The sequence below is a fragment of the Benincasa hispida genome, chromosome 7 (assembly GCF_027475165.1).
Source record: "Benincasa hispida cultivar pf3 chromosome 7, pf3_genome.v1.1, whole genome shotgun sequence".
Classification (NCBI taxonomy): domain Eukaryota; kingdom Viridiplantae; phylum Streptophyta; class Magnoliopsida; order Cucurbitales; family Cucurbitaceae; genus Benincasa; species Benincasa hispida.
This window is the reverse complement of record NC_143484.1, coordinates 39118391-39242374: the sequence shown is the minus strand read 5'-3', so window position 1 is coordinate 39242374 and position 123984 is coordinate 39118391. Positions and strand designations below refer to the sequence as shown.

Genomic DNA, 123984 nt, shown 5'->3' with positions numbered 1-123984 from the left:
AAAAAAAAAAAAAAAAAAAAAACTCTTTCCTTAAATACTTTTATTCTTTTCATATTTATCCTTGCTTAACCCAACAACTTGAAGGTGCACTTTTCACTTTCAGAGTGAAACATAATTCCTAAACCAAGACATATGACCCTTTATAACCTTTTCCATAAATCTAAAGTTCCATTCCACACTTGGAACTATAGTAGGGTATCCCCACAAGATAACATTACTTTTAAACTTCAAAACGTTTATCCTTCCTCTTGGTATGGTTAATTAAACATGAACCTTTTCATTGCAACAAACACATAGTTCAAATCCAAGCACCTTAAGAATTTTTCAATCCAATAACTCGTTTTCTCCCATTTAAAGGCAACTATAATTTCAACCATCTTGGCATTCCTTGACCAATTCATCTTACCTAGGTCTTGTAAAAAGTTCCTCATACTATCACTTTATGCTCTATTTAGTAATTCTTCTTCCTTTTAGGCATGTTACATAAAGAACCAAAACACCATACATTACTCGCTCCACCAACTTTGATACCATGAAAGTGATCATGACCTATTAATCATTTCAAAAATTTTCTTGGAACATTTTGACTTTAATATCTAGTAATCCTTATAGAATTTATAGTCTCTTCTTCACCTCTTTCTTATCTTATAAAGAAACTTTAATCTCGTAACTAAGAACATGTGCCTTGAGATAAAGTTCCTTGTATAACCACTAGTTTTATTCTCGTAATGCAAAACTTAATATTATTCCCCAGTGAATTTCCAATTCACCTACCTTATTCTATAGCTTAACCAAATACATCATTTCTTTCTTTCATGTCATAAGTGCATAACACTTCATAGTTCTATCAGGTTTCAATATCCCTGAACAGAAATATATGTCTGTTTCTAATAGTCCTTCCATGAATTGAACTAACGCCAAATGGCCTTATTATGATCCTTCTTTCTTTCTATAATACCAAAACAAAATAGCCATCTCATAGTAACTTCTTTCAAGTTGTTAAACAAGCAATGACAATCATTAAGTACATAAAGCTTAGACATGAAGGTTTTTAAACACATTTTCCATAAAACATTTAATAAAAGAATATATCTGGCGAGGACGAAGGATCCGTGAATAGCTATAAAGGAAACAAAACCAAGACTTACACCATAAGTCAGTCTACAGAACCTAAAACTTAGGCTCTCATACCAACTGTAACGACCCGACCTTTCGAGCACTCTAACAAAGGTCGTTACGACTAAATACACATTTAAAACCCAAATATTTTGTTAAAAAAAAGTCATTAAAACAATAAGGGTAGTTTTTCCAAAATAAACGCAAAAACAAATAAATAATAAATAAATAAAACTTTTATTCGGGGTCCCCTAAAAATAATATTCATAAAGAAAACATTCAAAACGTTAAAATTTCCTGTCTCACATTAAATTCTAGTTTCAAAACATTCAAATGACAAAAACATAGACTATGCGGAAGCGACTTCTCTTGTCCCCATATGGCTTTATCACGGGTTCTATCTGTCACTCGCCAACCTGTTCCTGTCATTCCCTAAAAAACATAAAGGAATAAAGGATGAGTATAACAATACCCAGTAAGTGATCCCATTACTAGGATCAGACTGTGCATTCATATGCAATGAATGCTTGTGGTTAGTGGAACTTTCATGATGAAGTTGTTCCTGAATGGCTAACTAAGGGGATAACCTGACTTGCCTTAACTTGCATGCCTAGTGACTTAGTGGCACACCGTCAATCATGGGAAAAGAAACATAATTGTGTACCTGTCGATTCACACATGTCTAGCGGCCTGAAGGCACACCTTCAAACCTGGAAAAATAACATGAACGTGAACCTATTGATTCACGCATGTCTAGTGACCCGAAAGCACACCATCGAACATGGAAAAGTAACATGAACGTGAACTTGTCGATTCACGCATGTCTAGCGGTCTGAAAGCACACCGTCGAACATGAAAAAGTAACATAAACATGAATTTATTGATTCACGCATGTCTAGCGGCCGGAAGGCACATCGTCAAACATGAAACTAAACCCATCGGTCCTCTGAAATAAAACATTCATCAAGGCGAGACTATAAACTGCCCTATTAGTCTAATCATGCATCACATACATAATTTCAATATTGTTTCTGCCGCACAGATCATAGAATAACATGGAAGTTCAAACATGCTCATAATACTCATAACTATCATGCAACAAGTATATCACAAAGATAAAATCATGCTTCTAAAGTCCATTAATTAACTTTGTAAATCTAATCTAGGTCGCTTGGCACAAAGGTACCGGTAATACTACCACTTACCTCAAATTAAGTCAAGGATAGTTATCTCGACAACCAACTCCAATAATTTACTTGAACTAAAACTAACAAAAGGACCGAACGATCGTAAATTCTGCTAGAAAGCACGCCACTGATTTCCAAATTTCGAATAGTAGATGTTCAAAAACTCGTTTCCCTTGTTGGATAGTGACCAAAAATGCTCCTAAACTTCAATCTAAAAGCGAAACGTAAAGGATATCAACCAATTTGGGCAAAAAGCTAATGGGTGTCAACAAACTCCAAGAATTCTAAAACTTACCCAAAAAATCAATTTTGGTAATAATGGTATCAGCAGCGGTGGAAACCATAGATAGGCAACGGGTGTTGCTGTTGGACGGCATAAATCATTTAGGCTAGTGGCTGGTAGTGAGGATCTTGCATGAGGAGGGTTTGTGAGAATGAGAGAGAAGGGGAATCATCTAGTTTTACAGATTTTATTCAGCCGCGATTACGAACAAAGCTTCAAACAACGATCCAACCGTTTAAAATGAAACTCTATATGTCTCAAACAGACTGACCAAATTTGAGCACGATCCAACGGTTCAAACTTGACAATAGATAATTTTGTAGAAGTTGTCGCTGAAAAACTGAATTGCTTTCTCCCCGATTTTTTGCCTCTTTTCACTCTCATTTAATTTCGAAAAATCTCAATTCTTTTATTTTTTCCTCAAAATTTGAAAAAATAAATAAAATATTTATAACAATATATCCAAAATTTTCAAAGATTCTATTAAATTAATAAATCAATTATCATAATTTAGGCTTCAAAAACCAAAATTAAACGACATAAGAACCATCAATTTGATACAAATTAAATCCTTCCAAATATTTAAATCAATTCAAAACCACATTAAATTAATTATCACCTTAATTTTTTTTAAATTGACCCTAAAATCCAAAATCAAAGGGAAGCAAAATTCAATATTTTCAAGATAATTAGTTCGAATATCTAATCAATTAAATTCCATTTAACCAATAAAATTTTTTCAACTATTTCAATTTAATCCCAATTTTCTAAATGAAAGGAAAATTTAAACTCAATAATTTTAGATAATTAACTTAAATTTTCCTGAAATTCGGGATGTTACACAAATTGACACACTATTAGTATTATTATCATTCTCCAATTTTCATGATCAAACTCAATGTAAATATTGACGTACGAAAGGGACGAGATAGAGATAAATGATGATAATTAAAATAAAATATTAATCTCCAAGCTTTTTAAGTTTGTGTGTGTGTGTGGGTGTGTTTTTTTAAAAAAAAAAACAAAAAACTTTTAACTTCTTGTTGTTTCCAAGAAAATCAGAATTTAAATAATAAATAAGTTCATTGATTTTCAATTTGATAGTTTATTGAAATTTATAAAAGAAGAATTTAAAAAAAAAATAATGGAAACTATTTATACAAAATAGTAAAAATTTTAATCTTCTTTGATAGAAATCTATCTATATCTATAAGTTTTTTTTTCTGTGATTTTCTAAAAATAGTTTGACATTTTTTCTATTTTTAAAAATTTCTTTTTATGATAAAGTACCAAAATAATCCATAATTTTCAATATGTCTACAAAGTTTCACTTCCATGTCCAACAAATCCATAAACTTAAAAATTACGTAGTATATTAATATCATATTAGAAAAAAAAATCATTAGATAATTTTTAGAACTTATTAAATACAAAATTGAAATTTTAGAGACATACTAGACACTTTTTTTAAGTTAAAAAAAGTTCAAAGATTAAACTAATAATTTAATCTAATTAAAGTTACTTCGAATCGAATTTGGTTAATAAAGTTGATTTAAAATTTTGTTGACACGTGTCACATTTGAATGTATATTTATACTTTATCACGAGGTTAAGTTTAAATTAACTTTATGAAAATAGAGACATTTCTACTTTTTCCATTAGGCATTTAATTAGAAATATATATGAGAAAATCCAAATGTTGTCTATCTTTCTCAAGTAAAAAGAGATGTGAAGCACATATTGTATCTCACATGGTCTTAATTTCAGTCAAGTGAGAACATCAAGAAAAAGGAGTGGTTGAAATTATTAAATATTATATGAGAAGACCACGACCAAGAACAATAAATGTTTGCCCATGTGCAATTTATTTGTTTATTCCCTTTTATTTTTTATTTTTCCCCAAAAAATCGACTCTTTATGGATAAAAGAACTCAGGGATACTCGGCTCTAACTTTCATGTTTTTCTTTTTGAACCGAAACCTATCCAGTTGTATTTAGATTTATCTTAAACTTTCAATTTTATCATATTATATGCAATGTGAAATTGATAACATTTGGAGAAACCAATATTAGAACTAAAGGGTTTTTTTTGTTGGAATATATGAATGAATGATAAAAAGTGTTCAAACGATTAATTTGTTTTTTTTATTGAAACTAATGAATGCAAGCTAAACCCAAGGCAAAAATTGCAACACTTTATTTGAATTGAAGAGTATGATATAATGTTGAAAGTTTATGGTCTAAATTAATACAAACTAAGAAGTTAAAGTTAAAAAACTAACACTTTTTAAAGTTACAAGTAGTTGAAAATAGTTTATCAATAACTGACATGAACTTGATTCTCGTTGGTTGTATTCAAATGGGGAGGTGAATATTCAAATTATACACTTCATTAGAAAAAAAAGTTCCTTAAAACATTGAATCATTATAAATTCTCAAAATAATATTAAACTAGTCGATCATTGAAATGAATCTTCTTCGTATTACAATGAAATCTCTCGGTAACATCAAACGATGAACAAAAATATGCAGTATATCAACAAGATTCATTGCTGTCTCAAAATGGAAGACATTGGTCAAGAATTAGAGAAAATCCTACCCGAAATTATAAATCTAGTCCATGAACTTTGAGATTTATGTAAATGAACTTTTAGATGAACTTTTATATGTGTTTAATAAGTCCCTGGCAAATTCAAAATTTATATAAATAATAATAATTGTTTTTATTAGCTATAGATTTAATTTTGTCTTATGGCACCTTTAATAATTTATATTTTGTGTGAGAAAAATTGAAAGACGAAAGAATAAATTTATAATTGTGGAAGTTCAGTGACAAGGACTAAATTTATAGTTAAAACTAAAGAACATAGTTGAGAAACAAAAAACTGAACAATGAAAAAACACGAGCTAGGGCCATCGAAAGAGCTCCAATTGTTAAGAGTAAACAAGGAGACATGATACATTGAAAGGAATTATGGTAAGCCTAAACAGACACAATACAAGTCAAATAAATATAACAGCATACCCTAAAGAATTAACAAGCTGAAACAAATGGACATTGCTAATAGACTACAAGAGCATTATTATAACTTGTATTCAACATCAAACCAAAAGAACAGAGCCGTTCGAGCATAAATAACTCGAACGTGCTGTAATGCCAGGTCGTCACCCGTTAGGACAGCCTTGGCACCACCCTCAATACGAGTGTGCGAGACAGAAACGCCATGTGTATAACCTCTGCTCACGGAGGAAGGTAACAACTTATCTGGACATGCTGTACAAACAATGGGGCATGATAGGTAATCCAAAGGGTTTGACTCACACTGGAGGACACATCCATCTATAATCAATCTTCCCTTCCTGTGAAGCAAGCAGCAACCAAGTTCTGCCTTGACTGTTAAGTTAGAAAGTTTACTGGTAGACAGGAACTCCAAAGCACTGTTAAGAAGAAACAGGAAGTCCATAATAAGTTGCCTTTCAAAATTATAAATCCTCCTTTGGTTCCTATAAACTTTCAAAATCTCTAGAATGTCCGTCCTTGAACTTCCAAAATATCTATTTTAGCCCTTCTTAAAGAAAACACATCTATTTTGGTCTTTTTATCTTTATTTTGCTTTTAACATATAATTGGCATGGGTTCGAATGTGTGTATTGTATATGCTAACATGGGCTGCCTAATATGAAAGTTGGATGAAGGAATATTAGCTTACAAAATACCAGTAAAGACCAAAATGGTTATGCAATACAGCCAATGATGAAAGAATAGTTAATCAAGAGAAGCCACTAGAAGTAAATACCAAATTCGATTAGAGGACACCAGTGAGCAAAAGCCGAGATGGATGATGTGATAAATGATCTCTTGGAAATGTTAAGAGGGAGAAAACATATAAGATTCACAATTACAAATTACATTATTAGCTATCAGTTATGTACCTCTCTGAACCACGAGTACAGAAAAGTGTCGTCTCCTCAGGAAGCTCGCCTCCACCAATCTGAAAATTTAAGATGAGATAAAATGATGGAAAATAGTGAAACTTAAGTTCTGAAAGGAGTCTTTCACCACTTCTACCCCCACACCAAAGACACACACATATTTTGGCTTGACTTCTATCATAAATTAAACCCCAAAAAGAGGTGAAAATCTATAACATTATGCAATAAATTGAGATATACAAGGTGCTAAAATCTTAAAGTTAAAAGCTGATAAAGTCCAACAACTGAGCACAACTGGACCATGAATCCACTATGTCACGTTTCACCAATATTTAAAAACATGCAAAGGGAAATAACTTAATAACATTGCCTCTTCAAACAAGTACTTAACTTGAATTGCAAATGCAGGGCCAAGCCACAGAAAGATTCACTTTTAAACTGCATACCAGAACCCAAATAGCTAACTAGCTTCCCCGGAGCAACCTTTTTTTTACGATCATTTATATTTTATAGCCAGGGTTAAGGTTGTTTTCAATCCAATCATTTCATAGTTTCTTAACAACAAGAAAAGGAAAATTCTGCTAAGATCCTTTTTAAAGCTGAATAACCCAAATCCTAGCTTTATGTGACGACCTTTATAGAGAAGCTCATCACATTTCTTTTCTTTTGGAAAAAAACAACGCAGTTCACTTTTCTTGAGTCCTTCCACATATATAACAGGACACTTTTTTGTCTTGAAGAGTACTTTTTATTCACAAACTAGACATGAGTTCTGCAGAGACAGGACAACTGGATAACATTTAAACCATATATTAAGATCTAAGAGTAAAGTTTCACAGCCAAGCAGCTAAAAGAAGGGGAGAAACGGAATATACCAGGCAAAGTGGTTTTGTTATTTGAATGTTAGAGGCAGAATGAACTCCACCTGTTGCAATAAGTATGGTGTCACCAGGCCTATAGAGAACAGAATCATTTAGGCTCTATAAACAACTTACTCTATTCATTCCCTCTCTTAAGAAACAAAAAATAAATATGCAAGAACTTACCTAGCAGCAGCAACAGCTGCCTCAATGGTTGGGAAAACTCCTGGCTCAGATAAATCTTTAATAGATCGTTCTACTCGCAGCCACAGCCTAGGATGACATGCCAAGTAACGCCATCTGTGGCAAACGAGGGCGGTGTTATACCGATCTGCAAACTCAATGGCAAAAGTGACAGAAAAGGCAGAAACTCCATGGAAATAAACAGGCGGTATCCACTTGATTACAACTTCACTAGGCCAATGATAAAAATCTGCTCACTAGAATAGAGAGGAAGCAAAAGAACCACAGAAATGTAATGACATGACATCCTTAGAACAAAAGTAAGTCCACTATTTAGCCCCTTCATCAGCATCTTCACTTTAGTCTCCAAAATAATTCTTGCCCTTTTTCTAACCAGATAACCCACCCACCCCCCACCCACCCCAAAAAGAAAAGGAAAAAAAAGATCAAATTTGAAAAAGAAGAACCCACAGAAGAGGAACAATTTGTTTACAACACAAGAACATTCTCCTCTGCATCACATACCAATATATTTATTATATCCAACCGATTCATATCCAAATTCCAAGGAAGGAACTTCCCACTTCATAATCAATTCTATTAAACCACACATAATGAAACTAAGCTCAATTAGACTTAGATAAAACCAAACCAAAGAAGCTAAGCATTCCATCTCTTCAAAGAAGCTTTTTCCTCGACTTAGATATGCTGAAACAAGTACGTACCCCACTTTATACATTGAAACAGTAATCCCCAGCTCACGCCAAACCCGAAAATTCAATTGAAATTATTTTCAGAATCCCCCCCAAATTTTCACAATAAACAGCAGAACCTTAAATTTCAGCCAAAAAAGAAGCAATTTGAGAAGGGAACAGAAAGAAACCCTGAATTAGAAATCCTAAAAATCGAAAGAATAGATATTCAGACAACAAATCGAAACAGAGAGGTACCTGGCATGGGGGAGAGGAAGCTGAAAATATGCATTAGACAACCATCGTCCAAATTGTTAATAGAAGGCGAGGAGGTTGAAGTGCCTTTTCTTTTCCACTTTCTTTGCTTGCTTTCTTCCATCGAAACTATGGCAACCCGGCTCTGGTCCTCTACCACTCGGCTCATATCGCCCTTCAGATTATGACTGCCATAGCCCCACACCAAGCTCCCAAACTCACTCAACAGATGAACAACAAATCATAGCTTCCTGTCGTTTACTTTTTATTTTGATTTCCCTTCTTCCATTCCTATATAGGTACGACTTAAGAGTTAGGACCCTTCTTCTGGGCTTGAACTTCTGAATACTAAGCCCATTTTCTGAGTTTGGGCCGGCCCAGAGCTGTTATCAAGCCCCATAATTGTCGCCCATGGCTTGATGGATTTCCTGATATGTGAATTTAAAGAGTAAAAATAGAAAGGGCTAATAAGAAAAATAGCAACTTAGAAGATTTCATTTAGAAAAATGTTAAAAAAGTTTTAGAAATTAGAAAATTGACGAATCGATTTTTAGAATTATTTTTTAATAAATAAAAATGACCAAAATATCCCATCAAACAAAAATAGCAAAGAAATTCCGAAACCAAAATATTCAGATCATAACAGCTCAAGATTTACTGGCCAAAAATTTCTAGATATAGCAAAATCTTTTTGCATTCTAAAAACAAAATAGAAAACATTCTAAAATTGAAATTAAACTAATGAAAAATTTCTCTGGGAAGAAGCACAGTAGAAGCACCATACTGCAAACCAATAAAAATTAACGGAGAGGCTAAGAAATTGGGATTTTTCCCACAGATTAAACCATGGATTTTGGTGGAGTTCCTCAAAGGGATGGAGGATGGATTAGAGATGTGGTCATGTTGAATAAGTAATGTTACAATAAACGTTGATTCAAAAAATAGAAAGATAAGAAATTCTTAAAAAGTAAATAAAAAAGAAACAAACATGACATTTTAAACAAATTAGATAATAGAGATTTCAATATTTAGAATTGAAAAATGAGAATTTAGTGGTGTATTAGGACCCTTCAAAATATTAGAGGACATTTTTGGAATACCAAAAACCCTTATCACATGAGGAAGGGGAGGTTTTGTCATAATTCTTAAGGGGCGTTTGGGACACTGAATAGGTTATAATAGTTTATGTATGGAATATAGATTATTATAGTCTATGTATAGTAGTCTCTGTTTGGTGGGCATGTTATTACAGTCTATGGTATAATAGTCTATGTTTGTTGTGTAGGTTATTATAGTCTGTGTTATAATAATCTATGTTTGGGGTGTAGATTATTATAATAGGCAATTATAACAATATGCAAATTAAATGTATTTTATCTTAGTATATATCACAATTGATTCTACTTTTCTGTATATAAAAAGAATAAAATTTAAATGAAATATCATATTTTCACGAATATAAATAAAATTGTTTGTTCCACTAATTTCTATAAAATGTGTTGAACATTGTATTGTCCTCATTCCACCAATTTTAACCTTGTTTGATGTATCAAACTTCGTGAGCATACAACAAATACAATTCCATTCTCTTCAAAGGATATTAATCATTGCCCAACACATTAATGCATGTAGAGATAGAGAAATTTCACAAACAGCAAAAAAAGAAAACCAAATCACATTCATGTCCATGAAATAGTACAAGCCATAATTTAGATATGTCCAAATTAAACTTGGAAAAGCAGGTGATGAAAATAGTTGGTCAGACATTGTCTAGAAGACAACGTATGAAATATTAGTATACATAAGTTATCTAAACTAGACACGGCAACACACCAACATTTATTTAGTTTCACTATACCTCAAATCATCTCCATCTCAGATCTGTACAAGAGGTTGTGATTGGCAAAGGTTTTTTCAATAGTACTTCATGTAGTCGTAAAACGGCGTTCAGAACAGAGTTGGAATGCCTAGAAACTGTTTCACCCAACCTAACGAACTGTCTATGAATTACTCTATTCTGAACATCATGGGCTAAGATATGCAGGAACATAGCGACCATCTCCTCAACATCTACAAATTTTGTTCCCACTAATCCACCAGTTGTCCTTAGTAAAGTACATAAAATGGCAAAACATCTTCTATCCATTCATGTGCTTTCACGACAACTTAAATCAGACTCATGGATTAGCCAAAAGTATGCTAATTACCTAATATGATGTCTAATGTGATGTGGCGGGTATTCTATCCTTCTATGGTCATTGAGTAACAACTCTATTATTAACAGTAATTGACGTTGGGTAGTTGTGAACACCGTTAGTATGGTTACTACTTCTTGGGGGTCCATTATATAGTAGATTACAAAAATTGGCTCCTGAAACATTTATTCATTGGTAGTTTTTCAAATTTATGCAAAATATAATTTTAGTTCCAAACTAATCTACTTTTAATCTAAACAAGAATATACTTATCATGGAATCTTAAATGCTTGCAAAATTGTATGATATAGCTTAGTAATAGTAGTAATAGTAGCTTGCAATACTTTTTAATGTTTAACGTTAATATTGAAACTTTTATCTAAATTTAGAGTGCAATTGGATGAACTTGAAAATTTGAAGTAAAAAATGCATATCTTTTTCTTTTCTCTCTTTTCTACTTCTTTAACAAATAAGTTTAAATCGTTATTTACGGACTTTTAAGTTTGTTCGCCTTAATCTTTAAAGATAGTTATTTGTAGCTGTTACTTTAATAATAATTTATCAATAAACATTTTGTTTGCATTTTTATCAAATATATTCAACCCTACCAAATGAAGCTATAAAATTTTGTTTGCATTTTTAATATGTTCAACTTATTGTCTTTTTTTTAATCAACAACAATAATCATATTCAATTTCACGCAACGTTGTGGTCGAATAATTTCATTTTGGAATATGAACACGGAAATTAAAATTCTCATTGATAAAATAGTCTTGATTTTAGTACGTTTCATTTTAGGTTCATGATCAAATCTTGAGTTTTAAATGAAAAATAAATCGATAAAAAGAAAAATGTGATGAAGCCTAACAAGTATTTAGGAAGAAAATAAGCAAACAATTTAAAGAAAAGATTAATATATAATTAATAGATAATCAACTGCAAAAGCATAAATAATATATAACTAAATTATTTTAAGTTTATAAATATATAGGATAAATAATTTAAATAAAAAATAAAAGTTTCGTATTAACAAACACTTCAAATATATAACATTAAATTTGAGAAAAGCAGAAGTATAAATTAGTTTCCACTCGACCTACAACACATGAAAGAAAAGATTTTAAATCTACCAACTATAGAAATAAACAAGAAAGGACACAAAAGAAAAGAAAATTGAGACAAAGAAGAGTCCACCTTACGTACAATAAAAGGAGAAAATGTGAAGTTTCGCTTGTTCTCTAATAAATTGAACACTATGACAATAAATAAACAAATGCTTTAGTAATAATATAAAGAAAAAAATGAAAGTGACTTAACAGGAGATGTGATAAGCAACACAAAAGAGGAGGGGGAAGAGACTTACCAACAATAGTGTGGTGAAGATGGGGTTGTCCTCGTAGTTGTAAGGAAAAGAGGTCTCATTTATAGAGAAGAGAAATAAAGCACACATTGAAAATAAGTAGGTCTCATTTATGAGTAGATCAAAGTTTAGGTCTCATTCATGGGTAGATCATGGATAGGAAAAGAGGTGTACCTTGGAAATAGGTCTCATTCATGGATAGGTCAAGTTTAGGTGTACCTATGATAATAAATAAACCTTGGAAACCCCACCTAGTGAAATAAAGTGAATAGTGTACCATTGAGATTGGGAACCAAACACATCAATTTCACTACTGTCAATCATATCAACAAGGTATTTGCAAACCACTACTTGCAATCAAACTAGAGTAAACCAAACGAGAACAACTTGGGAACCAAACAAAAGTTATGACATAGTTGCAATGAGATTGGAAAAAAATAATAATAATAAGGAAGCCAACAAACAATCAACTATCCTAGTATTATGCTTAGACAGTAAGAACCAGCTTCAGAGCAACGAAATTCTTTCTTAAGTCGTTCTGAATTTTGGATAATACGATGTATCATGGTAAATCAAATACATTGATCACTAGAGCCAATGTAAAAAGAGTCATTGAAATAGTAGCAAAATAATCAAAGACTGATAATCAAAGACCAATAATCAAAGACCAAGAACAAAAGCAATGCAAAAAGAGTCATTGAAATAGTAGCAAAATAATCAAAGACTGATAATCAAAGACCAATAATCAAAGACCAAGAACAAAAGCAATGCAAAAAGAGTCATTGAAATAGTAGCAAAATAATCAAAGACTAATAATCAAAGACCAATAATCAAAGACCAAGAACAAAAGCAATGCAAACAGAGTCATTGAAATAGTAGCAAAATAATCAAAGACCGATAATCAAAGACCAAGAATAGTAGCTAATTTTTAAATATTACAATTACTGAGTCTTCAATTTAAATAATACACATTTATGGCTTAAGGTAGAAAGTCTTAAATGTTAAAACAATTTAGAAATATATTAAAGTACGAAAAGGTTAAAATAAAAATTGGAAAATAACTAATTTTTTATATCTTGTAAAGTGTATATAGATAAAATAATAAAAAGTAATTGAATATAAAGTAATTGAGTGTTGCCGAGTATTGTGTAACATGCACCGAGTATATAGTACATGTAAATTAACCATCTATATAGTCAATATTATCGAGTATAAAATTACTTCACATTTCAAGAAATCGATTTGAAATTCACCATGTATATCGAATTGAAATTCACCATGTATCAAGTGACAAAGATAATTCAAAATAATCGAGTATAAAGTAATTGAGCATTGAGTATGATGTTGATATGATCGAGTATACATGTGTCTACTGCAGCTGTATCGAGTGACCATGAAGTTGGGTATCGAGTGACCTTCAAATGATCGAGTATAAAGTAATCAAGCATCGAGTATGACGTTGATATGATCGAGTATACACTTCTCAACAGCAGCCGTATCGAGTGATCATGAAGCTGGGTATCGAGTGACCTTCAAACGGGTTATGAATTCAAAATAATCGAGTATAAAGTAATCGAGCATTGAGTATGACGTTGATATGATCGAGTATACACATATCGATTGCAGCCGTATCGAGTGACCATAAAGTTGGGTATCGAGTGATCGTACATCGAGAAACGTGTGACGAGCCATCGAGGACCGAGTAATCGGAGTAAAATAATTGAGCGCTAATCAGAGTAAGAAAAACGAGGGAGAGTAAGGAAACAGACCAAAATAATCGAGTGCGCAAGTGAGATTTGGGCTCCAACTATTTTAGTTGGAGCCCAAACGTTATAGCCCACCCACCTAACTATATATAAGAGGTTACACAATAATGAGGAAAATACACCTTTGATACTTAGAGTTCGAGTTGATGCCTATTTGATCTATAGATTCACTTTAATTGTTCCTATGTTATTCTTAAGCTTTTTTCTTTTTTTTTTTTATTTTTTATTTTTATTTTTATTTTTACTATTAGTTAAAAACTATATATCTCTCTCCCCTCACTTTGCATCACTGTCAACTTGAAAACTTGGTGTCGCTCATTGTCACCAATAAGTAAGCATGGGTGCCGGCTTCGTTTTAGAAACCAAGACTTCGTTTGAGTAATGTAATAATATGTGCGGTAGAAAGTGGAATTGCAAAATGCCACTGAATTTAATTTTATGCTTTGTACTTTTGGATCCTCAACTCACTAGTCATCGGTGTGATGCTAACCAAGTTTGTACCTTTTGTTGCTCCCAAATATCTCATTTGGCAACATAGTACCTAATATTCTATAGAAGATGTCACGTTTATTCAACATAGTCCTGAGTTGAAAGAAATTATACAACTTCAAGATACTAAACAAATTTCCTAAACTCGAACTTATAACACACAATATAGACATCGAAAAATCCGAAAGTGAGCTAGGCGAGAAATTTTTGTTAGCATGCTTTCAAAAAGCAAGGGATAAGAGGTCAAATCATCTAATCAGGACATCATATTCAATCCCAAACTGTCAGTTTCCGGCGCAGGCATAAACATATATATTTTTACACATACACAAACTGAGTTATCCCAAAATCCAACCAGAACTCGAGAAGCTCGTTGAGAATACAAATTCACAAACTTCCACCTCGAGAAGGTAACCACTAGGATGAACTTTTTATCAGAGTCGTGGAAACTCCATTAGTTTGGAGTGATGAATGATCTAACGTTATGTTTCAATCTTCCAACAAGGACTAAAATAGAATTAAAAAAACATCCAGACGCTCACAGGCACTACATAGACATTAGCATCACATAAATAATACAACCCAGTTATTGCTGGTGCATGTTAAGATACAGACAACTTGGTCTCCAAATCGTTCTTCTGAGTTTATTTTTTCTGAATACAGACACGTACGTTTTGAGATGTCAATATTTCCAAATGTACGTTCCGAGATTTTGATACTTCAAGCTCCACGAGTTGGTTGATGTTTTAAAGCTCCCGCAACTGCGGTTTGTAAGATCTAGTAGGCAGATGAACAAAAAGATCTTGCATTATGTATAAATCCATATGGTCAAAAGCATGGGAAGCAAACAACTGAGCAAGGAAGAGATAAAGGAATGAATTACCCGTATGATATTAATGACAAGGACAACTCCTCACTGGGAAGCTTCGTACTCCAGAACTACATCATCTACCAATCCAGTATTCGACGTGTTATCTGATGTGTCCATACAAGGACTAGTTTTTATCTGCTGCTGCGTCTCTGCTAACGTCCAAGAACTTTTAGACCCATCGAGAGAAATATGACGTTCGCCTGATGCATCATAAGGAAAGAATTCCATTGGCAAGCTCTTCAAACCTGCCTTCTGCTCAGAAGAAAGCTTGGCAGAAATAGGAGATTCAGGCGCATCGATATAATTTTGTGAAAATTCAAAGGGTCTATAGAAGAGCAGATGAGCCACAGTTCTATCGATGGGGTTGGTCTCTGTTTCAGCATCCGACACCCCGGCAATTCTATAAAACAATATAAAAGAATGCAGAGGACATCACAGAAATTAGAGATTCCAATGGAATTCCTCGAACCACACTGAAAATCAACTGACATTTACGGAAATATGTCGTATTCAAGTTGTATCATTCGTTAAACCAACCAACCAAGTCCACTAGTACTAAAGATATGAAGTAATTTATTACTAAATATCAAAGAGTCGCTTTGTCTTATTTTGGCTTGACTTCTATTTTGTTTGCACAAGCTCCAAGTCTAACGCTATATATATTAAGCAACTAAATAGAGTTTGAGTTAAAACTGGAACTATTTATTGAAGAACACAAGCAAAATACGTGGGGATTGGAAGGCTCTCTAAAACCACTGATTATAATCTCAGCTCACAAATTTCCCTTTTTCACCCACCAGGTTTTTAACTTTCTTGAGGTTTTACGGACGTTGAAAACTTACCTTTTTCTTATATTATGAAATAATATTTCAACTCAGAACATACATTTTAACAAAATAGTTTTCAAGAAAAGAAGATAGAAGCAATCCTATTATTTTCAATTAGGTTTTTTCTGCTGTTATCTAGAATTAGCGTTCATGACTACTTTCTAACTATAGAATAGCTTCAGTGGATTATGCTTTTTCATACCATCAACCATTAAAACACAGTAGACTATGTTGCTCTAATTATTTATGTTTTAGTTCCTCAATGTAATAGTCCCAGTTTTGACTTAAAAAGATTAAATTTTCTTAATAAAACATGTCTCCCAATTGCTTGCACAAGTCCTAAAGTGTCTCTAAAATGTCCCGTGCATGTCCTAACATGGCTGCAATTTTTTAAAAGATAATAAAGAATAAGAATTCGAAATGACAGACTACTTCCGGACTCACATGAGCAAAAGAGATTGTGGCAGAAACTCAAAAATATTCTTTCAAGACTAAAGGGGAGAATCCCTGAACAACTCAATACGAGGTAATGAGTATTGAAATGCGTTCGAACCTGCAATGACTATTGATTTCTCCTTTTGCCGTGAAGTCATTCTCATCTCTGGTACTTTTGTTGGAACTACTTGTATCGTTAGCATAATGTCTTTGTATTGCACTTTGAGCCAATCGGAACAAGCTGTCCCGGATACAAAGTCTGATTTTGAAATCCAGCTGTAGTAAAACATTTCTAGGGCATTGTAACTAAAGTCAGGTTACTCTAGGAGGAAAATAATCCACTCACAAAGTCAGGTGTACCTTTGAAATAATTTCTTGAAGCCTGCAAAGAATTGTATCTTCCATAGAACAACGATCAACTGTGGTGGAGACTGTATTAGAATCATCTTGCTCTAAAGGCGACTTTGGATCTAGAGCGGGAAGAGTGTATATTTCTTCAGAATCAATATCAGTCTTTTCAATGTGCTGCGACTGAACTTCTTGGGGACATTTTGGAGAAATAGATTGACTAGTAGTAGAGACTTGACTATTGAACTGTTGCTGTTGTTTTTGAATGGCAAGCATTGCCTGCATTTGTTGCCTTCTCCTAAGTTTTTCAATTTTTTCTTGAGGTGTCATGGTAAGAGACTTCACAAACCCATCGGCTGGCTTGTCCACCCGATTCGCACCACTGGGGGAAATATCTTGACCAAGAAGAGGCTGATGCTGGAGATCTACCGGCTGAATTTGGGACAGCAAGGGTACAGCAGAATATGTATTTGCAGCAATTGGATAAAATGACTGGTGCATCAAAGGATTGGAACTTCGATGGTAATGCAATGACTCAATTCCTTGTAGATGCCGATGTTTAGTCATAACTGAAGGCGAAGATGTTCCCAGCTGTAGAGCTAAATTGTTATCAAACTGACCTGCTGGGTTCGTTGATGAAGGCCAGTTACCACAAAAGTCTTGAAACATCTTCTCATCGCTTTTCCCCTCAGATCTTTTACGAGATCTCAACAGTTTCTTCTGCCTACCAATCTGAAGCATGGAAGAGTGATAAAAATTAGATAATGGACAGAAAAGACTGACTAGGACCACCAGGGTTGAGAAATAGATGCCTAACAGTAAAGTTAATGTAGAAACCATCATTCCAGCACAAAAATGTAGTCGGCAACAATCCCATGTCACATCAATGAAAGCATGAATTAACTTTAAGTCTTTATTCCGACACACTGAGCAAGGTTGCTAGTTCTGGGTGGGTACATAGAAACAGGCATATGTGGATATGTAATTACATTGACAATCGCAAGTCTGTGCCTATTACTCCTTTTTCAACTTATTAGAGTCCAGTGTAATCTTCTGATTACTGGCTATTGGTACACCGCTTATTATGGGAAATTGTTAGTGTACCTATATTAGTTGTAGTCATAACCACCTTCCTACTGAAGGTACTTGCTATTTGCTTGGAGTTGTAAGTGGAACAGATTCCATCATAGAGGAACAAGTACACATTTGACTGGTTAGTAGTAAAACAAAAAAGTTCTGTGAAATTCACCTAAAGATTTGAATTGAAGCAGGTGTGACAATTTAATGGTTATTATTATTATTTACACACAAACAATTGTTTTCATTAAGAAAGAATGAAAGAATACAAAAGCATACAAAAAAAACCCTGAAGATGATGTTCCAATCAAGTAAACTGTTTCCTAGTGATTCGAAGCACAAAGAGACATAAAACCTCACCAAGCAACAAAGCTCACAAGGGTTCCCCTCCACAACCCAAAAAAACTCCATTATTTCTCTCTCCCCATATGTTCCATAACAAAGTACACACTGCAACAAGCCACAACAACCGGCTCTTCCGACTAAAAAACGGATTAAGGAGGAACTCCCTGATTGAGTCTTTAAAACCCCTTTGATGAGCATGCACAAAGCCTAAAAGAAGTGGTTCCACAAAGTCCTCACAAACTCACAACTTCAAAGCAATTGATCTGTGTCTTTATCTGCCTCCCAACAAAGCATACAACAAAAGGACCCACTAACGAGGGCAACATCCTCAAAAGTCACTCCATAATGTTCACACGTCTATTAAGACTTGTGAACTTAAGTTTCTTTGGAATCTTAATCTTTCACAAAACATCAAAGACGGCCTCAAAGAGTGATCAAAAGAGTGTCAAAAAAAATTATAAGAGAAACCCTCCAAAGGATCAAGACTCCAAAAGCGAACACCCCTTCTCCTAGTCCTGAATGAAATCTCTCCAATCAAAAACAAAAGAGACAAGACCTCCCTCATTTCCCTATTAGATAGGGCCCGATGGAAACCAAATGAGATCAAAACGAAGCTCCCCGACCAAATCAAGAAATCAGAGATTAAATGATTTTTAAGGTTGGACAAATGGTATGACCGAGGAAACGTGACAATAAGTAACCATGTGATTGGTGAGTCGGTAATCCTTTCACCAATGGTGAGACCAATCACATCAAGATGAAGCTGAAGCAAATTGAGGGTTGGAGAGTTAACATATAGAGCAACTATGACAAACAATTTGTTGGCTGCTGGACTTTACCAGTAAGTTACAACCATTTAACAGCCTTTATGGTTGCGACATGGATTGAACAAACCTTTGGTGGAAGGGATTTTGGGAGGAGGCGAGACGAATTTTATGCTCAATGCCTTAGTTTGGGCAGCAGTTTCTAAGGACTTTCCTAATTGTCCGTTAGGGGTTATTATTTTGAAACGGAGACCTTTTTTTATTGGCCTCCCTGGTGGATGTTTTTTTTCCCTTCCGCACCCTTTTATATTCTTTCATTTTATCTCACCAAATAAAGAAGAACACCTATTGGTAGATGTTGAATTAGATGAGCATGGCAGAAAATTTGAATTTAAGAATGGGGGCATTCGGTATCACCTTCCAAATAAATCGGAATAGGCAAGCTAATGACTGACAGCATAGAGTTTAGTAGAACTTACGCTCAAACATCAACAATGATATATTTAAGGGGTGACTTTTTACAACCTGGTTAGCACATGAAAGTTAATGTACTTAATAATAGACTGAACATGAAAACATCCCATCTACCAACACTGGCCATCCTTTTAGATTAATTACCATTGAAGTATTTGTATGTAGTTACTCTTTGATACATTCAATCTTCATTAGCAGGTAAAAAGGCTTAAATACAGCCAACAAAAGGACAACCAACTAATTACTTCAATAAAAACAAATGAGAAACGAACCTTATTTGAAAACTCATTGGCAGATGCGATAATATCAGTTCTTTGGTGAAGTGTGGCTGCAGCTGGGTTGGGTATTGTCTCCAGATCTGTCTGGATGAGGCAAACAAATTACGTAGAATTTAAAGTTTGATAAAAAAAAATAGTAGGAGAAAATGCACTAGTTCGCCGTGTAATACCCGATCCTTTGCATTAGCTACAGTCATATCTCCTTCTACATTTGTTAAGATCGCACTTCCAGTCTGCAGCCCAAGTGGTCCAACATCACTACTTTGCCCATTGGGAAGAGTAGATACTTGCTCATTTTGTTTCGAGTACTCTGGATTCTTTATTTTTTCAGTGTCCACTCCTGAGTCCAAATTTTGCGACTCCACAGTTGGGAATAGCTTCATTGGGCTGTTACGCAAATCTTTCGAAGAAGAAGACCATAGCTCATCAGCATCATGGAGACTTACTTGGCCAAATATTGGGTCATCATTGCTACAAAATTGCCATGGATACCATTGGTTAGAGAAAAAAAAGATTTTTTTTAATAAGAACAACTTTCGTTGAGAAAAAATGAAAAAATACGCGGACATACAAAAAACAAGCCCACAAAAAAGGGAATCCTTCTATATGAAGGGACTCCAACGGTACATAATCATGTCAATAGGTTAATTATAAAAAACCTTTGAAATCAAAGCCCAATAAGAAACATGAAAATGAATAAGAGACCAAATTTATCTAGCTTCCTTCTCAACCCTCCTAAACACCCTACTATTCTTCTCACCCAATAAAACCCAAACAATAGCACAAACACTAGCAAGCCAGAGAAAAGGACCTCTCTCCCCGAGCGGAGGATTGAGGAGGAACTCCTCGATCATATCTTTAACATCTCTTTGATGAGCACACATCATACCAAACGTTTGGAAAAAAGAGAAAAAAAAAACTCGCAAAATCACAATGCCAAAGAATATGGTCTAAGTTTTCCTCCGCATTCTTGCACAAGATACAACAAAAAGGCCCAACCAACGAAGGAAACTTCCTACCAAGCCTATCTAGCATACTAATACGGCCATGGAGAACTTGCCAAGTGAAGAATCTCAACTTTCCAAGAATCTTAATCCTCCACATCAACGTAAAGACACTCACCCACAGGAGAAGGATTAACCAAACACTAGAAGAAAGACTTGCACGAGAACCCTTCCAAAGGATTAGGGTTCCAAAACTCTCACATCTCTCCTCTCAAGGCGAAAGGGGTGACTGTCAATAAGAGAAAAAAGAATTATAATAGGTACAAGAATGTTTCAAAGAATAAGATTGCATTTCTACGTGACAAAGACACAAAAAAAAAAAACTCTGATGCACTATCAAGATTCAAGACTAGCCACCAACTTTGGTTCTAGTGATCATGCAATGACTGATTTGCACATGATAATATAAATAATAAATCATAATAGATTTTTTATAAAAACGGGCACATTAAATGTTGTCCAAAGAGCAATCAACCCAAGATTAAGAACTAGAAAAGAAGAGAAAATATAATATAAAATATAAAAATCCAATTGTAAAAAGAAGATACACATGATAACTGTTGTCGGGGGAAGTATCTACACTTGTGATGACGACTGGGTTGAAACTGAAGATAAAAGACAACCACTGTGAGAGAGGATTCACAAGATTAAGACCTACTGCGGCACCAAAACTTGAATTAGATTACAATTTAACATTTAAAAAATACGTGTGTGGCTTCCAAGTGGAAAAAAATGCACTAAAATTATTGTTTTTCTAATGGAGTGAGTCAAACAACTTGACATGCAGACCTTTCATCTAAGGCTGTTCCGTGTGCTCTTTCAATTCATATCCGTCCTCAAGATGAACAATGCTAAAAGTAAAACTACTTTGGTAGGCATTAAAATATCAACTGAAGAACCAAATCGGCTCTAGAGGAGGAAGAGTCACTCTTGGAAAAGTGCAATTTTATCCAGCATACCCTTTTATCCCTTGTCAGCCTTTAGATGCCCATCCAAAGTTATAAAAGACTGGGAAAAGCTCATTAGAGACAATATTTGGAAAGGCCTCTCTAGAGTGAGAAGTTCTAACCTTGTCAATTGGAACAATACTTCCATGCCTATTCAAAATGGAGGGCTGGGAATTGGTGACCTTACTGTGCGGAAATTTTTTTGAAAAGAAAATCAATCTCTTCATTGAATTAATGAAATGAGACAAAAGCTCAAAATACAAGATATAGATACAAAGAGCAAAAACAAAACCGTGATCAAAAGATGCACCCAGAGAATCTCAACTAGGTTAACACCCCCTTAGCATCCTCATCATATCCATACAACGCTAAACAAAATCGTTCCAACATCAACGAGTACAAAAAGAACAAAAGTGGGGGAGGAGATTTACGAATCAACAAAATACACTCTGGAGAAAATTATAGCCAGCAATCCCTAGTGAATTGGAAACTCATTCCTAAATCCTCCACCCACTTCAAGGTTCATAGGAAAGCCATAGCCGATGCTGCCGTCTTGTGCAAAAGTGGTACAGTTGTAAGTAGCCATAGCCACCCACATCAGCCGCACCTCCTAGATCCAGCTGTCGCCAAATCCAATTGTGCTCAAATCCGTCTGCTACACCTTCTTCCATATCTACTTCAAATCCACTCCAATTCGTCCAATTCACGCTCAGATCTCATGTCATGAGTATGTTTCCGCCGTTCGTGGGTTTAATTTCACCTGTTTGTGGTCCGCCTCGCCGTTCGTGTTTTGTCTGTGATTCATGGAACTCTACAATCAGATTTGCTGCAACAAGAACCCTCTCCGATCCGAGTTTGATTGCTCATCTTCTTTGCATAGTTTTGCACCGCTGGCCGTGGGTTTTGTCTGATCGTCAGAATTCTTTGGAACGGTCTTTCACCTTTGTGTTTCTCTTCCGTGAAATTCGTGAAGTCACGATTTTTCAATTTCACATTTGGTTCAATATTGATTTGGTTTAGTATAAATCGGTTCAGTTAGTCCATGTTGGTTCAAGCCCGGTTCGGTTCTTTCAGCCAAGTTTGGTTTGATTAATTAAGTTTGGTTAAAGTTGGTTCAATTTGGTTTATTTGCAATTATGGCAAATCTCCTTTTGCACAAAGGCCTTTGTTCCATTTTAAATCAGCCGTTTGAGGGTTTTGTTGTAGATCGCTCAATGAGGATCTTTGTTTTCAGCCCAGAGGTTCTTCATAGGCTTTGTTATCTATCTCTCTATGATGATCTTTCTTTCCAGCCTAGAAGTTTGTTTTCGTTCTTCGTGGGTTTATGGTTCCAACCTACTTCGTGTTTTCATTTTTCGTAGGTTTCTATTTCCATCCTAAATTTGTTGATTTGTTTTGGAAGTTATCTTTACAAACTCAAGATCTTCGCCAATCTACCACCTTGAGTTTGAAGGAGGGTGTTAAAAGGAAATTAGGGTTTATTACTAATTATTATTTTTCATTGTTATTTTCCTTTTTGAGTATTTTCCTTTAGTGGTTTCTTGATGTCTATTTATTCACCATGGTAAAAGGTTGATTATGTACTCTAATTTATTCAATAATATACAAAATTAACACACACATATATATGAGAAACTGGGATGATTTAATCACAAAAAGCACAGACTAGGGGCCAAGGGGCAAGGAGCCTTTTAATATGTTTCAGTTTCTTCTCAACAAACCAACTTACCAACTTGACATGAAGAATGCCTTTTAGTAATATAAGGAAGCGAATCTATGAGAATTTGACTTATTTCATCTATTTATTATTAGAAAAAACGACAACATTCTCTTCCAAAAGGGTACAGAACAATATCAGCTCACTACATGACTGCACTGTCTCAGGTATACATTGACAAGACACTTTTTTTTCCACGTCATAATTATATAATTTGACTTCAGTTAAAAAAGTAGAATAAAAACTAAAGAAGAACAAGAAGAAGGATAGTTCTTTTTTTAATTAAACAATCTTCAATCAAGGAGTTAAGGGGGAAAATACCGATATACCTGAAAATTCTATCTAGGTCATCAAAACTTCCAATATTAGCCCATCCATAGTCGACAAAATCAGCCTGTTCTTTACCTTCTTCACTACTTTGAAAATTTGTTGCACCTTTGGTCATCGCAGCTGTCAATACATGTCATTCAAAAACTTAGTACATGACCGAACTTTTATACCATTGCTCGTCAATATTGCATTTGAGCACGCATATACCTCTGTAGAATTTACAGAGAATAAAAGACATAATATCTTTATTATTTACCACGTCTTGGTGAATTATATTTGCTATTTTCAATTAATTCATGAGATACTTCAGTACCCTTAGAGTCCCGGTCAATTCTGGAAGGTTTAGACAAGGATACGTCAGCCAATGGATCATTGCTGAGGTTTGAGGTGGAGGTTCCTTCTTTGCCAGGACTGCTTTCCAGCTTTCTTCCATGGTTATCATCAACATCAGTCCCGGGTGACTTTTGCTCCACAACTTTCGTGTATACCGTGTCTTGATTCCATTCTTTCTTGTCATAATAATTCTCACTAGCCTCCCGATAAGGCACAATATGATCATCACTATCCGCTGCCTCACCCCATATTATATTCGCAAGCTGAAATTACCACAGAAATTTAAGAGAGGAAAATCTTGTAGCACCTAATTATAATTTGCAATCAATGAGTAGCAAGCACTAATCAAATCCCTTTTTTATTTTTTGGTACACTCAAGAAAAGGAAAGAAATTAATGCATCAAATCATACAATCACTTAAATGGTCAACCATGCAACCAGATACATATGATACAATGAGCTTCATTCTGCTACAATCCCAAGTCACTACGGACATTGCTCTTTCACAGTCGAAAGGAAAGCCTTCAATGTGGAATTTGATAACAGGTACAGAGGAAGTCAAGCTTGTATCACTAATCCCCTACAGATATCTCCTCTTTTCTCTCTCCTTACATTGGCGCTATCTTACCAGAGTTTATCAGAATGTTTAAATGAACGTATTATTAGGATTTCCTACTAAGTTTTCTACTTTCAGTGGATGGTATGTTGTTGTATAATACAAGGTTGAAAACTTCATTATTTGCCTTTAATTTAGAAATGTTTTAACTTAATATTATAAGATTTAATGTAGTTTGTGAATGAATTTCAGGATATGAGCAAAAGAACGAGATTTAGAGTTCAATAAAGTGAAAACATACTAATTTTGCTTAACACAGACAAGAAAGGGCTAAATCTCCATAGTAGGGAAGAAAAAAAAGTAAAAATACCCAAAAAGGGACGTTGCATCACTCCACAGTGCCACACACGGCTCTCTAACCAACATGGTTTCAGGGTAGCACCATAGTGCTGTGACTGAAGACCTGCAAGAAGAATGTTGTGGCGTTGCGGCACAAACACGCAAGGGCTAAGATTTTCTTCACACCGCTGCAGCACTAGTGCTTATTTACGGAAAGTTTTCTGTATTGTCTAGGATTTTCAGCCGGTCATGGTATTGAGTTTTAGAGTTTTTGAGGCCAAGAGAAATAGTTCTGAGCAGATTTCAAAGGGTCCTTGGTGCCGAGGTGATTCCACCATCGAGACGGGACAAGAATGCCTGATAATGCTTTCCTTTCCCTTTTGTATCTTTGATTCTTCTTTGTATTTTTGCCCTCTAGCTATGGTTCTATCTATGGAAGCCATGTTAGGCTAATTTTTCATTGGGCTAGATGAATTCTTTGGATTATTGCTAAACAATTTTATGGATCTTGAATGTCAATTTCTTTTTTATAAGAACATCTTTCATTGAGAAAAAATAAAAGAATACACGGGTATACAAAAACCAGCCCACAGAAAGAGGGATTCCTTCTACAAGAAGGGACTCCAGGTATACAAAATCACGTATGTAGAATAATTACAAAAGACCTTCAAAATTGAAGCCCAATATAAAATATAAAAACGAATAAGAGACCAAGTTTATCTAGCATCCCTCTCAACACCCCTAAACACCCTGCTTTTCCTTTCATCCTACAACACCCAAACAATAGCACAAATGCTTGCAAGCCAGAGAATTCCCAAATGGCAGATTGAGGAGGAACTCCTCAATCATATGCCTAACATCTCTCTGAAAAGCACACATCATGCCAAACGTTTGGAAAAAAAGAGTCACTGACGAAGCTCGCAAACTCACATCGCCAAAAAATACGGTTCGAGTTTCCTCCACTTTTCGACAAAGAATACAATAGAATGGCCCAATGCGATGGCATCTTCCTAACAAGCCTATCTAACGTACTAATATGGCCGTGAAGAACAACATACCAAGTGAAGAATCTCACTTTTTAGGAACCTTAATCCTCCACAGCGAAGGAAAGATTGACTCACCCAAAAGAGAAAGAACAACCAAATACTAGAAGAAAGACTTACACGAGAACCCTTCCAAAGGATTAAGCTCCAAATTCTCACATCTCTCCTCTCAAGACAAAAAGGGTGACTCTCAAGACGAGAAAGAAGACCAACCACATCCGTCATTTCCCCATCGGAAAGAGCATGATGGAATCCGAAGGAAAACGAGCAAAGGCTCCCTATCCACACGAGAAAATCAGCCACAAATGATTTTTAAAAGAAAAAAAATGATACAACCGGTGAAATACCCCACAGAGAGGTCTCTCCCCCACCCCAGTGCTTTTTTATTTTCTAAAAAGCACATCTCTCTCCCATCCCCCACCTCACACCGGACCCAAAGAACAAAAGCAGGGATCTTGAATGTCAATTTACATTATCAATTTCTAGCATGACTGTTATTAATGCTTGTGGTTGCCTGATCTTCAATTGATTCATTTCATGATTTAAAATCTTGCTTTAACAAGAAAGTTTTAGATCTGATCATGCAAAGAAAGTTTTAGATCTGATCATGCATGCTAGACCATCATTTGCACACACTAGAGTAGTCGAAAAACAACAGATATTGTTATTGAAGAGTCTTAATGCTTTGCTTAATTATCTAATTTCACGAGATTAGTAATTAGTAGTTAAGTGAAAGAAAAGATCGACTTCAGGAGTAGCAATCTGGATAAAAGACTTCTGGATCTAGGAGTTGTGTTAATTGGTTCAAGAGTTAAAACAATTGAGTTTAGTAAATTTATTGATGGAATCTATTCCCTAGAATGTCTCTTTGTTGAAAATTTTCATACTTGATCACTTTACTTGCTTTCTTAGGATTAAGTTTACTTTCATCGCAAGTCAATCCCCTAAATAAAATTAGAACAATCTTTGAATAGATAAAAGATTATCAAATTGGTTCCTTGAGGATGATACTCAACCATGGTCGTTTTAACTATATCATAATTTGATATGTGCGCTTGTGTGACATTAGTGAACTCAACAAGTCGACTCAATGGCTTCTAGAAAATGTATATTTTCATCCACCAATGAAATTTTCTTTTTCTGTTTTTTTTTTCTTTTGGCTAATTATAAAATTTTGCTCTAATATTTGTACCATCCTAAGTATTCTTTATCTTGAATCCTTAAAAATTTTCAATTGCATATCCTTCGTCTTGAATCTTTCAAGTTCCAATTTCATCCTAGATGTTATAATGTGATTAGTTTTTGTCAACGAAGTTCTATCTATCTGATTAAATGCTAAGATTTATTAATAAAATGGTTACCGGCCTTTAAAATATATTCTATAACTTAATTACCCCAAGTTCTAATTCAATGATCTAGACATGCAAAATCAAAACCCTACCTACTTCACATTGTTTCAACTAAAAATAACTAACTTGACTCACAATCAATGGTTGTGATCGAAAAAAAGACCCATTTGAATTGTACTATGCTACAAATAAGAACTGAGTGCAGAGGGAACCATCGTTTAACTAATAGTCTGTTAGGAACCAAGGTAGTATGAGATGCCTTTGTCCCACGTTGGTCAGAATGAGAGGACCAATTTGGTACTTAAAGCTATTTGGGATTGCTTTTGAAATCGTAAAAAGCTATTTTAAGAGAATCTTAACTGCCTAGGTTGTTTGGTAAAACAACTTATTTATTAATCTACCCAAATTCACTTTTAAAATTGTTCTAACGTGCAAAAATTATTTGATGGAACTTTCAAATTTTAGTTTTTCTAAAAATTTGGTATATTCCCTTACCCATTCAAACTTTCATTTCATTAATTTATCTTCTCACATTTAATTCAAATTTTAATCGGTTTAAATTCTTATAACAATTACTTATAATTTTTTTTTAATTAAACAAAAATGGTTGCAATTTAAATCATATAAATTTTCAAATAATTATATAACTAAATTACACTAATTATTAATTTACCAAACACCTTAGCTAGTTTTTTCTAATTTTAAATTAAAATTTACCAAACACTCTTTTACTTCTATCCACAACTAGTTTTCTAGAAGCATAACTACCAACAATTATTTTAAAAGCTACAACAATCCCAAACGAAGCCTTAACTGGCTTGGCTCTCCCACCCCAATAGCTAGCTTTTGGGGTGTGGTTCTCCAAGGTGCTTAAGTACCTAACAATGGTGTCAGAGCCGGTTGTTGACGTTCGGGGTGGAACCAACGGAGAGTTCTGAGCGGGTGTGGCCGAGTGAAGTACCACCGGAGTAGCCACCGGACGTCGGCTTTCCAAGGATCGCGTATTGTTAGGAACCAAGGTAGTATGAAATGCCTTTGACCCACATTGGTTAGAATGGGATGACCAATGTGGTACTTTAGTGGCTTGGCTCTCCTACCCAATAGCGAGCTTTTGGGGTGTGGTTCTCCAAGGTTGCTTAAGTCCCTTTAAAAAGGGAGGAGTAGAAAATTTCCCAATCTTGAAGATAGAGAAAATAGAGAATTTCCAATTTTAGAAAAAAAAAGATTTTTTTTTAAAAAAAACCTTCTAGGGAGAGCTTCAGAGGGTTCTATATGTGAATTTTACAGACTCGTTAAGAGTCATACCTGCTCACAGTAACTCTATCTCATAAAGCAATTGTCTCAAAAAAAAAAGGAAGCCCACATCCATTTTGCCACCATGTCCTTATCACAAAGGCTAAACTTTTCTATGCTCAACTCACCTATGCTAAGCCGTGTCAAAACCACCACCCACCTAATCAAATGGATATCCCCACTCTTGTCAACACCTTCCCACAAACCTTCCCCTTGAAGATTTTCTCTTTTACAGGGAGAGAATTTTTAATATTTTCCACAATACAAGTCTAAAAGGATGGTCAAATATTTTAATCATGACAAGTTTTGATTAAGAAGAATGAAATAATACAAAACCGTTAGTCACGAACCAATAGAAAAGGACCAACAAAGGACCTGCCTCCAAAAAAATGGAAACTCAAAAAGGAGCCAAACAAGAACTAGTCTAACAAAACAAGAAGACTTGTAATCTAAAAGAATAAGGTTCTACAAAAAGTTACAAAAGTCTTTAGATATAAACACCTAAAGTGACGCATTAAACCAAACAAGTTAACAAGGAACCATACCTCCCAAGACCTCTCCACACTCTTAAAGATTCTATTATACCTCTCAATCCATATACACCATTTAAAAATAAAAAAGAATAATAAATTTATTAAAAATAAATATAAATAAATAAATAAAGGACACTTTTTGCCATGGAAAGGGTGCAATAAACCTGCCAGAATAGGATACCACAGATTGTTACAAGACAAACAAACTCTAAGACCCTCGGAATTGCGATTCCAAATCAAGCAAACAAATGAAGAACTCCAAACAGAAAGAAGAATGACACAAGAAAAATAAAGGTGAACAGCCCCAATAAGAAAAAAGAATGCCTCTATGTCAAATCCATAGGGTTAACACCACATGACATGCAAGACCTATCAAGCAAAAAATTTGACCCTCCTGCGAACATTAACCTTCCACAGCGAGAAAAGTAAAGGTGAAGTAGAGGAACAAGGATTATGCAAAGGATTGAAGAAATAAGCACAAGAGAACTCTTTCCAGATCAGGGGACCAAACTAACGAGAAAAGGTCCAAATAAGTTAAAAGGAAAGTAACGCTATTATGTAACATTATAATTCGAGCATTAGCCTCTTTTAATTTCATCAATGAAAAGTATTGTTTCTATTTTTCTAATTATAATTTTTTTTTAAAAAAAAGAAAAGAAAAGAAAAGAAAAAGAGTGAGGTTAAAAGGAAAGTAGCCAACATCAAAATTCACAACCCACTATAGAAGCCTATCTAGACAATTCAAATGAATCATAGTTAATACCAACAAAAAGGAATCAAAAGAATCCTCCATGCTAAAGCAAAAGGTCTTTTCATCAATGGACTGAAGATGAAACAAATTAATTTTACCCCTCCCTACATGAAACCCTTTTATGAGACCTTAATTAGTTCATAGAGACTAGCTTAATAAGAACATTAACAACCATGAGAAAAAGAAAACGCAAAGGTTCATCTAGCTTGAGGCTACTAATGGCTAAAACTCTCCCCTCAAGGCTACCACGCCAATAACCAAAATAGAAAACTTGATTGACCTAGTCCACCTTAAATCCAGTATATCAATTTAAATTCAACATCCTTCTTCCATGACACCTTATCCAAGAGACACAATCAACATGCATGATTTTAAGTGTTCACAAAATAAAATTTGAAAATGTATTTTTCCTAGTTACAATCGAACTTCTATAATCATAAGTAGCCTCATTGACAATAAAACTTGATCAAAGAATTGTCTTCCCGTAATAAAGGCCCTTGAAAATCTAAAATAGATAGAAAAGATCAAATCATCCCTTTCCATGAAACTTAGGAAAGACCTTCCCTAAGTCCTTTTTAAAAATATCCCAATTTTCATTAAAGAAAGCCAAGGTGAAGCCATCCAAATCAGGCATTATATTCCCACCAAAGCTCTAGGACACTTCAACCATCCTTGATCCCAGACTATAAAGAAACAAAAACATAAACCTTCCAACAAAAGTCTAGACGAACCGAGGGATAATGGGGCATAAGGAAACAAAAGTTTAGAAAGGAAAAAAAATACAAATATTATAGCATCACAATCACGCTCTTTGTAACCTAATTTATCTTTGTTTTTCGTCTCTAGAAAGAATCCTCCCAATAAATTAACTCCTTGAATTCCTTTGGTAACCTGATCCAAACTTCCCTCAACTCCCTGCTCAGGTTTCGTTACTCATCTAATCCAATTGTCTTAATTGTATCCGGAATCACTTGCTTTTGATCCTAGATACTCGGACCAAATTTCCAATTCTCCTGAAGTGCCTCAAGCAAGGATAAATTCATCATAAACCAAAGTCCCTCTTACTTGTCTTCAACATTTACACCCCATCAAGACTTAAAAAGAAGACAGCCACATAATCTCAAATATATTAGTCTACACACAGTGTAGCCTAAACCCAAACAGATAAACATAACTCTCGGACCTAAGGATTGTCTCATTTCTTCAAAACTGTTCAACCAACATCTTGACAGCAAGAATATGTCTCATCTATAGTACGTCACTCTCTCTCTCTCATTGGTTGGACTAAGTAAACCTGGCATTAACCAAGGAAGGATTTATGAAACTACAACTCACGATAAACCTAGTAAAACTCATCGTAGATCAAGTGATGCCAGCCCAACAGACGCCTTCATGTGACATTTGGTCATACTACAGTCCCCGCCAGACACCAACGGCAACCACAAAGCTCGAAAATGCTTCCTAGCTCCTCCCAGAATGCTCTACTCATTCAACGAGTTACTAATTGACATCCCTTTGCTTTCGAAGAAATTGAACTGCCTAAGGAATGAAATGCTGAGGTGAGTATCAGATCGATCAGATTCGTGTTCTATTCTTCCAATAAGCTTCTCCAAAAAAGTGTAAGATATGGGTTTGGACGTGAACACACTGATTCGTTGGCTCAATGCAAAAACTATCCATGGTGGTACTATAAACCAAACAAGCTAAACAATACCCAGAAACACTTTCCACTCCCTCGACACAAAAGCACCAACTGTTTCATATTACAGAAGTAAAATATGAAAAAAAAAATATAAAAAATAAAAAAATAAAAAAAAACCACTAGAAAAAGTGGGGTTACCTCTTCGTCGTTCCAATCAAACATAGCTGAAAATCCCAGACAGAATCTCTAATCTAGAATCCAAATCCAACAGCCAATCGAAGATTGATCCGCACATCGCCGAATTATCCGAAAAAAGTAGTTACGAAAAGAAAATCTCGAAATCCGCAACAGAAAGCATCAAAATCCGGAAACAGAACGGCGTTGAAAAGCCCGGGAACAATCGAATGAAAATAAGAACAACACAAAGAGATTACTGAGTCAGGCGATAAATTCGCAAAAACCAAATGGAAAAAGGAGCTTTCTGGAGGCGTATGAATTGAAATGGAGGAGCAAGGAGGAAGAGGAAAGAGGATTTGGTTTGGTTGAAACAGAAGGGCACGTGAGGTCACGTGGGTTCTGTGAAGGGGAGTTGAGCGAGTGAGACGACACGTGTGAGAAAACGTATCTGAAATTGTGGCTGGGAAGACTGTGATCAAATACTGGAAGCTGATTGGTTGGAAGTGAATTTGAATTTGGAATTTCATTTGGGTTTCATTTCGCATTTGGAGAGATAGTGGGAGGGGGTTGTGGGCCCGGGGTCAAGACTTAATATGTGGTGAAGCTTTACTCAGCTGTCACTTTAACTCCTTATCGAAACCCCCTTGTCTATAAAATGCCATTTTTCAGTTTTCTGAAAATTAACGTTTTTCTTTTCAAATTTAAAATAGCTATTTATCTACTCATCCTCACAAAGGCAAACCTAATTTTGGAAATTAGACATATTTTTTTTTCTAACTTAAAAACTAACCAAATCAGAAAGCAAAATAGAAGATTTTTTAAAGTTATTTATTTTAAATTGCACAACAATGCAATTTATTTTTTAGAAGAATCATTTTTAAAGTTATTTATTATAAAATATATTTTTTTTGGTAAGTTTATCCATTAACTGTCATATCATATGGTCTCTTATTTTATTGTCAAGTTCTTTTTTATTTATAAAAATCATTGTTTTATACATATTTGAATCGTTTTAAAAGGTAAATAAATTGCATAAATAATAATAATAATAATAATTTTCTGCAAACAAATATAATACAAATACAATTTCGTAATTTAGAATAATAATACTACTAAATAACAAAAAGAAAAATTAAATCTGACTCGAAGGAGACTCAATTTAAGATCTCTTGAAGTAGAGATTGCAATTGGACATTTAAAAGTACAAATACTAAAATTGAACAAACTTCGCGGTACAAAGACTAAAATGGTACTTTTACATTTTATTTATAATGATTCGTTCATAATTTTTTTTTATTAATTTATACAAAATTCTGGGGTCTCTGAGCAAATTTCATAAATATATCTATTCATTCTTCAATAATCTCTACAATGCAACAATGGAATCAAATGGTACGTTTCAAACACATAATGGCTAATCAACAATAATTTCATCTACCTTAAGCCTACAAGACGTATCACCACTCACAAGGTTCTTAAGACCAACTTTAAGCTCCTCAATACACCCTCTCCCAAAATAGCACAAACAGGAAAGATGAGAACTCCTGGCACTCTAGACTTTAACTCTTCATACACTTCCTCGGGCCCTTCTTCGTCGATCTTGTTAGCCACTATTAAGGATGGCCGATTTGATAACCCGTTCTGATGGCATTCAAGTTCTGAAACTAAATCTCTCAGTTGTTCCCATGGGGTATCCCTTTTCTACCATCTAAAGCAGTAGCCAAGTCTAGACATACGCTAGGACCTCATGCATTCGATGTGATGCAAGAATGAATGTCCAAGTCCACAATTTCTGTGAGCACCCTTTATAAGACCTGGAATGTCAGCTACTGTGATTGATAAATCAAAATGCAGGTTTCCCAAATTTGGCCTAAGAGTTGTGAAAACATAATGACCAACTATTGGTTTTGCTTTGGAAAGGGCTCCGAGCAAAGTACTTTTCCCAGCATTTGGCATTCCAACGAAACCCACGTCGGCAATGCTTTTAAGTTCTAAAACAAGCACAACCTCACTACAAAGAGAACCAGCTTATCTGTTGGACTCGTTGATTTAAGATACGTTAGAATTTAAGGACTCTTCTTTTTGCCCCGTATGCATTGAGGCTTTAGGCTTCTTTGAAACTGTGTTCATGAATATTCCCCAAACCACCTTCCCCTCCACGAGCAATGATAATCCGTTGACCTTCTTCAGTCAATTCTGCAACATTGTACATCATTCCTTCGCTTTCTCCAATCTCATCATGAATAGAACTGTCAGGAAATGCAGAAACTTGAGAAATGTTTCCCTCCTCAATGGCGAATCTTTAACATTATTTTCACTATTATACACGACAAGAGAGTAGTCTTAAATGTCGAATCGACTTCCTTTTCTCTGTTAGAGCATTTAAGAGACTTCTAGTAGGAACTAGAGAGATCATCAACTAGTCTTTTAGGAATCTGCCAAGGGTCTAAATCTGTTGAAGAATGATGTTTCACTACACTGGGAACTTCACCTTCAACAAGATGAATGACCGTGCCAATTGGTACTCGAACAATCTATCACTGAAATACACACCACAGTAGAGTTGGATCCTAATGATTTAATAGCCAACAGATAATATCGTTTGCACTACAAATTTAGCCCCTAGATTTGATTGGATAATCTATTGGCTCTCTAAAACTATAAAAAATTTCAATCACGTATATAAATTTTGAACTATAATTCCTATTACTGGCAGTATTAAGTATTAACTAAAAGATGACTAAGTTACTAACATGTTTATTTAATAGATACTGACGAATTTAGTATGACAAAATAGATAGATGTTAGGTCAGTATAAACCTATCCTTTTTTAAAGGAACACATAAAAAACTTTCCGTAAAATATATCACTCTTAATTTATCCAAACCTTCTACTTCTTTCTGCAATTTGTCCACACTACACCATTGTGCCAAAACAGCTGATATTTGTTCAATAAACACGTCAAGAACTACATGTACAATCATAATCCAAAATATAGGGACACATTGAAACTTAATAAAATTTATAGATGGAACAGATAGCCTCTAAAATTAGGAACTAAATTTGTAGTTTAAATGAAAAATATGAACGATTAAGAAACAAAACAAGACAATGAAGACGCACACATACAGATTAGAAGGAGATGGATGACCTTATCTGCACCCTTAGTTCCAATCTTATTTTTCGAAGATCCATGTCCTCCTCTACTTGCATTCTGCAAGAGATGGTAGGAAATTAGGAATATTGATAGATATCGTAATTCTATAACTATGAAGATAGTTTATCATTCATTTTCGACATGTTTCTAGCAGGAACATAAAGAAGAGTGTAACATACAATATGATAATTCAAACTTGGAACATTCCAAAATCACGTCACCCCCTCTTCCACCATTTCCACCTGCGTCAATTAGAAAGGCAACATTCAAGAACAGCAATGTGAAATCAATTGGTTGTAGATTCACGTTCACCTAGTTCGAAGACTCACAATATCAAAATGTGTGTCTGTGTATATATGCAATAACTAACAAGTAAACTCTATCCAGAGTTGAATAATGCAGTGGTATAGGAAGCTTAAAAGGAAGGCCATAAAATGCCCATTTGTTTGTATTAGAAGATAATTGGTTTAAATACTACTTTGATCCTATACTTTCAATTTTGGTTCTTTTCCGACCCTTTACTTTTCAAAGGATTCATTTTGCTCCTTATACTATTAATTTTGGTTCATTTTGATCCTATACTTTCAACTTTGGTTCATTTTCATCCATATACTTTTAAAAAGTGATCACCTTGATCCCTTAAACATGAAATAAGAATAAAAATGAAGGAACCAAAATAATCACTTTTGATAAGAATAATGATCAAAATGGACATTTTGAAACTATAGGACCAACATAAACCAAAGTTGAAAGTACAAAAATCAAATTAGTATTTAAACCTAGATAATTTGATAAAGGATATATTTGTTGCACATTCTATTCATATAATTATAATGCCATTGGTCACTCTTTCTTGTAATGAACCATTCCTAGTCCTAGCTATAGTTGGTAAGGGTAATGTTTTAATCTACCTTGCCCATCGTTCCAAAATGATAACTATACACTAAGTGGTTAATTAGACACGTAAATAAAGGGTACCATCAGGTTGACCATGGCGTTCGTGCCTACTACGCCGCATGCTATGGCAACCATTTCCACCATCACCTCCTTTAGCATAAACCTTAAACCTGTCTATCATTCTCCTCTCCTGCATACGATCACAATAATCTAAAAACATGAGTAGAATAATTTTCATTTATATAGTGAAAAAGTAATAGAGAAATATAGAAGAGAAGCAGGTGAAAAACCTGTAAAGGGGCAAGCTTAGACTTCTTCGAGGGAGTATCTGAGTAGTAAGAAATGGCAGAAAAAAGCCATGGACAACTTGAGGATGCTCTCAAGCCCCTCAAATGTAAAGCTTGTTTTACACACAAAAACCTCATATTTCTCTCTGTTCTTGCTCCTCGGCCACTCTTCGTGTTTTGGGAAGCCAAAGCTTAAAGTAGATCAAATTCCTGGGGCTAGAGCTACCAAACTTTAGTATCAAATAGTAACGCAGGGACAACATATGCCGGATGGTCGACGGCGAGCAGTGGCAGAAGGCTGGCGGAGGCGTGAGCTTGCCAAGTGGAGAAGGCCGGTGGATTGATTATCGAACAAAACACGGTGGCTTCTAGGGCTAGCGTTGTCACGTGAGTGTACTGCTATGTTGGATTGGGTCTCAGGTTTAGAACAAAACCAAGCCCAGCCCAAGGCCCTTCAGGTAATTTTCTTCACCAATTTGGATCCATTTAGTCAGACCAATATATTGAAATTAATTTCCACAACCTAATCTCATAATCTACATATAAATTTAATCAGGCATTTTGAAAATATACTAAAGAGGCGTTTGGATGGAGGAAAATGAGATGGAATCATGTAACTTTAATTGTTTTATTAATTTAATCATGGTTATATAAATTCATCCGTAATCATGTAATTTTAATTGTAAATGATTCATCTTATAAATATTTGTAATTTATAATTAATTAATAATATTATTTTATTATTAAATAATTAACTTTGCTCAATACTTTGAATTGAATTTATTGTTTATCAATTAATCTATTAATTTTTTTATAGAGGTGTTGTGATTAATTTTATAAATTAAATACAAAGATAATTTGTTTTCATAAAAATTCGGATAATATTCTCATGCACAATCAAACACAATCATCATTTGATTCCCTGCAATCTTATTCCCAAGCATACGTAATTCTTGAGCATCTATAAAACCTTAAATTAAACGACCCTTTAGTGATAAAAGGTGAGTAAGCTATGTGAATGCAAATTGTTCATCTAGTTCTAAGGCTACTTTTGTCAAAACTACATTTGGTATGTCTCAAAGATACTTTGCCTAATGTGCCAAATTATGTTGAAACTAAATTTGTGCCTAAGCATGAACAAGCTTAAAAATATGCTTGAAAAATCAAAGTTTATACTTAAACATGTTCATGAAAACTCAAAATTTATGCCACACATGGTCATGCAAAATTTAAATATATGCATAATACTAAACTTGTGCCTAGACATTTAAATGCTAAAACCAATAGAGTTAATGGAATAATAAAATTAAGCTCGAATAATAAAATTAATTGAAAAAACAACTTACTACTTTCATCTTCACTCAAAAGGACATTCACATCCAATGACTGAATAACAATTCTTTATACATTCCTTTGCAATAAAAGTTGAATTTGTCGTTGGAGTGAAAGTTCAACGATCTCTATAAACTTTTCACTGATCTTATCGAGATCAATGCCACACGTGGTTATGATGATTATACTTAAAGAATTTATGCATTTTAATGATTCCTCATCGTAGTGGTCATATATTTCTACATCGATTACACGTGCAGACAAAGACAAACTATCCAACGAATTATACAGTACCTAACACGTACAAAATAAGAAAATTAAATGAAAACGAACAAGTAAATATGCAGAAAAAAATTCAAGTTCACGTACTTAAGAAAAATACTAGACTAGATCAATGAGACAAAGTAACGTTTCGCAAATCCATAAGCTAGAATCGGACTGTCTTAGAAACCACATATATATCATGATAATAAAAATGGAAGAAGGCACAGAGGGGAGTCTAGATACTGGATATTTCCTCAAGCTTCATTGTTGATTGTTTGCATAACTTGTACATTTCACAAATAAGGTCTTGAAGGAATCATTGAAGGTCCTTGAGCGGAAAGGATCAGACCCAAATCCCAAAATTTACAGAATGTTTTATTTATAAAGAACAAACAAAATGTTATGCAATTAATGGAAAAACACGGCATGCTGAAACAAAAAATAAAAGAAAGAGAGAAATAGGAACTCACCATTGAAAAACAAATTTTTCACATATCCTCTTCTCCAAAAATACGAACTTGAAACCCTAATTTTCCAAATGGCCACTACCAAAGTGGTTTCCTCTGTATTTTTTGGGATGAGAATCTAAAAGTGTGTAGGCTCTGGCTTTTTGGTAAGGGAAGAAAATAAATGAGATTGGAAAAGAGTTGAGTGATTAGGGGAACAATAAATTTTACAGAGCTATTCTGTAAAAACTCAATGTGGAAGAAGATAGATCAAACTGTTCAATCCCTCTTCCCACTAATGTAGTAGAGAGAAAAATGGGAGGGAGTTGTAAATATTTTAATAAAAATTTTAATATATATTTATATGATAACTACTTTGTCATAAAATATATATTAAACTATATGTTATATCAAATTTAACATATAACCTATAGTTTAATATTGTATCCAATACAATATAACATATAGTTTAATTCTCTCAATCACGATATATAATATAAATTTTATTTAATTATATGAATCCAATTCACATAATTAATATTTGAATCATATTCATATATTTATTTCCTCTCAAATAAACTTTATATTATAATGTATCAAATACACAATAGTAATTATATCATCTATAATTAAATCAAAATAATTAGATCACATATAATTAATTCTCTCAATTAATTTGAACAATTCAAATTAATCCAAAATTGATTCTCATAAATACCCCGTTAAGCTACAAAGGGGAGACCTCTTAGATCTGTAGCTTGAAGCTCCAACAGTATTTGAATAATTAATTAAACTCTTTAATTAATTTACTCAACATCCATTAGCTATCGGGCATATCACTAAAGACCGACAGTTGTACTCTTTGCACTACAGGTATATTTCTATGTCCATTGGATATAACCAATCAACATTGCGATGGCCCTTCATAAATTACTCGTAAGTACAGCTAGGCCAAAATTATCATTTTGCCCTTGTCGTTACATCTAACTCCTTAAGCACCACTGATCCCTCTAATGAACAGTAAATCATAGTCCAACTATGACTAGACTCCTCTCGGGCCAAGAAAGGGTGTGGCGCCACATTATTTGAGCCTCGGAATCAGCCCTTAAGGGAGCAATTTATTTACTTTCCCCTACCTTGGGGAATGAGTGAATTCTGTCTTGTGTAGTTGTGTTCCCAGCTCCCCAATCAGACAAATCTCCAAAATGGTAGGCTTGTTGAGTTGGTGATCTGGCCACTCTCACCTATACAAATCAAATGACCACCTTCATAAGTAGGGGTTCACAACTCACTCAAGATTCAGGTCATGTCATCTATGGTTATTTTGGTGAAATGTAAGTCTCTATTAGAAACGACGTTATATAATGAGACTAGTCAATTCGTGGTCCGGTCTTATACAAACTCTTTTGTATAGAATATTCCTGCTCACATTTCTTCACATGAATGATCGGAATAAGATCATTTGTAGCACTTTACAACAATTGTAACATCTACAAAGCGGGTCATACTTGTAGTGTCACCAGGATAAGGTATCCAACCTTATCCATCTACTACATACCATTTAAGTTATCACTTAAACATGGTCTACCTGTATGTAACATACATATTTAAGCTACAGAAGATAACCTTGGATGGTAGTTTATTGGTTTGTAGGTTTAATGCTACTAAATGTCAAATAAAACATCTCATATTTTATTAAATAAATAAAATGTTTATACAATACAATTACAAACTACATGACCCTACGAGATTTAGGGCACAATCCTAACAGATCGGTGCTTCTTTGGGTCAATATGTTTGTAATATCTCGACTATTTACATGGTTAGAACCTGCATTCACAAACATATGTACATCTTGGTCTAAAACTTCCTTCTCAGCTTTAGTCGTTCCCTGTCTTTCAATTCTTAATAAGGAGATACAATCTGTTCACCAAAGCAAAATATTATTTCAACCAACTTAATTTAGCAAAAATAGTTTAAAAGCATAAATATTTTATGAAAAACATACCGATTGTTCATCCCCAAGTATATATTTGGACAAATCAAATTCAAGATCTTTTTTTTTAAAAAAAAAAATGGAAATACACGCGTTTTAATTCCAAAAGGTAGATATGGCCTAGTGCGCGACCTGAGGATTCCGACGGATTTGGTTTAAGTCCTTAACTTGAGCGTTCCATCGGTTTCAAACTCAGTTCTTTATCGGCTTTGATCTCATCGTTACATTAGCTTTGGTCTTACTACATGACCTAAGGATTCCGTCGATTTTGGCTTAAGTTCTTGACTTGAGTGTTCCATCGGTTTTAAGCTCAGTGCTCTACCAACTTTGATCTTGGTGTTCCATTGGCTTCGATCTTAATGTGTGACCTGAGGAGTTCTTCGGATTTGGCTTGAGTCCTTGACTTGAGCATTTCATCAATTTCAAGCTTAATACTCTACCGACTTTGATCTCATCGTTCCGTTGGCTTTGATCTCAGTGTGCGACCTAAGGATTTCGTCGATTTTGGCTTAAGTTCTTGACTTCAACGTTCCGTCGGTTCAAGCTCAATGCTCTACCGGCTTTAATCTCAATGTTCCATTGGCTTCGATCTTAGTGTGTGACTTGAGGATTTTGTTGGATTTGGCTTGAGTCATTGACTTGAGCGTTTCGTCGATTTCAAGCTCAGTGTTTTACTGGTTTTGATCTCAACGTCCCGTCGACTTCGATCTTAGTGCACGACCTAAGGATTTCGTCGGTTTTTTGTTAAGTCTTTGACTTAGCATTCCATCGGCTTTAAGCTCAGTGTTCTACCCGCTTTGATCTCAATGTTTTGTTGGCTTCGATCTTGCAGATGTGATGAAGCAAAGCAAGCTGGACCTGATTTTGCATATAAAGCAAAGCTTGCAAATTGGACACAGAGCCAGGTAGATTGGACTTGATCGTATAGATGAAGCGAAGCAAGATAAACTAGACTTGATTGTGCAATTGAGGCAGAGTCAGGCAGACAAGACTTGATCTCATGGATGAGGCAGAAACTTGCAGATCGGACTTGACCTCGCATATGAGGCAAAGCCAGGGGAGACCAGACTTGATTTCATATATGAGGCAAAGCCAGGTAGACCAGAGTTGATCTCGCATATGAGGCGGAGCCAAGCAGATCAGACTTAATCTTGCATATAAGATGGAACAAGGCGGACCAGACTTGATCTTGCATATGAATTGGAACCAGGCGAACCGGGGTTGATCTCGCGTAGAAGGCAGAACCAAGGGAGACCAGACTTAATGAAGTGAAGTCACATCAAACTTGTCATTCAGCCCATTGCGGACTTGATTTTGCATTCTCTAAATCGGACTTGACTTTTCGTCTTCCGCATTAAGCTTGACTTCCCGACTTAAGCATGAAAATGGCATTGCAAAGCCTCTAACTTAAGCATGAAGATGGAGCATCGATGAATTCTTCGAACTTAAGCTTGATGAAGCATCGGTGAATCCTCCGCACTTGAATTTGAAGAAGCAACGGCGAACCTTTCACACTTAATCTTAAAGATGCATTGTTGAAGCCTCTGATCTTGAGCAGATGAAGTGAAGCAAGTCATACCTGACTTTGAAGATGAAATGCCAGTTCAGATGAGCAAAGCCCCAATGTTGAAGATAAAGCGATGCCTTAAACTTGAAGATGAAGAAGCGACAATAAAACCTTTGAGCTTAAATTTGATGAAGCATTGACAAATCCTTCGAACTTGAATTTGATGAAGCATCGATGAAGCCCCCGAACCTGAATTTAAAGAAGTATCAAAAAAACTTTTAAACTTAGTTTTGAAGAACATCTATAGTTGAAGGTGAAGAGTCAAACTATAGACGAGTGATGCCTTGAACTTGAAGCAAGCAACACCCAACACTACTTCTTTATTTGAGTGAGCGGAAAGATGATTAAACTTTCCGGCGAGGGCCTTATTGTACGCATCCAACCTATTTAGTGTAATACAAAAGACATGCATCTTCAATTTGTTGTGTCACATCTTTACTAGGGATGAACGTCTTCAATTTTTGTGTTACCCCCAGTAGGGATGAACATTTTCAATTTGTTGTGTTGCCCTCAGTAGAGATGAACAACATCAATTTTATAGTACCACACATAGGGTCATTGTGCCACTTTTATTTTTATTTTTTAAGTGTTTGACAGACTAAACTTATATTTATTTAAGTTGCCTATGTACGCTTGAGTAAAGAGATTCAATAGAGAGTTCTTTTTTTTTTTTTTTGGTCGTTCACCTTTTAAGCTCATGCGGGCCAGGAGCACCATGTAGTTTAGGCTCTTCCAATAAGAAGCTTCTACATTTAAACTTCAAAAGCTCTTATTTCATCATGGCTTTGATCATCCTATTTATTTGTAGGATTTGTCAATATGATGAGCTTTGGCTTCACCATCAAGGAAGTAAATATTTGAATATGATTTAAATATTAATTATATGAATTTGATTCATATAGTTAAAATTTCAATATAAATGTGATTTATATTAAAAGTCATTAGTGAGAGAGAATTGAAATTATAGGTTATATTGTATTTGATACAATATAGAAACTATATGTCATATGTTATATTTGATATAACATATAGTTTAATATATATTATATGATAAGGTAGTTATTATATAAATATATATTAAATAATTTATTAAAATAAATAATTTATTTTTTATTTTTTATTTTTTTAAAAATAATTATAGGAGGGAGTTGTAACTCCCTCCCCCTTCTTTCTCTCCATCATGTTAGTGGGGTGGTTCTGGGGGCAATCATCTCCTCTCTTGTGTTTTTCACACAGAAAAAGATAATTTTTTTTTAATCAGAAAAGTTATGAGATCTCTGCCTTCTTCTTCTCCTCCATTCTCTTCTTTCATTTTTCCCTCTCTACCAAAATAGCCAGAGCCCACAAACTCCTGGGTTCTCATCCCAGAGAATACCAAGGTAGCCATTGTGGTCATGTCTGTATCGTTCGAGGGAATCCATTGAAGAACGGTTTTCAAAGGTAACGGTTCTCAAACCCTTTTATTCTTCTCTTTTTGTTTATGAGCATGTTGTAATTTCTGTATTAAATGCACAATTTTTGTTCATCCACTGTAAAATCTAAATTCCGTGAAAGCCATGAATCTCGAGATGGAGTCGATGTACTTCAACTCGGTATGGGATCTTGTAGATCAGCCTGATGGGGTAAGACTTATAGGTTGTAAATGGATCTACAAGTGCAAACGGGATGCTGATGGGAAGGTGCAAACCTTTAAGGCTCAACTTGTGGCAAAGGGTTATACCCAGGTGGAGGGAGTCGACTATGAAGAGACTTTCTCACCTGTTGCCATGTTAAAGTCGATCTACATCCTCCTGTCCATTGCAGCTTATTATAATTATGAGATTTGGCAAATGGACATCAAGACGGCTTTTCTGAATGTCAATCTTGAGGAGACCATTTACATGGTGCAACCTAAGGATTCATTGCCCAAGGTCAAGAGCAAAAGGTTTGCAAACTAAATTGGTCCATTTATGGGCTGAAACAGGCGTCTCGATCTTGGAATATTCGGTTTGATGCTGCGATCAAATCGTATGGCTATGACCAAAACGTTGATGAACCTTGTGTTTACAAGAAAATAGTCAACAGTTTAGTAGCTTTCTTGTATTGTATGTAGATGATATACTACTCATTGGGAATGATGTAGGTCTACTGACTGCAGTTAAGAACTGGCTAGCGACCCAATTCCAAATGAAAGATTTGGGAGAGGCTCAGTTTGTTATGGGTATACAGATCTTTCGGGATCGTAAGAACAAAGTGCTAGCATTGTCTCAAGCATCGTATATTGACAAAATCTTGCTTAAATACTCGATGCAGAACTCCAAAAGGGGCCTACTACCATTTAGGAATGGAGTCACTTTGTCAAAGGACATGTGTCTTAAGACGCCTCAAGAGGTTGAGGACATGAAACGGGTCCCATATGCATCTGTCGTTGGCAGTTTAATGTATGTGATGCTCTGCACTAGGCCAGACATTTGCTATACTATGGGAATAGTCAGTAGGTATCAGTCTAACCCAAGCTAGGGTCATTGGACCGCAGTTAAGAACATCCTCAAGTATCTTCGGAGAACAAGGGACTATATGCTCGTGTATGGGTCTAGGGATTTGATCCTTACTGGATACACGAATTCTGACTTTCAGACTAATAAGAACTCTCGAAAGTCCACTTCAGGGTCAATATTTACTCTTAATGGAGGAGCAGTGGTATGGCGGAGCACTAAGCAGGGGTGCATCGCCGACTCCACAATGGAGGTCGAGTACATAGCGGCTTGTGAAGCTGCTAAAGAGGCCGTCTGGCTCAGAAAGTTCTTGACACAGCTAGAAGTTGTTCCAGATATGTCTAGGCCCATCACCCTCTATTATGACAATAGTAGTGCTGTGGCGAACTCCAAGGAACCCAGAAGTCATAGGCGCGACAAACACATAGAGCGGAAGTATCATCTGATCCGCGAGATAGTGCATCGAGGAGACGTGATAGTCACGAAGATCGCCTCAGAGCAAAATGTTGCTGATCCGTTTACGAAGGCTCTCACGGCTACAGTGTTTGAGGTTCACCTTCAGAGCATGGGTCTATAGGACCGCCCGCAAATGGACTAGGGCAAGTGGGAGATTTTGTTGCACTGGGTTTTATGCCCTAGTTTATTGTTTTGTACCTGTTTACTTGTACTCCCCACTTCACTTTAGGACAAGTGGGAGATTGTTGGGGTTTGTGCCTTAAAGTCTCCTGTCTTGTAGTTTGTAAACAACTTTGTACGAACATTTGTGATGTATAATATATATGATATTTACTTCACTTCTTGACTTTGTACATTTTGATTTTTTTTATTTTACCACAAATTAATAAACTTAATATCCCTGGTTGTCTTTATGTAACTTACGCATGTATGTAGTGACATATGAGTGGATCATGTCTTAAATGACAACCAAAATAGTCTGTAGTATATGGATATAGGAAGGAAACCTTATCCTGGTAACAGTACAGACGCGACCCGCTTTGTGGAATTGTTACAAATGTTGTGACTTGTCACAGATGGTCTGATCCTAATCATTCGTGTAGTGGACATGCAAGCGAGGGCATCCTATACAAAGAGTTTGTATAAGACTTGACCTCGAAGTGTTAATGTCTTGTCATATAACTCCGTTCATGTTGAGACTTCACTTCACTAGGATGACCATAGGTAACATGACCTCAATCCTGAGTGAGTTGGGAACTCTTGCCATTGAGAGTGGTTCTTTGATTTGCATGAGTGGGAGTGGCCAGAGCGCCGACTCAAACCTACCATTTTGGGGATTCGTCTGATTTGGGAGCTAGGAACTCAGCTTCACAAGATGAAGTTCACTCCTTCCCCAAAGCAGGGGTAAATAGATAGACTGCTCTCTTAAGGGCTGATCCCGGGGCTTGAACGATATGGCGTCATGCACCTTCTCATGGCCCGGGAGGTGTTCACACATAGTATATGTTGTATTGTTCATTAGAGGGATCAGTGGTACTTAACGAGGAAAATGTAATTACAAGGGCAAAACGATAATTTGGCCTGCTGTAATTACGAGCATCTGTGAAAGGTCATCGTACTGATGATTGGTTATATCCAATGGACATGGAAATATATCTATGGCAAGAAGAATTTAACTATCGGTCTTTAGTGGAATGTCTGGCAGTTAACAGATGGTGGATATCGTGATTAAAGAGTTTAGTCAGCGATTCACGTACCGTTGGAGCTTCAAGCCATAGATCCATAAGGTCCCTTGGTGGCTTGGATACAAGTTGAGAGTCAGTTTTTGGGTTAGTTTGAAATGTTCAAATTGACAAAAGGGAGTTCAATTATATATGATATAATTGAACGAGTTAATTTAATATGATATAATTAACTTTATGTATGAGATATATTAATTTGGAGAAAATTGGATATAAATATAATTTATATCTAGTGGAGGAAAATATTATAATTAATATATGATATTAATTTATGTGTTATAAATATGATGAGATCACATTCATTGGACGGTTATAAAGGAAATGGGACGACGTCTCTTCTGTTCTAATAACGGATGGGTGTATTGAAAGATCACTTTGATATGCATAAATAGCTGACGGTGTGTTAATCATGAGATGCGCGGACATTGTGATTAAGAGTGTGTCATCGCTTAGAAAATCAGTGCCTATACGATAGTGCCTGCACGATCGCTTACATATATGATATTGCTAAGCGATCGCTTATCAATAACACTTTCGTGTGCTATTTACTAAATGATCGTTTACCTTTTCCTAAGTGATCGTTTAGCTCCCGATATTTACTAAATGATCGTATAGATGATCGCTTAGTTTTTCCTACACAATCGTTTAGACGATCGCTCACCCTTGTCTTACGCGATCGTATAGGCAATCACTTACCCTTTCCTACACGATTGTTTAGACGATCGCTTACTTTTTCCTACACGATTGTATACTTCACCTAAACGATCAAGCATGCTGTCTATGCGATAGATGACCTCATCTCCCACTTGCTTGATCGTTGTGTACGGTCTCACTTTCTCCTTCCCTCTACCAAATCCGAACAAAGCCCATACTTTGGATTCTCACTCCAAAAATATTGAGGGCTCTGAGTGGTGGTGTCATCTCCGTTTCCTTCTGTTCGAGTGGTGATTTTTTGAGGTAGACGGTTGGATTTTAGACTTGCTGTGAAGAAGAAATCTTCAACTGGTATGATCTCTTGATCTCTTTAGCATTATGAATGCATATTAGTATGTTTGAATGTATATGTGGTAATTCTATCACAATGAGTTGGAAAATCCGCTTTCGCTCGTAGGTACTTTGATTAAGAGTTCCTTCATTGAGTTGGTATATTTTACAAACTCACCCTAACTCTCCCTTCTTCCCATGTTTTAGTGGCTCTACTCATCGGCCATTGTCACACTCCGAGAACTAACTTCAGGCTCCGACAACCACCTCCGTTGACAACTCTGGTGACCAACTTCGAGCTCCGACAACTACCTTCGATGACAATTCCGACGACGAAATCTGAACTTTGACAACCACCTCTGATGATAGCTCCGGCTACCAACTCCGACAACTAATTCTGGCCTCTGACAACCACCTTCGCGATACCAACTCTGACAACCAATTGGCTCTGACAACAAACTTCGATGACCAACTCCGACAATCACCTTCATAGGCTCCGACAACCACCTCCGACTAGAAACTCTGATGAAAACCACCTTCGACAATCACCTTTAAGCGACTGATGCGTTGTATGTCAACCCCGTACTCCATTTTTCCTACATAAGTGAGTAACAAGCATGTTAAGTAAAATTGTGAGGAGGTAAAGAAAGTAGACAAATGGAGAAAGAAAATTCTAAGTGTTAGAAATACTTAGTCAAGGGTGAGTTTTAGATAATATAATAAGTGAAACTTGGCTAAGTATGGAAGCAAAGTGTAGGCATCCGTTGATGGAGAAGTGTGGATGCATGGGATTGCGTGTGTAGCAACCAAAGCTTGTAGAGGTTAAGTGTTAAAGGCAAGGATAAACTATGCGTTGGTATTAAGGATGAATGCATGGGTTGAAAGGCATGATGCGTTGATAAGGCTTGCGGCAGCCTCAAGTGTGTGTGAGCAAAGGCGTTGGACGATCGTGTAGTAGATGAGTGGTACTATACGATTAGGTATGCGATCGTCTACTAAGTGAACGACACTACACGATGAGGTAGGCGATTGTGTAGGCGGACGCTGGGCAATCGTGTAGTAATTGCGTGGAGCTGAACAATGCGCTAGACGATACGAAAGATCTCGCTAAACGATAGCGCTATACTTTGGACGATAGCGCTAAGCGAAGAGGCATTGGCACTGCACGATCGGCATCAGCACTATATGATGAGCTACACGACAAGCGCTAGACGATAGACATTGGGCACTAGACGATGGACGTTGGGTGCTAGACGATAGACGTTGGGCACTAGACGATGGACTTTAGGTGCTAGACGATAGACGTTGGGCACTAAACGATGGACGTTGGGTAGTAGGCGATAGACAATGGGTGCTAGATGATAGGCGCTGGGCGTTAGATGATGGAGTATGCGATGTACGCAAGGTGTTGAAACTCGATGCACGCTAAATTTATATTATGAGGCGAAGGCCTAACGTGGGTTATGAAGGAAGGGAATGAAAAACAAATTAATTGAAGAAACTCACTAATTGGAATTGGCCGGAAGCACTAAGTGTTGGATGAGGTGGCGGTTTGACCATTGAACAGGGGAGGCGACAAGGAGTATAAAAGGAAGAGGAACTTCAGAAGCTAGGTTTTTGCAAACAACTTGAGCAAATTAAGTGAGATCGGTGCCAATTGAAAGGTGGGAGAACTTAGATTTTGAGGTTGATTTGCCGGAGAAAGATCTCATGGGGAGAAGAACAAAAAGTGAAGAATTTGCAGAAGGGACAGATCCTTAGATTAATCAGGGCTCGAAGTGAAGATTGGAAGCTCCAATCCAAATTACGCGAAATTTGGGGCCGAGATTTTAAGGTAAGAAATTAACTCCATTCTAAACAGGTTTGTAGAAGAAGGTTTTTTTAAAAAGAGTTATGGATTTTGAGTTATGAATTTTTGAAGTTGGAACAGGGAATCGGTGCGTAAGCAGGCAGCAGTTTGAAAGAAAGCTGGTGGACCACTAACTTCTAGAAATATTTCATGAATTGACTGTCCTAAAATTAAGTTGATTTTAGTGCATGCGATGAGAAATAGAGGCATGCGTTTCATCATTGAAATCATGATTGGCATAGAAAAACAATGCGGTGACTTACTAAAGTAATCAATATTTAATGATTGTGCCGACTAAAGAGAATGCGATGATAAAATTATCAAAGTTAAAATGAGATGCGAGAGTGCTTCCCCGACAATGGTGGCAAAAACTTGATGTGTTGTAAATATGATGAATTAATGATGTGTATTACGATGATGGTGTGTGTTGTACATGCAAGTTTTCCTAGCAAAATCTAAGTATAAATCCTACTAGGTTTCCTGGTAAGCCCAGGGTTGAACATAAGGACTACAGAGACAGTATGCGACAATGATTTCTGATTCCTTTTCGGTGACAAATAAAACAATGAGTTGGTTGGTATGTTTGTTTGAGGTATAGATTCTATGTGGCGGAATTGGGAAAAGAGAAGAAACAACAAAACACTAAAAGAAAGACTTACACGAGAACCCTTCCAAAAGATTAAGGCTCTAAATTCTCACATTTCTCCTTCCAAGACGAAAGGATGACTCTCAAGAAAAGAAAGAAGAGCAACCACATCCGTCATATCGGAAAGAGCACGACAAAATCAAAAGAAAAACGAGCAAGAGCTCCCTATCCACACGAGAAAATCAGCCACAGATAATTTTTAAAAGAAAACAAATGATACAAACGGGGAAATACCCTATAGGGATGTCTCCCCCCCACCTAGTGATCTTCTAAAAAGTATGTTCTCTCCCGTCCCCCTCCTCACATCAGACCCAAAGAACAAAAGCACGGATCTTGAATGTCAATTTACATGAATAGTTTCTAGCATGACCGTTATTAATGCTTATGGTTGCTTGATCTTCAATTGATTCATTTCATGATTTAAAATCTTGCTTTAACAAGAGAGTTTTAGATTTGATCATGCATGCTAGACTATCGTTTGCACACAATAAAGTAGTCGAAAAACAATAGAGAATGTCGTTGAAGAGTCTTAATGCTTTGCTTAATTATCTAATTTCAAGAGATTAGTAATTAGTAGTTAAGTGAAAGAAAAGATCAACTCCGGAAGTATCAATCTGGATAAAAGACTTCTGGATCTAGGAGTTGTGTTAATTGGTTCAAGAGTTAAAACAATTAAGTTTAGTAAATCTATTGATGGAATTTATTCCCTAGAACGTCTCTTTGTTGAAAATTTTCATACTTGATGTCACACCCCCTCCCAGATTATCCTCTTAATCTGGAAGAGAATGTGGTTGTAGTAGTTACCAACCCTTTTGTGGCACTTACTGCCCAACTAACCTAATTAGTCTATTTTAGAAACCCTAGAAACAAGTAAACATTCACTGAACAACCAAAACTTAACCACTTCTAACATCAACAGGGTTTCATATACGACATATATATACAACTTATATACAAGCACAAGATTCAGTGGGTCGCATAGTACTAAACTAATCTCTGTATGAATGACACGTGTACAGATATTAACAAAACAAACACCTAAATTTTTCTTAAAGTTGGAGTCTTTGAGTGGCAGAGCAGCAGCGCAGTTATCTTCTGGAGAGATGACCACTACCTGGGGGAGAAGAAAACATTTAAAATGGGTGAGCAACTAGCCCCGTAGTGACTAATAAATCATAAACAACATGCTTTATAATTGAAAACTACAAAGCAAACTCATACTTAAAACATTTCATCATAGCATAGCTCAAAACATAACTTTACATAATCTTTAAGTTGAGCAAGAACCCTTTTGCTCAATCTCTCAACATTAAACCTTAGTTGGCGTGGAGTATTCTCATCACAACCAACATCGTATCTACCTACGTGTACGTGGTTATTACTAAGTACCGTCATACCTTAGGTACTATTGCCTGGATATCTTCTCATTATCCTTCAATATTGGGTTCTAGCATTCATCATAAAACTCATACTTTGAAATAAATCATACTTTGTTAGCATAGCATCATAAGATATATGCTTTAATATTTTTGCTAAAAAGCATCATCCCTAATGCATGCTCTTTGGACAAATAAGTAATGAAATACTTAAGTCATGCTTATAAACTCCTTTAAAACATAGCATGCATTAATAGCTTTCATGAAACATAGTTTGCTTGGAAAATATTTTAATCATGAATATAGACAAGCATAAGTCTAACATTTCATAAGCATGTGTTACTAAACATTTGAAAAATATTTACTTTGTCACTCACAGTCTTTGGCGTTCTTTTTAGGGTTGATAAGCCCTTCCAATTGGCGTTAATCCTATGAACATGAACATCATGTTTAGTTACTAGCACCGGCATCCTTATAAGGTTAACTTCCATAAATGAGCTCAAATTCAGCCTACCATAAGATGCTTTCATTATTAACATATACCTTGCTATGCATTCAACACTTAGAAATTTCCTTGAAGTTTAAGCCTTTGCTATGCGGCCAACACACATCACCATCGCACATACCCATGCGCCAATCACATGTCATAGGCACCCCTTTAGCCACACATCAATGCACACACTGCCCCCTATGCGTCCAAGCCTTCAGCATACGCCCGCATAGCCCAACGCATAGCTCAACGCAAGCTGGCGCTCAACCTTGCCCTTGCATGCACGTCAGCCTAGTGAGTTGCCTGCTTGCTCAATCCAAGCAAATGCCTACTTGTTCAAAATTTCCAGATTCAAATTTAAGCTCGAATAACTTATTATCCAAGCCTTATCTCAGAAAATTTCCTTCTACAAACTTGTTTAAAATTGTCTTAACTAGCTTACCTTAAAATTTGAGTTCAGAATTCCTCGTGGTTTGGCCAGAATCTGTCAATTTCCACCTTTGGCCCAGATTCACCCGAGAGCCTAGCCTTTTTGCAAAATCTTCAGTTTCCAACTCGGTTCCTATAGAGATTTCTTCCGACAGCCTTAGAACATCAACTAGGCTCACCAAGCTTTCAAATGGCACTGGAATCACCTCATTCGCACAAGTAAAGAGCTTAAACTGAGCCTTTGAACTGAAGTTCCCCTTTTATACCAAGCTCTGCATGTCTTCAAGCATTCTTAGGCTACCAAATTAACCACTATGTGGGATTAATTCCCTTAATTCTGACAGTTGGTCCACTATAATAGGTTACTAAGTTGCTGACCACCATTCAATCAATGCATGGCTTCACCCCATTGCCTAGCTCCCTTGTCAGCGCCATCGTATAGCCTAAGTGCCATCGCATACCTCTTTGGCTGCATGCCCCTCTCGGCCATCGCATGCCTCTTTTGGCCGCATGCCCTTCTTGGCCATCGCATACCTTGCGTCGAACGTCTGGCCTAAGGCCTTCCTTGCTCGCAACTCATGCTTAGCCAACGCCTCATCATGCCCATCGCCTATCACACTTGCCTTACACATCATTACCCAACTAACCTCGCATGGGCTGATTCAATGCATTGCCTATGCTAACACATGGCAACCTCACGACCGCACTCATCTTCATGGCATGGTCTCACACCCGTCACAGCTCCAAATAACCTCTACACACCTTGGCTGTCGCGCACCCCAAGCTCCATGCGTCAATGTCTCAAAATTCCACGCATGGCCATTCTTGGCTTCCATACTTAACCAATTTTTCTTCATCCATTGCCCTCTGAATTACCACCCGAGAGCCATATATTTGAACACTTAGAGCTTTCTTCCTTTCATCCTTGACCATCTTCATGCCCTTCCCTACGAACATAACATTAACTCATGCTTAACATACTTAAAATATTAATGAATATACTTATGTAGGGAAAATAGGGTTCGGGGTTTATATTTGATCACTTTACTTGCTTTCTTAGGATATTACTTTCATCATAAGTCAGTCCCCCTAAGAAAAATTAGAACAATCTTTGAATAGCTAAAAGATTATCAAATTGATTCTTCCTTGAGGATGATACTCAACCAAGATCGTTTTAACTATATCATAATTTGATGTGTGCGCTTGCGCGACATTAATAAACTCAACAAGTCGACTCAATGGCTTCCAAAAAATGTATATTTTCATCCACCAATGAAATTTTCTTTTTCCTTTTTTTTTTTCTTTTAGCTAATTATAAAATTTTGCTTTAATATTTGTACCATGCATTCTTTTATCTTGAATCTTTTAAAATTTTCAATTGCATATCCTTGGCCTTGAATCTTTCAAGTTCCAATTTCATCCTAGATGTTATAATGTGATTAGTTTTTTTGTCCATGAAGTTCTATCTGATTAAATGCTAATATTTATTAATACAATGTTTACCTGCCTTTAAAATATATTCTATAACTTAATTACCCCAAGTTCTAATTCAATGATCTAGACATGCAAAATCAAAACCCTACCTACTTCACATTGTTTCAACTAAAAATAACGAACTTTGACTCACAGTGAGTGGTTGTGATCGAAAAAAAGACCCATTTGAACTGTACTATGCTAACAAATAAGAACGGAGTGCAGAGGGGACCATCGTCTAACTAATAGTCTATTAGGAATCAGGTAGTATGAGATACCTTTGTCCCACGTTGGTTAGAATGGGATGACCAATTTGGTACTTAAGGCCTATTTGGGATTGCTTTTTAAATCATACAAAACTATTTTAGGAGAATCTTAACGGCAGTTGTTTGATAAAATAATTTATTTATTAATCTATCTAGATTCACTTTTAAAATTGTTCTAACATGCAAAAGTTATTTGATAGAGCTTTTAGATTTTAGTTTTCCTAAAAATTTGGTATCGTCCCTTACCCATTTCAAATTTTTATTTCATTAATTTATTTTCTAATATTTATTTTAAATTTTAGTCGGTTCAAATTCTTATAACAATTACTTTAAAAAAATTATTTCACAATTTTTTTAATTAAACAAAAATGATTGCAATTTAAATCATATAAATTGTCAAATAATTATAAAACTAAATGACACTAACTTAGTATTAATTTACCAAACATCTTAACTATTTGTCTAACTTAAAATTAAAATTTACCAAACATCTTAACTATTTGTCTAACTTAAAATTAAAATTTACCAATCACTCTTTTACTTCTATCCACAGCTGATTTTTCTAGAAACACAGCTACCAACAATTATTTTTAAAGCTACAGCAATCTAAAATGAAGCCTTAAGTGGCTTGCCTTAAGCTACAGCAATACCTGCTGCTCACGGTAACTCTATCTCAAAGCAATTGTCTCAAAAAAGGAAGCCCACATCCATTTTGCCACGATGTCTCTATCACAGAGGCTAAACTTTTCTATGTTCAACTCACCTATGCTAAGCTGTGTCAAAACCACCACCCACCTAATCAAATGGATATCCCCACTCTTGTCAACACCTTCCCACAAAAGTCCTCTAGCAATTCTTTTCAAGCTGCAAATAGAGGAAAGAATCCGACCAATGGAAAGAAAATAAGTTGGGATAAATCGACATGGATGAGAATAAACCTTCCCCTTGAAGATTTTCTCTTTTACAGGGAGCGAGAATTTTTAATATTTTCCACAATACAAGTCTAAAAGGATGGTCAAATATTTTAATCATGACAAGTTTTGATTGAGAAGAATGAAATAATACAAAACTGTCAGTCACGAACCAATAGAAAAGGACCAACAAAAGACCTGCCTCCAAAAAATGGAAACTCAAAACGGAACCAAACAAGAACTAGTCTAACAAAACAAGAAGACTTGTAATCTAAAAGAATAAGGTTCTACAAAAAGTTACAGAAGTCTTTAGATATAAACAGCTAAAGTGGCGCATTAAACCAAACAAGTTAACAAGGGACCATACCTCCCAAGACCTCTCCACACCCTTAAAGATTCAATTATACCTATCAATCCATATACACCATTAAAAAATAAAAAAGAATAATAAATTTATTAAAAATAAATATAAAAAAATAAATAAAGGACGCTTTCTCCCCATGGAAAGGGTGCAATAAAACCTGCTCATAATAAGATACCACAGATTGTTACAAGACAAACAAACTCTAAGACCCTTGAAACTGCGATTCCAAATCAAGCAAACAAATGAAGAACTCCAAACAGAAAGAAGAATGACACAAGAAAAATAAAGGTGAACAGCCCCAATGAGAAAAAAGAATGCCTCTATGTCAAATCCATAGGGTTAACATCACATGACATGCAAGACCTATCAAGCAAAAAATTTGACCCTCCTGCGAACATTAACCTTCCACAGCGAGAAAAGTAAAGGTGAAGTAGAGGAACAAGGATTATGCAAAGGATTGAAGAAATAAGCACAAGAGAACTCTTTCCAGATCAGGGGACCAAACTAACGAGAAAAAGTCCAAATAAGTAAAAAGGAAAGTAGAGCTATTATGTAACATTGTAATTCGAGAGCATTAGTCTCTTTTAATTTCATCATGAAAAGTACTGTTTCTATTTTTTTCATTATAAATTTCTTTTTTTTACAAAAAAGAGGGAGGGTAAAGGGAAAGTAGCCAACATCAAAATTCACAACCCACTATAGAAGCCTATCTAGTCGATTCACATGAATCATAGTTAATACCAACAAAAAAGAATCAAAAGAATCCTCCATGCTAAAGCAAAAGGTCTTTTCATCAATGGACTGAAGATGAAACAAATTAATTTTACCCCTCCCTACATGAAACCCTTTTATGAGACCTTAATTAGTTCATAGAGATTAGCTTAATAAGAACATTAACAACCATGAGAAAAAGAAAATGCAAAGGTTCATCTAGATTGAGGCTACTAATAGCTAAAACTCTCCCCTCAAGGCTACCTCGCCAATAACCAAAATAGAAAACTTGATTGAACTAGTCCACTTTAAATCCAGTATATCAATTTAAATTCAACATCCTTCTTTCATGACACCTTATCCAGGAGACACAATCAACATGCATGATTTTTTAAGCATGCACAAAATAAAATTTGAAAATGTATTTTTCCTAGTTACAATTGAACTTCTATAATCATCAGTAGCCTCATTGACAATAAAAACATGATCAAAGAATTGTCTTCCCGTAATAAAGGCCCTTGAAAATCTAAAATTGATAGAAAAGATCAAATCATCCCCTTCCATGAAACTTAGGAAAGACCTTGCCTATGTCCTTTTTAAAAATATCCCAATTTTCATTAAAGAAAACCAAGGTGAAGCCATCCAAATCAGGCATTATATTCCCACCAAAGCTAAAGGACCCTTTCAACCATTCTTGATCCAAGACTATAAAGAAACACCAACATAAACCTTCCAAAAAGGTCTAAACGAACTGAGGGATAATGGGGCATAAGAGGAAATAAAAGTTTAGAAGGGAAAAAAAATACAAATATTATTGCATCACAATCACGGTCTTTGTAACCTACTTTATTTTTGTTTTTCGTCTCTAGCAAGAATCCTCCCAATAAATTAACTCCTTGAATTCCTTTAGTAACCTGATCCAAACTTCCCTCAACTCCTTGCTCAGGGTTCGTTACTCATCTAATCCAATTGTCTTAATTGTATCCGGAATCACTTGCTTTTAATCCTAGATACTTGGACCAAATTTCCAATTCTCCTGAAGTGCCTCAAGCAAGGATAAATTCATCATAAACCAAAGTCCCTCTTACTTGTCTTCAACATTTACACCCCATCAAGACTTAAAAAGAAGACAGCCACATATTCTCAAATATATACTAGTCTAAACCACACAGTGTAGCCTAAACCCAAACAGATAAACATAACTCTCGGACCTAAGGATTGTCTCATTTCTTCAAAACTGTTCAACCAACATCTTGACAGCAAGAGTATGTCTCATCTACAGTACGTCACTCTCTCTCTCTCTCATTGGTTGGACTAAGTAAACCTGGGATTAACCAAGGGAGGATTTATGAAACTACAACTCACGATAAACCTAGTAAAACTCATCGTAGATCAAGTGATGCCAGCCCAACAGACGCCTTCATGTGACATTTGGTCATACTACAGTCCCCGCCAGACACCAACAGCAACCACAGAGTTCGAAAATGCTTCCTAGCTCCTCCCAGAATGCTCTACTCATTCCACGAGTTACTAATTAGCATCCCTTTGCTTTCAAAGAAATTGAACTGCCTAAGGAATGAAATGCTGAGGTGAGTATCAGATCGATCAGATTTGTGTCCTATTCTTCCAATAAGCTTTTCCAAAAAAGTGTAAGATATGGGTTTGGACGTGAACACACTGATTCCATGGTAGTACTATAAACCAAACAAGCTAAACAACACCCAGAAACACTTTCCACTCCCTCGCCACAAAAGCACCAACTGTTTCATATTACAGAAGTAAAAAATGAAAAAAGAAAAAAGCAATCCACTAGAAAAAGGGGGGTTGCCTCTTCGTCGTTCCAATCAAACATAGCTGAAAATCCCAGTCAGAATCTCTAATCCAGAATCCAAATCCAACAACCAAACGAAGATTGATCCACACATTTTATTTATAACGATCAGTTCATAATTTTTTTATTAATTTATACAAAATCCTGGGGTCTGAGCAAATTTCATAAATATATCTATTCAGTCTTCTTCAATAATCTCTACAATGCAACAATGGAATCAGATGGTACATTTCAAACACATAATGGCTAATCAACAATAATTTCATCTACCTTAAGTCTACATGACGTATCACCATTCACAAGGTTCTTAAGACCAGCTTTAAGCTCCTCAACACCCTCTCCCAAAACAGCACAAACAGGAAAGATGAGGACTCCTGGCACTCTAGACTTTAACTCTTCATACACTTCCTCGGCCCCTTCTTCGTCGATCTTGTTAGCCACTATTAAGGATGGCCGATCTGATAACCCGTTCTGATGGCGTTCAAGTTCTGAAACTAAATCTCTCAGCTGTTCCCATGGGGGTATCCCTTTTCTACCATCTAAAGCAGCAGCCAAGTCTAGGACATATGCTAGGACTCTCGTGCGTTCAATGTGACGCAAGAATGAATGTCCAAGTCCACGATTTTCGTGAGCACCCTTTATAAGACCTGGAATGTCAGCTACTGTGATTGATAAGTCATCAAAATGCAAGTTTCCCAAATTTGGCCTAAGAGTTGTGAAAGCATAATGACCAACTATTGGTTTTGCTTTGGAAATGGCTCCAAGCAAAGTACTTTTCCCAGCGTTTGGCATTCCAACGAAACCCACGTCGGCGATGCTTTTAAGTTCTAAAACAAGCACAGCCTCACCACCAAGAGAACCAGCTCGTCTATTGGACTCGTTGATTTCAGATACATTAGAATCTAAGGACTCTTCTTCTTGCCCCATATGCATTGAGGCTTTAGGCTTCTTTGAAACTTTGTGTTCATGAATATTCCCCAAACCACCTTCCCCTCCATGAGCAATGATAATCCGTTGACCTTCTTCAGTCAATTCTGCAACATTGTACATCATTCCTTCGCTTTCTCCAATCTCATCTTGAATAGAACTATCAGGAAATGCAAAAACTTGAGAAATCTCATTGTTTGATGCTACTTCAGAGGTTTCCCTCCTCAATGACAAATCTTTAACATTATTTTCACTATTATTACACGGCAAGAGAGTAGTCTTAAATGTCAAATTGACTTCCTTTTCTCTGTTAGAGCATTCAAGTGACTTGTGGTGGGAACTAGAGAGATCATCAACTAGTGTTCCAGGAATCTGCCAAGGGTCTAAATCTGTTGAAGAATGATGTTTCACTACACGGGGAACTTCACCCTCCACAAGATGAATGACAGTGCCAATTGGTACTCGAACAATCTACCATTCAAATACACAACTCAGTTGAATTGGATCCTAATAATTTAATAGTCAATAGATAATATCGTTTGCACTAGCCCCTAAATTTGATTGCATAATCTATTGGCTCTCTAAAACTATACAATTGCGTATATAAATTTTGAACTATAATTCCTATTACTGGCAGTATTAAGTATTAACTAAAAGATGACTAAGTTACTAACATATTTATTTAACAGACATTGACAGATTTAGTATGACAAAATAGATAGATGTTAGGACAGTATAAACCTATCCTTTTTTAAAGGAACACATCAAAAACTTTTCGTAAAATATATCACTCTAATTTATCCAAACCTTCTACTTCTTTCTGCAATTTGTCTACACTACACCATTGTGCCAAAACAGCTGATATTTGTTCAATAAACAAGTCTAGAACTACATGGACAATCATAATCCAAAATATAGGGACACATTGAAACTAAATAAAATTTACAGATGGAACAGATAAGCCTCAAGAATTAGGAACTAAATTTGTAGATTAAATGAAAAATATGAACGATTAAGAAACAAAACAAGACAATGAAGACGCACACATACAGATTAGAAGGAGATGGATGACCTTATCTGCACCCTTAGTTCCAATCTTATTTTTCGAAGATCCATGTCCTCCTCTACTTGCATTCTGCAAGAGATGGTAGGAAATTAGGAATATTGATAGATATCGTAACTCTATAACTATGAAGATAGTTTATCATTCATTTTCGACATGTTTCTAGCAGGAGCATAAAGAAGAGCCTAACATACAATATGATGATTCAAACTGCTGAAGTCCCATAGAGCAGTGGAACATTCCAGAATCACGTCACCCCCTCTTCCACCATTTCCACCTGCGTCAATTAGAAAGGCAGCATTCAAGAACACAGTGAAGTCAATTGGTTGTAGATTCACGTTCACCTAGGTCGAAGACTCACGATATCAAAATGTGTATTTGTGTATATATATGCAATAACTAACAAGTAAACTCTGTCCAAAATTGAATAATGCAGTGGTATAGGAAGCTTAAAATGAAGGCTATAAAATGCCAATTTGTTTGTATTAGAAGATAATTGGTTTAAATACTACTTTGATCCTATACTTTCAATTTTGGTTCTTTTCTGTCCCTTTACTTTTCAAAGTGTTCATTTTACTCCTTATACTTTCAACTTTGATTCATTTTGATCCTATACTTTCAACTTTGGTCATTTTCATCCATATACTTTTAAAAAGTTATCATTTTGATTCCTTAAAAATGAAATAAGAATAAAAATGAAGGATCCAAAATGATCACTTTTGAGAAGAATAAGGACCAAAATGGACATTTTGAAACTATAGGACTAACATGAACGGAAGTTGACAGTAGAAAAACTAAATTAGTATTTAAAACTAGATAATTCGATAAAGGATATATTTGTTGCACATTCTATTCATATAATTATAATGCCATCGGTCACTCTTTCTTGTAATGAACCATTCCTAGTCCTGGCTATAGTTGGTAAGAGTAATGTTTTAATCTACCTTGCCCATCGTTCCAAAATGATAACTATACACTAAGTGGTTAATTAGACACGTAAATAAAACGTACCATCAGGTTGACCATGGCGTTCGTGCCTGCTACGCCGCAGGCTATGGCAACCATTTCCACCATCACCTCCTTTAGCATACACCTTAAACCTGTCTATCATTCTCCTCTCCTGCATACGATCACAATAATCTAAAAACATGAGTAGAATAATTTTCATTTATATAGTGAAAAAGTAATAGAGAAATATAGAACAGAAGCAGGCTAAAAACCTGTAAAGGGGCAAGCTTAGACTTCTTCGATGGAGTATCTGAGTAGTAAGAACTGGCAGAAAAAAGCCATGGACAACTTGAGGATGCTCTCAAGCCCCTCAAATGTAAAGCTTGTTTTACACACAAAAACCTCATATTTCTCCCTGTTCTTGCTCCCCTCAGCCACTCTTCATATTTTGGGAAGCCAAAGCTTAAAGTAGATCAAATTCCTGGGGCTAGAGCTACCAAACTTTAGTATCAAATAGTAACGCAAGGACAACATATGCCGGATGGTCGACGGCGAGCAGTGGCAGAAGGCTGGCGGAGGCGTGAGCTTGCCAAGTGGAGAAGGCCGGTGGATTGATTATCGAACAAAACACGGTGGCTTCTAGGGCTAGCGTTGTCACGTGAGTGTACTGCTATGTTGGATTGGGTCTCAGGTTTAAAACAAAGCCAAGCCCAGCCCAAGGCCCTTCAGGTAATTTTCTTCACCAATTTGGATCCATTTAATCGGACCAATATATTGAAATTAATTTCCACAACCTACTATCATAATATACATATAAATTTAATCAGGCATTTTAAAAATATACTAAATTGGCGTTTGGAGGGAAGGAAATGAGATGGAATCATGCAACTTTAATTGTTTTATTAATTTAATCGTAGTTATATAAATTCATCGAATTATTCTATCAAATTATGTAATCATATAATTTTAATTGTAAATTATTCACTCTAAAAATAGTTGTAATTTATAATTAATTAATATTATTATTTGATTATTGAATAATTAACTTTGCTCAAAACTTTGAATTGAATTTATTGTTCATCAATTAATCTATTAAATTTTTATAGAGGTGTCGTGATTAATTTTATAAATTATATACAAAGATAATTTGTTCCCATAAAAATTCTAATAATATTCTCATGCACAATCAAACAGTCATCCTTTGATTCCCTGCAATTTTATTCCCAGACATCCTTAATTCTTGAGCATTTATAAAACCTTAAACCAAACGACCCCTTGGTGATAAAAGGTGAGTAAGCTATATGGTTCATCTTGTTCTAAGACTACTTTTGTCAAAGCTACCTCTTGTATGTCTCAAGATACTTTGCCTAACGTGTCAAATTATATTGAAACTAAATTTGGCCTAAGCATGAACAAGCTAGAAATATGCTTGAAAAATCAAAGTTTATGCTTAAACATGTTCATGAAAAATCAAAATTTATGCCTAAACATGGCCATGCAAAATCTAAATGTATGCATAATATTAAATTCGTGTCTAGACATTTAAATGCTTAAACCAATAGAGTTAATAGAATAATAAAATTAATTGAAAAAACAACTTACTAGTTTCATCTTCACTTGAAAGGATATTCACATCCCATGACGTTTTGAGTAACAATTCTTTATACATTCCTTTGCAATAAAAGTTGCGATCTCTATAAACTTTTCATTGATCTTATCAAGATCAATGCCACGCGTGGTTATGATGATTCTACTTAAAGAATTTATGCATTTTAATGATTCCTCATCGTGGTGGTCATAAATCTCTACATCGGTTACACGTGCAAACAAAGACGAGCCATCCGACGAATTATACAGTACCTAGCATGTACAAAATAAGAAAATTAAATGAAAACGAACAAGTAAATATGTAGAAAAAATGCAAGTTCACGTACTTGAGAAAAATATCGGACTAGATCAATAAGACAAAGTAGCGATTCGCAAATCCATAAACTAGAACCAGGTTGTCATGGAAACCATAGAAACCATATATATATATATCATGATAATAAAAATGGAAGAAGACACAGAGGGGAGTCTGGATACTGGATATAATTAAGCTTCATTGTTGACTGTTTGCATAATTTGTACATTTCTGAAAGATGATCATGAAGGAATCATTGAAGGTCCTTGAGCGAAAATGGGATCGGACCCAAATCCTAAAAATTTACTATAGGTTTTATTTACAGAGAATAAACAGAATGTTATGCAATTGATGGAAAAACACATGTTAAAAAGAAAAATAAAAGAAAGAGAGAAATAGGAACTCGTTCTTGAAGAACGATTTTTTCACGTATTCTCTTCTCCAAAAACACGAACTTGAAACCCTAATTTTCCAAATGACCATTACTAAAATGGTTTCCTCTGTATTCTCTGGAATGAAAATCCAATAGTGTGTGAGCTCTAACTTTTTGGTGAAGGAAGAAAATAAATGGGAGAGGAAAAGAGTTGAGTGATTGGGAGAACAATAAATTTTACATAACTATTATGTAAAAACTTAATGTAGAATAAGATGAATCAAACTATTCAACCCTCTTCCCACTAACGTAGTAAAGACAAAAAAGCATTAGTGAGAAAAAGGTGGAGGGAGTTACAACTCTCTTTCTAAAAAATATTTTTCAAAATTAAAATTAATAAATAAAAATAATTTTAATAAAAACTTTAATATATATTTATATGATAACTACTTTGTCATATAATATATATTAAATTATATGTTATATCAAATACAACATATAACCTATAATTTAATATTGTATCCAATACAATATAACCTATAGATTAATTCTCTAAACCACGATATTTAATATAGGGGGAGTTGCATGAATAGTTATTTTATAATAAATATTAGAGTTTATGTAAGAAAATAAAAGTATTTGCAAATATAGATTGTTTATATTAAAGATTTAGGCCCAAAAAAAGGAAAAGACTAGAATGGACATGGCCCATATAAAACCGTTTGGCCCACCTTATTTTAACCCTTCTTCTTCTGTGAAAAAAATGCGGAAAACACTTCTTTCTGGAAATGCTTCCAACCCTTATTTCGAGCTCCGACAATGTCGTCTTCTTCCGATTTCAACCGTTCAATTTCGACAGTGTTGTCTTCTTCCGCTCCGACAGTGCCGTCTTATTCCCCATCAATTTCGCTCCAAACTTCAAAAGGTATGTTGTTCTTCTTCGTTTCTTCTTTTTCCTTTCTTCATCTCTTCATCACTGATAGCGAAAATTCGACAATGTAGGGCTTCGTTCTTCTTCCATTGACAGTTTATATAAGAAGATAAATAGTTATTTCAAATTAGGGCTACATGCATTCTCCATCTTTTTTAGGTGTTTCATTCAGTGTTTTATTATGCATTTTGGTCACAGTGTAGTCATCACGGTATAGTCAGCACAGCGTAGTCATCAAAGACTAATAGTCATCAAAATGTTGATTATGTGAAGATTATTTGTTGATAGTTGTTGATATGCTGATTGTGATTTGTTGATTTTTTTAGGAATATGTTGATAGTTTATTGTTGACTGTGTTTGATTGCTAATTATGTGAAGATTATTGTACTGTGTTTCGTTGTGATTTGTTGATGTTTCAGTGAATATTATGCTAATTTAGTTATTTATTAGTGATAGAAGTTATCACTGATGCTTCAAGGAATATGTTGATAATTCGTTGATAGTTTGTTGATAGAATGTGAAGTTTATTTCTTGATATTTGTTAATATGCTAATTGGGATTTGCTAATTTTTCGGTGAATATATTGATAGTTTATTATTGGCTATGTTTGATTGCTAATTATGTGAAGTTCATTGTACTGTGTTTGATTGTGATTTGCTGATGTTTCAGTGAATATTATGCTAATTTAGTTATTTATTAGTGATAGAAGTTATCACTGATGTTTCAGGGAATATGTTAACAGTTCATTGATAGTTTGTTGATGGATTTTTCTATCAACGAACTATCACTGATGCTAATTTAGTTTTCTGTACTGTGATTTGATGATTATTTATTTATAGGAAAACTATCTATCACTATTATTGCTATCAGTGATACTCTTTTATTGCTATCACTAATAGTGTCTATCACTGATAGTATCAATAGAGTATAACATTATGAGAATGTAATTGATAGCATCTTTAAGTGATATCTCTAATAGGGTACTATCAATGATATGAATGTAATGGTTCCACACGTTTTTTTTTAGGATAAATGGAGAAATGAAATAGAAAATCATTAGAAGGATCAACACTTGGAAAAAAAACACAAGAAGATCAAGGTCCACAATCTAATGATATTTTATAAATTTATATAGATTTGTGGTTGCTTTTTCTTACATTTAGGTTATTGTTATATATACAGGAAAATGTATTAATTGTTCCAGAAAGTGAATGGACAAACCCATTAAAAGTCAGCTCCTTCATAAGTTTAGAAGTCCTGTCTAACATAGGAAAATTAGATGAGCTATCACTCCAACTATTTAGAGAATGTCCTTTTGGGCACTTCTTAGATATGAAAATGAAAAGGGTGTCCAACCAACTCATATCACACCTAATTAGAAGGCAATGCACAACTACCAAACAAAATATCTTAGCCTTTAATTTAGAAGGACATATTTTAGAATTCGGCCTCAAGAATTTTTGTTTAGTAACAGAAGAGGCGTCTTCCCATTTCCTTTATAATCGTTCAATGAATGTGATCTTATCATATTCATAATATATAAATTAATATCATATATTAATTATAATATTTTCCTCTACTAGATATAAATCTTATTTATATCCAATTTTCTCCAAATTAATTTATCTTATGTATCTCATACATAAAGTTAATTGATATTTAATTATGTCCCCTACACGAATGATCAAGATCAGATCATCTGTGACAAGTCATGACACTTGTGACCATTCCACAAAGTGGGTCGTATCCATAGCGTTACCAGGATAAGGTTTCCCTCTTATATCCATATATTACAGACCATTTTGGTTATCACTCAAGACATGATCCACTTGTGTGCCACCATATACATGCTTAAGTTACATACAGATAACCAGGGATATTAAGTTTATTGATTTATGGTAAAATAAAAAACATTTAAATGTGCAAAGTCAAGTAGTGAAGTAAATATCATTTATATTATTCATCACAAGTGTTCGTATAGAGTCGTTTACAAACTACTGGACACAAGACTTTAGGGTACAAACCTCAACAATCTCCCACTTGTCCTAAAGCGAAGTGGGGAGTACAAGTAAACAAGCACAAAATAATAAACTAGGGCATAAAAACCCAGTGCAACAAAATCACAAGCTAGTCACTAACCACAACGATCACCTCGGAGGGTTGTAACGTAGGATTTGGAACAACCTAGGCTTCAGAAATGAATAGGGTTTTATAGTTCCGTCTTGAACATTGTCCTTCAATTTGGGAGCATGTTCATACCGTTCTATAAAATATGAAAATGGCAGGTCACACTTGCAAGGGTTACTAAATGTTAATAAAGTTCTTGACCGAAAATGGTAACCAAACAACTATAGGAATAAAAGTTATTCTGGATATAGTATTTGGTCAAGATTGTCTTGGTTGAATGAAAGAATATTTGATTGCCCCTTGGTAGAATCTATTCTAACTCACTAAAATACTGTTGCAAATAAATAAAGAAATATGGGACTTTATTACTTTTGCTAAAATTAGATTTATATGCAAAAGTTTAATAGAATTTGTTTATCTTTCAGCAATGTCAAACTCGATTATACAACTTCTTGCTTCTGATAAATTCAATGAAGAAGGGTACTCTAATTGTAAATCAAACAAAAACACAATACTAGTGGTTGACGACTTGAGGTTTGTTTTAACGGAGGAACGTCCTCCTCTTTCCAGTTCAAACGCTAACCGAAATGTTTGGAAAACCTATGATAGATTGATTTGGGCTAATGAGAAGGCGAGAGCCTACATCTTGGCGAGCATATTCGATGTGCTCAATAAGAAACATGAAGCCAGGCCCACTGCCCGTGAGATCGTGGCATCATTGTAAGAGATGTTCAGGCAACCATCATCTTTGGTACGACATGAGGCTATGAAATATGTTTATAACTCACGCATGAAAGACGAGACCAATAGGAGCATGTCCTGGACATGATGGTCCACTTTAATCATATATAATCAAACTCTCTCTTGTCAATTTGAACACTTCAAACTGACCCAAAAACTTATTCTCAACTTGAATCCATTGAGCTACCAAGGGGACCTTATGAACCTATAGCTTGAAGCTCCAACGGTACGTGAATAGCTGATTAAACTCTTTAATCACGAGATCCACTATCCGTTAACTGTCTGGCACTCCACTAAAGACCGACAGCTGCACTTTTCTTACTACAGATATATTTCTGTGTCCATCGAATATAACCAATCAACAGTACGATAACCATTCACAGATGCTCATAATTACAGTTGGACCAATTTACTGTTTTGTCTCTGTAGTTACATCTAACTCCTTAAGTACCACTGATCCCTCTAATGAACAATATATCATAGTCCTACTATGAGAGACCTCTCGGGCCATGAGAAGGTATATGGCGCCATATCGTTCAAGCCCCAAAATCAGCCCTTAAGGGAGCAATCTATCTACTTACCCCTGCTTTAGGCAAAGAGTGAATTCCATCTTGTGTAGCTGAGTTCCCAACTCCCCAGTCAGACGAATCCCTAAAGTGGTAGATTTGAGTCGCCAATCTGGCCACTCGTACCCATACAAATCAAAGAACCGCCCTCGTCATTTCACCAGCCTCTAACTGTTGCCAGGATCTAATCCTCTGAAAAGAAGAACATACATGATTAGTGGTGCCCGAATCTAATATCTAAGCATAATCATCATTATCCATTAAACAAGTTTCTAATACAAGCAAATCATATTTACCTTTGTCTGCCTTGGCCTTAGCCTTGGCAGCCTTCTTTTCCTTAAGATAACGATGACAATTCCTCTTCCAGTGTCCGTCCTGGATATAGTGGAAACATTTTCCTTTTTCAATCGGTGGTGGACGCTTCTTCTGGGGGACAAGTGGCGGATTAGAAGGCGCATTCCCTTTCCCTTTACCACCCTTCTTCTTCTTCTCCTTTTCAGAGTTAGAATTTGAAGGTGTAGACTTTGTTCCCGAGGTCGAACCTCGATAGAACTTTTTAGAGGACGAGACAACATTTGCCTCACCTCCCCTTTTCTCCTTACTTTTCAGCAAGGATTGGTAAGTCTGCAACTCGTTGAGGATAGTGGTAAGGGAGTATTCCACTTTGTTGAGAATCGTATTGCTAACAAAATGGAGGAAGCCCTCTGGCAATGAATGTAAGATAATGCTAACCTAACTTCCCTCATCGATTTTAGACCCATTCATCTCCGCCACATTAAAGTGGACCATCATATTCAACACGTGTTCACGAACAGAGCTGCCTTCCTCTATTTTTGAGCTGAAGATATGTTTCAGAGCCTCATGCTTGAGCTGTCCAGACGACTGTTCAAACATTCCCCACAGGAACTCCATGATCTCACGAGCTGAGACCATGGACTCGTGTTTCTTGGCCAACACGTCGCTAAGACTGGCCAGAATATAGGCTCGGCCTTCTCGTTTGCCCGTGTCCAACGCTCATATGCTACCCGAACATTTCAAGTAGCGTCCTGAGGTGGAATAGGAGGACATTCCTCCGTAAGGATAAACTTCAGATCCTTAATGATAAGTATCGTTGTGAGCATATGTTTCCAACTTGAATAGTTTTGGCCATTCAATTTTTTGGCGCTAAGCAAATTGATAGTGGCTGATGCCATTAAAAACCGTTGCTGAAAAAAAAATGAATAACCTTTTATAAGACTTTTCAAAAACCACATTTTAATTAATCGATTAATTTTTAGCAAAACAGATTCCAAGTACCCTAAGTAAAAAGACTTATATTTTGCAATGATGCCCCAACGAGGTAGGACAAACGTCACTAGTAGGGTGAACGGATGTCCCTTCACTGGGATGAGACATTTTCAAGCATTAGGCAGAACCAACTCTTGGAACTAAACCTAATAGCCACCATTTGCTCAGTCCAGAATAGTTAACCCTTAGCAATCCTCCGTAAGTGTAACCCCTCGTTTTCGGCCCCAGAGTCCCGCCCTAATGCGCTCACCGTTGGGAAAAGACAGATTAGGACGAGAGACTAAGTAACCTTATCCTCTTATAGGAGATCAAATAAAGAAACGCGCAAAACAACCATCCTATAGGGGGACACACCCAGGGTGCCACGAGGCGATGCACAAAAACTTTATTCAATCCAACGAGGGAGACCGAGGGATATGCTGTCGCACTTCCCGCTCCCACTTACTATGAACACTCTCTCCATCCACCTTGATATTGTCCTACCCAAACACCATCTGTTAGGGGGACATGCCAAAGGTGCCTCGAGGCTGAGGGTAGATCTCACGGTGTGAACTATGAGGGAGAAATGCGAGAGGTGAAAATGAAGCACCAAATGCCCCAAAAACTTCCCACTGAATGTTCTACCTAGGGGTTTATTAATCTAGACAATCCAGCGACTAATTATGATCTAAGTCATTTATAAATTTGCTAAAAAACAACTTTTGTCTTTGAAATTAAAAAAAAAAAAACAAATCCAAGTAGTCATATTAAACTCTTTAATGGACTGACCTTAGTTTGCATGCATGCATCAAATCTATCTAAATTACCTTTCCAGGTAGGTTCTTAGGTAGGGGCGTTCCGTTGCCGTCATCTTAAATACCCCAGCCTAGACAGAACCCATCTTCAACAAAAGGTCTACTATAGATAGACTTGCTACATATTAATCTTTTACTAATTATTTTAGTTTTAATTTCATTTTATAACCATTTATAAAATAAACAACTAAAACACTCATCCCACATAATGAAGTATTTATAACGCTTATAAATATAACGTTAAAAAAAAAATAAAGCATACATAAATATAACCCTTATATTATATGATGCATGAGCATGCATTTATGTAAAATAAAACATGCTTCTAAAAGATGATGTATGACCTAAGGTGGGATTTATCTATATGTGCATACCATATGGCATATTAAAAACATACATCGCATGTAATAAATAAAGGATTAATGAACTGGGATGAGCCTTTACAAAACCTGGAATGAAATAACCGTATCTATTACATTTTTCATCGAGCAAACCGGTTCACAGGCGAACCAGGTCTTGAACCGCCAAGAAGACTCCATCGTGTAGTAAACGCCGTAGGTAGACGATCGTCCAACGCACACAAGACTATAGAAGAAAACTAAATGATCGCATAGACGAGAACGAGGCTATGAAGCCTGATCGTCTATGCGATCGCTTGACGCGGCGATAGGTAAACAATTTACCTTGCATTACTAAGCGATCGTTTAGTCAGTTACTAAGCGATAAAGCTTGTTGACCAAAACGATCGTCTATGCGATCACTTAACGCGGCGACAGATAAACGATTTACCTTGCGTTACTAAGTGATCGTTTAGTCAGTTACTAAGCGATGAAGCTTACTGACCAAAACGATCGTCTAATGCGCGTGCGCGTTAAGCGATAGCGAGCATCCCATCATCTACATGACCCGATACTCAATGATCGCATAACCGATCGTCTGCACGATACGATCAACCGTTGATCGCTTACCCCATTGTCTAACCGATGCGATCAATAGAGATCATGTACTTCATGGTCTGCACGATGCGATCAACCCTTGATCGTCTCCTTCTTCGAAGAACCACAACGCTTGCTCCGATCTTCTTCACAAACGACTTAAAACTCAAATAGACTTTGAATACAAACTCGATGACAATTATTAATGCCCAAAAAATGCAGGAGCCTTTACAAACACTCGCAATTTTAAAAGCATTAAATCAAATCGAGGCTAAGATCCACGAAAACATCCATAAACCCGTACATCCATAGCAATTTAATGATTAAATAGTGTAGAAATGCACCCGATGGAACGTATTTACAATTCTTTTGAAACAATGAATTGAAATATCTAAAAACTGAGTGCTCTGGTACCAATTGAAGAAACTCTTATTCAAGAGTACCTATGAGCGGAAGCGGATCTTTCCAATTCATTGTGACATAATTACTGATGACAGACATAAATGTACGTCATTATAGGCCTTTTATTTAGAATTATGAGGGCTGTTAAGTAGAATATGCATGATTGTACTAAGAATTCATGATAAAACGAGCTTGCATCAATCGACATTAAGAATCTCGGCTAACCCACCATTATGCATTACTTTGCGTCCAATTGTCTATTTTTGTAGCTAACGCAGGAATCGATCGCATGTGATGAATCTCGCCATTGCAGAGGCGTCGCATACGCTCGACGCATGGATGTTACAGCCATTAACCGCATGCACCCATCGCATAGAGGTTGTGGCTATAGAGTATAACCATAATAGAAGGATGACCGCAAGGGTGGTGGAATGCGATGATACTTCGGAAACCAAGCATGAACGCATACCTTAGGAGTATCAAAAGGTGATGTTGACATTTCACCTACCACGCCGTTAGCAGCAAAACTTCAGAGAAGGACTATTAATGCTGTCGGCGATCAAACTCTATAAATAAAAGCCTTAGAGTACAACTTCAGATATTCGAGCTTCTGCCTTCGGACAGATCCTTATGATCCAGACGAAAGCGTGAGAAGATAGTCTTGAGAGTTCTTCATTCTTTCTATCATTCTGAGTGATGTCCCGAGCTCCATCGGAGATAGATCTTGAGAGAGAATACTCCACCGCCCATCCATGGCACCACCGGCAGCCTTGACACACATCTAATGGACGCAAGACATTGCCCATCTGACCCTCCATATCTCTTCTATCTCTGTATTGTATTACATTGTGGCTTAAGAGATTAATACATTTTGTGATCAATGCATTTCTCTATTTCCTTTGATTTCATCTTCATTTTCTTATCATCCTTTACTTTCACTGCAAAGACTAAGTAAAATTGCTAAAGTATCACATACTTAATCATGCGGCATAGACATATGAAGCAAGTAGCAATCCACCGAGAGGTGTGCATTACGTGAGTGTTGTGAGAAAATTCTATTTGCTTAGTGAGATGTCATACCCACGCTTGTCTATGAGCTGATCAGCAGTAGCTAACTACCCGGGAGGGTAAGTGGTGGAACGCATTAAGCAAAATAAGCAGTATTCCTAGAGATAGGAATAATCTTATGTCAACCATGTTTATGTGATTACCTTGTCTTATGAGCGCATCATTCTTCATTTAGACACACTTGAGAAAGTAGTCTAAAGACCAAATCTAGGCTTGAGAGAGTCAGATTGGATCGCATAGGCAAGAATAGAGACTTAGAGATAAGCTATGTTTGCTATTACACAGCATATGCACCCTTTAGATAGGATATGGTGGTATGCGGTCATCTTGTTTATGTGTAGGAGCACGTGAGCAAGAATAGAGACTTAGACATAAGGCCTCTTGACACTATCGCATATACATCGTATGCGTCTTTGTCAAGTGTGTGTAGCATAATCGCATAGCTTGTGTTGGCTGGGGTTACCCTTGTGATTAAGCTTAATAATACGGTAAAGTCATCCCCGCCATTTTATCTATTTTTCCATGCATCTTATTACGTGTTAACCGTTTCCGTGTCTCTATCTCTCATAGTCATACTTCCATTGCTTACTCTGTTAGTTAGGAGTAGGAGTAGCACATAGCCATTAACTTCAATATTCTTTTATTCTTCGCCATAAACACATTAACTCATAACATTTAGCTACAACTCGGATCACCCCGAGAAACTTGTGATCTCGTTATACTTGGCGAGAGAGCAAGAAAACTTGTGGCAGGAACGCATGGTCATTAGATGCATATTGTATATCCTTTAGTCTAACGCATGACTAACAACGCATGGAGAACGAACAATGGACGCATAATTATTTACTCCATTTTCCACGCATCAATTACCATATATACATTCAAAACATACTAATATGCATTCATCATGCTAAGAGATCAAGAAATCATACCAGGTGAGGATTTCTCCTTCATAGCGAGTCTGAAACCCAACCGTCTACCTCAAACAATCACCACTCAGACAGAAGGAAACAGAGAAGACAACACCATTCAGAGCCCTCAATATTCTTGGAATGAGAATCCAAAGTGTGGGCTTTGTTCGGATTTGGTAGAGGGAATGAGGAAGAGAGACCGTACACAACGATCAAGCAAGTGAAAGATGCGGTCGTCTATTGCATAGACAAGATGCTTGATCGTTTAGGTGAAGTATACGATCGTGTAGGAAAAGTAAGTGATCGTCTAAACGATCGTGTAGAAAAAGGTAAACGATCGTCTAAACGATCATGTAGGAAAAGGGTGAGCGATCGTCTATACGATCGTTTAGTAAATACCGGGAGCTAAACGATCGCTTAGGAAAAAGGTAAACGATCGTTTAGATAATAATGTGCGATAATGTAATTGGTATACGATCGCTTAGCAATATCGTATATGTAAGCGATCGTGTCGTATAGGCACCGATTTTCTAAACGATGACACTATCTTTTCACAATGTTCGCGCACGCCGAGATCAACACATCGTCTGCTATTTATAATGCACTCATCTGTCATTTGGAACAGAAGAGGCGCCTTCCTATTTCCTTTATGACCGTCCAATGAATGTGATCTTATCATATTCATAACATATAAATTAATATCATATATTAATTATAATATTTTCCTCTACTAGATATAAATCATATTTATATCCAATTTCCTCTAAATTAATGAATCTCATACATAAAGTTAATTATATCATATTTAATTAACTCGTTCAATTATATCATATATAATCAAACTCCCTCTTGTCAATTTGAATATTTCAAACTGACCCAAAAACTTATTCTCAACTTGTATCCAAGCTACCAAGGGGACCTTATGGACCTATGGCTCGAAGCTCCAACGGTGCGTGAACAGCTGACTAAACTCTTTAGTCACGATATCCACCATCCGTTAACTGTTAGGCATTCCATTAAAGACCGACAGTTGAACTCTTCTTGCCATAGATATATTTCTATGTCCATTGGATATAACCAATCATCAGTACGATGACCCTTCACAGATGCTCGTAATTACAGTAGGCCAATTTACCGTTTTGCCCCTGTAATTACATCTTCCTCCTTAAGTACCACTGATCCCTCTAATGAACAATACAACATAGTCCTACTATGTTGAACACCTTTCGGACCATGAGAAGGTGTGTGACGCCACATCGTTCAAGCCCCGGGATCAACCCTTAAGAGAGCAATCTATCTACTTACCCCTACTTTGGGGAAGAAGTGAACTTCATCTTATGAAGCTGAGTTCCTAGCTCTCAAATCAGACGAATCTCCAAAATTGTAGGTTTGAGTCGGCATTCTGGCCACTCGCACCCATGCAAATCAAAGGATCGCCCTCAACAGCAGGAGTTCCCAACTCACTCAAGATTGAGGTCATGTTACCTATGGTCATTCTAGTGAAGTGAAATCTCAGTCATGAATGGTATTATATAACGAGACGTTAATGCTTCGTGGTCCGGTCTTATAAAAACTCTTTGTATTGGATGCCCCTGCTCGCATGTCCCCTACATGAATGATCAGGATCAGATCATCTGTGACAAGTCACAATACTTGTGACCATTCCATAAAGCGGGTCGCATCCATAGCGTTACCAGGATAAGGTTTCCCTCCTATATCCATATACTACAGACCATTTTGGTTATCACTCAAGACATGATCCACTTGTATGTCACCACATACATGCTTAAGTTACATACAGATAACCAGGGATATTAAGTTTATTGGTTTGTGGTAAAATAAAAAACATCTAAATGTGCAAAGTCAAGTAGTGAAGTAAATATCATTTATATTATACATCACAAGTATTCGTACAAAGTTATTTACAAACTACTGGACACGAGAGTTTAAGGCACAAACGGCAACACAACTATGACTAGACTCCTCTCAGGCTAGGAGAGGGTGTGGCACCACATTATTCAAGCCTCAAAATCCGTCTTTAAGAAAGCAATTTATCTACTTTCCCCTACCTTGGGCAAGGAGTGAATTCCATCTTGTGTAGTTGTTTTCTCAGTTCCCTAGTCAGACGAATCCCTAAAATGGTATGCTTGTTGAGTCGACGATTGGCCACTTTCACCTATACAAACCAAAGAACCACCTTCATAGGCAGAAGTTCGCAACTTACTCAGGATTCAGGTCAGGTCACCTGTGGTCATCCTGGTGAAGTGTAAGTCTCTATTATGAACGACATTATATAATGAGACTAGTCAATTTATGGTCCGGTCTTATACAAACTCCTCTGTATAGAATATTCCCACTCACATGTCTCCACATGAATGATCAGGATCAGATCATTTGTAGCACTTTACAACAATTGTAATATCTACAAAGTGGGTCATACTCGTAGTGTCATCAGGATAAGGTATTCAGTCTTATCCATCTACTACAGACCATTTAGGTTATCACTTAAACATGGTTTGCATGTATGTCTCTACATACATGTTTAAGCTATAGAAGATAACCTTGGATGTTAGTTTATTGGTTTTTGGTTTAATGCTACTAAATGTCAAATAAAACATCTCATATTTTATTAAATAAATAAAATATTTGTACAATACAATTACAAACTACATGATCCTATGAGATTTAGGGCACCAACCCCAACATATCGATGCTTCTTTAGGTCAATATGTTTGTAATATCTCGACTATCTACATGATTAGAACCTGCATTCACAAACATATGGGCATCTTGGTCTAAAACTTCCTTCTCAGCTTTAGTCGTTTCTTGTCATCTTTCAGTTCTTAATAAGGAGATAAAATCTGTTCACTACAGCAAAATATTATTTCAACCATCATAATTTAACAAAAATAGTATAAAAGCATAAATATTTTATGATGAAAAACATAGCGACTATTCATCCCCAAATATACATTTAGACAAATCGAATTCAAGATATTTTTTTTTTAAAAAAAGATGGAAATACACGCGTTTTAATTCCAAAAGGTCGATATGTGGCCTAGTGCGCGACTTGAGGATTTAGGCGAATTTGGTTTAAGTCCTTAACTTGAGCGTTCCATTAGTTTGAAGCTCATTGCTCTACTGACTTTGATCTCATCGTTTCGTTGGCTTTGGTCTTATTACGTGATCTGAAGATTCCGTCAGTTTTGGCATAAGTTCTTGACTTTAGTGTTCTGTCAGTTTCAAGCTCAATGCTCTACCAGCTTTGATCTTAACGTTCGATTGGCTTCAATCTTTGTGCGCGACCTGAGGATTTTGTTGGATTTGGCTTGAGTCATTGACTTGAGCGTTTCGTCGGTTTCAAGCTCAGTGCTTTATCGGCTTTGATCTTAGCATTCCATTGGCTTTGATCTTAGTGTGCGACCTGAAGGTTCTATCGGTTTTGGGTTAAGTCTTTGACTTGAGCATTCCATCGTCTTTAAGCTCAGTATTCTACTCGTTTTGATCTCAATGTTCTGTCGACTTTGATCTTGCAGATGTGATGAAGCAAAGCAAACTGGACCTGATCTTGAATATAAAACAAAGCTTGCAAATCAAACGTAGGGCCAGGTAGATTAGACTTGATCACGTAGATGAAGCGAAGCAAGGTAAACCGAACTTGATTGTGCAGTTGAGGCAGAGTCAGGCAGACAAGACTTAATCTCATGGATGAGGCAACAACTTGCAGATTGGACTTGATCTCGCATATGAGGCGAAGCTAGGGGAGACCAAACTTAATTTCATATATGAGGCGAAACCAAGTAGACTAGAGTTGATCTCGCATACGAGGTGGAGCCAGACAGACCAGATTTAACCTTGCATGTAAGACGGAGCAAGGCGGACCGATCTTGCATATGACTTGGAGTCGGGCAAATCAGGGTTGATCTCACGTATAAGGCAGAACCAAGTGAGACCATACTTGATGAAGCGAAGTCACATCAAACTTGTCATTGCGCTAATTGTATCATACTTGATTTTCCATTCTTCGCATCGGACTTGACTTTTCGTGTTCCACATTAAGCTTGACTTCCCGACTTAAGCATGAAGATGGCATTGCAAATCCTCCAAACTTATGAAGAAAAACTGATGAAGGTCCTGTGCGAAAGCGAGGATCGTTCCTAATTTTTATTTTTATACAGAATTCATAAATTACAGATCAGAACAGAGATTATGCATTAAGAAACATAAAATTACAGCATGCTTTTACATAGGAATTAAGGAAGAAATTGACACTTACCTTTAAAACCAATTTTCCTCACGTAATCCCTCTAGATCCGAATCACGAACGATCTCCAATATGAAATCCCAATTAGACACCACCACTTTAAAACCCTCTGTATTCTCTTTAAAATTAAGAATTCAAGTAAGAGTTGTGGGCTTTGCTTGAATTCTTGGAAGAGAGAAAAGAAATGATGTGAGGGAGGAGAATAATTTTTCCACAGAGAAATCTTCTTTATGTAAAACCTGTAGGGTGAATGAGAGATCTACAAAAAATGGAAGAAGCCGACAACTTTTCCAACTCCCCACACTGTACGTATTTTGCTGAGAGAATTAGGGGAAGGAGTTGTAACTCTCTCCCTTTAATTAAATACAAATTAAATAAAATTTAATTATATATATATAAACTACCTTATTATATATATACTGTATGTTATATAAAATATAACACATAATCTATAGTTTTATATTGTATCAAATATAATATAACCTATAGATTTCCTCTCGACAGTGCATGACATTTAATGTAAATCATATTTATACTAAATTCAATTGTATGAATCTCATCCATATAATTAATATTCGAATCATATTTAAATATTTAATTACTCTCAACTATTTATAGTATTTAATATAAATCATATTTATATTAAATCTAATTACATCAATCTCATTCATATAATTAGTATTTAAATCATATTCAAATTCCTCTCAAAATGCTTTATATTATAATGTATCTACTACATTATATTAATTATATCACATATAATTAATTTAAATAATTATATCATATATAATTAATTTTCCTCAATTAATGTGAACAATTCAAATTAATCCAAAATTACATCTCAAATTAAATCACTGTTGAGATATAGAGGGGACCTTATGGACCTGTAGATTGAAGCTCCAATGGTACTTAGATAATTAATTAAACTTTTTAATTAAATTACCCAACATCCATTAACTTTCAGTCACTCCACTAAAGACTGACAGCTGCACTCTTCGCACTACAGATATATTTTTGTGTCCATTGGATATAACCAATCAATAGTGTGATGACCCTTCACAAATTGCTCATAAGTATAGTTGGGCCAAATTACCATTTTGTCCCTATAGTTACATTTAACTCTTTAAGTACCACTGATTCCTCTAATAAAAAATAAGTCATAGTCTAATTATGACCAATTCCCTCTCGGGCCAAGAGAGGGTGTGGCTACATTGTTCAAGTCCCGGAATCAGCCCTTGGGGGAGCAATTTATCTACTTACCCTGACATCATGGAAGTAGTGAATTCCGTCTTGTGTATTTGTGTTCCCTGCTCCCCAATCAGACGAATTCCCTAAAATGGTAGGCTTATTGAGTTGGCAATCTGACCACTCACACTCATACAAATCAAATGACCACCTTCATGAGTAGGAGTTCACAACTCACTCAGGATTCAAGTCATGTCACCTATGGTCATCCTGGTGAAGTGTAAGTCTCTATTATTAACGATGTTATATAATGAGACTTACCATTTCGTGGTCTGATCTTATATAAACCCTTTGTATAGGATACCCCCGCTCACATGTCTACACATGAATGATCAGGATCAGATCATTTGTAGCACTTGACAACACTTGTAACATCTATAAAGTGGATTGTATCCGTAGTGTCACTAAGATAAGGTACCCAACCTTATCCATCTATTACAGACCGATAAGGTCATTATTTAAACAAGATCCACCTGTATGTCTCTACATACTTGTTTAAATTATATAAAGTAACTTAGGATCTTAGTTTATTGGATTGAGTGTATGCTCATAAAATAACAGTTATTTTATTAATAACAATTTATTTATACAATGTTTACAAACTATGAGAATACAAGAGATTTAGGTCACCAATCCCAACAATCTCCCATTTGTCTTAAAGCTTAGGGAGCCTAATGTACATTACAAATAAAGTACAAAATATAAATAAAATAGGGCACACGCTATACCTCTCCCACTTGCCCTAAACAATATGTCACATATCCCGTAGACCCAGACTTTCTAGATGACCCTCGAACACTTTAGCGTGAGAGCTTTCATAAATAGATCAATAACGTTATGCTCTGAAGTAATCTTCATGACAATCACGTCACCTCGATGCACAATCTCCCGAATTAAGTGATATTTTTGCTCAATGTGTTTGCCCGACGATGACTCCTAGATTCCTTAGACTTTGCCACAGCACCACTATTATCACGATAAAGTGTGGTGGGCAAAGGCATATTTGGAACAACTTCCAAATCAATAAGGAACTTCTTAAGCCAAACAACCTCTTTAGTAGCTTCACAAGCAGCTACGTATTCGCCTTCCATAGTGGTGTCTGTGATGCATCCTTACTTGATGCTTCACCACACTATAGCTCATCCATTCAGAGTAAACATTGACCTTGATGTGGATTTTCGAGAATCCCGATCAGTCTGAAAGTCAGAGTCCGTGTATCCTGTAAGGATCAAATTCTTATCTCCATACACAAGCATATAGTCCCTCGTTCTTCGAAGGTACTTAAGGATTGTTTTGACCATTGTCCAGTGATCTAATCCTAGATTGAATTGATATCTACTGACAATCCCTACTACTTAGCAAATGTTAGGTCTGGTACATAACATTGCATATATAAGACTACCAACAGTCGATGTATAGGGAATTCGTCTCATTTCCTCAACCTCTTGAGGAGTCTTAGGACACTGTTCATTAGTCAATACAATTCTATGCCTGAAAGATAATAAACCCTTCTTGGAATTGTGCATCGAATATCTGACAAGCATATTGTCAATATACGATGTTTGAGACAAGGCCAACCTTTTGTTCTTACGATCCCCGTTTATCTGGATCCCTATAAAAAACTGTGCCTCTCCTAAATCTTTCATTTGGAATTTGGCGAACAACCATTTCTTTACATCAGTCAGAAAACCTATATCATTTCCAATGAGCAAGATATCATCCACATACAGCACGAGGAAAGCTACTGAGCTATTGATGATTTTCTTGTAAACACGAGGCTCATCAACATTCTAATCAAAGCCATAACATTTTATTGCAACATTAAATCTTATATTTCAAGATCGAGATGCTTGTTTCAGTCCATAAATGGACCGCTTAAGCTTGCAAACCTTTTTCTTTTAATCTTGTTCAATGAATCATTCTAATTGATTCATATAGATGGTCCCTTCAAGATTACCGTTCAAAAGAGCAGTCTTGTCCATTTTCCATATTTCATAGTTATAATATGTGGCTATGGACAAGAGAATTCTGATAGACTTTAAGATGACAACAAGTGAGAAAGTTTCTTCATAGTCCACTTCCTCAACCTGGGTATAATCCTTTGCCACAAGTCTAACTTTAAAGGTCTGTACCTTTCCATCTACACCTCTTTTTCTCTTGTAGATCCATTTACAACCTATAGGTTTTGCCCCACCAGGTTGATCTACAAGCTCCCAAATAGAATTTAAGTACATACTTCATTTCTTGATTCATGGCTTTAATCTATTTATCCCTGTCAACATATTCCATTGCTTGTTCAAACAAGCTCCGTTCCAAAAACCGTCTGGCATATGGCTTTTTTTCATAGTTCTTAACCCTTAGGTCCTGGCACAAAAAGTGGGCCCCAGGGGCCGTTTGGGGCACCAAACGACCTCCGTTCCCAAAACCGTCTAGCACACGACTTTTTTTCATAGTTCTTAACCCCTCGGTCTGTTTTCACGCATTTTCGTGCTTGAAGGTTCGCGCATAAAAAATTAAGCCTTGGGGTAGCCTCGCGACACCTTAGCAGGGCCTAGCGACACCCTAACAAGGCCCCACGACACCCCAGCGAGGCCCCGAGGGCCGTTTAGGGCACCAAACGAGCTCCATTCGCAAAACCGTCTGGCACACAACTTTTTTTCATAGTTCTTAACCCCTGGGCCCGTTTTCGCGTATTTTCACGTCGGAAGGTTCGAGCATGAAAAGTGGGCCCCGGGGGCCGTTTGGGGCACCAAATGAGCATCGTTCGCAAAATCGTCTGGCACATATTTTTTTTATCATTCTTAACCCCTGGGTTTGTTTTTGTGCTTTTTTGCTCCGAAAGGTTCATGCACAAAAACCGGCCCCCTGAAGCAGCCCGCGAGGCCCCGGGGGCCATTTGGGCACCAAATGAGCTCCGTTCCAAAAACCGTCTAGCACACGGCTTTTTTTCATAGTTCTTAACCCCTAGGTCTGTTTTTGCACATTTTTGCTCCAGAAGGTTCGGGCACAAAAAGTGGGCCCCAGGGGCCGTTTGGGCCACCAAACGACCTTCATTCCCAAAGTCGTCCGACACACGACTTTTTTTCATAGTTCTTAACCCCACGTTTCGTTTTCACGCATTTTCGTGTTGGAAGATTTGCGCACAAATATTAGGCCTCGGGGTAGCCCCACGACACCCCAGCAGGGCCTGACGACACACTAGCAAAGCCTAGCGATACCCCCGTGGAGCCCCGGGGGCCGTTTGGGTCACAAACGAGCTCCGTTCGCAAAACCATCTGGCACACAGCGTTTTTTCATCATTCTTAACCCCTGGGTCCATTTTTGCGCTTTTTTGTTCTGGAAGGTTCGGGCACAAATAACGGCCCTCAGGGCATCCCCTGGGTCCCGTTGGCTGTTTGGGGCACCAAACGAGCTTCGTACCAAAAACTGTCTGGCACAAGACTTTTTTTCATAGCTCTTAACCCCTGGATCCGTTTTCGAGCATTTTCGCTCCTGAAGGTTCGGGCACAAAATGTGGGCCCTAGGGGCCGTTTGGGGCACCAAACGACTTTCGTTCCAAAAACCGTATGGCACACGATTTTTTCATAAATCTTAACCCCTCGGTCTGTTTTCACACATTTTTGTGCCGGAAGGTTCACACACAAAAATTGGCCCCGTGACACCCCAGCAGGGTCTGGCGACACCCAAGCGAGGCCTCGCAACACCCTCGCGGTTCCCCGGGGGCCGTTTGGGGCACCAAACGAGCTCTGTTCTCAAAACCGTCTAGCACATAACTTTTTTTCATAGTTCTTAACCCCCTAGTCGTTTTCGGGCATTTCCGCACTGGAAGGTTTGGGCACAAAAAGTGGGCCTCAGGGGCCGTTTGGGGCACCAAACGAGCTCCGTTCGCAAAATCGTCTAGCACACATCTTTTTTCATCATTCTTAACCCCTGGGTCCGTTTTCGCGCTTTTTCGTTTCGGAAGGTTCGCGCATAAAAAAGGCCCCTCGGGGCCTCGGGAGCTATTTGAGGCACTAAACGAGCTCCGTTCCAAAAACCGTCTGGCACACGACCTTTTTTCATAGTTCTTAACCCCTGGGTCCGTTTTTGAGCATTTTCGCTCCAGAAGGTTCAGGCACAAAAAGTGGTCTTCGGGGCCTCGGGGGCTGTTTGGGGCACCAAACGACCTCCGTTCCAAAAACCGTCTGGCACATGGTTTTTTCATAGTTCTTAACCCCTCGGTCTGTTTTCACGCATTATCATCCCGAAAGGTTCGCGCACAAAAATTGGCCCCGTGGCAGCCCCGCGACACCCCAGCAGGGCCTGGCGACACCCTAGCAAGGCCTGGCGACACCCTAATTAGGTCGCGCGACACCCCCGTGGGGTCTCGCGGGCCGTTTGGGGCTCCAAACGAGCTCCGTTCTCAAAATCGTCTGGCATACAGCTTTTTTTCATAGTTCTTAACCCCTTTGTTCATTTTCGCGCGTCGGAAGGTTCGGGCAAAAAAAGTTGGCCCCGGGGGCCGTTTGGGGGCACAAAACGAGCTCCGTTCGCAAAATCGTTTAACACACATCTTTTTTTCATCATTATTAACCCCTGGGTCCGTTTTCGCGCTTTTTCGTTTTGGAAGGTTCGCGCACAAAAAACGCAAAAGGTGTATTATTCAGAGCGGGTTCCATGGACAACGGGGCAAGGTTCGTCCACGGAGGGTGAGTCAGGGCCCCCTAGGCAGCTCACGGGGCCCCGGGAGTCGTTTGGGGCACCAAACGAGCTCTATTTCAAAAATCGTCTGGCACACGGCTTTTTTTTTATAGTTCTTAACCCCTGGGTCCATTTTCGAGCATTTTCGCTCCATAAGGTTTGGGCACAAAAAGTGGGTCCCGGGTCCCCGGGGGCCGTTTGGGGCACCAAATGACCTCCGTTCCAAAAATTGTACGGCCTATGACTTTTTTTCATAGTTCTTAACCCCTCGGTCCGTTTTCACGCATTTTCGTGTCGGAAGGTTCGCGCACAAAAATTGGCCCCGTGGCAGCCCCGCGATACCTCAGTAGGGTCAGGCGACACCCCAGCAAGGCCCCACGACATCCCAGTGAGGCCCCACGACACAGCTTTTTTTCATAGTTGGACCCCTAGGGCCATTTGGGTCACCAAACGAGCTCCGTTCGCAAAATCGTCTGGCACACAGCTTTTTTTCATAGTCTTAACCTCTGAGTCCGTTTTCGTGCATTGTTGCACCGGAAGGTTCAGGCACAAAAAGTGCGCCTCGGGCCTTGGGCGCCGTTTGGGGCACCAAACAAGCTCCGTTCGCAAAATCTTCTGGCACACATATTTTTTTCATCATTCTGAACCCCTGGGTCCGTTTTCGCACTTTTTCGTTCCAGAAGGTTCGCGCACAAAAAAGGGCCCCCTGGGGGCCGCGGGGTACCAAACGAGCTTCGTTCCAAAAACCGTCTGGCACACAGCTTTCTTTCATAGTTCTTAACCCCTGGGACCATTTTCGTACATTTTCGCTTTGGAAGGTTCAGACACAAAAAGTGGGCCTCGGGGGCCGTTTTTGGCACCAATCGAGCTTCGTTCGCAAAACCGTTTAGCACACAGTTTTTTTTTTCATAGTTTTTAACCCTTGGGTCAGTTTTCGCGCATTTTCGCACCAGAAGGTTTGGGCATAAAAAGTGAACCCCAGGGCCCTAGGGGTCATTAGGGGCCCAAACAAGCTCCATTTGCAAAATCGTATGGCAAACATCTTATTTTCATCATTCTTAACCCCTGGGTCCGTTTTCGCGCTTTTTCACTCCGGAAGGTTCGAGTAGAAAAAAGGGCCCCTCGGGGCAGCCCGTGGGGCCCCAGAGGCCATTTGGGGCACCAAACAAGCTGCGGACAAAAAACCATCTAGCACACGACTTTTTTTCATAGTTGGACCTCTAGGTCCATTTTCGCTCTTGAAGGTTCGAGCATAAAAAGTGGGACTTGGGGCCCCGAGGGCTGTTTGGGGCACCAAACGACCTCCGTTCCCAAAACCGTCTAGCACATGGCTTTTTTTCATAGTTCTTAACCCCTTGGTCCGTTTTCACGCATTTTCATGCTGGAAGGTTCGCGCACAAAAAATTGGGCTTCGGGGCAGCCTCGCGACACCCCAGCGAAGCGCCGCGACACCCTCGCAAGGCCCCGAGGGCCGTTTAGGGCACAAACGAGAACCGTTCGCAAAACCGTCTAACACACAACTTTTTTTCATAGCTCCTAACCCCTAGATCCGTTTTTGCTTTTTTCGCATCGGAAGGTTCGAGCACAAAAAGTGATCCCCGGGGGCCGTTTGGGGCACCAAATGAGCTTCGTTCGCAAAATTGTCTGCACACATCTTTTTTTCATTATTCTTAACCCTTGGGTACGTTTTCGCGCTTTTTCGCTCCAGAAGATTCGCGCACAAAAAACAGCCCCCTAGGGCAGCCGCGAGGCCCCGAGGGCCGTTTGGGACACCAAACGAGCTCCATTCCAAAAATCGTCTGGCACACGGCTTTTTTTCATAAATCTTAACCCCTAGGTCCGTTTTCGCACATTTTCGCTCTGGAAGGTTCGAGCACAAGCAGTGGGCCCGGGGGCCCTTTGGGGCACCAAACATGCTCTGTTCGCGAACACCGTCTGGCACACAACTTTTTTTCATTGTGGTCCATTTTCAAATTTTCGCTTGCCGGAACGTTCGCGGACAAAAATTGGGCCCCGGGGCAGCCCCACCTAGTCTGATAGCCATTTGGGGGCACCAAACGAGCTCTGTTCCATCAATGGTGTGCGCGCACGACTTTTTCCCATCGTTCGGAACTCGTGGGTCCGTTTTGAAATTTTCGCCAGCTGAAAAGTTTGCGCACAAAAATTAGGCCCGGGGGACCCCACCGGGCCCGATAGTCATTTGAGGCCCCAAACCGTCTGTGTCCACGACTTTTTCTCATCGTTTTGAGCCCCTGGGTCCATGTTCAAATTTTCGCCCGCCGGAAAGTTCGCGCACTAAAATTGGGCCCCGGGGCACCCCGCCAAGCCCGATAGCCATTTGGGGCACCAAATGAGCTCCGTTCCAAAAACCGTCGGTGCCCACGATATTTTCTCATCATTCTGAACCCTTGGGTCTGTTTTTAAATTTTCGCCCGTCAGAAAGTTCATGCATTAAAATTGGAACTTGGGGCACCCCCGCCGGGCCCGATAATCGTTTGGGGCATCAAATGAGCTCCGTTCCCAAAATCGTCTGCGCCCACGGCTTTTTCTGATCGTTCTGAACCCCTGGGTTCGTTTTCAAATTTTCGCCCGCTGGAAAATTTGTGCACTAAAATTAGGCCCTAGGGCACCGCCACCGGGCCCGATAGCCGTTTGGGGCACCAAACGATCTCCGTTCCCAAAACTGTCTACACCTATGACTTTTTCTCATCGTTCTGAACCCTTGGGTCCATTTTAAGATTTTCACCCGTCGGAAAGTTCGCGCACTAAAATTGGGCCCCGGGCACCCTCGCCAGGCCTAATTGCCGTTTGAGCACCAAACGAGCTCCATTTCCAAAACTGTCTGTGCCCACAGCTTTTTCTCATCGTTCTGAACCCCTGGATTCGTTTTCAATATTTCACCCGTCGAAAAGTTCACGCACTAAAATTGGGCCCCGGGGCCCCCCCGCCGGGCACGGTAGCAGGTTGGGCATCAAACGAGCTCCGTTCCCTAAATTGCCTACGCCCACTACTTTTTCTCATCGTTCTGAACCCCTGGGTCTGTTTTCAAATTTTTGCCCGCCGGAAAGTTCGTGCACTAAAATTGGGCCTCGGGGCAGCCCGTTGGGCCCGATAGCCGTTTGTGGTACCAAACGAACTCCATTCCCAAAATCGTCTGCGTCCACGATGTTTTCTCATCGATCTGTACACCTGGGTTCATTTTCAAATTTTCGTCCATCGGAAAGTTCGCGCACTAAAATTGAGCACTAGGGCACCCCCGTTGGGCCCGATAGCTGTTCGGAGCACCAAACGAGCTCTGTTCCCAAGACCATCTGCGTCCACGGCTTTTGTTCATCGTTCTGAACCCCTTGGTCTATTTTCAAATTTTCGCCTGCCGAAAAGTTCGCGCACTAAAATTTGGCACCGGGGCAGCCTCGCTAGGCTCGATAGCCGTTTGGGGCACCAAACGAACTCTGTTCCCAAAACCGTTTGAGTCACTGATATTTTCTCATCGTTCTGAACCCCTGAGTCTATTTTCAAATTTTCGGCCATCGAAAAGTTCGCGCATTAAAATTTGGCACCGGAGCACCCTGCCGGGCCCGATAGCCGTTTGGGACAACCAAACGAGCTCTGTTCCCAAAACCGTATGCGCCCATGACTTTTTCTCGTCGTTCTTAACCCTTTGGTCCGTTTTTAAATTTTTGTCCGTCGGAAAGTTCACGTACTAAAATTGGGCCCCGGGGCAGCCCTGCCGGGCCGAATAGTCATTTAGGGCACCAAATGAACTCCGTTCCCAAAACCGTCTGCGTCCACGAATTTTTCTCATCGTTCTGAACCCCTGGGTTCATTTTCAAATTTTCGCCCGTCCGAAAGTTCGCGCACTAAAATTGGGCACGAGGCACCCCCGCCGGACCCGATAGTCGTTTTGGTCACCAAACGAGCTATTTCCAAAAACAGTTTGCGCCCACGGGTTTTTTTCATCATTCTGAACTCTTGGGTTCGTTTTCAAATTTTTGACCGACGGAAAGTTCGCGCGATAAAATTAGGCCTCAGGGGACCCACGCCGGGCCCGATAGCCGTTTCGGGCACTAAACGAGCCCCGTTTCCAAAATCGCCTGCGCTCATGGTTTTTTCTCATCGTTCTAAACCCCTGGGTCCGTTTTTCAAATTTTCGCCCTCTGGAAAGTTCGCGCATTAAAATTGGGCCCCAGGGCAGCACTGCCGAGCCCGATAGCCGTTTGGGGCACCAAACGAGATTCATTCCCAAAACCGTTTGCGTGCACGACTTTTTCTCATCGTTCTGAACCTCTGGGTCCGTTTTCAAATTTTTGACCGCCGGAAAGTTCGCGCACTAAAATTGGGCCTCGGGGCACCCCCGCCGGGCCCGATAACCGTTTGGGGTACCAAACGATATCCGTTCCCAAAATCGTCTTTGCTCACGAATTTTTCTCATCGTTCTGAACCCCTATGTCCGTTTTCAAATTTTCTCCCCCCGGAAAGCTTGCGCACTAAAATTTGGCCTTGGGCAGCCCCGCCGGGCCCGATAGCCGTTTGGGCACCAAACAAACTTCGTTCCTAAAACAGTCTGCGTTCAATACTTTTTCTCATTGTTCTGAATCCCTGGGTCTGTTTTTAAATTTTTGCCCGTCGGAAAGTTCGCGCACTAAAATTGGCCACCGGGACACCTCTGCAGGCCCGATAGCCGTTTGGGGCACAAACGAGCTCCTTCCTAAAACCGTTTGCACCCACGGCTTTTTCTCATCGTTCTGATCCCCTGGGTCTGTTCTCAAATTTTTGCCCACTGGAAAGTTCGTGCACTAAAATTGGACGCCGGGGCAGCCCTGCCGGGCCCAATAGTCGTTTTAGGCACCAAACAAACTTCGTTCCCAAAACCGTCTGTGTCCACAACTGTTTCTCATTGTTCTGAACCCCGGGTCCATTTTCAAAATTTCACCTATCGAAAAGTTCGGCAACTAAAATAGGGCACCGGAGCACCCCCGCTGCGCCCGATAGCCGTTTGGGGCACCAAACGAGTTCCATTCCCAAAAAAGTTTGCGCCCATGGCTTTTTCTCATCTTCTGAACCCCTGGGTTCGTTTTCAAATTTTCGCCAGACAGAAAGTTCGCGCACTAAAATTGGGCCCCGGAGCACCCACGTCGGGCCCGATAGCCATTTGAGGCATTAACGAGCTCCGTTCCCAAAACCGCTTGCGAACACGTCTTTTTCTCATCGTTCTAAACCCCTAGGTTCGTTTTCAAATTTTCGCCCGCCGAAAAGTTTGCACACTAAAATTGGGCCCCGGGGCACCCCCGCCGAGCCCGATAGCCATTTGTGGTACCAAACGAGCTCCGTTCACAAATGCGTCTTCGCTAACGGCTTTTTCTCATCGTTCTGAACACCTGGGTCCATTTTCAAATTTTCGCCCGTTGGAAAGTTCGCACACTAAAATTGGGCCCTAGGGCACCCCCGTCGGGCCAGATAGCCGTTTGGGGTACCAAACGAGCTCCGTTCCAAAAAGCGTCTGCGCCCACGACTTTTTCTCATCATTTAGAACCCTTGTGTCCGTTTTCAAATTTTCGCCCGCCGGAAAGTTTTCGCATTAAAATTGGGCCTGGGGCGCCCCCGCCAAAACCGATTGCCGTTTGGGGCACCAAAAGAGCTCCGTTCCCAAAACCGTCTGCGCTCACGACCTTTTCTCATTGCTCTGAACCCCTGGGTTCGTTTTTAAATTTTCGCCCGACGGAAATTTTACGCACTAAATTTGGGCCCCGGGGCACCCACGTCGGGCCCGATAGCTGTTTGGGACACTAAACGAGCTCCGTTCATAAAATCGCCTGCTCCCACGGCTTTTTCTCATTGTTCTGAACCCTTGGGTTTGTATTCAATTTTTCACCAGCCGGAAAGTTCGCGCACTAAAATTTGGCCTCGGGGCAGCCCCACCGGGCCCGATAGCCGTTTGGGACACCAAACGAGCTCCGTTCCCAAAATCGTCTGCATCCACGACTTTGTCTCACCGTTTTGAACCGTTGGGTCTGTGTTCAAATTTTCGCCCCCCGGAAAGTTCGCGCACTAAAATTTGGCCCCGGGGCACCCCTACTGGGCTTGATAGCCGTTTGGTGCACCAAACGAGCTCCGTTCCCAAAATCATTTGCGCCCACGGCTTTTTCTCATCTTTCTGAACCCTGGGTCCGTTTTCAAATATTCGCCCGTCTGAAAGTTCACGCACTAAAATCTAGCACGGGGCACCATCGCTGGGCCAGATAGCCGTTTGGGGCATCAAACGAGCTCTGTTCCTAAAACCGTCTGTGCCCACGGCTTTTTCTCATTGTTTTGAACCCGTGGATCCGTTTTCAAATTTTTGCCTGTCGAAAAGTTTGAGCACTGAAATTGGGTCCCGGGGTATCCCCGCTGAGCCAGATAGCCGTTTAGGGCACCAAACGAGTTCTGTTCCCAAAACCGTCTGCGTCCACGACTTTTTCTCATCGTTTTGAACCCCTGGGTCCGTTTTCAAATTTTTGCCCATCGGAAAGTTCGCGCACTAAAATTGGACACCACGACACCCCGCGCGGCCCGATAGCCGTTTGAAGCACCAAACGAGCTCCGTTCCCATAACCGTTTGCTCTCACGGCATTTTCTCATCGTTTTGAACCCTTGGGTTCGCTTTAGAATTTTCGCCCGTAGAAAAGTTCGCGTACTAAAATTGGGCCCCAGGGCACCCCTGTCGGGCTCGATAGCCGTTTGGGGCACCAAACGAGCTCCGTTCACAAATCCGTCTACGCCCACGGCTTGTTCTTATCGTTATGAACCCCTGGGTGCGTTTTTAAATTTTCACTCGCCAGAAAGTTCGTGCAGTAAAATTGGGCCCGGAGGCATGCCCGCTGGGCCTGATAGCCGTTTGGGGCACCAAACGAGTTCCGTTCCCAAAACTGTCTGCGTCCATATATTTTTCTCATCTTTCTGAACCCCTGGGTCCGTTTTCAAATTTTTGCCCGTCGGAAAGTTCGTGCACTAAAATTGGGCACTGGGCACGCCCGCGGGGCCCGATAGCCGTTTAGGGCACCAAACGAACTCTTTTCCCATAACCGTTTACGCCCACGGCATTTTCTCATCGTTCTGAACCCCTGGGTTCGCTTTAGAATTTTCGCCCGTCGAAAAGTTTGCGTACTAAAATTGGGCCCCATGGCACCCCTGCCGGGCTCGATAGCCGTTTGGGGCACCAAACGAGCTCCGTTCGCAAATCTGTCTACGCCCACCGCTTTTTCTTATCGTTATGAACCCCTGGGTGCATTTTTAAATTTTCACCCGCCAGAAAGTTCGTGCACGAAAATTGGGCCCGGTGGCATCCCCGCAGAGCCTCATAGTCGTTTGGGGCACTAAACGAGTTCAGTTCCCAAAACCGTCTGCGTCCATGACTTTTTCTCATCGTTCTAAACCCCTGTGTCCGTTTTCAAAATTTTTCCCGTCGGAAAGTTCGCGCACTAAAATTCGGCACCGGGGCATCCCCGCGGGGCCCGATAGCCGTTTAGGGCACCAAATGAACTCTGTTCCCATAACCGTTTGCGCCCACGACATTTTCTCATCGTGCTGAACCCCTGGGTTCGCTTTAGAATTTTCGTCCGTCGAAAAGTTCGCGTACTAAAATTAGGCCCTAGGGCACCCTGCCGGGCTTGATAGCCGTTTGGAGCACCAAACGAGCTCCATTCGCAAATCCATCTACGCCTACTGCTTTTTCTTATCGTTATGAACCCTTGGGTGCGTTTTTAATTTTTCACCCGTCAGAAAGTTCGTGCACTAAAATTGGGCTCGGAGGCATCCCCGCTGGGCCTGATAGCCGTTTGGGGCACCAAACGAGTTTTGTTCCCAAAACCGTCTGCGTCCATGACTTTTTCTCATCGTTCTGAACCCCTAGGTCCGTTTTCCAATTTTCGCTCGCCGGAAAGTTCGCACAATAAAATTGGGCCTTGGGGAACCCCAGCGGGGCCCGATCGCCGTTTGGGGCACCAAACAAGTTCCATTCCCAAAACCGTCTGCGCCCACGGCTTTTTCTCATCGTTCTGACCCTTGGGTCCGTTTTCAAATTTTCGCGTGCCGTAAAGTTTGTGCACTAAAATTCGTCCCTGGGCACCCCCGCCGGGTCTGATAGCCGTTTGGGTCACCTTTACGAGCCCCGTTCCCAAAACTGTCTGTGCCCACGGCTTTTTCTCATCGTTCAAAACCGCTGGGTCCGTTTTCAAATTTTCGCCTGCTGGAAAGTTCGCGCACTAAAATTGGTCCCCAGGGCAGCGCCGCGGGGCCCGATAGCCGTTTGGGGGTAACAAACGAGCTCCGTTTCTAAATTTGTCTGCGTCCACGACTTTTTCTCATTGTTCTGTACCCCTGGGTCCATTTTCAAATTTTCGCCCGCCAGAAAGTTCGCACACTAAAATTGGGCCCCGAGGGACCCCCGCCGGGCTCGATAGCCGTTTAGGGAACCAAACAAGCTCCATTCCCAAAATAGTATGCACCCATGGCTTTTTCTCATGCTTTTGAACCCCTGGGTCCGTTTTCAAATTTTCGCCCACCGGAAAGTTCGCGAACTAAAATTGGGCCCTAGGGCACCTCCGCTGGGCCCGATAGCTGTTTGGGCCACCAAATGAGCTGAGTTTCCAAAACTGCTTGCGCCCACGGCTTTTTCTCATCGTTTTAAACCACTGGGTCTGTTTTCAAATTTTCGCCCGTTGGAAAGTTCTCGCACTAAAATTGGGCCCCGGGGCACCCCCGCCGGGCCCGATAGCCGTTTGGGGGCACCAAATGAGCTCCGTTCCCAAAACCGTCTACGCCCAAGCTTTTTCTTATCGTTCTGAACCCTTGGGTTCGTTTTAAAATTTTCACCCGCCGAAAAGTTCGCGCACTAAAATGAGTCCCCGGGGCACCCCCGCTAGGCCCGTTAGCCGTTTGGGGTACCAAACGAGCTCTGTTCCGAAAACCATTAGCGCCCACGATTTTTTCTCATTGTTCTGAACTCCTGGGTCCGTTTTCAAATTTTCGCCTGCCGGAAAGTTCGCGCACTAATTGGGCCCCGGGCACCCCCGCCGGGCCCTATAGCCGTTTGGGACAGCAAACGAGCTCCGTTCCAAAAATCGTCTGCGCCCACGGCTTTTTCTCATCGTTCTGAACCCCTGGGTCCATTTTCAAATTTTCTCCCACCGGAAAGTTCGCGCTCTAAAATTGGGCCCCAGGGCACCCCCACCGAGCCCGATAGCCGTTTTGGGCACCAAACGAGCTCCGTTTCCAAAACTGTTTACTCCCACGGCTTTTTCTCATCGTTCTGAACCCCTGGGTTGGTTTTCAAATATTGGTCAGCCGGAAAGTTCGCGCACTAAAATTGGGCCCGGGGCACCCCCGCCGGGCCCGATAGCCGTTTGGGGTACCAAAGGAGCTCCATTCTCAAAATCGCCTGTGCCCATGGCTTTTTCTCATCGTTCTGAACCCCTGGGTCTATTTTCAAATTTTCGCCCGCCGAAAAATACGCGAATGAAAATTGGGCCCCGGGGTACTCTTGCGGGGACCGATAATTTTTTGGGGCACCAAACGAGCTCCATTCCCAAAACTGCCTATGCCCTCGACTTTTTCTCATCGTTCTAAACCCTAGGGTTCATTTTGAAATTTCGCCCGCCAGAAAGTTCGCGTACTAAAATTGGGCCCCATGGCACCCCCGCCGGGCCCGATAGCCGTTTGGGGCACCAAACGAGCTCTGTTCCCAAAACCTTCTACACCCATGACTTTTTCTCATCGTTCTTAATCCCTGTCCGTTTTCAAATTTTCGCCCGACGAAAAGTTCGCGCACTAAAATTGGGCCCCGGGGCACCCCGCCGGGCACGATAGCCGTTTGGGGCATCAAACAAGCTCCGTTCCCAAAATCGTCTGCACCCTCAGCTTTTTCTCATCATTTTGAACCTCTGCGTCCGTTTTCAAATTTTCGCCTGTCGGAAAGTTCGCGCACTAAAATTAGGCACCGGGGCACCCCCGCCGGGGACGATAGCCGTTTGGGGCACCAAACGTGCTCGGTTCTCCAAACCGCCTATGCCCACGGCTTTTTCTCATCGTTCTGAACCCCTGGGTCCGTTTTCAAATTTTCGCCCGCCGGAAAGTTTGCGCATTAAAATTGGTCCCTAGGGTAGCTCCGTGGGGCCTGATAGCCGTTTGGGGGTACCAAACGAGCTCCGTTCCCAAATTTGTCTGCGTCTACAACTTTTTCTCATCGTTCTAATCCCTGGGTCCGTTTTCGCCCGCTAGAAAGTTTGCACACTAAAATTGGACCCCGGGGGACCCCCGCTGGGCTCGATAGCCGTTTAGGGCACCAAACGAGCTCCGTTCTTAAAATAGTCTGCGCCCACGGCTTTTTCTCATCATTCTGAACCCCTGGTTTCGTTTTCAAATTTTCGCCTGCCGGAAAGTTCGCGAACTAAAATTGGGCCCTAGGGCACCCCCGCTGGGCCCGATTGCTGTTTGGGGGCACCAAATGTGCTCCATTCTCTAAATCGTCTACGCCCACGGCTTTTTCTCATCGTTCTGAACCCCTGGGTCTGTTTTCAAATTTTCGCCCGCTGGAAAGTTCTCGCACTAAAATTAGGCTTCGGAGCATCCCCGCCGAGCCCGATAGCCGTTTGGGCACCAAACATGCTCCATTCCCAAAATCGTCTATGCCCACGGCTTTTTCTCATCGTTCTGAACCCCTGGGTCTGTTTTCAAATTTTCGCCCGCCGAAAAGTTTGCGCACTAAAATTGGGCCTTGGGGCACCCTCGCCAGGCTTGATAGCCTTTTGGGGCACCAAAGGAGCTCCGTTCCCAAAACCGTCTACGCCCACGACATTTTCTCATTGTTCTGAACTCCTAGGTTTGTTTTCAAATTTTCGCCCACCGGAAAGTTCGCATAGTAAAATATGGCCCCGGGGAACCGCCGCCGGGCCCGATATCCGTTTGGGGCACCAAACGAGCTCGGTTCACGAAACTGTCTCCGCTCATGGCTTTTTCTGGGCTTAGCAGGTTATTAAAGGAGATTCGTGGAGGATTTTTCTAAGATAGCTCTTCCATTGACAAACCTGACCAGAAAAGATGTGAAGTTTGAGTGGTCGCCAGAATGCGAGCATAGTTTTAAGGTATTAAAACAGAAGTTAGTATCAGCACTAGTATTAACTCTACCTACACCAGGTAAAGAGTTTGAGGTCTATTGTGATGCATCTCGACAAGGGTTAGGATGTGTGCTGATGCAGGAGGGAAAGATAGTAGCTTATGCTTCTCGAAAATTAAAGAAGCATGAATGTAACTACCCTACACATGATTTGGAGTTACAGCAGTTGTGTTAGCTCTAAAGTTGTGGAGACATTACCTGTTTGGTGAGCAATGTCATATATTCACGGATCATAAAAGTCTAAAGCATATCTTTGATCAGAAGGAACTAAACTTGAGACAACGAAGATGGCTCGAGTTGATCAAGGATTATGACTGTACCATTGACTATCACCCAAGTAAAGCAAATGTGGTAGCTGATGCTTTAAGTCGAAAAACTAGATCAGCTAAAACTAGTATCAATTCAGTGAAGGGTACACTGATTCATGAGTTGTATAATGCTAGGGCAACATTATCAATCGGTAAAAAATGAGGGTTATTAGCTTCTTTTCAAGTGCGTCCTACGCTCGTAGAATATTCTACGCGAGCAGTTAAAGGATTCTGATATTCAGAAGTTAGCTGAAGAAGTAGATAAAGGATTGAGACGGACTACCAATTAAGAGCTGACAAAGTGCTATTAAAAGAAGGTAGGATATGCGTACCAAAGGACTTAGCACTTAAACAAGTTATTCTAGAGGAGGCACATAGTTCGACCTATGCTATGCATCCAGGCAGTACGAAGATGTATAGAACATTAAAGAGATCGTACTGGTGGCCTGGTATGAAAAGAGAAATAGCGGAGTATGTTGACAGGTGCCTAATATGTCAACAAGTTAAACCAGAAAGACAGAGGCTAGCAGGATTACTTAATCCACTCCCAGTACCAGAGTGGAAATGGGAGCATATTACAATGGATTTCCTGTTTGGATTACCTGAGGCACCAGTAAGCTATGATGGTATATGGGTAATTGTGGATAGATTGACAAAAACAGCTAATTTTTTACCTGTTAAAGTTACTTATACCCTAGACCAATTAGCTAAGTTGTATGTTGATCGAGTTGTGAGTCAGTTTGGAGCTTCAGTTTCAATTGTATCAGATCGAGACTTTAAATTTACCTCGAAGTTTTGGCCTAGTTTGCAGAAAGCTATGGGAACCAAGTTATCTTTTAGTACCGCTTTTCATCCACAGACGGATGGTCAGTCTGAGTGGACAATCCAGACATTAGAGGACATGCTGAGAGCATGTATATTGCAATTCAAAGGCAGTTGGGATACACATCTATCGTTAATCGAATTTGCGTATAACAACAGTTACCATTCGAGCATCGGGATGGCACCATATGAGGCACTATACGGAAGTCCATGTAGAACTCCGATATGTTGGAATGAAGTCGGTGAAAGGAAATTACTAGGTCCAGAACTTGTGCAACAGACATCAGATAGCATTAAGATTATAAGAGATAATCTTAAGACGGCTCGAGATAGGCAAGAGAGATATGCTGATAAGCGGAGAAGAGAATTAGAGTTTGAAGTTGGTGATAAAGTATTTCTGAAGTTATCTCCGTGGAAAGGAATACTCAGATTCGGTAGGAAAGGAAAATTAAGCCCAAGATATATTAGACCTTATGAGATAATAGAAAGAGTCGGCCCAATGGCATATAGATTGGATTTACCTCCAGAATTATCTCGTATTCATGATGTGTTTCATGTTGCAATGCTTAGAAAGTATGTGTTAGATCTTGCCCATGTGATGCCTGAGCAACCAGTATAGTTGAGAGAAAATTTGTCCGATGAAGAGGAACCAGTGGAGATTCTTGACAGAAAAGAACAGGTTTTAAGGAATAAGACAATCCCATTGGTGAAGGTACTATGGCGAAACCATAGAACGAAGAAGCAACATAGGAAGCCGAAGAGCAAATCAGAAACAAGTATCCGCAGTTGTTTAATCGACAGACTTGTAGCTAAATTTCGAGGACAAAATTTTTATAAGGGGGAGGTAAATGTGAACCCTGAATCCTAATTTCTCTACTTGAGTATGTTCCATACTAAGACTAGTGTGATGAATAGGTTGATGTGGAAGCTAGTATGGAATGGTAGAGGAAAAAGTGGAGATTTGAAGAAAAGAGGAAATTTGGAAGTTTAACTTTTGGGAAAATTTGGAAAATTGGCTAAGTATAAATTTTGTGTGTTGATGTGTTGGAAGGGTGGTGTTGATGCGTTGGAAGATGGCATGCGGCTGAAGGAAGAGAGATGGAGGTGATGTGTTGGAAGGCAGCCCATGCGTCGAGCAGTCTCAGCCAGCACCCATGCCATCATCGAGTAGCCTCGGCCAACACCCCTGCCCGTCGAGCAGCCTCAGCCAGCGCCCATGCCATGCGTCGAGCAGCCTCGGCCAGACGCCCTGCCCATGTATCGAGCAGCCTCGGTCGAACACCCTACCAATGCATCGAGCAGGCATGCCCATGCGTTGAGCACCCTGCCAAGCAGCTATGTCGTGCATTGAGGTGCCCTGCCATGCAGCCAAGTGCACAGCCCATGTGGCCAAGCACGTCTATGCAGCCGAACGAGCGAGTGATGGCCAGCATATGCCGCACACCCATGCGTCGAAGCAGCACGCCTATGTGCCGAAGAACCTGGCAAGCATAAAGGCACCGCATGCAGCCCATGCGGCCAAACATGACCAATGCGTCGAGCAGCCAGCACGCCCATGCATTGAGTGACTAGCCTATGTAGCGCGCCTATGCATTGATGGTCAGCACCATGCACCCATGCCAAGCAAGCTGTGCAATGCTACCTATTGAGCCATGCGTCGAGGATGGACAGTCACCCTATGCATTGGTGATGGTTAGCTCTTGCGATGGCTAAGTTGAATTGTGATGGTAGTGATTTGGCTTGCTATGCATTGATGATAGGCTATACATTGAGTATGGATTATGTGTTGAACATCTAAGAGTTGGACGAATACAAGGGATGAGATCAGCAGGAGAACATCATCAAAGCCATGTGTCTTCTTGGAAGGAGAGCCTTAAGCCTTAAGAATTTGAGGTGGTGGCATCTGATTGGAAGCTCATGCGTTGGCTACACAGGAGTAAGACACTTAGCTTGCGATGATCACAACATTGCGTTGATGGGGTGAGAAGGAGACACTTGGCCATGCAGCCAAGTAGGTGGTGTCAACTCTGGAGAAGGTTTGGACGCCTATAAATAGAGCCAAGAGACTTCATTTTTAGTTCACAATTCAGAAATGCCATAAAAAGAGTGGAAAAGTTGATCAAACCTTGCGTTGGAGCCAAATCCATGCGTTAGTCATAGAGGACACATTGGACAGTGAGGTCTGAAGAGGATGCATCAAATTGGGACGAGGAGTTCTCCCAATTTACTGATGCGTTTGGAGTGATTCCAAAGCCACCTAAAAGCTCTAAAAGTCTAGTTTCTAGGGTAGGGCTGCCGGAGGAAAAGCTCGAAGGGATCGGGCTGGAAACTGAGAAGAATTCAAAATCATCAGGCTATCGGATTAGTTTGGGCCAATCTTGAATACTCTATGATTCCGGCCAAACCACGAGAGGTTCTGAGCTCAAATTTTACGCTTCCTGAGACATTTTAGAATATGTTTGTAGAAGTAAGTATCTCAAAATAAGACTTATAACTATGACTAATTTGAGCGGAAATTAGAATCTGGATTCTAGGGGTGAAAAGGGAGTCCGAGGTAGAAAAGCCAGCTACTAGAGTGAAAAGCTCCTAAGCAATCAAGGTGAGTGGCTAAAACGTTTTGACTAAAACATTTGCTTAAAATGTTTGATTACAACGTGTTATAGAAAACATGTTTTAAAGAAGATTATTCTCATGCCAACTAGTTTTACAAAGTGATTCCAAACAAACCATGAGATATGTTTTAAACGTATGCATGTGTGAGAAATTGTTGAAAAGCAATTTATATGTGTTAAATATACTCAGCATGCATTAGTACCTTTAAAGCCATGTTTTTATATGTGTTACATGCTTTAAAGAGAAAGTTATTTATGACTAGTTTTACTTAAAACGCGATATCGAAGGACGTTTGAGAAGGTATCCGCCCAACTAGATACTGAAGAACATTTGAGAAGGTATCTATTGGTACTGAAGGACGTTTGAGAAGGTACCAAACCAACCAGATACTGATGGACGTTTGAGAAGGTATCTGAACAGAAGTACCTAAGGTATGATGGTACTTAGTATGGCCACGTGCACGTAGGTAGTTAGAGTCAGAGATTGAGCAAAAGGGTTCTCTCTTGACTAACAGTTAGTGTTGGGATTGTTTTATCCACAGTAAGGGTTATTCTCAACTGAGAAATAGTTTTACTGTTTTATGATTAAAACAACTTTATATGTTTTATGCTTGGAAAATGTTTATACTGCAGTATGAGTACTGTAGAAGCTTATATTTCAGTTAAACTCTTTATTGAGATTTTGCATGAGAATCAATAATTTTTCTTAAGTCACTCACTGGGCGCAAGCTCACCCCGTTTTCAAATGTTTTCTTTTTCCGTACCCATAGGTAGCGGTCAAATCCTCTGAAGATAGCTCTGCATCTGCTCTGCCACTAAAGGAATAAGAGATTTATAACCCGTCGGTTTAGGTGGTTACTGTTAATATTGTACACATGTTACTGTTGTTCATATAGGGACTAGGGTTTTTGGGTTTTGGGACTTGTGAATCTAGTGTTGTAATGACTTTAAATATGTTATGTTTCTGAATTAATAAATTTTGGTCTAAAGACATTCCGCTGTATATAAGTTATATTTTGGTATCAGAGTTATTCCATAAGAGTTATTAGGCAGTAAGTGTCAGCCAAAGGGTTGATAACTGCTGCAGTCACGCCCTTCTCTAGGCTAAGACGGTGGTGTAGGGCGAGGTGTGACAGCTTGGTATCAAAGCAAAGGTTTACGTAAAACCTGGGAGAAGGTTGAGTATAAAGTTTGGGTTAATACCAGCTTGGTATCAGAGCAAAGGTATACGTGAACTTGGGAAAGGTTTGAGCTAGCATAAGGTTTTAGGTGAAAGAGAGAGTTCCTGCATTAGATTAAGTCCCATAGATAAGTCCCTAACATGTATACCTAATAATTAGGCAAAGATGCTGAGGAGAAATGGCAAGCAGAGCAAGCAGACTGAGGAGAGGAATGTTGACCCTACCAGCGGAGGTCCTGAAGTTAGACGGGACCCAGATCCGAAGGGAAAAAGAGTTAGAGACTCAGTAGAGTAGGAAGCAACTTCTGCAAATGAGTCGAGTACACCAAGGGTAGGTGTAGAACCCCTGATGAAGGATCGAGTATTTGATAGAATCACTCAAAGATTGACGGCGAGTGTAGGATCGATTCAGAATGATCCAGAAAAGAAATTCGACATCGAGAGGCTGAAAGCTTTAGGAGCCATGACGTTTGATGGAGCCACAAATCCAGTAGATGCTAAGATATGGTTGGATTTGATTGAGAAATGTTTTAAGGTTATGAGGTGCCTTGAGGACCGTAAGGTCGAGTTAGCGGTATTCTTGCTGCAAAAAGGGGCTGAGAAATGGTGGAAAGTGATAGAAGCTAGAAGGAATAGTTTGGAAACTAGGACTTGGTCAGAGTTCAGACAAGTATTTGAGGATAAATACTACCCTGGTTCTTTTAAAGAAGAAAAGAGGGAGGAATTCCTTAGGCTAACTCAGGGAGTGATGACGGTTGCTGAGTATGAACAAAGATTTACTGAGTTATCTCAGTATGCCCTTCCGATCATCGAGGAAGAGAAGGAGAGGTGTAGAAGATTTGAGAATGACCTAAGAAGAAATATACGTACACTCGTTACCTCTACATCTAATTGGGTGAATTTCACTCAGTTAGTTGAGATCGCTATCCGAGTAAAGCAGAGTGTAGCGAGGGAAGATGTACTCCAGCCAGGTGAAGGACAGTTTAGAATGCCTGGAGAAAGAAGAAGTAAGAGATTTAGACCCTCGTTCTCTGAACAGTCAGGTATAAGGAGTTTTGGGGGCACGAGCCAACAAAACTCGAGTCGAAAGAAGTCAAGACCTAAAACTGGATAGAGTGGTAGATCGGTATTAGGTCGTGCTAGCGAGTCAGTAGCTAGTACAGGGAGGAAACCACTTTGTGTAAACTGTGGTAGACCTCATATAGGAGTATGTTATAGTAATAGGAATGTGTGCTTCCAGTGCAGACAAGCTGGGCATTTCAAGAGAGATTGTCCTCAGCTAGGACATGAAGCATAGAGTGAGCAAAGAGGAGTTACACAGATTGTAAACCAACCTAGAGCGATCAGAACTAGAAGAGAGGGATCCGGTATAGCTAAGCAGAAAGGGGTAGCTGGACGACCCCAACAGCAATAGCAACAGCAACAACAATAGCAGCATGGTAGAGTATACGCTATGACACACCAGGAAGCGGAAGAGGCTTCAGATGTCGTAACTGGTACGATAACTTTATATAATCAATCCGCTTATGCATTATTTGATCCTGGTGCTATGCACTCATTCATATCTAGCATGTGTGCATTACATATAGATAGAGTGCCTGAGCGTATGAATGAGGATTTGTTTATCTCTACGCTTGTGGAAGATACTCTAGTTGTACATGAGTATTACAGAAATTGTAATGTAATTCTTGGAAATCAGAGTTTTTGGGTTATCTTGATTCCATTAGAATTACTAAAGTTTGATGTTATCCTAGGTATGGATTTCCTAAGTAAACACTATGCCACTATGGATTGTTTTAAGAGAGAAATAGTGTTTAGGAAACCAGGTGAAAAAGAAATAACCTTGGTAAGAAGTAAAAGAATACTTCAAGGAAGCTTAATATCAGAAGTAAAGGCTAGAAAACTGTTGAGTAAAGGATGCAAAGCCTATTTAGCCTATGTAGCAGTTTCACAGGATAAGAAACTGAGACCTGAGGATGTACCTATGGTACAAGAATTCTTAGATGTGTTCCCTAAAGAATTATCAGGATTACCACCTGATAGGGAAATAGAGTTTACTATTGAGTTACTTTTGGCTACAGCACCTATATCTCAGGCACCATACAGGATGGCACCAACGGAACTGAAGGAACTAAAAGCTCAGTTACAGGAACTTGTAGATAAGGGGTACATTAGACCCAGTGTGTCGCCTTGGGGAGCGCAAGTCTTGATTGTTAAGAAGAAAAACGGTACTCTTAGATTATGCATAGACTATAGAAAGTTGAATAAAGTGACCATTAAGAATAAGTACCCATTCCAAAGGAGCTCCGTTCCAAAACCCATCTGCACCCACGGTTTTTTCTCATCATTTTGAACCCCTAGGTTCGTTATCAAATTTTCGCCCGGTGAAAAGTTTGCGCACTAAAATTGGGCTCCGGGGCACAACCGCCGGGCCCAATAGCACTTTGGGGCATAAAACGAGCTTCGTTCCTAAAACCGTCTGCGGCTACAAATTTTTCTCATCATTCTGAACCCCTGGGTCCGTTTTCAAATTTTTGCCCGTCGGAAAGTTCGCGCATTAAAATTAGACCCCGGGGCACCCCCACCGGGCCCAATAGTTATTTGGGGCACCAAACGAGCTCTGTTCCCAAAACCATGTTCACCCACGGCTTTTTCTCATCGTTCTGAACCCCTGTGTCTGTTATCAAATTTTTGCCCGCCGGAAAGTTCGCGCACTAACATTGGGCCCCGGGGCACCCGCGCCGGGCCTGATAGCCGTTTGGGGCATCAAACGAGCTCCGTTCCTAAAACTATTTGCACCCACAGTATTTCTCATCGTTTTGAACCCCTGGGTTCGTTTTCATATTTTCCCCCGCCGGAAAGTTTGCGCACTAAAATTGGACCCCTACGACCCCCGCGCGAGCCCGATAGCCATTTGAGGCACCAAACGACCTCCTTTCCTAAAACCGCCTGCGCCCACGACTTTTTCTCATCGTTCTGAACCCCTGGGTTCGTTTTCAAATTTTTGCCCATCGGAAAGTTTGCGCACTAAAATTGGGCCCCTGGGCAGCGCCGCCGGGCCCGCTAGCCGTTTGGGGCACCAAACGAGCTCCGTTCCCAAAACCGTGTGCGCCCACGGCTTTTTCTCTTCATTCTGAACCCATGGGTCCGTTTACAAATTTTCGCCCAATGGAAAGTTCGCGCACGAAAACTGGACCCTAGGGCTCCCCCGTCGGGCCCGTAAGCTGTTTGGGGCACCAAACGAGCTCCGTTTCAAAAACCATCTGCGCTCATGATTTTTTCTCATCGTTCTGAACCCCTGGGTCCGTTTTCAAATTTTCGCCCACCGAAAAGTTCGCACAGTAAAATTGGGCCCCGGGGCACCCCACCGGGCCCGATATCCGTTTGGAGCACCAAACGAGCTCCGTTCCCAAAATTATTTGTACCCACGGTTTTTTCTCATCGTTCTGAACCCTTGGGTTCGTTTTAAAATTTTCGCCCGCCGGAAAGTTGTGCACTAAAATTGGGCCCTAGGCACCCCCGCCGGATGTGATAGCCATTTGGGGCACCAAACAAGGTCCGTTCCCAAAATCGCCTGCGTCCACGGCTTTTTCTCATCGTTTTGAACCCCTGGGTATGTTTTCAAATTTTCGCTCGTCGGAAAGTTCGCGCACTAAAATTGGGCCCCGCGGGGCTCGATAACCGTCTGGGGAATCAAACGAGCTCCATTCACTAAAACCACCTGCGCCAACGACTTTTTCTCATCCTTCTAAATGCCTGGGTCCACGGGGTCCGTTTTCAAATTTTTCCCCGCCGGAAAGTTTGCGCACTAAAATTGGGCCCCGGGGAACCCCCGCCGGAATCGATTGCCGTTTGGGGCACGAAACGAGCTCCGTTCCCAAAACCGTGTTCGCCCACGGCTATTTCTCATCGTTCTGAACTCCTGTGTTCGTTATCAAATTTTTGCCCACCAAAAAGTTCGTGCACTACAATTGGGCCCCTAGGCACCCTCGCTGGGCTCAATAGCTGTTTGGGGCACCGAACGAGCTCCATTCCCAAAACTGTTTGCGCCCACGGCTTTTTCTCATCGTTCTGAACACTTGGGTTCGTTTTCAGATTTTCGCCCGCCGGAAAGTTTGCGCACTAAAATGGGGTCCAGGGGCACCCCCGCCGAGCCCGATAGCCATTTGGGGCACCAAACGAGCTCCATTCCCAAAACCGCCTGCGCCCATGACTTTTTCTCATCGTTCTGAACCCCTGGATTCGTTTTCAAATTTTCGCCCGCCGGGAAGTTCGCGCATTAAAATTCGGCCTCGAGGCACCTCCACAAGGCCCGATAGCCGTTTGAGGCGCCAAACAAGTTCCGTTCCCAAAACCGTCTATGCCCACGACTTTTTCTATCATTCTGAACCCTTGGGTTCGTTTTCAGATTTTCACCGCGGGAAAGTTTGCGCACTAAAATTGGGCCCCGGGGCACCCTCGCGGGGCCCGATAGCCTTTTGGGACACCAAATGAGCTCTGTTCCCAAAACCGTCTTTGCCCACGGCTTTTTCTCATCGTTCTGAACCCCTGGGTCTATTTTTCAGATTTTCGCCTGCCTGAAAGTTCGCGCACTAAAATTGGGCCCCGGCAACCCTCGTCGGGCCAGATAGCCATTTGAGGCAACAAACGAGCTCCGTTCCCAAAACCGTCTGCGCCCACGAATTTTTCTCATCCTTCTGAATGCCTGGGTCCGTTTTCAAATTTTCTCCCGTCGGGAAGTTCGCGCACTAAAATTTGGCCCCGGGGCACCCCCACCGGGCCCGATAGGTGTTTGGAGCACCAAACGAGCTCCGTTCCCACAACCTTCTGCGCCCTCGGCTTTTTCTCATTGTTCTGAACCACGGGGTCCGTTTTCAAATTTTCCCCCGCCGGAAAGTTTGCGCACTAAAATTGGGCCCCGGGGAACCCCCGCCGGACTCGATAGCCGTTTGGGGCACGAAACGAGCTCCGTTCCCAAAATCGTGTTCGCCCACATCTATTTCTCATCGTTCTGAACTCCTGTGTCCGTTATCAAATTTTCGCCCACCGAAAAGTTTGTGCACTAAAATTGGGCCCCTGGGCACCCCCGCTGGGCCCGATAGCCGTTTGGGGCACCGAACGAGCTCTGTTCCCAAAACTGTTTGTGCCCACGGCTTTTTCTCATCGTTCTGAACCCTTGGGTTCGTTTTCCGATTTTCGCCCGCCGGAAAGTTTGTCCACTAAAATGGCGCCCCGGGGCACCCCCGCCGAGCCCGATAGCCATTTGGGGCACCAAACGAGCTCCATTCCCAAAACCTGCGTCCACGGCTTTTTCTCATCGTTCTGAACCCCTGGATTCATTTTCAAATTTTTGCCTGCCGGGAAGTTCGCGCACTAAAATTGGGCCCCAAGGCACCTCCACAAGGCCCGATAGCCATTTGGGGCGCCAAACAAGTTCCGTTCCCAAAATCGTCTATGCCCACGACTTTTTCTATCGTTCTGAACCCTTGGGTTCATTTTCAGATTTTCACCGCGGGAAAGTTTGCGCACTAAAATTGGGCCCCGGGGCACCCCCGCGGGGCCTGATAGCCCTTTGGGGCACCAAACGAGCTCTGTTCCCAAAACCGTCTTTGCCCACGGCTTTTTCTCATCGTTCTGAACCTCTGGGTCTGTTTTCAGATTTTCGCCTGCCTGAAAGTTCGCACACTAAAATTGGGCCCCGGGAACCCCCATCGGGCCAGATAGCCGTTTGAGGCACCAAACGAGCTCCATTCCCAAAACCGTGTTCGCCCACAGCTTTTTCTCATTGTTCTGAACACCTGGGTTCGTTTTTCAGATTTTCGCCAGTCGGAAAGTTCGCGCACTAAAATTGGGCCCCGGGCACCCTCACAAGGCTCGATAGCCGTTTGGGTCAGCAAACGAGCTTCGTTCCTAAAACCGTCTACGCCCATGGATTTTTCTCATCGTTATGAACCCCTGGGTCCGTTTTCAGATTTTCGCCCGCCAGAAAGTTCGCGCTCTAAATTGGTCCACAGGCACCCCCGTCGTGCCCGATAGCATATTGGGGCACCAAAGGAGCTCCGTTCCTAAAACCGTCTGCGCCCACGACTTTTTCTCATCGTTCTGAACCCCTGGGTCCGTTTATAGGTTTTCTCCTGCCGAAAAGTTCGCGCACTAAAATTCGGCCCTGGGCACCACCACAAGGCGTGATAGCCGTTTGGGGTACCAAACGAGCTCCGTTCCCAAAACCGTCTGTGCCCATGGCTTTTTCTTATCGTTCTTAACCCCTATGTCTGTCTTAAGATTTTCACCCACCGAAAAGTTCACGCACTAAAATTGGGCCTCGGGGCACCCTGACAAGGCTCGATAGCCGTTTGGGGCACCGAACGAGACATGTTCCTAAAACCGTCTACGCCCATGGCTTTTTCTCATCCTTCTGAACCCCTGGATTCATTTTTAGATTTTCGCCCGCCGGAAAGTTTTCGCACTAAATTTGGACCCTGGGGCACCCCCGTCGGGCTCGATAACCGTTTGGGGCACCAAACGAGCCCCGTTCCTAAAATCGTCTGCACCCACGGCTTTTTGTCATAGTTCTGAATCCCTGGGCCCGTTTTTCAGATTTTCACCTGGCGGAAAGTTCGCGTAATAAAATTGGGCCTCGGGCACCCCCGCATGGCCCGATAGCCGTTTGGGGCACCAAACGAGCTCCGTTCCCAAAACCGTTTACGCCTACGACTTTTCTCATCGTTCTGAACCCCTAGGTCTGTTTTCAGATTTTCGCTCGCTCGAAAGTTCGTGCACTAAATTTCTGCCCCGGGGCACCCCGACGGGTCCGATAGTCATTTGGGCCACCAAACGAGCTACGTTCCCAAAATATCTACGCCTATGGCTTTTTCTCATCGTTCTGAACCACTGGGTCCGTTTTCAAATTTTCGCCCGCCGGAAAGTTCTCGCAAAAAAATTGGGCATCGGGACACCCTCATCGGGTTCGATATCCGTTTTGGGCACAAACGAGCTCCGTTCCGAAAACCGTCTACACCCACGGATTTTTCTCATCGTTCTGAACCCCTGCGTTCATTTTCAGATTTTCGCCCGCCGGAAAGTTCGCGCTCTAAAATGAGTTCCCGGGGCACCCCGCAAGCCCGATAGCCATTTGGGGCACCGAACGAGCTTCGTTCCCAAAACCATCTGCACCCATGGATTTTTCTCATCATTCTGAACTTTGAGATTTTCACCCGTCGGAAAGTTTGTGCACTAAAAGTAGGCCCCGGGGCACCCCTGCCAGGCCCGATAGCCGTTTGGGGTACCAAACGAGCTCCGCTCCCAAAACCGTCTGCGCCCACGACTTGTTTACATCGTTCTGAACCCTGGTCCGTTTTAGAATTTTCGCACTCCGAAAAGTTCGCGCACTAAAATTAGGCCCCGGGGCACCCCCGCCGGGCCTAATAGCCATTAAGGGTATCAAACGGGCTCTGTTCCCAAAACTGTCTGCGCTTACGGCTTTATCTCATCGTTCTTAACCCCTGGGTCCGTTTCATGATTTTCGCATGCCGGAAAGTTCGCACACTAAAATTGGGCCTCGAGGCAACCCCGTCGAGACCGATAACCGTTTGGGGCACCAAATGTGCTCCGTTCCCAAAATCGTTTGCACCCACAGCTTTTTCTCATCATTCTAAACCACTGGGTCCATTTTCAGATTTTTGCCTGCTGGAAAGTTCTCGCACCAAAATTGGGCCCTGAGGCACCCAGGTCGGGCTCGATAACCTTTTAGGGTACCAAACAAGCTCCGTTCCCAAAACCATCTGTGCTTATGACTTTTTCTCATCGTTCTGAACCCCTGGGTCTGTTTTCACCAAACAAGCTCCGTTCCCAAACCCGAAAGTTCGCGCACTAAAATTGGGCCCCGAGGCATCCCCGCTGGGCCCGATAGCCGTTTGGGGCACCAAACCAGTTCCGTTCCCAAAACCGTCTGCACCCACGGCTTTTTCTCATCGTTCTGAACCCCTGCGTTCATTTTCAGATTTTCGCCCGCCGGAAAGTTCGCGCTCTAAAATGAGTCCCCGGGGCACCCCGCAAGCCCGATAGCCGTTTGGGGCACCGAACGAGCTTCGTTCCCAAAACCATCTGCACCCATGGCTTTTCCTTATCATTCTGAACTTTGAGATTTTCACCCGCCGAAAAGTTTGTGCACTGCCCCGGGGCACCCCTGCCAGGCCCGATAGCCGTTTGGGGTACCAAACGAGCTCCGCTCCCAAAACCGTCTGCGCCCACGACTTGTTTACATCGTTCTGAACCCTGGGTCCGTTTTCAAATTTTCGCCCTCCGAAAAGTTCGCGCACTAAAATTGGGCCCCGGGGCACCCCCGCCGGGCCTGATAGCCATTAGGGGTATCAAACGAGCTCCGTTCCCAAAACTGTCTGCGCAGCTTTTTCTCATCGTTCTTAACCCCTGGGTCGGTTTCATGATTTTCGCCCGCCGGAAAGTTCGTGCACTAAAATTGGTCCCTTGAGCACCCCCGCCGGGCCCGATAGCCGTTTGGGGCACCAAACGAGCTCCGTTCCCAAAACTGTCTCCGCCCACAGCTTTTTCTCATTGTTCTGAACCCCTGTGTCCGTTTTCAAATTTTCTCTCGCTTGAAAGTTCGCGCACTAAAATTTGGCGCTGGGCACCCCCATGGGGACCAATAGCTCTTTGGGGCACAAAACGAGCTCCCTTCCCAAAACCATCTGTGCCCACGACTTTTTTCACATTGTTTTGAACCCCAGGGTCTGTTTTCAGATTTTTTTCCTGCCAAAAAGTAAGCGCAATAAAATTGGTTCTCGAAGCACCCTCGCCGGGCCCGATAGCCGTTTGGGGCACCAAACGAGCTCCGTTCTCAAAACCGTCTATGCCCACGACTTTTTATAATCGTTTTGAATCCCTGGGTCCGTTTTCAAATTTTTGCTCACCCGAAAGTTCGCGCACTAAAATTGGGCCCCGGGATACCCTCGCGGGGTCCGATAGCTTTTTGGGGCACAAAACGACCTCCGTTCCCAAAACCGTCTGCACCCACAACATTTTCTCATCGTTCTGAACCCCTGGATCTGTTTTCAGATTTTCACCCACCGGAAACTTCGTGCACAAAAATTGGGCCCAAGGACACCCCCGTCTTGTCTGATAGCCGTTTGGGGCACCAAACGAGCTCCGTTCCAAAAACTGTCTACGCCCACGGCTTTTTCTCTTGGTTCTGAAGCCCTAGGTTCGTTTTCAGATTTTCGCCCGTCGGAAAGTTCGCGCACTAAAATTGGTTCTCGAGGCACCCCCGCCAGGCCGGATAGCCGTTTGGGGCACATAACGAGCTCCGTTCCCAAAACCGTCTGTGCCCACCACTTTTTATAATCGTTTTGAACCCCTGGGTTCGTTTTCAAATTTTCGCCCACCCGAAAGTTCGCGCACTAAAATTGGGCCCCGAGATACCCTCGCAGGGTTCGATAGCTTTTTGGGGCACCAAACGACATCCATTCCCAAAACCATCTGCGCCCACGACTTTTTCTCATCGTTCTGAACCCCTGGGTCCGTTTTCAGATTTTCACCCACCGGAAACTTCGTGCACAAAAATTGGGCCCGGGGACACCCCCGTCTTGTCCGATAGCCCTTCGGGGTACCAAACGAGCTCCATTCCAAAAACTGTTTACGCCCATGGCTTTTTCTCTTGGTTCTGAAGCCCTAAGTCCGTTTTCAGATTTTCGCCCGCCGGAAAGTTCGCGAACTAAAATTGGTTCTCGAGGCACCCCCGCCGGGCCGGATAGCCATTTGGGGCACCAAACGATCTCCGTTCCCAAAACCGTCTGTGCCCACCACTTTTTATAATCGTTCTGAACCCCTGGGTTCGTTTTCAAATTTTCGCCCACCCGAAAGTTTGCGCACTAAAATTGGGCCCCGAGATACCCTCGCGGGGTTCGATAGCTTTTTGGGGCACCAAACGACATCCGTTCCCAAAACCATCTGCGCCCACGACTTTTTCTCATCGTTCTGAACCCCTGGGTCCGTTTTCAGATTTTCACCCACCAAAAACTTCGTGCACAAAAATTGGGCCCGGGGACACCCCCGTCTTCTCCGATAGCCCTTCGGGGTACCAAACGAGCTCCATTCCAAAAACTGTTTACGCCCATGGCTTTTTCTCTTGGTTCTGAAGCCCTAGGTCCGTTTTCAGATTTTCGCCCGCCAGAAAGTTCACGAACTAAAATTGGTTCTCGAGGCACCCCCGCCGGGCCAGATAGCCATTTGGGGCACCAAACGATCTCTGTTCCCAAAACCGTCTGTGCCCACCACTTTTTATAATCGTTTTGGACCCTTGGGTCCGTTTTCAAATTTTCGCCCACCCGAAAGTTCGTGCACTAAAATTGGGCCCCGAGATACCCTCGCGGGGTCCGATAGCTTTTTGGGGCACCAAACAACATCCGTTCCTAAAACCGTTTGCGCTCACGACTTTTTCTCATCGTTCTGAACCCCTGGGTCCGTTTTCAGATTTTCACCCATTGGAAACTTCGTGCACAAAAATTTGCCCTGGGGACACCCTCCGTCTTGTCCGATAGCCCTTCGGGGTACCAAACGAGCTCCCTTCCCAAAACTGTCTGCGCCCACGGCTTTTTCTCATCGTTCTGAACCCCTTGGTCCGTTTTCAGATTTTCGCTCGCCAGATATTTCGTGCACTATAATTGGGCCCCAGGGCACCCCCGCGAGGACCGATAGCCCTTTCGGGTACTACACGAGCTCCGTTCCCAAAACCGTCTGTACCCATGGCTTTTTCTCATCGTTTTGAACGCTTGGGTCCATTTTCAGTTTTTCGCCCATCAGAAAGTTCGCGCACTAAAATTGGGCCCCGTGGCACCCCCGCCGAGCCTGATAGCTGTTCGGGCAGCAAACGAGTTTCGTTCCCATAACCGTCTGCGCCCACAGCTTTTTCTCATCGTTCTGAACCCCTGGCTCCGTTTTAATACCTTCGCCCGCCAGAAAGTTCGCCTCTAAAATATGGCCCGGAGGCACCCCCGCCGGGCCCGATAGCCTTTTGCGGCACCAAACGAGCTCTGTTCCCAAAACCATCAGTGCCCATGGCTTTTTCTCATCGTTCTGAACCCCTAGGTTCGTTTTCATATTTTCTCCCACCGAAAACATCGCGCACTAAAATTAGGCCCCGGGTCACCCCCGCGGGACCCGATAGGCCTTCGGGGTACCAAATGAGCTCCGTTCCAAAAACTGTCTATGCCCACGGCTTTTTCTCTTGGTTTTGAAGCCCTAGGTCCGTTTTCAGATTTTCGCCAGCCAGAAATTTCGCGCAGTAAAATTTGGCCCTAGGGCAACCCCGCGGGGACCGATAGCCCTTTGGGACACCAAACGAGCTCCGTTCCCAAAATCGTCTGCTCTCACGTCTTTTTCTCATCGTTTTGGGACCCTGGGTCCGTTTTCAGATTTTCGCCCGCCGGAAAGTTTGCGCACTAAAATTAGGCCCCAAGGCACCCTCGCAGGGCCCGATAGCCGTTTGGTGCACCAAACGTGCTCCGTTCCCAAAACCATCTTTGCCCATGGCTTTTTCTCATCGTTCTTAATCCCTGGGTTCGTTTTCAGATTTTCACCCGAGGAAAAGTTTGCGCACTAAAATTAAGCCTCGAGACAGCCCCGCCGGGCCTGATAGCCGTTTGGGGCACACAACGAGCTCCGTTTCACAAACCGTCTACGCGCATGACTTTTTCTCATCGTTCTGAACCCCTAGGTTCGTTTTAAGATTTTCGCTCGTTGCAAAGTTCACGCACAAAAATTGGGCCCCGGGGCACCCTACCGAGCCTGATAGTCGTTTGGGGTACCAAACGAGCTCCGTTCCCAAAACCGTCTACGCGCATGGTTTTTTCTCATTGTTCTGAACCCCCTGGTCCATTTCCAGATTTTCGCCCGCCGGAAAGATTACGCACAAAAATTGGGCCCCAGGGCACCTCCGCGGGGCCGATAGTCGTTTGGGGCTCCAAACGAGCTCCGTTCCCAAAACCGTCTACGCGCACGACTTTTTCTCATTGTTCTGAACCCCAGGGTCCGTTTTTGGAGTTTCACCCAGCAGAAAGTTCGCGCAAAAAAGTTGGGCCCCGAGGCACCCCCGTTGGGCCTGATAGCCGTTTGGGGAACCAAACGAGCTCCGTTCCCAAAATTGTCTGCGCGCACGGCTTTTTCTAATCGTTCTGAACCCCTGGGACAATTTTCAGATTTTTGCCTGTCGGAAAGTTCGCGCACAAAAATTGGGCCCCGGTGCACCCCCATCGGGCCCGATAGCCGTTTGGGGCACCAAACGAGCTCCGTTCCAAAAATCGTCTGCGCACACTTTTTCTCATCGTTCTGAACCCTTGGGTCCATTTTCAGATTTTCGCTCGTCAGAAAGTTCGTGCAAAAAAATTCGGCCCCGGGGCACCGCCGCATTAAGTACCCTCACACATTAGGTACTTCTGCTCAGATACCTTCTCAATGTCCTTCTGTATCTAGCTACTAGGATACCTTCTCAAACGTCCTTCAGTATCCCATTGGCTTGGTACCTTCTCAAACGTCCTTCAGTATCCCATTGGCTTGGTACCTTCTCAAATGTCCTTCAGTATCTAGTTGGTTGGATACCTTCTCAAATGTCCTTCGGTATCGCATTTTAGTAAAACTAGTCATAAACGACCTTTCTCTTTAAAGCATGTAAAGTATAACACATATAAAACATGACTTTAAAGATGTTAATGCATGTTGGATCAAATCAACACATATAAATAGTTTTTCAACAATTTCTCACACATGCATGCGTTCAAAACATAATTCATAACTTGCTTGAAAATCACTTCATAAAACTAGTAGACATGAGAATATTCTTGAAAACATGCTTTCTATAACACGTTGTAATCAAATAGTTTAAGCAAAATGTTTTAGTCAAAACATTTTAGCCACTCACCTTGACTTCCTAGAAGCTTTTCACTCTAATAGCTCCTCGGGCTCCTTTTCACCCCTAGAATCCAGATTCAATTTGCAGCTTAGATTACTTATAGTTCTGGACCTTATTTCGAAATACTTCCTTCTACAAACGTATTCTAAATTTCTCAAGAAGCTTACCCTAAAATTTGAGCTCAGAACTCCTCGTGGTTTGGCTGGAATCACAGAATCTTCAAGACTGGCCCAGACTGATCCGACAGCCTGACCCTTCTGTGTTCTTTTTAGTTTCCAGCCTGATTCCTTCGAGCTTTTCCTCCAGCAACCCTACTTTGAAAACTAGACTCTCAGAGCTTTTTGATGGCTTTAGAATCACTCCAAACGCACGAGTAGATTGGGAGATCTCCTCGTCTCAATTTGATGCGTTCTCCTCAATCCTCACTATCCAATGTGCTCTACTCTCCCTATCTTTTTACATAATTTCTGATTTTGTGATTTGAGAATGAAGTCCCAAAGGCTCTATTTATAGGCGTCCAAGCTTCCCCTGGTGTTGACACCACCTACTTGGCTGCATGGCCAAGTGTTTACTTCTCCCCTCATCAACGCAAGCTTGCATCATCTTGGCCCAAGGTGTTTTCTCCATATGCGTCCACCACAATTCCTTAGCCCTTAAGAATTTCTCCCAAGAAGACACATGGTTTAGCTGACGTTTGCCCCCTCACCCTCCGTATGTGTTCAACTTAGGGTTTTCAATGCATAAGCCATAATAACGCAGCCAAATTCAATGCATAAGTGCTTGCCTGGCCGTTCGATGCATAGGCGAGCCCTTTCGACGTTTACGTGGGCGAGGCGTTCGAAAATAGCACCGGACGAGGCATTGCTGCACACATAGGCTGCTCTCGCTCTCTCCACTCTCGCTCTCTCCCACTTTCTCGCTCAAAATCTCGCTTTCTTTACTCTCGTTCTCTCCAACTTTCTAGCTCAAAATCTCGCTTTCTCTACTCTCTCTCTCTCCCACTTCCTCACTGGTCTTGCTCTCTCCAATCTCGCTCTCTCCCACTTTCTCGCTCAAAATCTTGCTCTCAATGATCTCGCTCTCAACGATCTTGCTGATCTCACTCTCAACGATCTCGCTCTTAGCTACTGCAAACATTGTTCGTCTCCATGCAATTTCTACACGATTGTGCCACGAGTCAATTGGCTTCTAGTTTTTGGTGCACAACACGCATTTCACATAAATTTTCCATACTTAGCCAATTTTTTTCCAAATTTCCCCAAACTAAATTTCCATATTATTCTTTTCAAACCCCCATTTCTTCTTTACCATACCATACTAGCTTCCTCGTCAACCTATTTATTATACAAATTAAATAGGAAAACACACTTAAGTAGAAAATTAGGGTTCGGGGTTCACACCATTTGCAACGGCCTTTTCTCATCTTTCTGAATCCCTAGGTCCGTTTTCAGATTTTCACCCGCCAGAAAGTTCGCACACAAAAATTGGGCCTTAGGGCACCCCCGTCGGGCCCGATAGCCGTTTGGGGCACCAAACGAGCTTCGTTCCCAAAATCATCTGCGTGCAAGGCCTTTTCTCATCGTTCTGAACCCCTGGGTCCGTTTTCAGATTTTTGCCCGCTGGAAACTTCGCCCACAAAAATTGGGCCCCGGGAAACCCCCCCAGGCCCGATAGCCGTTTGGGGCACAAAACGAGCTTCGTTCCCAAAACCGTCTGCGTGCACGGCTTTTTCTCATCGTTTTGAACCCTTGGTTCGTTTTCAGATTTTTGACCGTCGGAAAGTTCGCGCAAAAAAAGGGCCCCGGGGCACCCCCGCCGGGCCCGATAGCCGTTTGGGGCTCCAAACAAGCCCCGTTCCCAAAACCCTCTACGAGCACGACTTTTTATCATCGTTCGGAACCCCTGGGTTCCTTTTCAGATTTTTGCCTGCAAGAAAGTTCGCGCACAAAAATTGGGCCCCGAGGCACCCCCGCCGGACCCGATAGCCATTTGGGGCACCAAAAGAGCTCCGTTCCAAAATCGTCTGCGCGAACGGCTTTTTGTGATCGTTCTGAACCCCTGGGTCCGTTTTCAAATTTTCACCCACCAGAAAGTTCGCGCACAAAAATTGAGCCCCGGGGCAACCCTGCCGGGCTTGATAGTCGTTTGGGGGACCAAACGAGCTCCGTTCCAAAAATCGCCTCCGCGTATGGCTTTTTCTCATCGATATGAACACCTGGGTCCGTTTTCAGATTTTTGCCCGCAGATAAGTTCGTGCACAAAAATTAGGCCCCGGGACACCCCTGTCGGGCCCGATTGCCGTTTGGGGCACCAAACGAGCTTCGTTCCAAAATCCGTTTGCGCGCACGACTTTTTATCATCATTCTGAACCCCTGGGTCCGTTTTCAGATTTTCGCCTGCTGGAAAGTTTGCGCACAAAAATTGGGCCCCGAGGCAACCTGCTGGGCTCGACAGTCGTTTGGGGGACCAAACGAGCTCCGTTCCAAAAACCATCTGCGCGCACGACTTTTTCTCATCGTTCTGAACCCCTTGTTTCGTTTTAAGGTTTTCGCTTGCTGGAAAGTTTGCGCACACAAATTGGTCCCCGGGGCACCCCCGCGGGGCCCGATAGCCGTTTGGGGCATAACACGAGCTCTGTTCCCAAAATCATCTGCGCACGGCTTTTTCTTATCGTTTTGAACCCTGGGTCCGTTTTTAGATTTTCGCCTGCCGGAAAGTTCGCGCACAAAAACTGGGCCCCGGGAACCTTCGCCGGGCTCGATAGCATTTTGGGGCACCAAACGAGCTCCGTTCCCAAAACCGTCTGCGCGCATGGCTTTTTCTCTTCGTTCTGAACCCCTGGGTCCATTTTCAGATTTTTCCCTCGCCGGAAAGTCCGCACACAAAAATGGTGCCACGGGACACCTCGCCGAGCCGGAGAGCCGTTTGGGCTCCAAACGAGCTCCGTTTCCAAAAGCGTCTGTGCGCACAACTTTTTCTCACCGTTCTAAACCCCTGGGTTCGTTTTCAGATTTTCGCCCGCCGGAAAGTTCGCGCACAAAAATTGGGCCCCGGGGCACCCCTACCCGGCCGATAGCCGTTTGGGGCTCCAAACAAGCTCCGTTCCCAAAAGCGTCTGTGCGCACGGCTTTTTCTCACCGTTCTAAAACCCTAAGTCCATTTTGAGATTTTCGCCCGCCAGAAAGTTCGCGCACAAAAATTGGGCCCCGGGGCACCTTGTCGAGCCCGATAGCCGTTTGGGCCACCAAACGAGCTCCGTTCCCAAAACCGACTGCGCGCACGACTTTTTCTCAACATTCTGAACCTCTGGGTCTGTTTTCAGATTTTCGCCCAACGGTTAGTTCGCGCAGAAAAATTGGTCCCCTAGGCACCCTCTCCGGGCCCGATAACCGTTTGGGGCACCAAACGAGCTCCGTTTCAAAAACCGTCTATGTACACGGTTTTTTCTCTTCGTTCTGAACCGCTGAGAACGTTTTAAGATTTTCGCTCGCCGGAAACTTCGCGAGAAAAACTTGGGCCCCGGGGCACCCCGCCAAGCCCGATAGTCGTTTGGGGCACCTAACGAGCTCCGTTTCCAAACTGTCAGCGTGCACGGATTTTTCTCATCATTCGAACCCCTGGGTCTGTTTTTAGATTTTCGCTCGCCGGAAAGTTTGCGCAAAAAAAATTGGGCCCCAGGGCACCCCCGCTGAGCCCGAGAGCCGTTTGGGAAACCAAATGAGCTCCGTTCCCAAAACCGTCTGCGTGCACGGCGTTTTCTCATCGTTCTGAACCCCTGTGTCTATTTTCAGATTTTCGCCCGCCGGAAAGTTCGCGCAAAAAAATTAGGCCCCGGGGCACCCCCGCCGGGCCCGATAGCCGTTTGAAGAACCAAACGAGCCCCGTTCCAAAAATCGTCTGCGCGTACGGCTTTTTCTCATCGTTCTGAACCCCTGAGTCCATTTTCAGATTTTCACCAGCCGGAAAGTTCGCATACAAAAATTGGGCCCCGGGCACCCCCACCGGGCCCGATAATTGTTTGAGGCACTAAACGAGCTCCGTTCCCAACATCGTCTGCGCGCACGGCTTTTTTGCATTGTTCTAAACCCTTGGGTTCGTTTTCAGATTTTCACACGCCGGAAAGTTCGCGCACAAAAATGGGCCCAGGGCACCCACGCGGGGCCCGATAGCCGTTTGGGGCATCAAACGAGATCCGTTCCTAAAACCGTCTGCGCGCACGGCTTTTTCTCATCGTTCTGAACCTCTGGGTCTGTTTTAAGATTTTCGCCCGCCAGAAAGTCCGCGCACAAAAATTGGGCCATGAGGCACCCCCGCGGGGCTCGGTAGCCATTTTGGATACCAAACGAGCTCCATTCCCAAAAACGTCTGCGTGCACGACTTTTTATCATTGTTTTGAACCCCTGGGTTTGTTTTCAAATATTTGCCCTCAGGAAAGTTTGCAGACAAAAATAGGTCCCTGGGAACCCCCGGCGGGCCCGATAGCCGTTTAGGGCACCAAACAAGATCCGTTCCCAAAACCGTCTACGCGCACGGCTTTTTCACATCGTTCTGAACCCTAGGGTCCGTTTTCAGATCTTCGCCCGCCGAAAAGTTCGCGCACAAAAATTGTGCTTGGGGCACCCCCGCTGGGCCCGATAGCCGTTTGGGGCACCAAACGAGCTCCGTTCCCAAAACCCTCGGAGCGCACGGCTTTTTCTCATCGTTCTGAACCCCTTAGTCCGTTTTTCAGATTTTCGCCCGTTGGAAAGTTCGCGCACAAACATTGGGCCCTAGAGCACCCCCGCCAGGCCCGAAAGCCATTTGAGGCACCAAACGAGCTCCGTTCCCAAAATCCTTTGCACGCACGGCTTGTTCTCATTGTTTTGAACCCCTGGGTCCGTTTTCAGATTTTCACCCGCCGGAAAGTTCACGCACAAAATTATGGCCCCGGGGCACCCCGCGGGGCCCGATAGCTGTTTGGAGCACCAAACGAGCTCTGTTCCCAAAATCGCCTGCGCGCACGCCTTATTCTTATCGTTCTCAACCCCTGGGTCCGTTTTTACATTTTCGCCCGCCGGAAAGTTCGCGCACAAAAATATGGCCCCGAGGCACCTCGCCGGGCCCGATAGCCGTTTGGGGCACCAAACGAGCTCCGTTCCCAAAACCATCTGCACGCACGGATTTTTCTCATCGTTCTGAACCCTTGGGTCCGTTTTTAGATTTTTGCTCGCCGGAAAGTTCGTGCACAAAAATTGGGCCCCGGGACACTCTAGCCGGCCCCGATAGCAGTGTGGGGGCAACAAACGAGCTCCATTTCCAAAATCATCTGCATGCACGACTTTTTCTCATCGTTCTGAACCCCTGGGTCCGTTTTTAGATTTTCGCTCGCCAGAAAGTTCTCGCACAAAAATTGTGCCCCAGGGCACCCCCGTCGGGCCCGATAGCCGTTTGGGGCACGAAACGAGCTCCGTTCCCAAAACCAACTGCGCGCACGACTTTTTCTCATCGTTCTGAACCCCTGTGTCCGTTTTCAATTTTTCGCCCGCCAGAAAGTTTGCGCACAAAAATTAGGTCCCGGGGCACCTCCGCTGGGCTCGATAGTAGTTTGGGGCACCAAACGAGCTCCGTTTCCAAAACTGTCTAATTGCACGGCTTTTTCTCATTGTTCTAAACCACTGGGTCCGTTTTCAGATTTTCGGCCGCCAGAAAGTTCGCGCACAAAAATTGGGCCACGGGCACCCCTGCCGGGCTCGATAGCCGTTTGGGGCACCAAACGAGCTCCGTTCCAAAAGCCATCTACGCGCACGGTTTTTTCTCATCGTTCTGAGCCCCTGGATTCGTTTTCAAATTTTCGCCCACCGGAAAGTTTGCCAAAAAAAAAATTGGGCCCCGGGGCACCCCTACGAGTCCCGATAGCCGTTTGGGGCACCAAATGAGCTCCGTTCCCAAAACCGTCTGCGCGCACGGCTTTTACTCATTGTTTTGAACCCCTGTTCGTTTGCAGATTTTCGCCCGCTAGAAAGTTCGCGCACAAAAATGGGCCCCAGGGGACCCCCGCCGGGCACGATAGCCATTTGGGGCACTAAACGAACTCCGTTCGGAAAACCATCTACGCGCATGGCTTTTTCTCATCGTTCTGAACCTCTGAGTCTGTTTTTAGATTTTCGCCCGCCGGAAAGTTTGCGCAATAAAATTGGACCCCGGGACACCCCCGCGGGGCCCGATAGCCGTTTGGGGCACCAAACGAGCTCCGTTCCCAAAAACGTCTGCGCGCACGGCTTTTTCTCATCGTTCTGAACCCCTGGGTCCGTTTTCAGATTTTCGTCCGCCGGAAAGTTCGATCACAAAAATTGGGCCCTAAGGCACCCCCCCGGGCTGATAGCCATTTGGGGCACCAAACGAGCTCCGTTCCCAAAACCGTGTGCGCGCACGGCTTTTTCTCATCGTTCTGAACCCCTGGGTCCGTTTTCATATTTTCGCCCGCAGGAAAGTTCGCGCACAAAAATTGAGCCCCGGGGTACCGCCGCCGGGCCCGATAGCCGTTTGGGGCACCAAACGAGCTCTGTTCCCAAAACCGTCTTCGCACACGGCTTTTTCTCATCGTTCTGAAACCCTGGGTCCGTTTTCAGATTTTCGCCCGTCGAAAAGTTCACGCACAAAAATTGGGCCTCGGCGCACCCCCATCGGGCCCGATAGCCGTTTGGGGCACCGAACGAGCTTCGTTCCCAAAACCGTCTGCGCTCACGACTATTTCTTATCGTTCTGAACCCTTGGGTTCGTTTTAAGATTTTCGCCCGCCGGAAAGTTCGCGCACAAAAATGGGGCTCCGGAGCACCCCCGCCTGTCTCGATAGGCGTTTGAGGCACCAAACGAGCTCCGTTCCCTAAACCGTCTGTGCGCACGACTTTTTCTCATCGTTTTGAACCCCTGGGTCCGTTTTCAGATTTTTTCCCACCTAAAAGTTTGCGCACAAAAATTGGGCCCTAGGGCACCCCTGTTGGGCCCGATAGCCGTTTGGGGTACCAAACGAGCTCCTTTCCCAAAACCGTCTGCACGCTCAAAACCGTCATCAAATCAGACTACACAATGTTTTTCTTCAACGTTACATCTCTTTTATGTCTGAAAGCAGTGCTTTAAAGTTTCATTATGGTCTTAATTTTCGTATTTTCTTTGATTTATATGGATGGTCAATGCAAAATCATACAAAATTTGAGTGGTCTAGATGAGCTTGCCCCTCGCAAGAGAGACGGCTTGCTGTTGATCCCTCGTTTGACGGACAGGCTCACCCCGGAATAGAAACAAAAATAAAACTGGAGAGTTGTGAGAGAGAGTTGTTTTAATATTCTTGAGGTAATAAATTTACTTTGGGATACCAAATTAAATTCATATAAATATTCTAAGGGCTTTTGGCTACTCATAATTATTCTTCATTATTGGCAATAATAGTGATCAATAAAATATGGGACATTTAAAAATCAAAACCAAAATATATTTTCTTTCCTTAGAAAAGATCTTCCTTTAACAACACGAGGAAAATAAAATTTTTGTTCTACCCTTAGTGAGTTAACACGATGACCTAATGGAGCTATATATTAGAATCTTCAATGATTCAAGATTAAATTAATTAAACTCTTTAATCAAATTAATAAACATTCATTAACTGTGGGTTACTCCACTAAAGACCCATAACTACACTCTTCGTATTGTAGATATATTTCTGTGTCCATAAATATAGTCTGTCATTAATAAGTCGATCCTTCATGTATTGCTCTTAACTATAGTTGGGTCAAAATTATCGTTTTACCCTTATAAGTACATGTCACACCCCTCATGGACTCTTATGCTACCTGCAAAGAAAAACATAAGAGAAAAGTGTGAGCTTAAAGCTCAGTGAAGATATGCTTAAATTCTTTAAAAGAATACCACTCATAGTTTATTTACAGGAACCTTCCTCTCTTCGCCAGTTCCCTAGTTCCATCTGGTTCCTTTTTTACTCCCGAGCCTGTATTAGTTCATTAGTTAGCTCAGAATCTTATGTTTAGGGCTAGAATAACCTTAGAATACCTTATTTGCCCTAAACTTAGCTTACTAACTCGTACTTATTGGGTTGTATGTCCTAAAACTCGTAGTTTGTAAAGTTAAACATTTTCTATTATCAATAAAGATGTTATTAATCATTTCTTCATTAAAGTTGTTATTGAATTTTGTAAACTGCACTTGTAAAGACTAAATCCAATAAACTAAGATGCATGGCTATTATATGAATACTTGAACTTTATGTGGAGACATGAAGATTGATCAAGTTTGAGTAAATAGCCAAAATGGTTTATAGTATACGAATCAAGTTGGGTGCCTTATTCTAGTAACATTATCAAATGTGGTCCACTCTGTAGTTGTTACAATTTGTTGTAAAGTATTACAAACAAAGTGATCCTGATTTGTTCATGTACTGACACGAGGAGTGGGGGTGTCCTATGCAATGAGTTTGCGTAAGATCAGACCATGAAATAAGTCACCCTTATTTTATAACACTGTTTACTATTTAAGACTGACTATTTCGCTTAGATGACCTAGGTAACTGGATCTTAATCTTAAGCTAACTATGAACTCCTGTTTATTCGGGATTATCCTTAGGTTTTCATAGGGATTATCTTTACCAAAACCCTCTTCAATTCCTTCATAATTTACTTCAATCTTGAATTCCACCCTTCAAATTCAAGGCTGAGAATAGTAGAGAAGATCTCTTTGTGGTTTCTTAAAGATTTGAAGCTAAGATTTCGTGAAGAGCAGTTTGGATTTGGAGAATTTTTCAAAGGTATATGTTCTTGAAACCCTCTTCTGTAAAATTATGTTTTACATGCTTTTTAGAATGCAAATTAAATGTAATTAGAGTGCTTATTGATTCTGATTGCTTCCGATGCATATTTTACATCCTATCAGTTGGTATCAGAGCATGATTTAAGCACTCAATTAACATTGACTTGTGTTTGGTGGGTGAATTTCTATGATTGCATGTTTCAGGACTGATATGGTGCTTTAATAAGATTTGGCATTACATTTCTCTTTGATTCCAAAGTTAAATTTGTAATTGGCTCTTAATTAATGAACTTATATGTGTGCTCTAGAGTCTATAATTTATTTGGAAACAATAGAGTTGAAATTAGGTTGTAATCTGAAGATTGAAGCAAGAAAGCATAGCAACAGAATTCTGGAGAAGATGCATCTGCCAGGTAGCGTTGCTATGTTACCCTTAATGCATTGCAATACTACTCATATGCAGCCCGAGGCATCGAAACGTTGGGATGTTCATTGCAACGCTGCTTATCCCATCCTAACAATGCTCGCGTTGGTGATCGATTCGCGTGGGAGGTCCAGTTCGACCGATTTTCAAGCAGTCTGGTCTGGTTTAGCCATCCTTGGACTGATTCAGCATATTTTGAAGTCTGGAGATTCGGTTCGCGCAGTTCGAGTCCAGTTTGTGCAGTCCAAAATAGTTTTGAAACTTCTTTTGACCTGTTTTGTAATATTTTTAGTTATTAATGCTTACTTAGGATACCAAAGTTGAACCATATAAGTGTTGTTTAAATATTTATGCATGTGATATATGTTATATTTAAATGAAAACATGTTTATGCATATTGTATGCCATGTAGATTTAAAATCCCACCATAGGAAACATGTTACATGCATTGGATATATGTTATAAATTGTTATAATATATAGTATACAAGTTTAGGGTTTCTTTTGTTTAATATAAGTGTTATATTAAATGTTGAATTCCTTTGTTGAATGTTATAGATGCAAAATGTCTATTTTTATAAGTTGTTATAAAATTAAATTAGACATTAAAATCCATAACAAAGATAACTTGCATGCTCGCGTAAGTCAAACTCTTGTTTTAATAGTTAAAATAGGTCGTTATCTTATAAATCACAGTTACAAACTCAACCGGTATATAATCCTGTCTGAGGCTGGAGGTTTGTAAGTTGACGGTCTACAGAACACCTCCTACTTAGGGATTATGACCAAATAACTAAGTGTTGTTAACCGGTTTTATAAGTGTACATGAGCAGTGTGAGGTAATAATGTTGGGTTTTATGTCCTAAAACTCGTGGTTTTGTAAATAACAGAACTGATTTTGAAAATTCAATAAGTTGTTGTTGAATAATGTTTTGCTTATTAGAAATCAAATAAACCTAAAAGTCCCTTGACTATTACATGAGTACTTGAAATTTATGTGGAGACATAAAAGTGGATCAGGTTCGAGTAAATAGTCAAAATGATCTATAGTATATGAATAAGGTTGGGTGCCTTATTCTGGTAACACTATTGGATGCGTCCTACTTTGTAGTTGTTACAAAAAATTGTAAAGTGCTACAAACGATGTGATCCTAATTCGTACATGTTATGACATGAGGAGTGGGGGCATCTTGTGCAAAAGGGTTTGTACAAGATCGGACCATGAAATCAATCATTCTTACTTTATAACGCTGTTAATGTTTAAGACTGACTATTTCAAAGTGATGACCTAGGTAACTTGACCTTAATCCTGAGCTAACTATGAACTCTTATTTATTCGCGATTATCCTTAGATTTGCATAGGTAAGGGTTGGCTCAACAGCGTCGGCTCAATGAGCCTCCCATTTCATGGGTAAGACCAGATAGATAGCTTGAGACATAGGGTACAAGAAGGAATTCACTCCTACCCGCTTTTAGGGATAGTAGAGAGGTTGTTCCCTTAAGTGCTGATTCTGGGTCTTGAACAAGGGGCCCCACCCTCTCATTTGCTCGAGAGGGACTCGGTTTGTTGATTGGATCAAAAATCAATTTTTCATTAGAGGATTAGTGGGACTTAAAGAACAAGAGGTAATTTCGGGGGTAAAACAGAGATTTGACCCAGCCGTTATTACAACAACCTATGAAGGGTTAACTTACTAATCATGGTTATATCGAGTGGACATATATATCTACAGTGAGGGGAGTTCAACTATGGGCTTTAGTGGAGTGAACCATTAGTTAACGAATGAGGGTTAATTTGGTCTAATGAGTTTAGCCAATTAATCTTGGATCGTTGAAGTCCATGATCTGTAGGTCCACGAGGTCCCCCTACTAGCTCGTAAATGGATTAACTTTAGAGTAACATGATAAGTTAATTTAAAATGTTCAAATAAGAATTAAAAGGAATTAGTAATTATATGAGATATAATTACACGTTTAATTTTAAGAATTAAATGGAATTGGAGAATTATATTTAAATATGATTTAAATATATGAAGGTGGATTTGTGTAAAATTAATTTAATATTTGATATTAAATTAATTAGAATTATTTAAATTGTTTAAATAATTACTTATTAATTTTATTAGAAAATTAATTTATGAAATTAATTTGTAAAATTAATAAATTTTGATTTTTGAAATCAAATGTGATTTTAAAATCAAATTGGAAAAATTAAAAAACACATAAATGGAGTTATGGGATTTTCCATTACACCTTCAAGTTGCTCACACAAAACCCATTACTTTAGGCTTCAATTACTCCAAGCATGAGCTGCATCTCATGCAACCATCTTCTTTGCATGATTGTCTACACTATATTGAGAAGATTGGAGTAAATTTGAGGCATGCAATCTGTAGAAATTTTGCTGAAAAATTCGTGTGAAAAAGGTGTTGTTCAAGTGGATTGCTGCTATGAGCTCTTCTCTAAATTCCCTTTATTCAAGCTTATTTTGAGTCCCATAACTCAATCTAGAGCACCAAGAGAATAGTGGGGAAGATCTTGGGGTGGTCTACAACGAGATTTTGAGAAATTTACAGCTGAAAATCGAGCTTTGAAGAAGTTCTACAAAGGTATGACTTGAAACCCACTTGTTTCTGCAAGAGCATGCTTTAGTTGTTGTGAAAATTAATGAGTTAGAGTGCCTAATGATCCTTGTTGCTTCTGCTACTTACTGATACAATCCAACAATTGGTATCAGAGCATCATATAAGCATTCAATTGGTTTAATTTTGGTGTGGTGGGTGTTTTTCATGAGTTATATGAAACTGGTGCACTGATATGGTTTTCTCAGCTTTGTCATTTAATTTCTCTTTGATTTCTCGATTAAATTTGTAATTGGCTCTTGTTTGATGAGTTTATTTGTGTTCTCAAGAGTCTGTAATTTATTTGGAGTCATTAGAGTTAAAATTAAGCTGTAATTGAAAAAACAAGTGAAGAAGGCCCAAACGACCTTCGTTCCCAAAACTGTCTAGCACACGGCTTTTTTTCATAGTTTTTAACCTCTCGATCCATTTTCACGCATTTTCGTGCTAGAAGTTTCGCGCACAAAAATTGGGCCTCGGAGCAGCCCCACGACACCACAGACGGTGCCAGGCGACACCTCAGCAAGGCCTTACGACACCTCAGCGGGGCCTCAGGGGCCGTTTTGGGCACCAAACGAGCTTCGTTCGTAAAACCGTCTGGCACACAACACTTTTTCATAGTTCTTAACCCCCGGGTCCATTTTCGCGCATTTTTGCGTCGGAAGGTTCGGGCATAAAAAGTGGGCCCTGGGGGCCGTTTGGGGCACCAAATGAGCTCCGTTCGCAAAATTGTTTAGCACACATCTCTTTTTCATCATTTTTAACCCCTAGGATCGTTTTTGCGCTTTTT

The 123984-nt window shown here is 40.2% G+C and overlaps 3 protein-coding genes, 1 long non-coding RNA gene and 1 pseudogene across 11 annotated transcripts; all 5 read right to left on the bottom strand.

Annotated features, from left to right (window-relative positions):
• Positions 1-5472: 5472 nt before the first annotated feature.
• On the bottom strand, positions 5473-8922 carry SKIP5 (SKP1/ASK-interacting protein 5). The gene is made up of 5 exons (XM_039033746.2): positions 8513-8922; positions 7566-7710; positions 7395-7473; positions 6520-6578; positions 5473-6024 (listed from the first exon to the last, which is right to left on the bottom strand). The coding sequence occupies exons 1-5, from the start codon at positions 8676-8678 to the stop codon at positions 5670-5672; spliced, it is 804 nt and encodes a 267-aa protein (XP_038889674.1). The 5' UTR covers positions 8679-8922; the 3' UTR covers positions 5473-5669.
• Positions 8923-14762: 5840 nt separating this feature from the next.
• On the bottom strand, positions 14763-32170 carry LOC120079534 (agglutinin-like protein). 4 transcript variants are annotated; one of them, XR_005482256.2, is made up of 9 exons: positions 31774-32170; positions 23993-24332; positions 23736-23856; positions 19909-20209; positions 19733-19822; positions 16813-17532; positions 16571-16744; positions 15203-15590; positions 14763-15096 (listed from the first exon to the last, which is right to left on the bottom strand). XR_005482256.2 is itself a non-coding variant. In XM_039033744.2 (9 exons), exons 1-8 carry the CDS (start codon positions 31795-31797, stop codon positions 15233-15235), a joined length of 2112 nt encoding a protein of 703 aa, XP_038889672.1. In that variant the 5' UTR covers positions 31798-32170; the 3' UTR covers positions 14763-15096; positions 15203-15232. The 4 variants fall into 4 exon arrangements, 3 of the variants coding, with proteins under 3 accessions (XP_038889672.1, XP_038889673.1, XP_090171673.1); XM_039033744.2 differs by having other exon boundaries at positions 16571-16728; XM_039033745.2 differs by having other exon boundaries at positions 16571-16728; positions 24050-24332; positions 31774-32155.
• A 903-nt stretch (positions 32171-33073) lies between these two features.
• LOC120080364 (putative GTP-binding protein OBGM, mitochondrial) lies at positions 33074-36459 on the bottom strand (annotated as a pseudogene). The gene is made up of 5 exons (XR_016530676.1): positions 36097-36459; positions 35888-35996; positions 35089-35151; positions 34904-34966; positions 33074-34286 (listed from the first exon to the last, which is right to left on the bottom strand). The product of XR_016530676.1 is annotated as a putative GTP-binding protein OBGM, mitochondrial (transcript).
• Positions 36460-50225: 13766 nt separating this feature from the next.
• LOC120080339 (uncharacterized) lies at positions 50226-53715 on the bottom strand. 2 transcript variants are annotated; one of them, XR_016530823.1, is made up of 4 exons: positions 51657-53715; positions 51268-51542; positions 51102-51153; positions 50226-50462 (listed from the first exon to the last, which is right to left on the bottom strand). It is a non-coding gene; the product is annotated as an uncharacterized LOC120080339 (long non-coding RNA). The 2 variants fall into 2 exon arrangements; XR_005482478.2 differs by having other exon boundaries at positions 51268-53715.
• Positions 53716-57292: 3577 nt separating this feature from the next.
• Positions 57293-60802, bottom strand: LOC120079184 (putative GTP-binding protein OBGM, mitochondrial). Of its 3 annotated transcripts, none has more exons than XM_090315793.1 (5): positions 60410-60802; positions 60201-60329; positions 59384-59533; positions 59199-59261; positions 57293-58597 (listed from the first exon to the last, which is right to left on the bottom strand). In XM_090315793.1, exons 2-5 carry the CDS (start codon positions 60276-60278, stop codon positions 57446-57448), a joined length of 1443 nt encoding a protein of 480 aa, XP_090171919.1. In that variant the 5' UTR covers positions 60279-60329; positions 60410-60802; the 3' UTR covers positions 57293-57445. The 3 variants fall into 3 exon arrangements, with proteins under 3 accessions (XP_090171919.1, XP_090171920.1, XP_090171918.1); XM_090315794.1 differs by having other exon boundaries at positions 59384-59466; positions 60410-60801; XM_090315792.1 differs by having other exon boundaries at positions 59384-59466; positions 60201-60309; positions 60410-60801.
• Between the last annotated feature and the right edge of the window lie 63182 nt (positions 60803-123984).

What these genes read in the sequence shown, in the direction of transcription:
- SKIP5 (XM_039033746.2), bottom strand. Translation starts at nt 8,678, where the DNA reads ATGAGCCGAGTGGTAGAGGACCAGAGCCGGGTTGCCATAGTTTCGATG. An exon ending in GCAGCTGTTGCTGCTGCTAG is followed by an intron (nt 7,474 to 7,565) that starts GTAAGTTCTTGC and finishes TGTTCTCTATAG; the next exon opens with GCCTGGTGACACCATACTTA. An exon ending in TAACAAAACCACTTTGCCTG is followed by an intron (nt 6,579 to 7,394) that starts GTATATTCCGTT and finishes TTAAATTTTCAG; the next exon opens with ATTGGTGGAGGCGAGCTTCC.
- LOC120079534 (XM_039033744.2), bottom strand. Translation starts at nt 31,797, where the DNA reads ATGTTTGATTGGAACGACGAAGAG. An exon ending in TTGATTGGAACGACGAAGAG is followed by an intron (nt 24,333 to 31,773) that starts GTAACCCCACTT and finishes TGGTAATTTCAG; the next exon opens with CTTGCGAATATAATATGGGG. An exon ending in ATATAATTCACCAAGACGTG is followed by an intron (nt 23,857 to 23,992) that starts GTAAATAATAAA and finishes ATGTATTGACAG; the next exon opens with CTGCGATGACCAAAGGTGCA.
- LOC120079184 (XM_090315792.1), bottom strand. Translation starts at nt 60,544, where the DNA reads ATGAGGTTTTTGTGTGTAAAACAAGCTTTACATTTGAGGGGCTTGAGA. An exon ending in ACGCCATGGTCAACCTGATG is followed by an intron (nt 59,467 to 60,200) that starts GTACGTTTTATT and finishes TAATTGACGCAG; the next exon opens with GTGGAAATGGTGGAAGAGGG. An exon ending in GAACTAAGGGTGCAGATAAG is followed by an intron (nt 58,598 to 59,198) that starts GTCATCCATCTC and finishes TTTGAATGGTAG; the next exon opens with ATTGTTCGAGTACCAATTGG.